This window comes from Helicoverpa zea, chromosome 13 (assembly GCF_022581195.2).
Source record: "Helicoverpa zea isolate HzStark_Cry1AcR chromosome 13, ilHelZeax1.1, whole genome shotgun sequence".
Taxonomy (NCBI): Eukaryota; Metazoa; Arthropoda; class Insecta; order Lepidoptera; family Noctuidae; genus Helicoverpa; species Helicoverpa zea.
The window spans coordinates 6,656-150,834 of record NC_061464.1 but is presented as its reverse complement, the minus strand read 5'-3'; the positions used below and the strand labels follow the sequence as shown (position 1 = coordinate 150,834).

General features: G+C 47.1%; 4 protein-coding genes across 4 annotated transcripts in view; 2 read left to right on the top strand and 2 right to left on the bottom strand.

Moving 5' to 3' along the window:
• Positions 1-25,040, top strand: part of LOC124635997 (transmembrane protein 131 homolog) — a 32,631-nt gene extending 7,591 nt beyond the window's left edge. Inside the window, 13 exon segments of the mRNA XM_047171959.1 lie at positions 2,096-2,290; positions 7,929-8,165; positions 8,384-8,680; positions 8,750-8,912; positions 8,986-9,078; positions 9,144-9,291; positions 9,355-9,640; positions 9,978-10,181; positions 10,183-10,550; positions 11,324-11,758; positions 18,121-18,439; positions 22,836-24,216; positions 24,695-25,040. Of these exon segments, the coding sequence (XP_047027915.1) occupies positions 2,096-2,290; positions 7,929-8,165; positions 8,384-8,680; positions 8,750-8,912; positions 8,986-9,078; positions 9,144-9,291; positions 9,355-9,640; positions 9,978-10,181; positions 10,183-10,550; positions 11,324-11,758; positions 18,121-18,439; positions 22,836-24,216; positions 24,695-24,963 (4,395 nt within the window). The 3' untranslated portion in view covers positions 24,964-25,040.
• A 4,875-nt stretch (positions 25,041-29,915) lies between these two features.
• LOC124635963 (thioredoxin-like protein 4A) lies at positions 29,916-31,672 on the bottom strand. The gene is made up of 3 exons (XM_047171930.1): positions 31,367-31,672; positions 31,128-31,264; positions 29,916-30,381 (listed from the first exon to the last, which is right to left on the bottom strand). Exons 1-3 carry the CDS (start codon positions 31,442-31,444, stop codon positions 30,168-30,170), a joined length of 429 nt encoding a protein of 142 aa, XP_047027886.1. The 5' UTR covers positions 31,445-31,672; the 3' UTR covers positions 29,916-30,167.
• A 7,768-nt stretch (positions 31,673-39,440) lies between these two features.
• On the top strand, positions 39,441-43,211 carry LOC124635978. Its single transcript, XM_047171938.1, has 2 exons — positions 39,441-40,486; positions 40,893-43,211. The coding sequence occupies exons 1-2, from the start codon at positions 39,570-39,572 to the stop codon at positions 41,893-41,895; spliced, it is 1,920 nt and encodes a 639-aa protein (XP_047027894.1). The 5' UTR covers positions 39,441-39,569; the 3' UTR covers positions 41,896-43,211.
• Positions 43,212-56,521: 13,310 nt separating this feature from the next.
• Positions 56,522-102,159, bottom strand: LOC124635539 (lutropin-choriogonadotropic hormone receptor). The gene is made up of 17 exons (XM_047171446.1): positions 101,796-102,159; positions 70,690-70,761; positions 70,481-70,612; positions 70,017-70,160; positions 69,642-69,713; positions 64,788-64,859; positions 64,062-64,130; positions 63,419-63,562; positions 61,681-61,821; positions 61,010-61,075; positions 60,775-60,918; positions 60,402-60,473; positions 60,197-60,323; positions 59,961-60,126; positions 59,342-59,461; positions 59,082-59,276; positions 56,522-59,017 (listed from the first exon to the last, which is right to left on the bottom strand). The coding sequence occupies exons 1-17, from the start codon at positions 101,975-101,977 to the stop codon at positions 57,696-57,698; spliced, it is 3,240 nt and encodes a 1,079-aa protein (XP_047027402.1). The 5' UTR covers positions 101,978-102,159; the 3' UTR covers positions 56,522-57,695.
• Positions 102,160-144,179: the final 42,020 nt, after the last annotated feature.

Genomic DNA, 144,179 nt, shown 5'->3' with positions numbered 1-144,179 from the left:
GTTATAACTACTTGTTCAAAGTGTTTTTCGACAAAATTTTGTGACTGAAACGAAACACAAACAGGGTTATATTTTCGTAATACAGCAATTAACACACCACCCCCATCACGTTTACCAGTTGCGGTTCTGTTACGATCACAGCGAAAGACAACGTAGCGATCATCAATGAATTCGCTGTTGCTTATTGTGGGAATTAACCATGTTTTAAAATAACAACATCGAAGCTATTACTTAATATACTCATATAAAGTGTGTTCAGTTTTGTGCGTAAACCCCTAGTATTCTGATAATATATGCAAAAATCAGTATTGTTAGCAGCCATCGTAATACATCGTACTCAAGTATTAATATTAAAACTAAGAAATTAGTTGGTTAACTAATATTGCTAGTCGTAATTTTATATAAATCGTTTTTGGTTTTAATGGCTATGGTAGGAGAGGTTTCACATCGTTTAGCAAGGATAGTAGAGTGTTTGACCCATACAAACTTGTAATTATATTTCTTAGCCACCTCGCGTGTCTCTCGCAGCAGTTGTTTTTTATGGAGAGTCAAGTGCTCGTTCACATATACAGTACGGGGTGCACCTAGAATGCCTAAGTCAGTCGAGATGACACCTTTTTTGAGTCGGTAGGCGCTTAGTATATTGTCTCTTAGATAACGTGTCTTAAACTTAGCGATTATATTTTTAGGCCTTTCGCTAGACGCCGCATGAGGCACTCTATGTATGGCAGTAATTTCCTCACGTGGTATAGCCAAATCAATCTTTTTGCCGATTTTTTCCAAAATAGAGAATAAATTTTCCTCCCGCCGTTCCGGAACATTAGATATCTCCAAGTTACACTCTCTAGCTTGCTGCTCCAAGTAGTCTATTTTGGCTTCAAGGGTTTTTATCTCGCATCGAAGTGGAGTACTTTCTTCCAAGCTTTGAAATTTCTTCTGACAGTCGTCATATTGGTTTGAGATGAACTGGCAAGATGATTTAATTTCAGAAACCTCCTCAGTCAACTTAGACACGGTTGCTTTGATTGAGATATTTTCAGAGCGAAGACAGTCCATTTCTTTCTTTATTTCATTCATGTACGTCTCTAAGTCGCCCCTTATACTTTTTATATTGTCATTAATAACTAATAAGTTAGCATCTAAACTGGCCTTCCATTCTCTTAGAGTTTTCGTCAGATTTGCATCCATAGTAGCTATTTGTTCAGCGTGTTCGCACTCCGGCTGCTTACGTTTACGATTCGCACCAGTCACCTCATATTCCGATGGTGTTTTAGATATTTTTGCTAAGTCCGGCTCTGAAGTCGATTGCTCCGATCGCAGTACAGCTTTAGGTGGCGTTCTTTTCGGATTGAACATTATCGTAAGTTCTTTTAAATCTCTATATAGCAATAAGCAATAAGTTGCGAGAGCTATTAACTTTTCTGTATGCGTTACGATTAAGCAACAGCGAGCGGTGCAGTGACGTAGCAGAGCGCGCAACACAGTAGTCAATTTCGATGCGCTGTGACTCACCTCGGTGGCGCGCGTGGTGGGGTCGCTTACCGCGAATCCAGGCGTCCTCGGTTCGAATCCGGGTGGGAAGCAGTTGAGGTTGCAGCGCACAAAAGCTATCTGTTTCTTTCTTGGACAGCCCACTGGGCGGGACCAGTCCTAACAAACTCTTCAAGAGTAAACGAGAAATGGATTTTAACTTAAACAGCCAATCACAAATTAACACCTTAAGTAAACGGTTAGCACGTCCACACTGTACTCAGTCACAGAACGGAATGAAATAGTAGAATCAAATAGGTCTGGGATTAGTCCAGATGATAATGATGATGTTTAAATCAAACAAACTAGTACCTACTAATTATTTATCACCACCCTACCTATGGAATTATTTCAATCAATTAAACAGTAATAGAATCTGTAGTTTATAGGATATTGTAAGAGAGGTCAGTTGCTAGATGTAAAGTAGAACACGCGAGCAGTTGTGTATAATGTTTTTACTTGTGCTGTACCAACAACGGAATGACTAACAATTAAATACGTTGGTCACAAACAATTGTCTGGAATAGAGTTTCGTTTACATGTTAAGAGTGGTTGTGGTGCGCAGGAATGGGGCGGGCCGGGCGCGGTGGCGGCGGGCGCGCTGCAGCTGTCGCCGCCCGCGCTGCACTTCGGGCGCGCCGCGCTGGCGGCCGCGCACGCGCTCACCGTCACGCTCACCAACACCGCCAACACCACCATGCACCTCGCCTCCGTCGCCGGCACCACGCCGGACTTCCACGCCTCCTTCTTCGACTCTAAGGTACAACACCTCTTATTTCATCACATCCCGAGTCGCAAACTTGTAAGTACTGCAGCGGAGTTGTCGCCAATCCTCTAGTCTAGTATAAGGAGGCACTCGCGACGTAGTAGTATGTGGGATACATACTGAACGACACTGGACATGTTAGCTGTACAATATATTTGTCGGAGAAAACTGAAATTACCCGAACAGAACAGTCATCATCACCTGCTACGGCTTTATTCGACATTGGAGTATGATGTACGACCGTAAGGCATGGACACGACTGTATCCTAGATCCAGTATCCACCGATCAGTCAGGCCCTTCTTTTTCTTTGCTTTTCTCATATGCATGAGCCCATTTTTTCTCAGGCCCACAAAAGGGTAAAACCTAGCAACTAGATGAATTCAATATGTATGTGCAAAGGATGATGGGCAATTTTGTATGAACCCTGGCCTGATAACCAATAAAGTTCTAATGTATATTATATTATTGCTTATACCCTATAGTTACTGAAATAAAACGGTTCATGTCAAGAATCTACCGGAAATAAGTACAGTCGGGCACAAAAGAGTTATACTTTTTGCACCGATTTTTTTTTTGTTTAAAATAAAATCCATACTAGAAAAATTCATTGTATGATGTATTTTCGTCAACTTATCACTTTTTTAAATAAGCCTAGGGTAGATTATCAATAAAAATCGGTCTTAACTAGGCATAATTGTTTTAATAGCAAAACAAAACATAAAAACTTTTACTTCTACCACCGTATACTATTTCCATTATTGGAGATAGCATTTCCTCGTTCTGCGGCACCAGGATAGTCGGCCTTGGGTTGTCGAGTTATTAGAAAAGTAGCGACCCACCCCAGCTTCGCACGGGAAAACAGTATTTACTCACTATTTAACGGATGTTATTACACATACAAACCTACCTCTTCAATCACTCTATCTTTGAATATAATAATATATTAAAAAAACCGCACGGGTGGTCAGGTCCGCAAAGATAAATGAGGGGTTTAATCAGTATTCTTAGACTAAAGTTATTTAAGTTGTTTATCAGCTTTCACAGAGTTCTCATCATATGGCACATCAGGCTTGTTAGCCAGGACAGTTGACAGTCATTGGTGATGATAGATTGATGCCAGCGCACCTCCAATTCCATAGGATTATATTTCAAAGCAAGATGTATTATCCTGGCCATTAGATGATGCCTGTGCAAGTACTCACGACAAGTATTTGCATGAAATGGGCTACGAACTTGACTGAACTGATTTGAAAAATCTTTCAGTGCTGGAAAAGCTACGTTATTTATAATAAGAAGATAGGTAGGTTTTCTTTATATACCATACGTGCCAAAGTGGTTTAATTCCATAGGCAGTCGTAGGCTTACAGGACTGATATATTCCTTCCCCAGTGGTTAACAATGTTCCACCCATAACAAAAATTGAAGTTTAGGGTATAAGCTATCATTTGATGTGCAAATGGATATTATTGGTTATGCCGGTCAGACTCACTGAAACGGCGGAATACGTACACCTTATGTTGTGAATGCTACCTGTATTTTTTTTTAATATGGACACATGCACCTTCTGTGATACGTCCTGACTAGGGCATGCAAATTCGGTAAAACAAAAATTACCGGTAAAAATTCGGTAATAAAAATATTTTTACCGGTAAACCGGTAAAACGGTAATTTTTGTAATTTTTTTAAAATGTGATATTATAACAATAAGATTGGGTAGTCTTAAAGCAAAAACTAAATAAATATGCAAAGTATAAGGTGGTAAACGTTTTTTTGTGTCGTGGGCCGTAACAAAAAACATGTCAGTACCATCCGTACGCGATGTCGCCGACAAAATGCAAGAGAAACGGCTGCGATGGTACGGACATTAAAAAGGAGTGACACCTGAGGACACCGGCAGTGTGAATGTGATACTCAATCTCAATATACCCGGTCAAAGGCGCAAAGGCAGGCCGAAACCGTGGTGGTTGAGTGTCGTAATGACATGAAAATCTGCGAACTCGAAGAGGAAGATGTCTATTCAGGAGGATAGAGCGAAGTGGAAGAAGGAAGATACGGAAAGCCGACCCCGTCACAAGACGGGATAAACGCTAAGAATTACCGTAAAAAATATGTTTTTCATTGAAGGGAAAGCCCTTTTTTATGGTAAATCATCAAATGACAGACTCTTTCTGTCTAATACCCATGTTTTTTAGTAGGCGTTTTATGGACCAGGGTAGCGGTAACTCTTTCGAACAATCCCGCGGCCCCGGCAGGCCTTGGCCCTGCTGGGCCCCACTGGGTTTGCTGACATCTCCCTGAGGAGCCCGTGGAACAACGCGCGCCGCTGACACGGGTCTGTTGTCTATGCAGACGGTGGAACGATGAGCCACTCGAACTCACCGCCCACAGACCGACGCCTACGGTGGCCGGGAGTCGTCTCTCGACCCTTGGCGCCCGTGGTGTCTTCCTGGTCCACTACAGCGGCTGGGATGAGAGGTGCTACTCGCAGTCGCTCCGCCGTCTCCTTCTCGAGCATGACTGCTTCGCAGAAGGGGCGACGGCTTCCCATTCCGTCTAGCTCCGGACCATGGCTTGAACCAGGGAAGGACGCGAAAGGTCGCCGCTGCCTATTGCCTCGACGACAACACGGCGGTACCCTTCCCAGGCAGTGCACACCTGGACTGTGTGCTCCACCTCAGAGCAGTCCGCATGGTGGTGAAGTAAAAGCCCTTGCTCAGTAAGGTCATAGAGTAGGTAAAATAAGCATTAGCTACATTTGTACCTAGTATGAGCTGACAGCTATGAGGAAAAACAGAATAACTGAATGAATACAATTTGTTTAGATTTTATAAATTAAGATGAGAAAGATTTGTATCTAACCTAGAGATAGTTAAGGACACACAAGTTTACTTTTCTAAAAAACAGCAACTATAACACTCTTACAATACGTAATGTATAACGTACAATACGTAATGTATGTTATATGCAACATTACATTATATTCAGGCTACAAAACAAAGATTTGACGTTAAATGAACAATTGCTATATTTTATCAGAAAAACGTAAAAACCGGTAAATTACCGGTTTCATATTATTTTTACCGGTAATTTAAAACCCGCAAAAATGGGCGATTTACCGGTAAAAACGAAACCGGTTAACCGGTATTGCATGCCCTAGTCCTGACTGATATTGGCAATAATAATGGCACTTAAACATCTCTCCCATACAAAATGAAGTGTTTCAAGTCCATACGCTGTGCCACGCTACCAAGTGTCATATCTTCGTTCTCCGGTGGTTCATAATGTTTTGCCCATAATAAACAAAACCGGCCAAGTGCGAGTCGGACTCGTGCACGAAGGGTTCCGTAAATTACAGTTAAATCAACCTATCTCAAAAACTATAAGAGATACTTTGATCAAACCAAAAATCGTTGAAAGAGTTAATTAGCATGCATCACCTCTATTTTTTTTAGAATTTTATACCCCGTAGTTATAAAAATAGAGGGGGGGGGACATACTTTTTACGACTTTGAGAGCTGATATCTCAAAAACCGTTCACTTTAAGAAAAATGTTTTTTAGAAAACTTTATATCATTTTAAAAGACCTTTCCATTGATACCCCACACGGGTATGTACATCGAAAAAAAAAATTTCATCCCTCAGTTACATGTATGGGGGGCCCCACCCCCAATTCTTTTTTTTACTATTTAGTGTCATATTTTTGTAGCGGTTCATACAACACATATTCCCATCAAATTTCATCACTGTAGTACTTATAGTTTCCGAGTAAATCGGCTGTGACAGACGGACAGACGGACAGACGGACATGACGAAACTATAAGGGTTCCGTTTTTGCCATTTTGGCTACGGAACCCTAAAAATGAAGCTTAGGATATGAGCTATCATTTGATATGCAAATGGTTTTCATTGGTTATGCCGGTTAGACTCACCAGAACGGCGGAATACGTACACCATACGTTGTAAATACTAAATGCTAAATAATCTTTTTTTTTCAATAAACTTGAAAAATATGGGCACAGACACCTTCTGCGACTCGTTCTGACAATTATTGACAATAATATAATGCACTTAAACATCCCTCCCATACAAAATGAAGTGGTTCAAGTCCTTAGGCTGTCCTATGCTATCAAGTGTCATATCTTCGTTCTCCGGTGGTTTACAATGTTTTGCCCATAATAAAAAATGAAGCTTAGGGTATAAGCTATCATTTGATATGCGAATCGTTTTTATTGGATATACCGGCCAATTTTACCCATCATCCTTTATACATACAAACGTCCCGTTTTCCGGACTTTCTGTGTGAACGCACATTTAATTGAGACAAAGTCAAAGTCATTGAAATAAAAGAAATAAGTAGGTAAGTTAAGTAATTGTGACACTGTTATATAAATAGTATGGAAGCATCGCATAATGAAATAGAACGCCGACATTGTGGTTTGTTATCTGACATACATCACGTAGGACGCGAAGCTCCGAGCGCCGCCGGGCTTAAGGTCACCAGGTTACACACCGCTGAATGCCTCTGTGCTGCTACTGAGCAGGCTCAGTCAGTGCAGGCGCTCGATAATTGTGTAGGTAAAACCCTCAACAGTGAGTCGGTCGAGAGAAGCCAGCTCCAAAGTTTACGTTGCAGTAGAACCAGTGGAACCACAGATGTGAACGCTTCCATTTTGTTTATAGTTCTGAAACCAAGCAATGGTAGAAACCGTTTATTGGCAGTGAGTCACACTATAAGTAAAATGAAGCAAACATTCGAGCGGCACTTGTTTACTTCACCCGCGCCGAGAACATTTCACGTATCCATGTTAAGTGCTACTTTATTTACACACTGTAATACATGGACGGACATTGTCGTCATACGTTTCGTAGTTATTGTTGAAAAACACTCATTTTTTTTCCATAAATCTGAAAGGAGTCGGAACTTTGGAAAGTTTCGAGCACACTGAGGATGCTTCACATTTGAAGCAGCTGCACATCTCACGTCTCCTATCTGATAAAGTCACCAGTGTTCCTGCGACTATTGGCAACGTGAAATACCTCCCAAGATCATTTTATATTGGTTTTATTTTTAATCCATTTCCCGAAAAGTAAGGCATCTCAATTCTTAGCAGTATCCTCTAGACACCGATTTCTAAAGCGACGTAGAAGTATATTATTTAAACAAAAAAATATTTTTCCATGATGACATGATGATACTTTGTTTGATAACCAAAAACGATTAAAGAAGTTGTGTGTGGTGGTCCAGAGCGTGAGTGCGCTCAACGCTCAGGCGGATGTCAAGATAATCAATGTTACACATTTTACATAAGATGTTATCATTATCAGCGAGTAGCGAGTACGTTACGAGGCGCGTTGTTTACAGTGTGACGCGACGCGCGTATCTCCCGCTGGCGCGCGCTTTCTCCGACGCAAACAGATGCATGCCATGCTTGTTTATATTTAGCCTCGTCGCCGACTACAACACTATCGGCACCGGCTACGTTATCTTGCCTATGTGGCTATATTATGTTATCTTATGCCTAGGAGGACCATGTGCAAGCTTCTATGGCCATTGAAAATGATACGTAATGAATACGATAATGTAGGTTTAATACTGTTATAAAATAGTGAGGTGAGTTATTGTGCGTGCAGACGCTGCCGCCGCAAGCCAACACGTCGTTCACGGTGGTGTACCTGGGGCGGCGCGAGGGCCCGGTGTCGGCGCACATCTACATCCACACGTCGCTGGGCGTGCACAAGTACCCGGTGTCGGCGGAGGGCGTGGCCAGCCAGTGGGGCGTGTGGCCGCTGCTGGGCGTGCGCGTGCCGCTCAACGCCAGCGTCGAGCCGCTGCTCACGCTGCACAACCCCACCGACCACACCATACAAGTGAGAGCGAGCGTCTGTTTCCGTATTCATTAAACCTATAGTGCCTCATTTGTACCGGATAATTCTTCCACCTGGTACCGCCGTCTATGACTCACATCGAAGAACATTTAGGCAAGAACATTACATTGTATAGAATTGATGTTTTATCCATATAATAAGAGGCGGCGCTCTTTTCGTGTGATGTTGGTGCGGCGTGGTGATGAGGTGTGAGTGTGCAGGTGAGCGAGGTGTACTCGTCGGGCGCGTGGCTGGGGCTGGAGCTGCCGGGCGGCGGCGCGCGAGCCCCGCGGGAGCTGTGGGCCGTGCCGGCGCGCAGCTCGCGGCCGCTCGTGCGCCTGCGCCTGGCGCCCGGCGCCGCCGCCGCGCCGCTCACCGCCTACGTGCGCATCAAGGGCAACATGACGGGCGGCGGCCTGCTGGTGTGCGTCACGGCGCGCTCCGTGCCGCCCGGCGAGCACCTCAGCCCGCTGCAGCTGCGTCTGCGCACGCGCGGCTCGCTCGACCCGCCCGACGTGGTACGTACCGCCGCCGCCGCGCCCGCTGCCGGCCGCGCGGCCGCTGCGTGACACCCGTGCGTGTTGCAGTTCGACATCGAGGCCGGCAACAGTGCGGGCACGCCGGCGCCGCTGGCGGGCGGCGTGTGGGCGCCGCGCTGCGGGTCCGCGCCGCCCACGCCGCCGCCGCCGCCCGCCGACCGCGCGCCCACGCACAACGGACAGAGCGACAAAGGGATGGCTAACGGAAACGGTGACTCTTGTTCCTCACTGCCTCGTGTGTGTACACCGGTGTGTGTGCGCTCGCTGACGTGTGCGTGTTGCAGGCGCGGCGGCCGACGGCGTGCGCGTGACGCTGCTGCGCGCCTCGCTGGAGCCGCACCAGGCGCTCGCCCGCGCCGCGCACCTCACCTTCGACTGTGAGTGTCGCCGCTCTGTGTGCGCGCTGGCGCCCGAGCCGCTCTAACGCTCTCCCGGTGTGCAGACGCGGCGCTGTGGGGCGCGGCGGCGGCGGGCGGCGCGGGTGCGGCGGGCGCGTGGTGCGCGGGCTGGCTGCGCCTGGGCCGCGCCGCGCTGCCCTACAGCGTGCGCCTGCTGCCCGGCACGCTGCGCCTGGACCCGCCCGCGCTGCAGTGAGTACCGCGCCTGGTCGCCGGCGGCGCCCGCGGCTCCTGCTCACGCGCCTGTGTCCGCAGCTTCGTGACGGCGGCGCGCGCGGAGACGCTGGAGCTGCGCGTGCACAACGACTTCCCGACGCCCGTGCTGGTGACGGGCGCGGCGCTCAGCGAGGGCGCCGACCTGGTGGAGCTGACGTCGCTGACGCCGCTGGCGCTGGCGCCGGGCGCGGGCGGCGTGGTGGCGCGGGTGCGGCTGCGCGGGGGACTGTCGCCCGCGGCGCAGCTCAGCGCGCACGTGTCGCTGCGCTCTAACGTCACTGACTACGAGGTGCCGCTGTACGTCTACTCTGGACAACTGCAAATTGTGAGTCTCACATCCCACACTGCTGACCAAAGATAGTTTCCCATGGGAATATTTGTCAACGGCTATAATAATAAAATAAAGAGGAATGCTTATTATTATTAATTACTAGCTTCCGCCAGCGGCTTCGCCCGCGTGGTGTGTTGATAAAAAGTAGCCTATATGTTGATCCAGGGTATTACTTATCTACATACCAAATTTCAATCAAATCGGTCCAGCCATTTTTGCGTGATTGAATAAGAAACATACATCCGTACATTCTTACAAACTTTCACATCTATAATATAAGTAAGATAGGAAGTAGTATTTATTGATAAATAACGAGAATGTTTCGCTTCAGGAATGGGATTGGCCGAACTCAGAGGACGGCGAGCTGCGGCTGGGGCTGGTGGGCACGTCGTCCACCCGGCGCGTGGCGGCCACCGTGCGCAACCCCGCGCCCGCGCCGCTGTGCATCACCGACGTGGCGCTCGACCTGCCCGGCGCGTCGCTGGCGCTGGCGCCCTGCGGGCCCCTGCGCGCGCCGCCGCCCGGCCACGCCTGCGTGAGTAGCCAGTGTGCGGGGTGCGGCGCGGAGTGGTCGCGCGGAGTGTGACGCGCCTGTGTTGCAGCGCTGCGTGGCGGCGCGCGGGGCGCTGGGCGCGCTGCTGACGGTGGTGGCGCCGGCGCGGGCGGGCGCGCTGCGCGGCTCGCTGGCGCTGCGCGCGGAGGGCGCGGGCGGCGCGGCGGTGTCGCGCGCGGCGCTGGCGCTGGAGGCGGCGCCGGGCCGCGTGGCCGCGCTGCCGCTGGCGCTGCCGCGCGTGGCGCCCTACGTGTGGGCGCGGGCGCCGCTCGTGCTGGACTGCAGCATGGCGCAGCGCATGCGCGTCACCGGCGTGGCGCTGCCGCCCACCGACCCTGCGCTCTCTTATGAGTAAGTTTACACATTGCTCAGTTTTGGTTTTATTTAGGTTCTTTTTGTTTCGTAAACATGTTGTCCTTGAAATTGTACATTTTATCGCCATGCGCCCTTGGATATTGTCGTTAGGGAATTTTTTAACTTTTAAATTACTGAAAAAAAAAAGTAGTGGTGGCCTAGTGAGTAAAGAACCGACCTCTCAAGTATGAGGGCGCGGGTTCGATCCCAGGTCAGGCAAGTACCCATGCAACTTTTCTAAGTTTGTATGTACTTTCTAAGTATATCTTAGACACTATTGGCTGTGTTTCGGATGGCACGTTAAACTATAAGTCCTTGCTGTCATTGAACATCCTTGACAGTCGTTACGGATAGTCAGAAGTTAGTAAGTCTGACACCAGTCTAACCAAAGGGTTTCGGGTTACCCGGGTAACTGGGTTGAGGAGGTCAGATAGGCAGTCGCTTCTGGTAAAGCACTGGTACTCAGCTGAATCCGGTTAGACTGGAAGCCGACCCCAACATAGTTGGGAAAAGGCTTGAAGGATGATGATGTGTACATTACAAGGAAAAATACGCAGGTAGAAAATAAAGTAAAAATCTTGAATAAAAACAAACTTACTGTATTTTTTATTGTTTTGGAATCATCAGTCATGGAATGTCATTAGCATAACACGACAAAGAAATGTTGTTATTACATATTTATAGTACCTACTCCTCATCATCAGACGATGTCGATGATGTCAGTCCAAGTTATAGGAGTCGTAGTAATGTAGGAGTGGTGTCGGTGTCAGGGCGGGCGCGGAGGCGGAGGTGTGGGCGGGGCGGCACGCGGTGGGCACGGTGGTGTACGCGGCGGAGCGGCTGTGCGCGCCGCACTGCTACACGGGGCTGGACGTGGCGCGCGGCGACGGCGCCGCCTGGCTGCGCCGCGCCGCGCTGCGCCGGCCGGCGCTGGCGCCCGACGCCGCGCTGCTGGCGGCGCGGCGCGCGCTGTACGCGCAGGCGGCGCCGCGCAACGTGTCGCTGCTGGTGCACACGTCGCGCGCGGTGGCGCTGGCGGCGCGCGGCGTGGCGGCGCCGCAGTGGCCGCGGCTGGCGGCGGCGCGCGCGGACGCGGGGCTGGCGGCGGTGGGCGGCGCACAGCCGCTGCTGGTGCGCGCGCGCAACCCCTCCGCCGACCACGCGCTGCTGCTGCAGCCCGTGCTGGCGCTGCCGCTCGACGCCGAGTGAGTCACAGCCTTACACACTAGTTTGAATTCCACATCACACTATATAGACCACGAAGCCTTCAAAAATAGTGAAAAATGGTTTAACAGTAAAAAAATGATAAGTTAAATAGCAAAATTGTACTTAATAAAAACATCTACAACTTTTGTATTTACAATTTTGTCACGTAAAGTAACAAAAAAAATATTTTTGACGTCGTTAAAAAAAGGTAACAAAAAAAGGGTGCTAAATAAAAAGGCTTCTTTTTAATATCATTATTCGCCACCAAAAATGTATGTTGCCTTCTAAATTACTAAGTCAGCCACAATTAATAAAGCGTCGAGCATCTTAACAATACTATCTTAGCCACGAGTTATCTTCCACTCTAAATACAACTCAGCAAGATGGTTATTTTTTTGCATCTAAATTTGTAACATGCATTCTAACAGTAAACTTCTTAAATACTATTAAGTGACATCATAAAAATATTTATTTAGCTTCTAATTTTTTAATTCGTACTGAGTTTTTTGTTTAAAATATAACACATCCCATATTAATTGACCCAACATGGAAGTAAGCATGCAACATGCAGCAAGCATGGCTTCTGTCACGGCTCCGGCGCTGCGGGGCTCCGGCGGTCCCATGCGAGCTTATCGTCGCAGATGGTTTTCACGCTCACCACCGCAGCTTCGGCTTACTGGCCGGCGGAGCCGGCCTGCCTCGGCCGCGGCGGCGAGCGTTGAAACTACCTGCGCCTCAGCTCGCAGGCCGCCTCGCCCCTCCGCGCCTACGCGGTTCTGAATTGCACTCTAGGGGTAGGGCAGACAAGACTACGTGGAGTCGGTTTTGCAGCGTGTTTTCGTCACTAACTTCAATTTTTAATACAATATTTTTTAATTGAAGGTTATAAATGGGAATATGCTAAATAAAATGAATCCAAATTAAATTCTACCATCAAAAAAAAACGAGCCAAGAACAACGTTGATCTCGTTTTTCTTGGCTCGTTTTTGGAAAAATGACGCCGAGTACGTAAATTAGATGACAATGTATAAATAAGAAGGACAAGTTACAATAATTGATGATCTTTTATTGAAGCTTTCTAGTAGATGGCGTTGTAAAAAAGACGAATTAGTTTATTAGAGGCTATGTCATTTCCTCGTTGCTTAGTTATAAAATTAGAAGTTTAATCATGTGTCCAATAAATAATTTTGTGGCTAGACTTATAATTTCCCAAAAAAAAAAACAAGTTTTATATTTTTATCAATTTAAAAAAAAAAAAATTTCTACGAAATTTCATGAAAACTTCTGTTATTACGTTCCAAATACACTGTAATTTATTTCCTGATCTCTCTCCGGTGAAATATTAATTTTTCGCCTTATTATCTATGGTTAACTAACATTTATTTTTCATCCCACCATCTCGGAAAGAGTAGTTTTACCCTTTGATATCTGAGCGCAAAAGCCGTTTTTATCCTCTAGAGCGGCAAAGTGATTTGAATTTAGAACATCGTGTGCAATACTCCATTTGTGACAATCTTGATAAGACTTTTCAAACAAATACACATTAAAGAAATAAAATACTGCTTAAAATAATTATTCAATTAATTGAGTAATTTTTATTATTGTTTTTACATATATTTTTAACCTCGTTTAATTTTAAAACTGAGTTTTCAAATAAATGAACTTTAATACGTACTTCTTTTTAATTTGATACTCATATGTGCGCGCCATTTTGTTTTTTTTGCATTTAGTAATTTCCTCGATGAGGTGGGATGAAAAGTTACGTGTTGCACTCGAGTGCAAAGATTTTTCGCCTTGTGCTCTTTTGATTCCCTCGCTATCGCTCAGGATTCTAATTACACTGGTCAACAGTGGTTTTGGTGCCGAAAAGCTGTATTATTTTTTTAATTTAGGACCCTATAGTAATTACATAAATAGCAAAAATTTTGATTTTCTACGTGTAGTTTTCTAGATTTTTTTATTAAACAGAAAAAACCATAATTACACCAAAAACAACATATATTAAATTCTTATGTACACAAAAACTTCTTTTTACGCGATTTTCGTGAATGAGGAGTAGCAGGACAATCACGCTGCATCCCCCAGCAGTAGTCAGCCATCATATGCTGATCCCATCGGCCTTGGTACCTCTCTTCCATAGTTTTTAGGTCCTGATGAAACCGCTCCCCTTGTTCTTCGCTATAAGAACCAAGATTCTCTGGAAACTGGTCAAGGTGACTGTGGAGATAATGCACTTTGATGGACATGTTACATCCTAAGTTTTTGAAATTCTCCAGCATGTTGTTAACAATTTCAGAGTAGTTACTAGACTTGTGATTTCCCAGAAAATTTTTTGTAACTTCAACAAACGAATTCCACGCAAGTAGCTCCAAACTGGTCATTGAACTTGAGAAATTAGTATCAATTTATTAATATTCTTATCTGTGGTCCATCAAAAATACCCGCTTTTATCTTTTCTATGCTTAGACTACGAAATTTTCTCGTTATATAAGAAAAACATTGCCCATTTTTATCTAACGCCTTCACAAATTGTTTCATTAGTCCTAGTTTAATGTGCAAGGGGGGCAATATAATTTTATCTCTTGGAACCAAAGATGGGTTTATTACATTCTGCTTTCCCACTTCCAACATCTCACGTACAGGCCAATCTCTATTTCTCCAGTGTTGCTGTTTAGCACGACTATCCCACAGACAATAAAAACATGGGTATTTGGTGTATCCACTTTGCTGTCCTAATAAGAAGTTAACCATTTTTAGATCTACACAAATGCTCCATTTGTGTTCATTATATTTGATTTTTCCTAGAACAAGTGCAATATTTTGATATTCTTCCTTTAATTTGGTTGAATGAGCAATGGGAACTGAACCAAATTGGTTGCCATTGTGTAAAAGAACACACTTAAGGCTTCGTTTAGAACTGTCTATGAAGAGACGCCATTCACTTGGTTGGTATTTTGAAAGACCCATTTTGAGAAGTAGGCCTTGCACATCCGAACAAAAAACAAGATCATTTTCCGAATTAAAAAATGGTAGCAAATCTTGCTCTCTTGTACGATAGAATGTCACTTGCGTACCTGACGCCAACAAGTTTTTTTCTTTTAATCTAGAAGCCAACAACTCTGCAGATTCTTTAGGTAGTTCGAGATCCCTTATTAAATCGTTTAATTCGACTTGGGTAAAAGGTTTTGGCTCTGAAGACGCTGTTTCTTCAATGTCACTATCGCTTGACGCGTTACTATCGGTTTCTTCACATGATGATTCATAGGTAAAACAAAACGTTGGAACAGGTACTTCCTCTGAATGTGGTAAAGGTCTTCTAGCCGATTGTAAGTCTGGATAAATCATTTTTTTAACGTTAACACCATGCAAATTGACACAGCAGAAGTAACAGTCATCGAAGTGATTTTTTGGTTCTCTCCATTGCATAGGCACCCCGAACCTCATACGGCTTCTTTTACCACTGACCCATTGTCTCAAGTGTTCATAGCACATTTTACAAACAATTTGCGGTATCCATGGCTTGTTTTTATCTTCAATTTGCGAGTTAAAGTACGAAAAATAGGCACTTTTTATAAAATCTGTAATAGGTTTCCTAAACTTTTTGACTGTATATTCCCCACAAATGTAACAAAACATATTTGGATCATTGACACAACTTCTACGCGATGAAGACATTGTATCAAAATCGATTTATTTATTGAAAGAGACAAATAAGACTTGAAACCGTGCTCACGAAAGTACTATTTACTGCAAAGTTAAAAAATAGAGGGTAGACAAAAAACTACACGTAGGAAAAAAAAAAAAATATATTTTTAGTGTTGTCAATGCACACCTAATACAAAACCGTAAATGAGATCTCGGCACCAAAAATTTTTTTTTCTTTTGTTGACCTGTGTTATTGAAACACTCGCTACGCTCGTGTTTCAATTTTAGAATCCTTCGCTTGCTCGGTCATAAAAATTGAGCCCGCGGTTAAAAAGCAACTTTGCACTCTTGTATAACAAATAACTATTATTATTATTTAATTTTTATGTTTGTTTGGTTCATTAAATATGTGTGAGGTGTTTAAGGGGGGGGAGGGAACCGAGTCAAATATCATCTCATCTTAGGGTGCGTCCACATCTGGCGAATGCGCCGCGAATGCGCAGCACGCGAGCCGATCGCGAGCTGTCCGCGAGCTGCGCGCGTGCAGTCACTGCAATAGTTCGGTGCGCCTCTTTAGCGCAATTCACGCAAGGCTCGTATAGAGCGCGCGAGCGGCGCGCGAGCGGCGCGCGATCTGCGCGCAATCAGTTCTCGCCCTTACAGTTCCGTATATTGGCTCAGTACTATCGAAGATGGCAGACGTCGCGCGCCGCCTGCGCGCCGCTCGCGTGCGGCGCTTAGGTCGCGCGCGAGCTGCGCGCGGGCGGCGCAGAAGCGGCGCACGAACAAAAATGCACGCGCGCAGCTCGCGAACAGCTCGCGATCGGCTCGCGTGCTGCGCATTCGCGGCGCATTCGCCAGATGTGGACGCACCCTTACGCTGAAGAGAGGGGGGGCCTCGGCAAATATATATATATGTTCTTTTTGGAATAAAACAGAGACCAGAGATGATGTAACAAACATAAAGTTGAATAATAATAACAAACATTAAGTTTCCCAACTCCTTTTTTGATCTCGATTAATGATTAAATTCACTTATAGAATCTTAAAAGCTTTTATTTGTGTAAGGTTGTCGGTTCGTTAAGACGAGTAAAACAAGTGCTCTCATTGGTATCTGAACATAAGTGCGAACAATCGTTAGTATGCCTCGAATGACAATTTATGTATGTATGTTATGAAGGATTCTTTGAACTCAATCTTGAAGTAGATATCTTCCACTACGTTAAAGGAAAATGAGCGTTTTGGTCTACCTCTCCTCTAGCATTAAGAGATATATCAATAGAAAGCTGGTGTTATGTAGAGTATTTTCTTGTATGGCGGCGATTGTCATTTGTTAGTATTTAGGGAGTTAGAACGTGTTTAGTGAAATAATAACTATGTCTAAAATATGCTGTAGCTTCTAAAGTACTGACAATTTGTTGGAGGTATATTAGTACGAAATGTTCTATTTAAAAAGGCCTTTCCAGTGATATATAATTCATTACTAGAGAAGGAATCTAAGAACTTGAAACTAACTATCGATAATATAATCTAAATTAAGCTCTAGTCTATCTGTGACCCACGGATGCCTCTCAAACTGAAGGGCAAAATCTACAAAACCGTCATAAGACCTGTCGTCCTGTATGAATCAGAGTGTTGGGCATTGAAAAAGAAGGATGAGAAAAGAGTGCATGTAGCAGAGATGAGAATGTTGCGATGGATGTGTGGGGTTACCAGAATGGACAAAGTGAGGAATGAGTATATCAGAGGAAGCCTGAAAGTGGCGCCAGTGACAGAGAAAATGAGAGGTCAGCGTTTGTCCTGGTATGGGCATGTGATGAGACGGTGTGAAACGCATGCCACAAAGAGTGTGCTAAGTATGAATGTGGAGGGATGGAGAGGCAGAGGTAGACCGAGGAAAAGATGGATTGATTGCCTGAAAGAGGACATGAAGCAGAAAGGAGTGGATGTAAGTATGACGTCTGACAGAGAGGAATGGAAGAAAAAGACATGTTGCGCCGACCCCAAATGACTTGGGAACAGGACAGGAAGATGATGATGAATCTAAATTAAGCTCTAGCTTCTAAAGTACTTATACCTAATTCGTAGGAGCACTAACACTCGGGCATGGTTAGTCCGCCTAAAAGCGAGAGAGACAGACATAAAAAGTGAAAGGCACACAATCTTTCTTCCTACTATACGAATGAATATTCACATTAAAATTATTTTACCACTCAAAGTCGTTGTCACGTAAAACTTTCGCCCGTATACCGACTTTGCAGGCAACCAATTTTTTTAATGCACATTTATAATATAGGTATGAAATCAAATGAAATCGCTTATTAAAAGTTACTTAAAAAATAATTAGACGTTATTCTAAAGCCAATATGGCGGATCATTCTAGATAGAGGATTAGTAATTATTTTGATTGCATTTCTGCAATATGAGTATGAAATGAAAGGGCTCATTAATAGAAAATTGATTTGTACGGGTAACATTTGGTGAGATGAGCGTTGTCAACAGTGGTATGGAACCAGACTAGGAGAGGAAAAATCTCTAAAATCTAACTAAACGAAAAAATGCGAAACTAACTATGCCAAAAGCAATTATGCGAAATAAAATTCTGCTATCTTAAAAGTATGTAACTGTAAAGGGCTTATAAATATTCGGTGAAACAATAATTATGCTAAATATTTTTTATGCCTTAAAAACATTCGCGCGTGTGCGTGTGTCGCAGCGCGGAGTGCGCGGGCTGCACGTGGGCGCGCGACGCGTTCTCGCTGCAGGAGTGGCGCGCGGCGCGGGGGCACGTGCGCGAGTGGCGCGAGCAGCGCCCCGAGCCCGGCGCGCCGCCGCTGCTGCTGCTGGCGCCGGCCGCCGAGGCCGAGCTGCGCCTGAGCTTCGCGCCCGCCGCGCCCGCCGCGCTGCGCGCGCAGCTGTTCCTGCGCAACAACCTCACGGTGCTGGAGACCGTGCTGCTGGCGGGCCAGGGCGCCTACCCCAGCTTCGAGCTGGGCGGCCGCCGCCCCGGCGCCGACGCGCCGCTGCTCTTTGAGGTCAGCCTAGTGCATTATTACGCGTTGCTTTTTTAAAATATACTCATGTTACGTTGAAATTACTCTCTTACAAAAAATATATACAACGTTATTTTTTGTTTATGCGAAACCTGATACACCACGGAGGAGAAAAGACTAGCGGAGATGCCCTAACGAAAAATCTCCTAACAAAGCAGCGCGCCAAAATTCGGGTGAGCGGGGGACGAGGAACGTTACTGTCTCCACCCGTGCTCCACACTTATACGCCTTTTATGGGAAGCCACCCATTTTTTGTAAATCCATCTAGCGTGGAATAGGATGATTAAAATCTAACCCTAAACTAACATCGACCACTAGTGACATACTCAAAAGTAAAGTAAATACTCAAAATTAATAATTCTTTTAAAATAGTAATTCAATTAGAAAGTTTAAAGAAGCATTCATTTGAAATGAACGAAGAAAAAGAGAGAGATAAAAAAGTTAAAAAATTAATTGTTATATAAGTATTATTTTGTGCAGAGAACTTGCCCCACAACAATTTATTTACTCCTCCAGAAATGAAATAGGTATCTAGGAACCATTAAACGGAGACTCGATGAAAAATCATTTTTATTCACCACGGGTCTAAAATACCCCCATGGTGTAATTTAAGTATCAACTTATGGCATTGTGTTAGTTCGTCTACTAGCCACTATGGCATCACAAGCACGAAAATTCGTTCTATTTGTTCTAGAACATGTCTAAAACCGTGCTGCGATGACTGTTGTTATTTTCGATGTTGCCACATTACGAAATTCACCAAGAAAAATGGGAATTAAAATTATAGGGACAGTGTTTATCAAATTAGAGTTTTCACAACTATATCATAACGGCGCATCCACTAAGTGGCTGACATTATGTGTGTCCGATGTTGCTCTGAGTAAAGGTACATTCAAAAAGTATGTACGGCAAGAGAGATATACCTATGTAAAATATTGCTGATCTATTAATTTTATAAAGAGGAAAACTTTGTTTGTTTGTTTGGTTGTGATGGATAAACTCAAAAACTACTGGACCGATTTTAAATATTCTTTCACCATTACAAAGCTATATTATCTGCAAGTAACATAGGCTATATTTTATCCCGGTGCGGGCAGTAGCTCCCACGGTACGCGGGTGAAACCGCGGGAAAACGGCTAGTGATGAATATAAATAAATCTACATAGTTAGAGTTATGATTAATTTTAAGATAATTGCAGCTTTTTTAAATAAGGCCTTTTTTAAGAATGGGTGATTGCATTTTCGATATCTGGTAGCACTTAATTTTGTAACGGGTCTCTCTGTCTTGATGAACACAATTTTACTTCAAATATACGTAAGTCGACTACTTACCGAAAGATGGTGTTTTTATAATATTAAATTTTCATGATAATATATCATATGTTTTGGTTTGTAAATAATCTATAAAAAAAACTTGTAGGATGCAAGGAAAAACTTGTAGGAAGCTGCTTTTTAAGGCAAAAATTGGTACCAATAATATACATTGATACAAGATTGATACGAAAATAATACAAATTCACTTAGAGGTTCTAGAAATGCAGCTATTCGACGACAGATGTCTCTAGCAAAAAATATGTTTTAAAGCTAAAATATTACTTACACGTGAAATGTTATCCTATGGTATGTTTGAGTTTGGATCCTGAGCAATTTCTACAATTAATGATAGCGCATTTCATCGTTTTAATCGAGTAACAAATAAAATCTGTTGAAATTGTGGTAAAAATACAACTATGACAAGATGTCAGTTTGATGTAAAGGACGATATATGGGCGGTGTCCAGCCACGCCTGCCGTGACGTAGTCGTGACGTATTTGACCTACCTGAAGGCGCGTGACCTACCTGCGTTAGGGCATCTCCGCTAGTCTTTTCTCCTTCGTGTGATACACCTATCTAGTATTTTTATGTAAAGAATCTATGTACGAAATTTCAAAACCGTATCATGAAAAAATCACAAAGTTATAAGCTTGTTAAGTTACGGGACTGTCCGTAAAAATACATAATCACAACAAAACGCACACATGCCGCGCAACGCGATAGCACTGCGCTCGCGCCCGCTATGAACTCGCCGTGACCTTTGTTGTGCGAGAATAAATGCCTATTTGTGGTGTCCAACATTCAAAGCTTTTAAGATAATTCTGGTAAAAAATATAACATGGTGTAAAAACTATTGCAATCGATTCAGTTACTGATTCTGAACAAACTATATTCAGGTTTTGCACAAACAAAAAATAATGTTGTATATGTCGGAGGCGTCATCAGGATGGCACTATCATCCGACATCAGTTAGGGTAATCAAGCAAAGAGATAATAGTAGGGGAGGCCTAGAAGGGATTTTGGGATTTACTCAAGCGCGGCAGATTAGTATATAGGGAGGTACCTATTACCCCATTTAACACCTCCACCAAATATAAGCCCTGTATATGTAGCCGCGTGTCTAGAATAAAGGATCAGATTAGTAAAAAAAAAAATATCATCTGACATTCTCCAGCGCGTCAGATTAAGATAGGGTAAGTTAGTTATATGCTAAAAAGTGTATATTCCACTAATCTGACAATTTGCGATTGACGATAAGAAGTAGGAAGGTTACAAACTTGTAAAAAAAAAACTTCATCTTGACTTTCTCGAGCGCGGCTAATTTTTTTTTATTTTGAAGGGAATAATTCAACGTTCACGAAAAATATATAATCTGACGATTCCCGTAAGCCGAAGTAAGGAAAATTAATCGATAAAGTTTAAAGCGTGCAGCTACGTGATGCCGGTATTCTCCTCCCAAGTTTCTATTCCTCTCTCTCTTTTTTCAATTCGATTCATTTGCAATAAGTGTTGGTACATTTTGGTTCTTAAATAATCTACACTAATGTTATAAAGCTGAAGAGTTTTTTTGTTTGAACTCGCTAATCTCAGGAAGTCATACATAGTATGCAGATATACTGTTTTTAACGAAGACGATTCATTTTATTGGCTACTTTCGTTAAATACGTGTTCCTTCCAGTTGCATTGCTTGTCTATCGTGATACCGAGAAATGCCATTTCGTATACTTCTTGTAATTTATGTCCTCTATAATTACTCTTTATAGTCTTCTTTTTATACAGTCGTGGTGGCCTAGTCATCCGGTTAGACTGGAAGCCGACCCCAACATAGTTGGGAAAAAGGCTAGGCAGATGATGATGAGCCTTATTTTTTATCTATATTTATTAAATTGAATAAAATTAGTTTTTGTAAGATTTACGCGTAGATTATTTCCGTCAAGCCATGTTATTATAGATTCAATTGTATTGTTTATGTCACATGTATATTTATCAATGTCATTATAATTCAATGTAATTATTATAGAAATGTATGTAATGTATGAGCAGATTGGTACACTCCGCCAATAGCAATTTCATACATATCATTGGATAGGCCTTTTTATCTAGAACAACCTTTATTATGACAGCTTTGTTGAAATGTTTGTCCGTTCTGGGATATAGATCAAAAAGTGTGTAAAAGTTAAAACTAAATAATCTATTGATATCTCAAGTTTTAAAGGAATACCAAAGTGCTACAACGTGTATGTCTTGTAAGTACTAAGTACTTGCTGTGCAGACATTGGTGTCCTTGTCCCCTATGTTTTAGTATTTATTTGTTTGTTATGTTTGTATGTTTTAGTATTTATTTGTTCCCTATGTAATTTCATACAGTTCAATAATTTAAAGAAAGTTTTTATATTGATTTATTTAATTCAGAAATGAAAATTGGGATGGAATTAGGTAATCAAAAGTGTTTCTAATTTAAAATATAGGTAAAATTTTCTAGTTTGACAAAAAAAAAGCTACTACGCACCTTGGTACTTTTCTTGTTAACATTTTTGACCTCGAATTTATTCTTTAATGAAATGAAAAATATTATCACTACACATAGTATAAAAGAAAGTCGCTTTTTCTGTCTTTATAACCCTTTGTACGATTAAATCTTCAAAACTATCACCGCTTTACCGCCGCCCCCGTGCTCACTTCATACCAACAAAGGGACCCAATAAATCACTTCTGCGCAGTTGAAGGTCAGGGCTCAATATCATTGCCGATGATTATAACCCCGAACGATAAAGAGATGTTATAAGTTTTACCTGTTTGTGGCATCACAGCCCTCGAACGGATGAAGCGATTTCAATTTAGTATTTTTTGATTAACATATACGATTAGCCGGTAACAAAATAATAAACGGTTTAAATACATTACTAAATAATATGTTCAATAAAAAATTGAAAAGGAAGTTAAGTGAAGTTTAATATTTCTCTAAGTATGGTAAAGAATAAGATCAATTGATAATTTTGCTGATTGTCAGCACACGTCTCCCGACCACTGTGAGAGACGATACGATGTCGAGCGATGCTCACAGGTGAGCGAGTGCGGCGGCACCGTGCGACGCACCATCGTGGCGCGCAACACCGGCCCCGTGCGCCTGCGCCTGCGCGACTGGCGCGTGGCCGGCCAGCCCTGCCAGGCGCGCGGCTTCCGCCTCGCGCCCTGCGCGCCGCTCGCGCTCGCGCCCAACCAGTCGCGCGCGCTCACGCTCGCCTTCCGCGCCGACTGGACGCTCGCGCGCGTGGCCGCCACGCTGTCCGCGCGCACCGACACCGCGCGCGCCGCCTTCACGCTGCGCGCCGCCGCGCCCGCGCGCCTGCTGCCCCGCTGTGCGGCCCAGGCGCCGCGCCCGCCCTGGGAGCCGCCCGCGCGCGCCGCCGCCGCGCTGCTCGCCCTCGCCGCGCTCGCGCTCGTGCTGGCGGCCGCCGCGCTGGACGCCGAGCGCGAGCTGCGCCGCGCGCGCCACGCCCGCCCGCCGCCCGCGCGCGCCGCGCCGCTCGACCTGCGCGCGCTCGCCCGCCCCGCGCCGCCGCCGCCGCCGCCGCGCCGCCCCGCGCGCCGCCGCCGCCGCCCCGACCTGCCGCCGCCCGACCCGCGCGCCGAGCGCCGCGCCTTCGAGCGCTGGCGCGCCGAGGTGCTGCGCCGCGCCGACCCCGGCGAGCCCGAGCCCGCGCCGCCCGCGCCCGCCGCCGTAGCGCCGCCCGGCGACCCGCCCGCGAGCCCGGACTGCTTCGACGCAGACCCCGACGCCGAAGACCGCCCGCAAGTCAGCGGCGACGAGGACGCCGCCTCTACGGGCTCGGGCTCGGCGTCCGCATCCTCGTCTTCGCCGACCGTAGACGACCGCGACGACGCCGACGACGGCGACGAACCGGAGAGAGAACCCGAGCAAGAAGGACCACCGCTCAGCGCCGGAGAAGATTCTCCGCCCGTGACCGGCCGCCGCGGCGAGAACAGTCGCGCCGGTGCCGAGCCAGCGCTTCGCGCGCGGGGCCGGCGCGAGGGCGCGGAGACGCCGCGCCGCCTGTCGCGCTCGCGCACGGCGGACGCGGAGGCGCGGCGCGGCGCGCGGCCGGCGCACGCGCGGCGCGACAAGCCCGCCAAGCGCCGCGCCTCGCGCCCGGCGGCGTCGCCGGCGCGGGCGTCGCCGGCGCGCGTGGGGCCGGCGCCGGCGGTGCGCTGGGGCGCGTCGTGGAGCTCGGTGGTGGCGCGGGCGCCGGGCGCGGCGCTGGCGCCCATCGGCTCGGACGTGCGGCGCCGCGCGGAGCCGGAGCGGGCGCTGAGCGGCGCGGGCGACCACTCGCTGTTCTACTTCAACGGCGACGCGTCGCACGCGTGCCGCGACTCGGACTTCTCGTGGCGCCCGCCGCCGCCGCCCGACCGCCCCGCCTTCACACCCGCCAGAGACTTCCTCGGTGAGTCACGTCAACATATTGTCTCATTTTTTAAACGAGAACATGCATTCCCAAATTCACCGATGACAATACATAGTTAACTAAAAAACGTCATTATAAACCGAACATGGCGTATTAAATGAAGGGGTTTGCTGAATGGGATACGAAAAAAAACACGTGACCGAAATCCAATATGGCGACCGTCCCAAGATGGCGGATTGGTTATTTGAAATGCAGGCTGCATATCAAATGGTTTAGGTATATAAAAAGCATTTAATTTAATGAAAGAAAGCGTGAAGCGTTTATGTAATCTTTACTCTGTCTGGGCAAAACGCTCGACGCTTTCTTATTTGTTTATCTATTGTATTTAGATATGTTTTGCCGCATTTCATTTTATTTTAAATGGAAAGTTACATAAAAATTGTTTAACTTTAAGTGCCTCGTGAAATGGCGGAGGTTGAAAATGAACAAGTTTATGTAATGTACTGTTTGCCGCCAGCCCCGGGCGAGGAGCGCGCGTCGGACGGCGGGCTGCGCTCGCTGGGCTCGGTGTGGGGCTCGGCGCTGGAGCCGCGGCCGGCGGCGGCGGCGTGGCTGTGGGGCGGCTACGCCGAGCCGGCGCCGGCGCTGGCGGGCGTGCGGCCGCCGCCCGGCTTCGGCGCGCCGCGGCCCGTGCGGCCCTACGACCCCTTCCGCTCGCTGGCGTCCATCTGGGCGCCCGGCGCCCTCGACTGGCGCCCCGAGCCCGAGCCCGAGCCCGAACACTAGTCATCGCCGCACTTCCCTACGACATTGTCTGTTCAAGACTGAATTAAACTTACACTATCTCAAATGAATGATGAACACTAATTTGTTTCATTTTATTAATCCTCCTAAAGTTGCTGAGCTACTTCTGTCAACTTGAGTGTTTAGTCACTTTGAAACTGTTTATGGACTGTATGTATAGTGTTGCAAAAAAACCGTTTTTTTCTAATGTGAAAAGTCAAAGTCAAATCATTTATTTCATTTAGGCTTTCACAAGCACTTATGAACGTCAAAAAATATAAATAAAGTTGATTCTAGTTGCCCATTCCAAAAGTAGCTTCCTATGGAGAAGAACGGGCAAGAAACTCCATGGTTACTCTTTTTAAAAATAATAGGTATTACAGCTTGTATGTATTGATACATACTATAATAACATGCGAAGATCATGTAGAATCACAATAGACAAAGAATATGAGAATAAATAATTAAAAAAAAGATTAAAATGCTACATGGTGTTCACATTTACAAATCAGTTTATATTTTTGTACAAAGTTACAAACAAACAATCAAAAGAATAACACAATCTTACTAGCGGGTGTAATTTTAAATTCGCTACAATTTGATACTGTCAGTGCGTCCTAAGGAGCAGGACCAGCATGTTTCCAAGCATTTTTATCTTGAATATAATCTTCTAATTTATAATATGCGTTTTTACAAAGTGTGGCTTTTATATGAGTTTTAAACCGCATGTCATTTAGTTCTAGAATGTTGTCTGGTATTTTATTTTAATATAACATTTGACACAATATCCCATGAAAGATGTATGTACTTTAGATAGTCTAAACTGCGGGATAGCTATTTTATTTTTATTTCGAGTGTTATAATTATGTCTATCACATATTTTATCAAACAAATGTAGGTTTTTCCTAACATACATGATATTTTCATATATAAATTGGCAAGGCAAGGTCATAATATTAATGTTTTTAAACAGTTCCCTAAGAGATTCACGACCACGTAAGTTGTACATAGCTCTGACAGCTCGCTTTTGCAAGATAAATATGCATTCAATGTCAGCAGCTCGTCCCCACAGCAGAATGCCGTACGACATGATGCTGTGGAAGTAACTAAAATATACCAGTCTAGCTGTTTCTACGTCCGCTAGCTGCCTCATCTTTCTAATAGCATAGGCGGCCGAGCTAAGACGACCCGCAAGAGATGTTATGTGGGGTCCCCATTGTAGTTTTTTATCAAGAGTGATTCCCAGGAAAACTGTCTGATTTACAAATTCTAGTTTTTGACTGTTGAGTATTATGTCACATTCACTACTTTTTACATTTGGCAATGAAAATCGAATGCATTTCGTTTTTTTTTTCATTAAGAGCCAAGTTATTTGCGTTGAACCAATTTTGGACCTGGATAATGGAATTGTTTACGTCGTCTAGGTTACGTCTACGCCGATCAATATTAAAAATAAGAGAGTATCATCGGCAAACAACACCATCCTAGGTTGATTATCAAATAGATAGGGCAAATCATTAATATAAACTAGAAAGAGGAACGGACCTAATATGGAACCTTGTGGTACGCCCATTGCCATCATTGAGCCCAGTGAAAAACCGTGTGCGTTCGCGCAGCGGAATGTTGTTAATTTAAAGATTTTAATTATGCAGATAATTAGTGTAAGACGTCCTATAATTGTGTATGGTAAATAAAAATTTGTGTATGCAGCCATTGTGGAGAAATTCACCAAAAACAGATTCCGCTGGGCGAACGTTGGCGAACGTTGTCCTGGCGGAACTTTTTTTAATCCATAGACTTTAGAAGAAAAGAGATGTGTCCGAAAATTAGTGTGTATTTGTGTATAATTGATTATGTACGAATGAAATCAGTGCATGCATAAACTTCGGAGTAATTAAAGTTTCCGCTACGCGAACGTTTGGCCATTAGCTAGTTTTCATATAAAGCGCTTACTTATAGAGCTGTAGATTTTTACGTACGTTGTTTTGAATTTGTTTAAAAAACAGATTTAGAAAAAGTCGTAGGGTTTAAAAGATAAAAATATAAACGTAAAATACACTTATTCGGTCTTAGTTCTTAAAGTATGCAGTTTGGGGTCTAGATTTTCACGTTTACACAAACCTTGTAAGTGTCTCCAACATGTTGCCAAGTATCAATGATATTCCGTTAGTAATTTAAAAGTTATAGGACATTTTACCATGAACAGATCACTGTTTACAAAGCAGTCGAATATCACGACGTTCTAAAGGAATTGCATGGTAAAATGTGTGCCAATAATTAGTTTAATCTTTCAACTATTCACTTGCAAAATTTCATGTCATTAAATTCAGTAATCAAAGAAAGACAATTATAATACTGACGGAGCATCGAAACCCTACATAATCCGACCAAGTTCGGATAGCTACAAAAAAGCGGCCGTGCCATATGTCTAAGCAACGTTCTTAACTTGGAAGGTTAGTATATTTATTAATATGGTACAGTTGCGTACACAAGCGTTAGGAAAAAATAAAACAATTGCATTTCTTGAATGAAAAATATTTTTTAATAATAACGCCACTATCTACGACATTTTAGTTAAAATACGTAATTTTTAATCACGCAGTTAAGTAATTGATGTAAGTAATAATAATAAAAATATTTTTGTACACTTATATTTAAATAGAGAAGTACTTGTTAATTGAAGATTTATTTTTGTCGTAGATAGTGGCATTTTTGGTATTTATTTATTTTCAAGCATATAATTTACATTTTTAAATATTAAATATAAAAATAAAAAACATTTAAAAATATAAAAAATAGGTTGCCACCGATATCGGGCACAGGGTCCAAGGTACCGGTGGTTAGGGTCCCAGAGACAGAAACCTCCTCACAATACGTGCCGTATCAAGGAGTACTGCCTTCTGAATCAGTCCCTTGATCCAGCCGCCCAACGAGAGCCTCCTGAGGTGTTCGTCGAGGCTCTTGGCTATTAAACCATTGGCCGTAACGACAATCGGCACAACAACAGCCGTGTCGACACTCCACATGGCGACAACCTCGTGCGCTAAGTCGAGATACTTTATTTGTTTCTCTTTCTCAGCTTTCACAAGGTTCTCGTCATGCGGAACGGCGACATCGACTATCATCGCGCGGCGCGCTGATCGATCTATCACCATAGTGGCATTATTATTAAAAAAAATATTTATCAATCAAGACATACAATTGTTTTATTTTTTCCTAACGCTTGTGTACGCAACTGTACCATATTAATAAATACTAACCTTCCAAGTTAAGAACGTTGCTTAGACATATGGCACGGCCGCTTTTTTGTAGCTATCCGAACTTGGTCGGATTATATAGGTTTTCAATGCTCCGTCAGTATTATAATTGTCTTTCTTTAATTACTGAATTTAATGACATGAAATTTTGCAGGTGAATAGTTGAATGATTAAACTAATTATTGGCATACATTTTACCATGCAATTCCTTTAGAACGTCGTGATATTCGACTGCTTTGTAAACAGTGATCTATTCATGATAAAATATCCTATAACTTTTTAATTACTAACGGAACATCATTGATACTTGGCAACATGTTGGAGACACTTACAAGATTTGTGTAAACGTGAAAATCTAGACCCCAAACTGCATACTTTAAGAACTAAGACCTAATAAGTGTATTTTACGTTTATATTTTTATCTTTTAAACCCTACAACTTTTTCTAAATCTGTTTTTTAAACAAATATAAACAAATTCAAAACAACGTATGTAAAAATCTACAGCTCTCTACGTAAGCGCTTTATATGAAAACTAGCTAATGGCTAAACGTTCGCGTAGCGCAGTGGTTCCCAAACTTATTTTGTCTACTGCCCACTATGAGAATAAAAAATTTTTTAAGCGCCCCCATTTTTTATGGTTCTATACCCAAAGGGTAAACGGGATCCTATTGTTTTCCCTCCTCTGTCCATCCGTCCGTCTGTCACCAGACTGTATCTCATGAACCGTGATAGTTAGAGAGTTGAAATTTTCACGGATGATGTATTTCTGTTGCCGCTATAACAACAAATACTGAAAACTAGAATAAAATAAATATTTTGGGGGGCTCCCATACAGCAAACATAACTTTTTTTGCTCATTTTTGCTCTGGCATTTGAGCAATCTTTTAATTCATATTAGTTGATATTCACAAGTTGTTGTTGAGAGTCGAAAGCTCATGCAGTCGTGGTCTAATAGGCCTAGCTAAATAAAATTACAAATCAGGCCCCCAGGCCTCTACACAACGCCCCCATTTTCTTTCTGGGTCTCTTACCGCCCCCCTTGAGACCTGCAGCGCCCACAAGGGGGCGTTATCGCCCACTTTGGGAAAGACTGGCGTAGCGGAAACTTGAATTTCTCCGAAGTTTATGCATGCCCTGATTTCATTCATACGTAATCAATTATACACAAATACACACTAATTTTCGGACACATCTCTTTTCTTCTAAAGTCTATGGATTAAAAAAAGTTCCGCCAGGACAACGTTCGCCAACGTTCGCCCAGCGGAATCTGTTTTTGGTGAATTTCTCCACAATGGCTGCATACACAAATTTTTATTTACCATACACAATTATAGGACGTCTTACACTAATTATCTGCATAATTAAAATCTTTAAATTCAACAACATTCCGCTGCGCGAACGCACACTGAAAAACCTGATATAAAAATATCGGCAACATTCATTGATATTAAGTCAACAAAAGGGAAATTTTGAAAATTGAACTAAAACATAGGCTAAAAAAAAAACAAATTTAGAAAAAAAAAACGATGCAAATTTTTTTTTTTCATTTTACATCACTATGTATGTAGTGCGACTTTCAGATTTGATTGTACCTAATGACTAGATGGCAGATCCGATAACCATAGCACTATATGAAAGTACTGATATGAATAGCTTGGGTGGGGCAAATTATTGTTTTAAGAAATAAAAGACAATACTGGTATTAAAGTTTTATAATAGTTTTAAACCTATACAACACAGAACATTTAAAACAATGCTCTTATTTCACCACTTTCAATCTGTTAGCTAGTGACTAATAGAACAATCCTGCGGAAGCTACTAACTATATAGTTTTCTTTCTCTTCCTAGAATAGCTGAGCAGAATATATAAATAGTCAAACAGTGAACTTTACAGCTGGTAACAACTCTTGAAAGATCCAATAGTTTGACAGACACGGCAAGTGAGTGTCCTAGTATCTGTACTTGGTGGAGTAGTCCTTGGGCGAGACGACGAGACCGCGGCCCTTGCGCGCGCCGCGGTACACGGTCTCGATGATGTCGATCATCTCCTGCTTGTCCTCCAGCGGCCAGTTGATCTTGTTGTTGTTGCCCGTGCCCAGGTCGATCATGATGTGCTTGTTGCGGAAGAAGAACATCACCGTGCATGGGTCATACAGCTCGTACCTGCACAGCGAAACATGTACCCAATCACCAAACTATACTCCCAATGAGTTACACACTTAACTAATCATTAACAATATTCAAATGACTTATACTTTTTAAACTAATAGAATGTGAAAAAATAACGATTACCCAAATAACTCAGCTATAAGAAATAAGAAAATTTATTTGCTAGAAAGTTAATACAATTGTTATTTTTAACAGTAGTTTATTTTATTAATATGTATTTCTGTAAAAATAAAGTCCTATCAAGATTGTTTACCATTACATAAGAGCCTATTCAAACTCTTCAAAACTGTATTGTAAAATATTTTAGTTTATCTTATATCTTAACTGATTAAAGCAGAACCTTGGGGTAGGGTTGGTTCCATCTAATATGGCTGAAAATTCACATTCATTAAATTCAGATACATATTATAAGATGTACAAGAGTTTACACAGCAATACATTGATACATTGATTTCATTAACTTTCTAATTTAACTTGCATTGAAATAAAAAGCTTTGACTTTGAGTATATGAAGTAGGTACACAAGGGGCTATGCTTGAAGAGGACATAATAGGTATAAGTAGTGCATAGGGAAGTATGTAGGAAATTAATTAGACTGGTACTTAGCTGCATCTGGTTAGGAACATATTTGGGAAGGCTAGGCAGATGATAAGTTCAGAATGGTAATATTTAAGTAAGGATGTATATGATCATTCTACAGAGACAGTGATATAATCAACATGAAAGGCATAGGTATTTACATTTTATTGAAATCTGGAACCTCCGTGATGTCCACCAGGTAGATGACTGCAAAATTCTTTACTTTCTCTGCAATGCTGTACAGCACTTCGTCCATCTTCATGCAGGTTGGATCCCAATCGTGCCCGAATCTGATCACCTGGAACACACACCATGTCATGTCATTATAACTACTTCCTACTACTGCATTGTAACAGCCTTCAGGCACCAAACAAAACATGTTTAAAGCTAAACTACTTACAACCACCCTGTCCTCTTCGGACAGTATGGCCTGGTCCACTTGCCAGCCGTTGTGCAGATGTCCCAGCATGTAACTCATGGTGAGGCTTTGCTTGTCTTCTCTTGTTTATACGTCAACTTAAATACGCAATCCTGAATACTGCTGTTCGTGATTCCGTTGTCTTTCACTAAAGTCAGTTATAGTACATACTTAATTTATATCTGATTAATGTGTATTGAGCATAAAAACTCTGGAAAGAATAAGAAATTATCTCTTTGGAAATTATTATGAGTAAGTAAGTAGCGTCAACGTCAAAAGTCCTGTGTCAATGTCAAATTCTCAACTGTCAGAGTCAGCGAACGGTGTTGCCAACTAAATTTCTTTAAAGAGAGTTTTCTGCTTACCCAACCACCCGGTTCCCAATGAGGGATTTCTTTTCATTTGTTAAATTCTTTTTTTAGCTGATGACTAGATGGCGCTGACCTAGGTACGTGAATGCAAGGAACGGAACGTCATATCTTAATACCGTTATACATATAATTTTCAGGTTGTGTAACGAAACGTTTTTGATTAGAAAATAGGGATTAAGGCCGCGTTTCCACTGACGCGGAGCTGGGCGGAGAGGAGCGGAGAAGAGCGGTGAAAAGTGGTCAGTGTTTCCACTGAAGCGGAGCTGGGCGGAGAGGGGCGGAGAGGAACGCAGCTGGGCGGAGTGGAGCGATGAGTGGTCAGTGAGCGGAGCAGAGCGGAATGGAGCATACTTTTTGAATCGCGCATTTTTGCACTTAGTTACACTCAATCTCTCGGAAAGACCATACGTTATGTTGTCGCTTAAAAAGAAAAAAGCAATCATTTTATACAACTAACACAACTAACGAAGACAACTGACACACTGCACGCGAGTCACGCACCGCCCCGCTCTGTACCGCCCCGCTGTCCTCCGCTCTGCACCCCAATGCTCGCTGTCCTCCGCACTGCACCGCCTCGATGTATGAATATTCGCTCAGCTCTGCTCCACCCCGCTCGTACTGTTTCCATTGAAGCGGAGCGGAGATTTCAAGCATAGTCATTGGTCAATTTGTGCACCGCTAAGCTCCTCTCCGCCCAGCTCCGCGTCAGTGGAAACGCGGCCTAATAGAAAGAAGTAAGTTGGCGATGCGTCATGCGATGGCTCACTAGGTACAGGGTGATTCTTCGAAACACAGTTTTTACGTGTTTTTGACCGAAGAACACATGAAAATATCGTTCGATTGGAATGAAAGTTTCAGGTTTTATGTAAAAGGTAAAGGTCTATCGACGCCTTATGTAACTAATTAGAATTTATAAAAAAAAAGTATAATTAAGTTAGCAGAAAACAGTAAAACCTAATTAATCTGGTGTGTCCCAACGCCGGTTTTTGCTGCATTATTAAACTTTCTGAGAGCTACGGTCGCTTTACAATAACACTAATGAATCCAAATGATCTTTAAATATGTGTTTCTTAATATTTTAATATTAAAATATAAAAAAAAATAGTGTATTTTCAAAATTACATAAATTTAAAAAGTGTCCCCGACTAAATTCATCATTAAGCTGGCTCGATTTGTTCAAAAATTATCTATACGTAAATAAAACATATTTGAAAGAGTAATATTTACTTGTAAGTGATCGCGCCGGTCAGCACCGAACGGTGACAGAGAGTGCTCGTGAGCGGACGTATTTTTCCAAAAAAACACGATTGCAAGTTGTCATCTGGTGTTTGTAAGGCAAGTAGTCATATCAATCTGTCATAATTAACTGATAGTGTTTGAGCTTGCATGCATTCCTTGTTCCTTCCATTTCCCTCTCCTAGTTCCAAAAACTGCCACTCACCAAGCGAGACGTGGCGCCACCGTCAATACAAAAAACTTTCGCGCGAGTGCCAAAAACACGACGCCGGCCGCCATAACGCGCCGAAAAATAAATGCAAAAACTATGTCTAAACTTCAATAAACTCCTTAAACTAATCAAAAGCCCCTGCAGGGAGTTACTGGGCGCCCATCAAACCATAAATTACATGTGTACAAGTGATCTGTGTACTGTGTGAGTGGATCAAGTTGCAGCAACCGGCGGAACTTTGTAAGTACCTACTGATTCCTATTTCCCATCGGTCCTGTGTGCAGCTTTCCATAAACCTCTCACAGAAAATCTCGTCCAGACTTACAACCTGGATAGATCTGTAAAACCCTAATGGTCTAGGGCTTACGGTCAACGAAGCGCCGTTCAAGTCACACCATTTTTAGTGATCCTTCTGAGCCGCATAATATACCTCATTGTTGAGTGTGCTTGGTTCAAATCGTGTAACCTACGTCTCAATTATTACGTAAAAGTACTTAGTTGTCCATTTTAAGTCATTGAATTCTAAACAATACAAAATGGATAGCAAAGAAACTAAACTCAAACTTCTCGTCACTCAACGTGAGTACGTATTTCGTGAGATTCAAATTTTATTCGATTTATCGATTTATCTCTTCAAATAACATCCGATAAGTCGAAGTTAGGCTCATTTAAGACGTATTGACGACTCATGACTACTTAAATTTCACGAACGAAATAAACTTGTTAAAACTGGCTTTGAATCCTCAAGACAGCATAAACATGAAAACGGTTGATGCCTTTGACGACATGTACTACGCAGTCAACGAAGTCGCAGAAATCTACCTACAGTGTGATAAAAGTGAAGCCGCATTGCCGTTCCGCGACGCCATCTCATCGGAGGCAACCGGAAACCGGAAACCATTTGCGCAACCACGTTTACCTAAAATCGAACTTATTAAAGGAGATTGGGCAAGAATGTATGAAGTTTGGTCCAAATGTCCACCACGAACGAGACCTATATAATTAAATAGTCCACTTAATTTAGAGTAACTTTTACTAAGAAAGTAAAAAAAAAAACAATGCCAAAAAAAAGTTATAGCCAAAAATGTATTCTTAATTTTCGGTAGTTTTTGTATGTTGTCATTATTATTTTTTATTTTATTCCACTTTCATTTCCGCACTTTATCTAAAACTAAGATGAGTAAGACACATTTGCATATAAACCCATATTTATTTGCTCGATGGATGTACGAATCACGAACCAATTGAGGTGCCAGAAGGGCTTGAATATACTCAACGGTGCCTGGATCTAAGATAGTTCGAAGTAACTGGTGGTGTCTTCTCTCTAATAATGAACAATTCTATTTTGTCAGAAGTTACAGAAAGTACGAAAATCGAACATCACGAAAAGTAATTGAAAAAATTAAATTGAAAAAATCTATAAAATGTTTTATTTTATTTTGCTATAACTTTTTTCTGGCATTATATTTTTTTTTACTTTCATAACAAAATATGTTCTATATTTAACGGGCTATCTAGCCATATAGGTCTCGTTCGTGGTGGACATTTGGACCGGAATCGCCCATTGTCCTTTGACGGAAATATAGAATACTAGCTGGTGCCCGCGACTTCGTTTGCGCAGGTTTAGTATTTCGAACAATATGTTTACAAATTGTAGCCTATGTGTTATTCTGATGTATAAGCTATATTATTGTAAAGTTTCATTAAAATCCATTCAGTAGTTTCTGCGTGAAAGAGTAACAAACATCCATACATCCATACATACAAACTTTCGCGTTTATAATATTAGTAGGATTGGCAAACATTCTATGACACATTTGCATCTCTCGTGCACAAAATAATGAAACTTTTCGATATTAGAAATGTTTTCGTTACATTTCTAATATCGAAATGTTTTCGTTACATTTCTAATATCGAAAAGCTTCATTATTTACTTTCTTGCCTCACGGGTTCCGCTTTGTCAATCGCCAAGGGCATTCCGGTTCATCATCCTCCGAGCCTTTTTCCCAAACTATATTGAGGTCGGCTTCCAGTCTAACCGGATTCCGCTGAGTACCAGTGCTTTACAAGAAGCGACTGCCTATCTGACCTCCTTAGGGCATGCAATACCGGTTAACCGGTTTCGTTTTTACCGGTAAATCGCCCATTTTTGCGAGTTTTAAATTACCGGTAAAAATAATATGAAACCGGTAATTTACCGGTTTTTACGTTTTTAAAGTAAACTTGTGTGTCCTTAACTATCTCTAGGTTAGATACAAATCTTCTTTCTCATCTTAATTTATAAAATCTAAACAAATTGTATTCATTCGGTTATTCTGTTTTTCCTCATAGCTGTCAGCTCATACTAGGTACAAATGTAGCTAATGCTTATTTTACCTACTCTATGACCTTACTGAGCAAGGGCTTTTACTTCACCACCATGCGGACAGCTCTGAGGACACGGTGGAGCACACAGTCCAGGTGTGCACTGCCTGGGAAGGGTACCGCCGTGTTGTCGTCGAGGCAATAGGCAGCGGCGACCTTTCGCGTTCTTCCCTGGTTCAAGCCATGGTCCGGAGCTAGAGGGAATGGGAAGCCGTCGCCCCTTCTGCGAAGCAGTCATGCTCGAGAAGGAGACGGCGGAGCGACTGCGAGTAGCACCTCTCATCCCAGCCGCTGTAGTGGACCAGGAAGACACCACGGGCGCCAAGCCCGGCCACCGTAGGCGTCGGTCTGTGGGCGGTGAGTTCGGGTGGCTCATCGTTCCACCGTCTGCATAGACAACAGACCCGTGTCAGCGGCGCGCGTTGTTCCACGGGCTCCTCAGGGAGATGTCAGCAAACCCAGTGGGGCCCAGCAGGGCCAAGGCCTGCCGTTGCCGCGGGATTGTTCGAAAGAGTTACCGCTACCCTGGTCCATAAAACACCTACTAAAAAACATGGGTTTTAGACAGAAAGAGTCTGTCATTTGATGATTTACCATAAAAAAGGGCTTTCCCTTCAATGAAAAATATATTTTTTACGGTAATTCTTAGCGTTTATCCCGTCTTGTGACGGGGTCGGCTTTCCGTATCTTCCTTCTTCCACTTCGCTCTATCCTCCTGAATAGACATCTTCCTCTTCGAGTTCGCAGATTTTCATGTCATTCATTACGACACTCAACCACCACGGTTTCGGCCTGCCTTTGCGCCTTTGACCGGGTATATTGAGATTGAGTATCACATTCACACTGCCGATGTCCTCAGGTGTCACTCCTTTTTACATGTCCGTACCATCGCAGCCGTTTCTCTTGCATTTTGTAGGCGACATCGCGTACGGATGGTACTGACATGTTTTTTGTTACGGCCCACGACACAAAAAACGTTTACCACCTTATACTTTGCATATTTATTTAGTTTTTGCTTTAAGACTACCCAATCTTATTGTTATAATATCACATTTTAAAAAAATTACAAAAATTACCGTTTTACCGGTTTACCGGTAAAAATATTTTTATTACCGAATTTTTACCGGTAATTTTTGTTTTACCGAAATTGCATGCCCTAGACCTCCTCAACCCAGTTACCTGGGCAACCCGATACCCCTTGGTTAGACTGGTGTCAGACTTACTGGTTTCTGACCACCCGTAACGACTGCCAAGGATGTTCAATGACAGCCGGGACCTACAGTTTAACGTGCCATCCGAAACACAGTCATTGGTGTCTAAGATATACTTAGAAAGTACATACAAACATAGAAAAGTTGCATTGGTACTTGCCTGACCTGGAATCGAACCCGCGCCCTCATACTCGAGAGGTTGGTTCTTTGCCCACTAGGCCACCACGACACACGACACGGACGACAAGGGCATTCCGGTTACATCAGACAATTATCAAATTGTTTTCGATGCGCTAATAGATCGGTATCAAAATAAGCGAATCTTAGCAGTAAATTATTTGGAAAAAATCTGTAGTCATCCTACATTAAAATCTAGTAATCTTAACGATTTACGTAAAATCACTAGTTTATTACAGGAATCCGTAAACGCTTTAAAATCCATTAAAATCGAAAACCTTGGTGAATTTATTTTGTTTTATTTATCTTCTCGCATATTAGACTGATACACGAAAACATGAGCAATAGTTTGCCACCGATGGCACGTAGAAATAACAATAATTTTACGAAGTCAAAGTTAGGATCATTTCCCGCGCATTGTTACGATAACGCGGCATCGATGTCGTTCGATGAGTGCACCGGGCCGTACTCAGATGCAGGGCCGCACTCAGGCGCGAGTCCTAACTTTAATAATACATCAAATGTGAATCTTGAGTCAATTTTAAATCAATGTAATTTGAATACAGGGTCGAACTCTAATACAGGGTCGCAATTTATTGACAACAATTTTATGCAAAATAATAATTTAAATAATCCTGATGTTCATGCTTACGCAGTCTCAGATAAATTTGGGTGTGTATGCTGTGGATATTTTCACCACACTATTTATAAGTGTCCGGTGTTTAATTCAAAAAATGTAAATGAACGTGAATCTTTAGCCAAATCAAAGCGCTTATGTTTCAATTGCTTAAACTCCAATCATGCGGCTGATATGTGTCTGTCTAAAGCTTGCTGTACCAAATGCAACGCGCGTCATCACACGCTACTTCATCGCGACCAGGGCCCCACGTCAGCGTGTCCTGTGACTTCTTGTGCTACTCCAGCGGTTCCAGCTTCTTCTGCTGACCCAGTAGTTACTCTCAACTCCATGAATACTAGTTGCAACATGCAGCAACATCGCTCATTAGTTTTATTAGGAACATGTGTGGTTAGGGCGTATGGTCCTTGTGGTGTTACACATCTTCGAGCACTTATTGATAGCGGTGCACAGAGTTGTTTCTTAACAACTGCCTGCGCACTTCGATTAGGTTTACCCTTACGTAGTTGTGATTATTCTGTTGTTGGAATAGGACAGAATCCAGTGCTTGAAGTCAAAGGTGAAACATCATTTACGATTCAACCATTACACTCAGATCAACCAACTTTTACGGTACGAGCTGTTGTCATGGAAGCTCTCACACATAAAATGCCTTCAGTAGAAATACCTTCTTTTGTCAAAGCTAACCTCAAGCACTTGGTTCTAGCTGACAGTGACTTTGATAAACCCGGTGACATTGATCTTTTGTAAGGCGCAGATATTTTCCATAGCATTTATAATGGTCAACGACTTGAAGTAGGCCCGGGTCTACCGGTACCCTACATAGTGTATTCAGCTGGGTTATCACGGGCAGGCTCGACGCTGAGTGTTCGTCTACACTTTTGGCTTCCACAGCTGCCTTAGACAATGTGGTCAGCGATTCTGGGAGGTAGAAGAGCCGCCTAAGCAAAAGATTGTCAACCCGGAAAATGAAAAATGTGAACAGATGTACACAGACCTCGTTCGACTCAACGAAGATGGAAGATATGTAGTACCTATGCTACTAAAGGAAGAACATGAGCAGTTAGGAGACTCTCATCACACGGCCTTATCCAGACTTCATAATTTGGAGAAACGGTTCCTTCATCACGAAGACCTGAAACACGATTATGGAGAATTTATGCAAGAGTATCAAGACTTACATCACATGCATCAAATTGAACCGTCTGACACAGATTTTAGATATTTGATTCCGCATCACTGCGTCATTAGACCTGACAGCACGTCAACGAGACTGCGTGTAGTTCGAGCGCGAAGATATCTAGCGGCATATCTCTTAACGATATTGTCTACACAGGTCCAAAACTTCAAAACGATATCGTTGATATTATTACAAAATTTCGTTTACACAAAGTAGTCTTCACAGCCGACGTTTCCATAATGTATAGAAATATCGAACTTCGTCCAGAGGACCGCAAGTATCAACATATCCTGTGGCGTAGCTCCACTTGTGATGAAGTCCGTGAATATGAACTTAAAACTGTGACCTACGGCGTGAGCAGTTCACCATTTTTAGCCATCCTTACGCTACACCAGCTAGCAAACGATCACGGTGCATCATGGCCTGAAGCTGCTTCCATTCTGCGTCATGACACGTTCATGGATAATGTCACCGCTGGCGCTCCTTCAGTTGAAGCTGCCTTAAATCTGAAAGACGGAATTATTAATTTGCTGAATTGTGGTAAATTCGAACTACGTAAATGGAGTAGTAACTCACCTGAGTTCCTTGCACAACTTCCTTCTGAACATTGTCAAGTTCCAAAATCATTTTGTGATGATCAAAACATATAAACTTTAAAAATACATATTAGGTCTGCAATGGGACCCGAATCTAGATCTTTTTACTTATTGTCAATCTGAATTCACACCAAAGTTTACAAAGCGTTCCATTCTTTCTAATGTTGCTCGCATTTATGACCCATTGGGTTGGTTAACTCCCATGGTGCTTAAAGCTAAATTGATTCTTCAAGCCTTGTGGAAACTTCAATTAAATTGGGACGATCCTGTGCCAGACAGTATTGCTCATCAATGGACTGAGTTTGTCTCTGAGCTCAGTTACCTCAAACAAGTACAAATTCCTCGTCATATTCTGCCCTCAGACGTAGTAGAATGCCAGCTCGTTGGTTTTTGTGATGGTTCATCCAAAGGTTACGGTTGTTGTATTTATTTAAGATCTGTCTGTAGAGGTAAAATTTCAGTTAAATTATTAATCGCGAAGTCGAGAGTAGCTCCCATAAAACCAGTTACGATTAATCGCCTCGAACTATTTGGCGCAGTACTTCTTGCTCGGGTCTTGAAACATATGGCTGACTTGTTAAATCCACACCTGAAGCTCTCGCGTGTGATTGCTTTCACTGACAGTAGTACAGTTTTATCTTGGCTTAATACTGAACCTTATAAATTAAAAACCTTTGTTTCGCATCGTGTAGTTAAAATTACCGATCTCGTACACATTCGAAATTGGTATCACGTATCGACCTCCGATAATCCAGCTGATCATAGCAGTCGTGGGTTGTCATGTTCACAGCTGATCGCTTCTGATACCTGGTGGTCAGGTCCATCTTGGCTTTCTCTAGAGACGTCAGAATGGCCAGTTTCACAGGACGTATACGTGCCACCTGGAGGTGTGCCTGAGGTCAAGAGCTTGCCTGTGATAACTCATGCCGCGGACTTAGTGCCTTTATATGAGGATCCGATTAAAAAATTATTAAGTCATTATTCTTCATTTTCACGTGTCCAAAGAGCATTAGCTTGGTTGTTGCGATTTAGTAAAGTCTTAAGAAAACTTACTTTCAATTGTAAAACTTTGACTGTGGAGGAATTAGAAAATTCATTATCCCTGCTTGTTCAACACGAGCAGACGGAATGATGATGATGATGATGATGATGATGATGTCCTCCTAGCCGATTATCGGCTACGGCGGCTGTTCTCATGTAAGGAGATTAGCCAACTACGCAGGACATATTATAGTGCACGAGCATTTGCGCAGACACAGGTGCACTCACTATTCCTTAACTCTCATAGCCCGATGGGACGGTAATCCGACACGACCGGAGAGAGATCAGGCGCAGGACCGACATTTACGTGCTCTCCGATGCACGGGTGTATCAATCACCAGCTTCCAGGCTCCGGGCTGCTTTGTGAAAGTCTTCTAAAACCCCCAAAGCGATTTCGGCCCGACTCGGGAATCGAACCCGAGACCTCGTGCTCAGCAGCCGCACTAGCGACAGCTAGACCAACGAGGCAGTCACAATAACAGAGGCAGACGGAATACTTTGCTAATGAGATAGAGTCGGTAAAATGTGAAAGGACTTGTTCACGTCCTATTCAAAAACTTAATCCTTTTCTCGATCACCGAGGACTCTTGCGAGTGGGGGAGCGTTTAGTAAATTCAAAACTTCCACTCTCTGCAATTTACCCTTTGTTGTTACCAAAAAATTCACGACTGTCTGCACTTATAGTTGACTGTTTTCATAAACTTCATCTTCATTGTGGACCTAGAATGTTGCAGTCTATTATAAGTCGTAAATTTTGGATTTTGGGCATTCGCAATTTAATACGATCGCGGCTTTCCAAGTGTGTAACGTGCTTCAAAGTAAATCCCACATCAGTTTCACCTATAATGGGAAATCTACCGGCACCCCGAGTACAACCTTCACGATGTTTTTCAAAGATAGGGATAGATTTCGCAGGACCCTTCATCGTGAAAGAGAGTAAAAGGCGTAAGGCGCCTGTTTACAAGGTGTACGTCTGTGTGATGGTATGTCTCGCAGTAAAAGCGATCCATCTTGAGCTAGTTACAGACTTGTCGACAAGTGCGTTTATCGCAGCTTTGGACAGATTCGTATCACGCCGTGGTCTTTGTCAACTTATTATTTCTGATTGTGGTACAAATTTTGTCGGGGCCAAGCGCTACTTAAGCGAGGTCCACCAGTTTCTTTCCACTCAGGAGTCAGAACTTAATACTGAGTGTACAGAGCGTAATATCGTGTGGCAACAGAATCCACCAACTGCTAGCCACTTTGGCGGTATTTTTGAAAGTGGTGTTAAGTCGATGAAGTACCACCTTAAACGAGTTGTTGGCTTACAAGTGCTAACGTTCGAAGAGATGTTGACTATGCTGAATAAAGTAGAAGCCGTCCTTAACTCTCGGCCGTTATGCGCTTTGTCTAGCGATCCCACTGAGGTAGATGTCTTTCATCACTGGTGGTCCTTTGGTATCATTACCGGAGATCCCGCTTACAGATACGTATTTACCGCCTAAAGAGCGATGGCAATAGTTGCAGAAAATGACACAGAGTTTTTAGAAAATTTGGCAAAGAGATTACCTTCATACACTGCAGCAGAGATGCAAATGGTTCAAAGACCAAGTCAATGTGCAAGTGGGTGATATATTTACAATTGTGGAACAAAATCTTCCACCGTTGGAGTGGCGTTTCGGTCGGGTTGTGGAGCTTCATCCAGGCTCTGATGGTGTAGTGCGTGTCGTCACGCTACGTACGGCCAAAGGACTACTTCGACGGCCTGTAGTCAAGATTTGCCCTTTGCCTACTTCTAACTAAACCTTAACCTTTCCATTGTATTTTATTAACCATAATTATTGTTAATGTAGCTTAAAACCAACTTACTTTTAACTTAAAATTATAAACTTAGCATCGTAATCACGTAACTTACTAGGTAATTCAACACGATTTGAACTCAAGCACACATCTATTAGTCTTTTCGACTCTTATTTTGTGAAATCCCTGGACTGATTTCAAGTGGGGGGGAATGTTTGAGCTTGCATGCATTCCTTGTTCCTTCCATTTCCCTCTCCTAGTTCCAAAAACTGCCACTCACCAAGCGAGACGTGGCGCCACCGTCAATACAAAAAACTTTCGCGCGAGTGCCAAAAACACGACGCCGGCCGCCATAACGCGCCGAAAAATAAATGCAAAAACTATGTCTAAACTTCAATAAACTTCTTAAACTAATCAAAAGCCCCTGCAGGGAGTTACTGGGCGCCCATCAAACCATAAATTACATGTGTACAAGTGATCTGTGTACTGTGTGAGTGGATCAAGTTGCAGCAACCGGCGGAACTTTGTAAGTACCTACTGATTCCTATTCCATCGGTCCTGTGTGCAGCTTTCCATAAACCTCTCACAGAAAATCTCGTCCAGACTTACAACCTGGATAGATCTGTAAAACCCTAATGGTCTAGGGCTTACGGTCAACGAAGCGCCGTTCAAGTCACACCAGATAGTGTGCATCTAATATCGTTTTGTTGCCAAAGCAAAGTGTCTTATGAGATGGTTTTGCTAACATTAATTGCATGTTTGATGCCTTACGTTTATAAATAAAGGAACAGGATTTGATAATCTGCGAATTCCAAATTTTTCTGGCCCCAATTAGTCTGGATTCATCTGTCTCTTAAAGCCAGATGAATTTGAGCGGGACATATGAATTAGATTTCATTCAAATTCGGCATATGTTACAGGTATGTCTAATGACAGTTCTTTATTGTAGTTTGTTTAATTTGTGTTGGCTTCTAGTGCATTTTTTTTTTGTTCAAATCTAACCTGATTTTCGATCAAAAGATCCATTCATCCATCCATTCCATCTCTTGTAAAAGTACAAGAGATGGAAGTAAACATTTTAGTGTTGATTTAGAAAATATAAATCCATAATAATTAGAGTCTGATGATAAAAAATGTAATATTTTTTAGGAATTTAGGCAGGATATTTATTTTCTACTATCTCAAGCTTAGAGTTCCTATCGTGCTGAAAAATTAAGTCTGATTTTGATTAGTAAGTTTTATTTCATTCTAATTTAGAGTTTGTTTTCGGTGAAGTTTACTTTTATTTTAAGCTAAGATTTTTGTTTTGTGTTATTAAGTGAGGTATTATTAAGATAAGTTTACCATTTCACATAATTATTATAGCGTTGAAACTAGTGTGAATTAACAACCGTAAGAGGTTTAATAAATGATTAATTTGAAGGAAAGTGTTACTGTTTACTTAATTCATAATTATTATCTTGTGTCAACCAAAAAAAAGTGATAATTAAGTTGTTTGTTTGTTCGTTTGGTTGAAATGGATAAACTCAAAAACGAATGGACACATTTTTAAATATTCATTTTTAAAGCTATATTATCTGCGAGTAACATAGGCTATATTTTATCCCGGTGCGGGCAGTAGCTCCCACGGGACGCGGGTGAAACCGCGGGAAAACGGCTATTTTTATAATAAAGATCATTGGAAAAATAAAGGAATCACATTCATCTGCCTCTGTCACAATTAATCTGGCCCAGCAATTAATCAGCATCTTTTAAATCCTAATCTACATGATGCAAATCGATGCCTTCTATATCTATATCCTTCTATATCTTACGGGGGAGTAGCAATTTTATGGAAAAAGTCCGTGTTTCCGAATGTAACTAATCGACACCGGATCGACGCGCGTCGCGGCCGTGTGTATCGAGCTCACCGCCGGCCGCAGCTTTATAGTAATGTCGGTATACATGCCTACGGAGGACGCGGACAATCTACCCTTGTTTACGGAATGTTTGGGTGTTATTAGTGCGGTTATCGAAACGAACGACACTGAAACAGTGTTATTGCTTGGTGATTTCAATGCGGATGTGTCGCGTTCAAGTAGTTTATTTGGGGGTAAAATGCTAGACTTTTGTAATGATCAGAGTTGGGTGTGTGCCGATCTTGCCCTGCTTGGTACATCTGCGAATTCATTTACATATCTAAGTGACGCGCACGGCACCACGAGCTGGTTAGATCACTGTATTGTTACCGAGGCTGGTTTAAATATTGTTGAAAGTATTTATTTTCTAAATGATGTATATTATTCAGATCATTTTCCTATGATCATTGAATGTAATATTGATATGTTAATACCAAAGTCAGATAAGTCACACAGTCACTCAATTAATAGGGTGATATGGGGTGTTAGGAATTCAGAACAGAAATATAAATATGGAAGCTTGTGTTTTAAGTATTTAGATTCATACGAGTGGCCCACTATCTCCTGTAGAGTAGATTCATGCAATGATTGTCAGCATCACAGTTTAATTAACACATATTATAACCAAATAGTAAACAGTAGGTATAACGAAAGCTGCAAAGCAATCATATCGGGGTAAAATACATAATAATAAAAAAGCGGTCATTGGTTGGAACCTTCATGTTAAAGATTGTCACGCTATAGCTAGGCAGTACTATCAATTGTGGAACTTCTACGGACGCCCTACGCAGGGTAGTGTATATGAAGACATGGTAAATAGCAAAAAGATTTTTAAGAACAAAATCAGGTGGTGTCAATTTAATGAAACAAAAATAAAAATGGATATTATAGCTTCGTACAGAAATAATAAAGACTTTGGGAATTTCTGCAAAGAAACCAATAAACTAAATTATAAATCGAATAGGCCTTTGTCTGTTGAAGGAAATCAAGACCCACCTAGTATAGCTAACTTGTCTATATCTATACATATAATAAATCTGTAGAAAAGTAATTTTTGTACATTGAAGAAATTGACAAAAAAAATAGCCAGCATGTTAAAGGATAAATAACAGAACCCATTTCCATCATTTTTGTCATTTTTGTCTGTTTGTCTGTTTATCTGTTTGTTTGTTCGCGATTCACGTAAAATCTACGAATTAAATGCAGACAATGCTTATATACAAAAATTCTACGTAACTTGGGGTATTACTTAGTTTTTGTTTCATCGAAATCGATTCACTCTATCAAAAGATATGATTAATTTTGTGAATTCAAGATGTAAACTATTACGACACGCAATCTATTTGTCAAAACTGTACATTTGAATGTTGTACTTATATTAGTTGATCGGCCTACTATTAATCTTTACACAGAAAATCACACCTTTATAAGTAACTTCGGAAGAAAAAAAAAATGAAAATTTTGTTTAGCCAAGGTTAAAGTAGCTCCATCTGTGGTAAATAAAATACATCAAATTTGTCAAAGGAGCGAGGTGGTAAATGACAATATTACCATACATTCTTTATAGAGGATTATTATTTCAACAGATGGAGTTGTGTATTTTCCGTAATTCACCATATTTTAACACGTAGTGTAATTTTTCGATAGACATTTCAATAGTGTTTGTCAGTTTGCCGTGCCACATCAAAATCCAACTATAATTATTATCTTGATGAAAAGAAAATTAATAGTTCTCAGCCAAAACAACGGTGCCATCTAAATTATTTTTTGAAAATTATGTCAAAAATGATGACTTTAGTGGAACAGTTAATTATCATTTAAAGTTACAGATGGAGTTCATATCAGGATTTTTTCATAAACATAGTTTAGCTTATCTTCCACTAATGTGGTGGCCTTAAAACAAATTACTTTGAGTGAGTAGTATTAAGTAGACCTTAATTATTTTTTCTGATGCAAAATATGTAAACTTAATCCTAGAAGAAATGAGGATCTATCTCTCGCAAGCGCTGCTAAGCGTGAGGTAGGTAATGTAGGATTCTGTAGCTTTAAAAACAAGCCCAGATACAAAGTACAGATAAGAAATGGGAGCTCTCTCTATTTAATACCATACACACGTAAAATGCTTTATGCGTCTGAAAACGTACAAATTACGCGCCGCATACCAGAGACATGCTTACTTTCAACTTCTGATCGCAAATACACTGTTCACGATTACGAACAGTCTCAGTAAGACCCGAGCCAAGTCTAAAAACCCTAAAAAACACCTTTTATATAAAACTACGTTTGATGTCATTTAATCACAAAGACAGAATTGTTCTCTGTTGCAAATCCTATCCACCTATATCCTATCCTAATCCAGAATGCATTGGAGGTGTGCATTGCACAAAAACCAATGGTATCCTATTCGAGAACTCAAAAGAGTTGACCTGCCAACGTCAGCTTCTGCGCTAAGCAAGTGTTCTTAATAGTACCATCAGAATTACATTCATCGTTGAATGAGGTGAATAAATTTTCAGAAACCACAATAACAGTAGGAGCCAAAGCGTATTATCGCTTCATAGAGCTCTGATTGGCCCCAGGTGACCAAGTCAGGTCTGATTTGTTCGTTCATCAGATCTTTGAAAGTGTTTCGATGGATACTTACTGTCGTCCTGTTTACGTGTGACACAAAATATAGTATATAAACGTCCTCCGCAAGAGCGAAATTTTCCCGGTGTGCGGTAGTGACGCACAGTATACAACACTTATGTTTCTTTTGATTTGCTGGCTCCACCAAGAAATGACAAATTGCGAGCGTACATTCTGAAAATCTTGGCAAAACTGCAGGTTTCAAGTACGAACACATGAAGTGGACTCTCACAGATACGTACATTTTGCCTATTCGTGAACTAATGCAAACATTTCGGTGGAGTCCCGGCTTAGGCCTCCCCCACATTAGGCGTGCGCGATCCTCGGGCGTGTGAGTAGCGCGGGCGCCGCGCGTGCGTCGCTAGCGCGTTGCGTGAGCGTCGCGTTTTGCTGCCCTGCAGCATTTGCAGCGCGCTCGCGGCGCGCACGCGCCGCTCTCCTTGACGTTTAACTGCTAAGGCGTTTAGCGGGCGGCGGGGATAGCGGGCGAAGGGGTAAGAACGCAACTCGAGCGCCGCGTGCTCGCCGCTAGCGCGTCGCTTGCACTCTTCACACATGCCGCAGGGCAGCAAAACGCGACGTTCACGCAGCGCGCTCGCGACGCCCGCGCTACTCACACGCCCGAGGATCGCGCACGCCTAATGTGGGGTCAGCCTTACCATAGTGAGTAAGTGAAACTATCCTACCCTATGCGCCTGCTGATGATGATGACTCATGTCGTCATTCATCCAGCTATTCCCCAACTATGTTGGTGTTGGCTTCCAGTCACCGAATCTGTTTGAGTACCAATATTTTGCTTGGAGCGACTACCTATCTACAATCCAGTCAACTACACAAGACGATATCCATGGTAAGACTGACAGACTTTCTGGCTTCTGATTAGTCGCAGCAGCTGCAGAAAATGTACAAATGACAGCTTTGTCAGACTCAAAGCATGTAGACATAGATTATAGCTGTTTCCTGTGAAAATTACTTACGCACCATACGTAATAATTTTCCAAATTGGCTGAACAACGTCACAAACTTTACTTCTTTTGTTTAGATAAATGGTCACATCCACAACACAACCTTGATCAATGAATCTATGCGACTGCTAAGTGCTAATCCTAATTATACTGTCACGTGAAAGAATGCACCTACGGGATAAGTAGTATTTTGACGATTCTATATTGCCCACGCAGACGAAGTTGCGGGCAACAGCTAGTTTGTAAATAAATTTAATCCTTTGCTACCCTAGTCCCAGTCTACCTTTACTAGTTCCGTTAGTCAGAGTTTAGAGGCGAGTCGCGGAACCCATGGTGACCCGGAGAGCAGCAGCGCGCTGTGCGTCACGCCGGACGACGTGTACCGGTGTGTCACGCGCATGAAGCGCGGCAAGTCTCCGGGACACGATGGGCTCAGCGTCGAGCACCTTTTATTTGCACCTGACTTACTTTTTGATAAGCTTGCGTTGTTATTCAATTCGTGTATTGAACATAGTTATTTACCTGTAGATTTTATGAGAACTGTTGTTGTTCCTATTGTGAAAAATAGAACTGGTGATGTATCAAGTTCGTCAAATTACCGACCTATTTCATTGGCTACTGTATTCTCTAAAGTATTTGAAACTTTAATTATGAAACATCTGAATGAAAACAATATACCTTTAAATAATGCTCAATTTGGTTTCCGGCGAGGTTCATCCACCGATTTAGCTATATTTGCCTTGAAAAATACGGTGTTCGAGTATTTAAATAGAAACACCACAGTATATTCGTGCTTTTTAGATTTGAGCCGCGCATTTGATACAATAAATTACAGTATACTATGGGACAAATTAAAGAAAACCAAAGTACCACCGAAGATCATAAATATTTTAGAATACTGGTATGCCAATCAAATAAATCAGGTAAAGTGGAATAACACTCTGTCGGAGAGTTATAGGCTGACAAGTGGAGTGAGGCAGGGCGGGCTGACGTCGCCTGTCTTATTCAACTTGTACATAAACGAGCTGATCGAGGAACTGAGCAGCACCAGGGTCGGATGCCAGGTCGGCGGAGTACGCATTAATAACCTTAGTTATGCGGACGACATGGTGCTGCTCAGTCCGTCGGTCAACGGCATTAGGCAGTTAATAAATATATGTGAAAAATATGCAACTCGACACCACCTAACATATAATGTGAAGAAAACGGAAGTCATGATATTTAAGTATAAAAAAGGCCCTGATGTAATACTACCGATAAGCTTATGTGGAACCGTGCTTAAAATTGTTACCAAGTTTAATTATCTGGGACATATTGTAACAGAAAACTTGATGGATGATGACGATATGGAACGGCAGAGGCGCAGTATAGCCTGTAGAAGTAACATGCTAGCCAGGCGGTTCTACCACTGCTCTAAACAGGTGAAGGTGATGCTGTTCAAGGCGTACTGTCAGTCGTTCTACACCAGCCAACTCTGGTACCGGTACACGAGGAGTGCGTATAACACTCTTCGTGTACAATATAATATAATAATGCATTCCGGGTAATAATGAACTTGCCCTGGCGGTGTAGTGCGACTGACATGTTCGCTGAGAGCAGTGTTGCAGGGTTTGCTGGTCTAATACAGAAGCTCAGGGTGTCATTCTACAGCAGAGTAGCCCTGACTAACAACAAAATTGTGTCCTCTGTTTTTCATAACGTCCATCTAACCCGAGAGATGAAAGACTTTTGTTAATTTTTAATTACATATAGGTTAAGTTTTTAATTTTGTTATTTTATTTTATTATTATGTATTTCAAAGTTTAAGTCATGATGTTTGTGTTAGTCTGTAAGTATCTAGTGTATGTTATGGGTAATTACCTGAAATAAACAATATTTAATTTAATTTTAATTTAATTTAATATATGATATTGCACATAAGGCACTGGGTCAAACTATGTCGTCAATTCAGGTCTAAGAGCAAAAAAAAATTGAGCCAGATCAATGAGTCAAAAACCCTCGGTTTCAAAGAATCACCCTACAACGCCATCTGTCACGGTTTTTGGAAAATTTTTATTAATTCTCAAAAAGTAAACCTCCCATTTTATTGGGATCGATCGGTTCAATATGTCTTCCGCCTCCATTCCCCTTTGTCATCCTTTATTGGCGTGTAAAAGTGTTGGATTGCACCTACACATCATACATACATACACCCCATCTTTTCCTACTTACCATCTCGTCTCGTCTTTTCCTGGGGCCCGATTCTCCTAATTTTACTTAAGCGACATACGAGACACGTTCGACTCGATTCGACTGAGATCCAATCCCGACTCGATTACGATTGAAGCGTATGTTGTGGCATTCCGCTATTTTTTCTTTGAAATAAACGTTTTTATCCTTTTCTGTCATTCAATAATGAATCATTTTGTCTGCAAATGGTTTACGATTGCAAAGTGATTGAACAGCAAACTACCGTATAGACCAAAATCACCAAAATAGCAGACCAATCGCTCACCGATCAAATGTCAATCGAATACGATTGGTCTTTTATTAGTAGCAGAATGCCCGATATGGTTAAAACTGCTATTGCGATCATATTGCGATTCGATTTCTATTCGATTTTGACATTATTAACTTAGGAGAATCGGGTCCCTGTTACTGCGTACTTCATTCTTGTCTTTCACTTCTGGATTGTTAAATCTAGAGACCCCCCAAATTGCAAGTAAATGAAATAGCTATCGTGCCACAAATAATGTTGGAGTGGGGTGTTCACTAGATACTTCTAGGATACCTACATGTTTGTTCCGTACCTACCTACCTACTCGTTGAATACACCCACCCGGACTTTTGATCACACACGTTTTACTGCTGTAAAAATTTAAGGTAAGGTAAAGGCTCGAAAGCAAAAACAAAAACACATGAAAGAGAAAAACGTACCTAGTAGGTCGGCTACATTATCTTTTCTGTCTTGGGAAGTATGTTTTTTAGGGTTCCGTACCGAAAGGGTAAAATGGGACCCTATTGTTTTCGCTCCTCTGTCCGTCCGTCTGTCACCAGGCTGATTTTAAATAATATATGTATGAGCTGCCTATGTATTGATATAGGGCTGCCATCCGTCCGGGTTTCCCCGGATTTCTCCTCGTTTGGAGGCCGTCCGGGGGCCGTCCGGGCGGGGTTTCAAGAAGTGTCCGGGGAAAACCCGGACATTTTTCATAGGGCCATCTTAACCTATGGTGCCTGGGTATGCGAATTACCCGGGCGCCTAATAATGCAGAAGTCGAAGTGTCCCAAAACTCCAAAATTTTCGCGCTCGCTTCGCTCGCGGCTTCTTTTCTTAAAACATTTTTTTTACGTTTAGCTACTTTAATATCCCAATATTCAAACAATTTTGCGCTCGCTTCGCATGCGGCTTCTTCACTTTGCGGATTTTTTTATTATACAAGTTTAGGTGCTTTAGTGACCCAAAACTCAAAAATTTTCGGCGACTTCACTTTACGGTTGTTTGTATTTTTCATAATTTTTTTGTCTAACCTATCAAGAAGGTAACTCCTAGTTTCCATATGAGCTTTCTTAATTATGACCTCCGAAATACATTAAGTCACAATCTTTCAATACTAGGTACTACATGAGCTAGAGACGGCCCTGACTTTTGATGTAAGGAAGGACCTCATTGAATTTAAGTAATATGATAATATTAAAAATTAGGTCTTGTTTTGTTAAACAAAAAAAATCGGACTCGTCCGGGGAAAAAATGCTATTTACGCCAAATGTCCGGGTTTTTTTAAATATTTGTCCGCGTTTGGCGAAATTCGAAATGGCAGCCCTATATTGATAAAGAGTGGTTGCGTTGAGATCTGCGTTAACATTGATTAGCTGAAGCTTTTTGGTGCACGTTGTTTGTTTACGAGCGCAAGCGGCGTCTCGCGGGCAGCGGAGCGCGGCCGCGCGGGGGGCGCCTGGCACCTCGCCACCGGAACGCGGTCACTCACCAAAACACACAGATTTCTCGGGAAAAAATAACAAGCGGCCGCACAACTTCGCCGCGATAACTTGCGCGCACTCGTTCTCACTACGCGAGCTAGTACAGCTATCGGATATCTGTCAACTAGCAAGCGGCGCCGCGGTCCGCACTAGTGCGTGCGGGGCAGGGCGCGACATGCGGCGAGCCCGCGCTCCCTGCCGCCAGCCTCGGAGCAGTGCATGAGCTGCAGGCACTGACGGCCTCATTGTTTGTGGGTAAGTAGCCTGCAAGTTTTTATATGTATGGCGAACATGAGGTTTGAGCTTCAGTTGAGTTGACAGTGTTTATCTGGCGTGGAGGGCGATGGAGGCGGTGTACCCGGCGGCGGCGTCGGCGCTGGCGCGCGGGCGGCGGCTGCGGCGCGCCACGACGCGCGCGCGGCACCGCACCACGCCCGTCACCTTCGCTGAGATAAAGGTGCGTGGCTCTCTCCAACCCGGCGTAAATGATACATAGCATCCCGTGTACCTACACTCGTACTCGTAGTCCATCACGAGGGTATTTTAGCTAGAGTCAGGGTCTGCTAGTAACTAGTTAAAGAGTGGCACCAAATAATGATTGTGATCATTGAACTGGGGCCCGATTCTCTTAATTTTACTTAAGCGACATACGATTCACATTCGACTGAGATCCAATCACGACTCAATTACGATTGAAGCGTACACAAATCAAAAAAACTTTGCGATCACTTCGAAAAACTGAAATCATTTTTATTACTGTAGATTATATTATGACTTTTTCCTTTTTTTAGGTTCTTTATTTAAAAATAAAGCATTAGAACTTAGAACAATGACCCGTTCAATTGTTTTTTCATATCAAGGCTTTCAGTCCTACTAGCTTACGCTCATTCAGAGATTTAGTCCATTATAAGAGATTCTAGATATTTTTTGCGGAAAGTTGTGATGATGTGTGACACCACGAGAGTAATAGCACGCAGACTTGCTATATCCCAATCCTGTGTCGTGGCTACGTTGCAGAGGTATCACGGAATGGGGAATTTAGCTGACTGACCCCGCATCGGTCGCCCAACTGTTTTGACAGCTGCCGTGATCCAACAATCAAATCCACTAAAATAAAAGCAGAAGTCAGGGCCGCCTCTGGGCTTGAAGTAAGCACGCAGGCCGTTCGCAATTGCTTGCACCAGGCTGGATTACGAGCACGGAAGTCTTGGCGAGCTTCGCTCAATTCCCGGCAACGTCAACAACGAAGATTACAGTGGGCTAGACAAAATAAAGAAGATGGGGGAAGAAAACATTTTTCAAAACTGTCTGTTCGTTGACGAATCCCGAATCAGCACTCATCCAGATAACCGACGTGTCCGTGTCTGGAGAAGACCAGGCGACCGTGAAAGACAAAGAACTGCCACTGGAACAGTTCAGCAAGGCGGAAAATCGGTATCCTTTTGGGGTGGCATTATGATTGGAGCCAGAACGCCTTTGATCCCGTATCGGGGGTTCATGACAGCAGACATGTACAAAGCAGTTGCTATTGATGATATCGTCAGACCATTCCGAGTAAACCATGGGCACCAATTTGTACTTGCCGACGATAATGCGCCTGCACATCGAGCTCAACGAGTCAATGCTGCTCTTCATCACACGATTAGACTAGCCTGCCGGCTCGCCCGACTTAAACCCAATAAAGCACGCGTGGGATGCTAAACGAGCAGAATAGAACCGTGAGCCACGTCCCCAGACAGTTCCAGAGCTCAGGGAAGCCGCTATTGCAGAATGGGATAGGTTACCACAGGAAATGTTGGATAACTTGATCCTCAGCATGCCCAGGAGGATCTTCGCATGTGTTCGAGCCAGGGGAGGAGTTATTTTGTTGTTTAAGTCAGTCAGACAGTCTTTTTCTTTCTATGAAATTTCTATCACAATTACATTATAACTAATGGCTCAATTTTTAAAGATAAATAATAAAAAATAGTTTAATATTTCAATTTCTGTAACGTTGTACGTTATATTTTAATATTAAAAAAATACTTAATACTAGATTTGCTATATCTTAGCCGCGCGCCGCGAGCCGTGCACCGTTGACGGGTGACGGAACCCGGTTCGGCGAACTATCCCTCCTATGAGGCGACGCGAGCAGAGACGGCGGACAATCGCGAGACGAGGACTAGCACGACACCGCGAGCCGATAAAGTACTGGGTCTATGTACATTTTTAACTCGCTAGTACATCGCATTTAATTTAATCCTAAATTAACTATTGTGCTTTTAAAATTACCTTTAGAGTCAGTGTATACCCCAGATCGGGGGTCAAGTACCAGACTACCTCCAGTGCACCTACCGTAGTGCACCTACTAAAGTGCGCCTATCTACGTGCCCGTGTCTACCTACGTGCCTGTGTCTGCCTACGTGCCGCGCCTATCTACGTGTCCTGCATCTACCTACGCGTCCGGCATCTACTAGCGCGCTGCACACCTACCCCGCCTGACCGCTGCCGAGCTGCCTGACTATACAGGATAGTGGTGTTTTTATAGCGGGCCAGAACTTAACGCGTGCTCGATATTTCTGAACGCACTCCCGGCTCTGCCGATCCTTTTGTAAAATATAGCCTTTATACTATTTACTAAATTTCTTTTTATTTTCTACCTACTAGTCTACCTACCACTAACCTAAACGTAAAACAGAGTAAAGAATATAAAGAAAGCATACAACATAGACTTTTTCTTGATAAAGTTAAAATTTAAAGAATTATAGGAGCTTATGCTATTGATCGCGAACTTTTTTTGATGTGTGTATGTGGCATTCCGCAATTTTTTCTTTTAAATAAACGTTTTTATCCTTTTCTGTCATTTAATAATGAATCATTTTTAATAATGATTGTAGAGCATACTACCGTATAGACCAAAATCACGAAAATGGCAAACCAATCGCACACCAATCAAATGTCAATCGAATACGATTGGTCTTTTATTAGTAGCAGAATGCCCGATATGGTTAAAACTGCTATTGCGATCATATTGCGATTCGATTTCTATTCGATTTTGACATTATCAACTTAGGAGAATCGGGCCCCAGGTATCATTCTGATCAGCGTTTCAAAACTAACTTTAAATAAATATCGATATTGAAGCTATTCATTAGATGATTCCATTTTATATTTCTTGGCTTAATTTATCTAACCATTCATTCTGTTTTGAACGTAAATGTTTTACCTGTACAGATGTTTTAATATTCGGTTTGCGATTAACCAATCGAATGTCGTTGGAATACGATTGGTCTTATATCAGTAGCACAATGCCCGATATGGTTAAAACAGCTATTGCGCGATTTTTCTATTCAATTTTGACATTATTAGGAGAATCGAGCCTGTTCACTAAACGTTTTTATCCTATTCAATTATTAGTCTATAAATGCAGAATGCCGGACAAGGTTAAAATTGTTATTGAAATTCAATTGACACATTATCAAAATAGCAGAATTGAGTCCCTGAGCGTTTTGTGATGGAACGAGTAGGTACCCACGTTTTGTGCAGTAAAACACAATATCGGACGTAGTTTGTGGTGCCACTTTAGTAAAACCTATTTGAGCTATTGCATCAATTGCATAGCTGGTCTCCATGTAAAACTACTTAGGTAGGTATATTTCAAAAAAAATATAAGGGATATGAGCCCGTTGCAGTGGCTCCTTGTAAAGCACTGGTACTCAGCTACATCCGGTTAGACTGGAAGCCGAACCCAACAGTTTGGGAAAAGGCTCGGATGAAGAGGAGATGAGCTCGTTGCGTTGCGGTTACCAGTAGCCCATGCATGCGAGTAGAGAATGGGAAATGTAAGCGCGGCGTGGTGTTGATACAGGAGGTGGACGAGGAGAGCGCGGAGGTGGAGGCGAGCGAGGAGCGGCGGCGCCGGCCCGACCTGCTGGAGGAGCGTCTGGGCCGCCAGTTCGCGGAGTTCCGGCGGCGCCGCGACGTGCTGCGCGAGCGCGAGCCGGACGCGCCGCCCGCCGCGCCACGCGCCGGCAGCGAGCCCGCCGCCTGACTGCCTCGCGGACGCCGAACACGTTATGTACCTACTTGTGCCTTTGCTATACCTATGTTCAATGGGATAGGTACATCTCTGAACATTTCGAAAACTAAATACTTATCGATAATTACTATACCTACCTAAGTTAAAGTTACCGTGAATATTAGGTATATAAAAACCTATGCAAAGTGTATATTGTGTGAATCAGTGTATCTACAAAACAAGTCCATAGTATAAAGAGATCATGTTCACTTTCTGAAGAACACCAGGGGCCCGATTCTCCTAATTTTACTTAAGCGACATACGATTCACATTCGACTGAGATCCAATCCCGACTCGATTACGATTGAAGCGTATGTGGCATTCCGCTATTTTTTCTTTGAAATAAACGTTTTTATCCTTTTTTGTCATTCAATAATGAACCATTTTGTCTGCAAATGATTTACGATTGCAATATGATTGTACTGCAAACTACCGTATAGACCAAAATCACCAAAATAGCAAACCAATCGCCCACCAATCAAATGTTAATAGAATACGATTGGTCTTTTATTAGTAGCAGAATGCCCGATATTGTTAAAACTGCTATTGCGATCATATTGCGATTCGATTTCTATTCGATTTTGACATTATTAACTTAGGAGAAGCGGGCCCCCCAGGTATCATTCTGATCAGCGTTTCAAGACTAACTTTAAATATCGATATTGAAGCTATTCATTAGATGATTCCATTTTATATTTCTTGGCTGAATTTATCTAACCATTCATTCTGTTTTGAACGTAAATGTTTTACCACCTGTACAGATGTTTTAATATTCGATATTGAAATATGTAGCCGTTTAATGTTTTTGTTATAAATAAAATACTTTGTATGACTGTTCTCGTATAATTATTGTACAATAAAATAAATAGCACTCTCAACCACGCGCCTCTCGGACACATCAATAAATAGACAAGACTCTGTAACTACATACATATGTACACGTTGTACTCGCTAGCGGTGTATGTACACCCACTATTAACAATTTGTTATAAAATGTTCAACAACATTTTTGTGAGCGTCGCTCAGCGCTGCACCATAGGCATAAGGGCATGGCATGTCCCTCGATGTGTGAATCAATGAGTCGTGTTTCTTGAAGAAAATATACTTACCGATAATCCTAAGTCATTTTTTTTATTTTTCTTGGAACACAATGCTGAATAATCCATTAATTTGATCTAGATCTTGATTAACAATAATTGTCTAATGTGTTTTAATAATCACGTATTTTCTTTTGCAAAGCTGCTTGTTCGTAAATGGTTTGAAAATTTTTTATTTGGTTTTTATGTGACTTTTTGAATTTTTATATTACGTTATTGTCAACTAAACTGTCTACGCATGGTGTGGATTCCTATAAGTGAGGAAACACATTGCATGGTTGTGTTTGTATTTTTTTTTGTATGAAGTTGTGTATTTCTTGTTGGAATTCCTAATAAAATAAATAAATAAAATGTGACTGACATTCTGAAGTCAAAAACTTGGTAAATGGCCATATCCTTGTTCCTCTTGAGCCATACTTCGGGGGACAGCCTGTATACGATATACCTGCACAGCGGTCTGCCGAACAGCTCCTTATCGAAACACATAAGTACTTGTGAGTGCCTCACATCATTACTCACTACGCTATGGCAACGCGTAACAACATACAAAACCTAATTATTGTATAACGATTCGTACTAGTGTATAGTTTTGGACTTAGTGAGCGACTTTACTTACGTAGCACTAGTGCGGCTCCCGGGCCGACTCGTGTCGCCGTACACAGTACGGTGGCACCTCCTACTGCTTCATTTTCGTATAATATTAGCAATATATATAATAGACTCGTATATACTCTTATCAACATTTTTCTAAATAAATAGTTACTTTGTTATAATACTTCATTTTCAGCCTCGACACCTATGCGGATACTCCATAATACTGTACAAAATATATTGTCTTTAGCACGTCATGTATAGTCTGTGGGCAGCGTGCGGCGGGGCGGGGCTGTGGACGGCGCGGAGTCAGTCTTGCGGGGGAGCCTCGTCGGGCGGCGGCTCCGTCTCCGCGGCCGACGGGATGGTGTGCAGCAGCCGCGCGGCCAGCGCTGGCGACGCGGGCGGCGACGCGCCCGACACGGCGGGCTGGCGCGTCAGCCGCGGCCGCGCCGGCGCCGGCGCGCTGCCGCCCGAGCGCGACGTGCGCCACGTGCCCGTCGACGCCGTGGCCGCCGAGCCCGACGAGTCGTTGCGCGACGACGACAGGTTGGAGTCCTGCGACGTCTTGCGCGCCACCAGCCACGACGCGGCGCGGCGCGGCGGCGGCGGCGGCCGCCCGTAGCCGCGCCACGAGTCCGAGCGCGACGACGAGAACTCCACGGACGAGGACACGGAGCCGGCGCGCTTGGGCGCCATGGCGGGCGCGCGCGGCGCGGGCGCGGGCGCGGGCGCCGAGCGGCGGCCGCACGCGCGCAGCCAGCCCAGCAGGCGGCGCGGCGGCGGCGCGGGCGGCGCGGGCAGCAGGCGCCGGCACGCGCACGCGGCGCCGTGCTGCCCGCGCGACGACCGCTCCGCCAGGCTGTTGGTGTTGGCGGGCGTCTGGCGGTTGCTGAAGTTGGACGAGTGTCGGCAGCGGCCGATGCCGCGCGTCACCCGCGACTCCTCGATGGCCTTACACACGAGCGCGCAGTCCTTCTTGAACTGCTTGGTGAGGATGGCGTACAGGAAGGGGTTGCAGCACGAGTTGAGCGGCAGCACGAACACCGTGAACACTTTGGCCTCCTCGAGCGACACGAGCTGGGCGCCGAAGGCCGCCGTCAGCGCGAAGAAGGCGATGGGCGACCAGCAAAGGAAGTCGGTGAACACGAGCAGCGCCATGCGCTTGGCGATGCGCGAGTCGTTGGAGTTCCAGGCCTGCGAGCCGCGGATGGCGCAGTACATCTTGAGGTAGCAGCCCAGCAGCACGAGGAAGGCCACGCCGTTGATGGCCAGCAGCGTGACGACGTAGCCGAGCGCGGCGGGGGTGGCGGTCTCGAAGGGCAGGCACACGGCGAACTTGCGGTAGTCGGACACGCCCAGCAGCGGCAGCGCGGCCGCCGTCAGCGAGAAGGCCCAGCCCGCCGCCATGACGGCCGCCGCGTGCCGCAGCGACAGCCGCTTGTTGAGGTGCATGGCGTGCGTGATGGCGTAGTTGCGCTCCAGCGTGATCACCGCCAGCGTGAACACCGACAGCTCGGAGGACAGCACGCCCAGGAAGCCCGCCAGCTTGCAGCCGCCCGACATCTGCCAGGCGATGGCGTGCGCGCGGAACTCGCCCAGCGTGCCCGCGTCCACCACCGCCAGGAACCCTGCGGCAGGACCGCCGTCAGTGCCGGCCCACTGGCGCGGGAACCACAGCCGGGAGACACTCACCCAGGTAGATGCCCATGAAGAAGTCGGCGGCCGCCAGGTTGGTGACGAGGAAGCGCGGCACGTCGATGCGGCTGCGGCTGAACACCAGCACGAACACCACGGTGCCGTTGCCCAGCAGCGCCAGCAGGAAGACGGCCCACACGCCGCAGCGCAGCGTCCACCAGTCGAACAGGTCCGCGCACGGCAGGAACGGCCCTGCGGCAGAGGCTCTGTAGAGGCGGGTAGCGGCGCGACGACGCCGGCGCCGACGCGCGACTCACCCGGCAGCGGCAGGCACGACACGCGGCGCGGCGCCTCGCGCTCCGGCAGCTCGCCCGCCCACTGCAGCACGCCCGCCAGCCCCGCGCCCGCCAGCCCCGCGCCGCGCTCCGACGCGTTCACTGCGCACAACACGACATGGCTCACTGTGCCGCACTAACGGACCGACATCATATGCTAATCTGTGCATCGTGACATATCGGATTCAACTAATTCATTGGTACACCTATATTTATATTTCGTAAAAACATGGCAACCCTAAAAAGAAGGGTACCCTAAGGGATTCCCTAAAAAGAAAGCTACCTAAGAGTGTATCACAAATAAATTAGGGTTGTGGACAAGCCCATATTGGCTACCACGGCAGAGTCATCACTTATATGATGAATGTAATAGTATGGATGTAAAGGGTATATCAATCGCCAACTTCCGAACACTCATTTAACCAAACTAGACCAGCGCGGCAGTTACGCCCGCCGTATAGACGTCTGGTTGAAAGACGCTGTTCTGTCGAAGGGCTACTTGTTTGATTGAACGACTAATACAAGCAGTTAGCTGCGTCATTGGGCGGTCGTGATGCATGTTAGTTAGGTAAGAAGGTGTCGAAAAGATGACAATACGTACAGTACTGCGCCCAGAGGTCGGTGGCGTTGGCCCAGGCGGCGGCGTCCACGTGCTGCGGCGGCAGGATCACCAGGTCGGAGGGCAGGTCCGGCGCGTCCTCCTCCTCGGGCGCCTCCATCAGCGGCAGGAACTCGCAGCAGTGGTACGCGTAGGACAGCACCAGCGTCTGCGCACACAGCGAGCGTGAGGTGCGGGGCACGGGGCCGCGCGGGGGTGACGGGCGGGGGGGGAGGTACCTGTATGCGCGGCAGCAGCTCGGGCGGGTGGAAACGGCGCAGGTTGGGGTTGTTGTGCGCCTTCAGGTGCAGCAGGCGCTGCAGCCCGGCCGCCGGCAGCCACGGGAACACGTTGTTGCCCACGTTCCTGCAACACGCGGCGGTGAGGCGGTGCGGTGCAGGGGGGGAGGATGGGAGGGGTGGGGAGGGGAGAGGGAGTACCTACAGGTCCTCCAGCTTGGTGAGCGGCGCGAAGGCCTCCTGGTCGATGTGCTCGATGAGGTTGTCCTCCAGGTTCCTGCAACACGCACTGCACTCACTACACTAGGCTTATTCTCACTACACTACGTATTTTGTAGCAGTGGAGCTCGTTCCTGAGAAGCAGCTGCATGGGTCGGTCATCTGAGATCAAACCGCTGCTTATAACGACAGACTAGTGCCCAAGTTCACCGACAACATAAACACCGACACATTCAATTTATAAAGTTAACAATTGTTTTGAGAAAAACGGGTGGGCATGTTGTCGGTGGGCATGAGCGTTACATTGACGCTTGGGGCGGTCGGTGTGTAATGTGTGTATGGGTGAGGGCGGTACTGACAGCACTTGCAGGTCGGGCGTGTGCGCGAAGGCGCCGGCGGGCAGGCGGCGCAGGCGGTTGCGCGCCAGCAGCAGGTCGTGCAGGCGCTGCAGCCCGCGCAGCGCGTCCGTATCCAGCGCCGCGATCTCGTTGCCCGACAGCTCCCTGCAACACGCGCGCGTCACTCACTCGCACTCGCACGTCACACTCGCACTCGCACGTCACACTCGCACTCGCACGGGTGTTGTATACTCACAGCACGCGCAGCTCGGCGCAGGCCTGCAGGTCGGGCACGCGCTGCAGCTGGTTGAGCTTGACGTCCCTGCAACACGCGCGGTACAGTCTCGCGGAAGTGGGTCAGCGGGCCACGCGCGGTAAACAGGGACCGAGTGGAGCGCTTCACGTCAACGGCTACTGTTTACGCTTCCCAGTTCGCTTGCTCGACTCACATACATTGTTATCAGATAGAATGATTTTTGTTTTGTATTTCAATATTTTGAAGTAACAAGTTATATGAATGTTGGGTTTAGGTTGCCTGTTCGCGTTCGCAATGCTCCATTTTAACACTTTCATTGTAATACGACAGACAGGGATGTTTAAGAACTCTTTTAGGTAAGGTTAAAAAAATTCGATATGCTATCAACTTTTCAGATTTAAATGGATATTATATTTTGCTCAAAAGGAGTAGATACATACCTAGCTCCATACGGGAGTACATAGGGGGGTTTAGAAATATTATACGGGAATACACTCGTAGTCGTACATATGATGAGGAGTACATAAACAGATTGAAGAGAGTGACGTCACGAGTCATTATACGGTAGAGCAGACCGTCAACTGTGTTGTTAAGTAGCATATAAGTAACTCTAGGCTCGGGTGTGTGGCTACCGCTATTGCTGGTGGAGGAAGTAGTGCGAGAATACTGACAGCGAGCGCAGCTGCGGCGCGTGCTGGCAGAGCGCGGCGGGCAGGCGCGTGAGGCGCGCGCGGTCGGCGCGCAGCGAGCGCAGCCGCAGCGACCCGTTCAGCGCCGGCAGCTCGCGCAGCGCCCGCGCCTCCGACACCACCCTGCCACACACGCACACTGCACCACCACTACACTCACTATACTGTCATTATGAAGGAAACATTTCATTTTTGGATCTATTTAAATTTAAATTTTTTTAAATTGTGTATTTAAGAAACGCAAAATACTGAAAGATCAGACGTGAAATCCTCAGATGTTGTGTCTCTGGGAGCGTGGCCCGGGCGCACACGTCACGCGCGGAACTGCCGCGTCCGCTCGCTTATCCGCGACACTTCCGATGTCGCGCGTATCGGAGGACAGCGGACGGGTGACGCAGCTCTCGCGGCTACATATTGTGTTCACTACATTAGGCGACAGATACGCGCTGCCTACTCTTCCGAATAATCCAGATAATTCCCGACTCCTGTCACATGGAAGAGCACGTTTGCTGGGGGATTAAGCGCCTATATCTGCGGCGCGCCGAGCTCCGAGAGGCTTAAGGAAAACGGCTTTACACAATATATTGTAGGTAAACCTTAGCTACTTCATAATGCAAACACGGTTTATGATTACATATCAGTTAAGTCCTTTCGAACAACACATCAATATCGACCGGCTCTTAAGTGCTGGCTCGGCTAATGTACGCGGCCGAGTCACACTCGTGCCGAAACCGTGACGCGCCTCGTTCAGCATTAAAACACTTTTGGATCGTTCTAATCCAAAGCTCTGTTTGAGGACATGTACATAGTATTCCTTTGTTTTCCCCTGTGAGTCCCTGCACTGTGCACGTATGACGTGGAGAGTGGTCTCCGCCTGCGCTAGTGAAGGCGCGGCGTGTTCGCGACGCGAAGGCTCGCGTCATGACGGAGCGCGCCGCCGACGCTCGCGGCTCAGGGACACAAACAACTAACTCGTCAATACGTCCGCTCCGAAAGGATTTCCGGAATTTAAACGAGTTTATGATGTAACCAATATAAGATACTTTATTCTAAATTGCGTTGACCGTGAAGTCGGCTCTATATACCTGCCTAGTGCCTACTTAATGATTGGCTTTTATAGAAAACCAGACAGTTTAAAGTATGTTTTTTTTAATTGTTTAATCATATAAACCTGGATTGAATGATTTTATTCAACATTGTCCTTTGGGGAGACGATCAGATCCTCTTACAGTGAGAGTGCACGCGTGCGACAGAGCCGGTCCGCGCCGGTGCGTCACGTCACCCACAAACCTTGCCCCGAATTCACTTCAACAACGTTAGACCTCAGAAACACGGAAATCAAAGGGCAATCCTACTAATCATTTAAATTATTAGTCGCCAATGTCACATGAAACCGACACTGGACCCGCTACTAGATAAACCTTGCCTTGCGGCATTAAGTCCGCCAATGTACCAATTTTGTACATAAAGTATAAATGAATAAACAAATAACAAATTGATCAAGTTCCATCCAAAATAGTTTAGTTCATGAGAGGAAAATGCTCTTCTTCTATTCTTGCAGCATATCAGGATAGGTTTTACGCAGGGTCGGTTAGCCCCGTGGGACACCCCAGCCACAGCTGCACATCACACAATATGGGAATGGAACTTGTGAGTGAATACACAGACGGACACGCTGTGTCGGTATGAGCTATATGAGATGTAGCAGGCGATGTCTCACAGCGTGGTGAGGTGCGGCAGGTGGTCGAGCGCGCGCGGGTGCAGGCCGCCCAGCGGGTTGGCGCGCAGGTCGAGCCGCGCCAGCCGCCCGCCCGCCTGCAGCACGCCCGCGCCCACGCCCTCCACGCGGTTACTCGCCACTGAACTGCGCACAACACATTACACTCGCTACAAATTCATCTATTTGCGATTATGAAAACATAAAGCTCTGCGGGAGCCAATTAATATGCCCTAATTTATGCGCAATTTTTGTGGTTGTTTCATTTTAAAAATGGCCTTATTAATTAATTTACGGCGTCCTAGCTGATTGTCAGCCATGGCGTCTGATCTCGTATGAGATGAGCCAGCTGAGCAAGACATTATAGTGCGCACTCTCTATTCCTTCACTCTCACAGACCAGGGGACGGCAATCCGACACGATTAACATGCTCTCCGATGCACGGACCATAATTTTCAACCACAAACTTCAAGGTTCCGGGCTGCTTTGTGAAAGTTTCTAAAACCCACACAGCAATTTCGGTCTACTCCGGGAATCGAACCCGAGAGCTCGTGCACAGCAGTGGAACTAGGCGACAACTGGAGCAAGGGGCAGATAATGTGTCAATTAGGAACAATGAATAAGAGAGCTCGCTGCGTGTACTCACAGGTCCTCGAGCAGCGGCAGCAGGCGCACGGCGCCCGGCAGCTCCGTCAGCAGGTTCTCCTCCAGCCGCCTGCACACACACACACGAGTGCTGTCACTACTGGACTGACAACTACCTGTTTACTACATCAACCACAATACGAGTCCCCAGCAACTGGGCTGGGGAAGACCCGCCCGGTGACCGGAAGTGTGAAGTGTGGCATTGATATCTGAACTAAAATGACTACCAATGATGACTTTGTTTGGTGATATCTATCACACCAGAAGAAGAGGTGCCCAGCGGAGATTTAAAATAACAAGAACAATAACAAAGCGCTAGTGACAGATGATCCCGCGCGGCGACACATACACGGCGGGTTACCGCACAACTAGTGGCGAACTTTTGATGGCGTCACTTATCGCTACATTATCAAGTCGAAGCTCGTCAGTTTCAAGTGCTTCAGATAACGAGGCCCCGGCATGTCGCGCTAATTGACTGCGACACTTGGGCTCGCGCGACACATTACGTTTGATGCGAATAGTTTCGGGTCGCGCCGCGCTTTCCGGACCAGCGGTCGTGTACTATATTACTGCTTATGTACAGTGTACACTGAACCTTATCCTCCTCTCAGCGTGACCTTGGCGGAGGTCGTTGCGAGGTCGAGCGGTCGCACGGGATACCGAGTTTGATTAATTAATTATGATTAAGGTTAGACATGACAAGTGAGGGTTGCTAGCTTGTACTCACAGCACGCGCAGCGCCGGGATGTTGCTGAAGGCGTTGTCATCGATGAAGGCGATGCGGTTCCGCTTCAGCACCCTGCACACAAGGAAACGCTTAGCGAAGTGTCAAGCCGAGCCCTGCTGCGCCAGCCCTACCTAGCCAACCCTGTCGAGCCAGCCCTACCGGCGGCGACGCCATTTATTACAACAAATATCTGCGGGAAGTGATAACGTTCACTCATAAATCACGTCGAGCGAGGCTGTGCCGGCGGCGCTGTCCGCTCAGCAACTTCTCTATGTATCTACTTTACTCTAACATAACCGTCATCAATCCATTGCTTACACAGGTTCTAATATACCCAGTTCGTGAGCTCCCTACATTACACTTAAAATACGAATGAAAATGCGAGAAAGTTTAAGTAGTAAATCCCATTTTTTTATGGTAGTATCTAGATAGGTATCACTCGATACTCGGACTCGGATCGGACGCTCCGGTGTAGAAACCCGCCCACACGAGCTCACGGCACTATGTACAGCGTGCAATACAATAAGTAAGTACCTCGTGTCTACTGCGACTTGTGAATGGCGAACAAGTAGCTCCAGGCGGGAACAGCGCCATTACGGAGACAACACCACATTATGCAAACACGGAGCCAATAAAATGGCACACAAATAAGGCCGACGAGCGAACAGACCCTCGCCGTGACGTCACGCGACCGCTACCCGCCGCCGACAGCCCTATTCATGTGTCCGCCATATTTTATTCACATTGTACAAAGCTGAAAACTGATTATTCTTGATCCTTCAGCCTCCAATGTTCATACAATTTATTTCCCCCTAACCTACCATAAAATAATTATGTTTGAAAGAGGTCTTCCATGCCTACATGGCATGCCTGGCCTACAAACAAAGAGCGACTTTATAATAGTTTCCCATACCTACTTACAAAAATAAACTATTTGAAGATGTTTGTATTGAGTTACGTGTAATCGGAAACTCAGACTGTTACTGTTACTGTTACAGCCTTTTTTTTATCGTCCCACTGCTGGGCACAGGCCTCCTCTCACACGGAGAAGGATTGAGCATTAATCAAACTCGGACAACTATAAAAATATTCGATTCCCGGTTCGATCTCTGTGGCGCAAAGGTCACCAAGCCGGACTGCCAATCTGAGGTCCCGGGTTCGATTCCCGGTTCGATCGACATTTGTGTGATGAGCATGCTTGTTGGCCGTGGTCTGGGTGTTATGATATGTATTTATAAATATGTATATATGTAGCTATATGTAGTTTATCAGTTGTGTTAGCACCCATAACACAAGTTAATTTATAACTTACCCTAGGGCTAACCGACCGTGTGTGAAAAGGAGTCCCGACATTATAATACCTACCTACCTACAAAAGAGTTGTAAGCTAGTATAAAATGTTCTGATCAGTGCGTGCAGTACCTATCAGTTGTATCGCCCTGTAGTGGGTGCGTATAACGTAGATTAACCTTATGAGAGATCAATCCGCGGGGCTTTGACTTAGCCATCGCATCGCAAACGCAACGCATCGAAGTCGTTTAAATTCTTTTATACCTAGTCATATACTTAATGGAGAGCGACGTTTATACATTATATGGATTTCACTTGTTTAACTCAACTTAAGGCTCGTTTCGTTACAGAACGAGAACGTTTAGGGCTGGGAGGTAGCAACTATTTGGGGCCAGTCTAGGAAGTGAGACACACGCGTCTGCGTGGCCGCTCGTTTCGTAACTAGATAAGATCGTGGAGATTAATGACTAGTGTCGGTTAAATGAGATGTTGGGACGTCCGAGAGGATAGTTGGCGAGCACGGCGTGACTGATCGCCCGGGGCTATCGGATTAGCGCGAGCCGACCGGACACTGACACCTAACAGATGCCCGCCTGAGCAGGGTTCACCCTCCCCCGCCCCCCACCGTCCGACCACGGTGTCCAAGTTAATAGATTTTATTTGATATGCGCAAAATCTGAAAATACTTTTATCACAACAATTAGCGGAATTAAAAACCCCTTTTCCATGTAGATTTATCCATGTGAAATTTTTCAAAAAATCTTCATTACAATGTCCTGGCTTTTATGAAAGGTCCAGCCATCACGTGCGTGATCGAACATGTCAAAGACGCAAAAATATCAGAATAGTAACAAGGCAAAAAAAGGCTGTTCAGCTCATAAAACCCTTTTTTTCCTTTTTTTAGAATTCGGTAAAAGGAATGAAAAATCGTTTGGCCTGCTAAAAAAAGATATTTAGTAGGGAGATATAAATGTTTGTTAAGAAAAGCTTCCTATAGAATAGATAGAGAAATAAAATAAACGAACGGAATTAGGAGATTCCTCCGCTGTAATTCTTCAGGAAGCAACTGCAACCATTCAGTATTATCCTTCAGGGGGCAATTCTCGCTCTCTAGGAAATATCTCTGTCGTTTCCACCATCAGGTCAGAACTGAACCTTAATGTTTTGTAGTACCATCTATACTAATATATGTGCCCGCGGTTACGTTACTCGGGAAGAGTCTTGCTTGCCAACAGTACAACAGTTTTTCCAATCGGCTGAGAAGTTTTTAGGATATAAACTTTCCTCTTCATTATATTAGTATGATAGACAGATTAGTTATTAGCTGTAATGGAATGGAGATTTTGTTCGGTTCGGATTCGAGATGACGTCTCGAACAGTCGAAACGATTTTAGTTACCTATCTTTCGAGAAATATCGGAATCGACAGAGAATCCAGATCATTATTTTTTGACTTGAGAAATAATCGAATTCGACTTTTTTCTCGAATTAGAATATGTGAGAATTGCCCCCAGCAGGGTTCAAAAACAAATTCATTTACTGCTTGACACTGGTAAAAGATATACTGCATTAATTTGTGTCCATCGCAGGGAAGAACATTTGTCGCATGAGAAAAATATGAATTACAGAATTAGTTGTGAAGTAAGGAGATGAGCATGAAATAGAAGCGTCTCGGTGTCAGTAAATGTATCGACAGACCTTCCAGTCGTTCTATTTCTAGAAATGAAATCTGGAATAGTTGCGGGGTGGGGCCGGGGTGGGGGCGGCGGGGCGCGGTCGTCGACCCCGGCGAACTCGCGCCGCCCGCTGCAGGAGCACGCCTGTGTCCTGCAGGCCCCAGCACCAGCAGCGCACTGACTCACGAGTGTGGAGCCGAGGACGGAGGGACACGTTAACCAGGACTGTTCCACTACAGCACCGACATTTTTGCACCAGTTAACGGCGGACATGGGAGAGCTACTCATTACCTATTACATGAAGTTGCAAACTGACGAAACTAATGTTTAAGATATGAATGTTAAATGTAAACTTTAATTTGTTGATTTCGCGAAGTTAGCTAAGTTGTTTGGCAACAATCACTTCGTATTTACTATTGATTTGTAGTAAACTAAACACCACAATGCAGCCGAACCTGAGCTCATTAAAATCCGATGAGTGCTTTCATTGCCATCGTTTAACGACTGAGCAAGATCTCGCGCGAGGGCTGGGGCACGAGGATCGGGGGAATGTGCTGTGATTGTTGTTATGCAACTTATTAAATATTGTTACATCAACGGAGAAAGGATACACACACACATGCAAGGAGCTACATCGAGTGATGAATGAATGTCATGAATGCCAGCATGCACTCGCTGACACATATTGAGTGCGGCGTTGCGTCACTCGGCCGCGGCCGGTGAGCGACGCGCCGGCAGAGAGGGGACGGCTTTATGGATAGCGCTGTTTACGTCGCGAATTGTGCCATCGAGCCGAGTTACTGCCCGACACAGACATCCCGCTGTATTTATGACCACATAAATCTAAGTGAGCGGCTGACGTGAGCCCGCTCCCTCCCCCGGCCCCCGCGCCCGCCTTGCCCGCCGCCAGCGAGATTATGAGGACGACATTTGCTCTTTAGAGCAAACAAACCTGTCGCGCAGCATGTGCCGCCTCTCGCAGTGCACGCTCGCACAGCACGAGCTGTCGTCGGTGCGCTCCGGCCGCGACTACACCTCACCACTGTGACGGAGTGTAGCTGTCCTAGCATCGGTTACGAGCAAGGCAAGGGTTTCTGAGCACAATGCGTGACAATCGCACCGGCGCCGACCGCGCGACCCCTCGTCCACTCTCAGAATATTAACGAGTTCGGACTTCGGTCTGGTCCGCCTGTCGACGCTGCCAGCCAGTTTTTACAAGCGCAGTTCAGTGACCCGCCTCAGGAACAGAGCGCCGTGATTGCGGGAGCCCTTTATTAGGTCCAAATAGTGTTTGTCCCCATGTGCTGACATGTGCCGAGTGTCACAAGTGGCGCGGCATTGGCATTACGTGCCTGCGTGGCAAGCCCACTGTTAGTATGCAGCGCGTCGTGTCTAAACAGACGTTCTACATTACCTCCTCTTTGTTTTTTACTATTTTCGAAGTTTTGCTCGTCAACTTGTTTACATCACAATTTAAAATTACAAATACATAACTCGTCACATAATGGTAGGTTGAGTATTGTAAAGTGACCGAGGTTCCGTCCTGGACCCAATTTATTTCATATTAATAAACTTAATGTTGTTGGGTTTGTGCACTTACCCGGGCGGGAGCAGTGTAAGATGCGAGCCCGCGAAGTATGGTTGAGGTATGCGAGTTGGAATGTAGGAAAGATGACTACAGGAGTCAGTTAGCGGATGTGTTACAGAGAAGAAGAATAAATTGTAGCGCCAACCCCGAATAACTTGGGAACAATGCAGGAAGAAGTGGAGAAGTGTACTCATTATGTGGGTAATTACATATTTTTTAAGATTAGGTAGGTGCAAAGTTATTTAAAGTAAGCAAACACATGAAACAATGAGTCTCGTGAGTAAGGAGTCGGCGTACTCACAGCGTGTGCAGCGCGGGCAGCGGCGGCAGCGCGGCGCTCGGCAGCTCGCTGATGAGGTTGCCGCCCAGGTTCCTGCCGGCACCACACAACACTAGCACTCTCTTTGTCTCGTCAACAACAAGCTCATCTTGTTTTAACTTTTAAATGGCTGAGCCGATTTTGATCAAATATGTGTAAGAACTACCGCTGGAACACCAGCTTTCATCCGCCATCAAAAAAAAACCGCATCCAAATCGGTTCAGCCGTTATAGCTGCATAGAAACATAAGTAAAATCCCTCTTCGGTGGTTAAAATGAAGAGCATCGCTTCGTTTTTAAAGAAGTTCAGGTTAGAATGAGTTAGTGTGGGCAGGCCGATAATGAGCGGAGCACGCACAGCGTCTGCAGATGTCGCAGCGGCGCGAGCGCGCGCGCCGGCACCTCGCGCAGCAGGTTGCGCGCCAGCCGCAGCGTGCGCAGCGCGCGCAGCCCGCGCAGCGCGCCGCCCTCCAGCGCCGCCAGCGCGTTCTCCTCCGCCGACCTGCGCACAGCACCGCGTCACGCACACTCTTTATGTAAATGGCACAAGGCTTGCCCGCGCCCTTCAGCCTCCTGCGACCTAGTCGTCGCTATCGCTTGTGAAATCTGCTCACGCCGTGCGCGGTAATACACGTGTCCGACAGTCCACCAGCGCTCTAGACGTTTTACACCTTATGTTCATTACCTATTGTTTTCCCTTAGAGGTCTCATAACATATCTTATAGTGTATTGTGAAAGGTCACATCATTATGTAGTGGTATGAGCAGTGGCGTTAGGATGTAAGTACATAACAAGTAGACGGGACAGACTGACAGGAAGTGCAGATGGTGCAGGTCCTGCAGCGCGTGCGCGGGCAGGCGGCTCAGCGCGCAGCGGTCCAGCCACAGCCGCGCCAGCGCCGCGCCGCCCAGCGCGCCGCCCGCCAGCGCCTCCAGCCGGTTGGACGACAGGTTCCTGCGACACACGACACATGACGCGCCTGTCCCGCGTGCTCACGGCACACGCAGCACGTGCAGACAGCTCGCACTCACAGCTCGCGCAGCCCGGTGGCGGGGAGCAGCGCGTCGCGCGCCAGCGAGCTGATGTTGTTGTTGGACACGTCCCTGCAACAACACGCACGTCTATATACACTAGCTCAATACGCCGGAACTTACTGCCACTACACCATCAATAGTTTCTTGTATTTTGCTTCTCTAAGTTTACGTTTTTGCAAAAATACGTGTGTAAGAAGATCGACCGCTATGTGTGTTTGTGTACGATCTGCCTGTAGAAAGGTAGCCCTCAAATCATCGAATCAGTATCAAAACCGCGCGACACTTAGCGACTAATGAAAAAGCACCGTTGGACGGGTGGAAAGATCTGTTACCTACCATTTTCCCTACCCAAAGGGTAGCTAGCGCGGACAGGTTACTTTTCAAAAGACTTCCCAAAAAGGAGGGGGTTCTAATTTTCAAAAGGAAAAAAAAATCCTGCCATCTTTTTTTTATATTGTATGTCCACCGAGTACTCTGGGACGCCTGGACCGATTTGCTAACTTCATTTTTTGATTGATATTGTAGTCCCGTAGTCGTCAAATCAGTATCTGATCATGGAAACCCTGGGAAATCGAGGACATCTCTTGAAAATTGTGGGCAATTAATAGGGTAAAAACTTTACACTCAGGCGCATGTCGGATAACACTATACAAAAATCAAGGTTAAGAGCCGACCTGATGATGGAAATGAGATAAGGTCGAGGGAACTCGGCAACGGTATTAACTACCTCGTGTTTACTTGGGCTTGTATTATTTGTATTGACAAGAACTATCTCTAAGGCCGCTGCCTCGAATTTTGCGGGCAGCGGGGCGGCAGCGGCGGCGGCGCGGGAGCGGCAGGATCTTACGCGTATAATCTAATGGACCGGCCCTCGAATACAGCGGCGCGGGAGCGGGCAACGAGCGGTGAGCTCCATTCAAAACGGTGACCGAACGCGCCGCCGCCGCTGCCGCCCCGCTGCCCGCAAAATTCGAGGCAGCGGCCTAATGCGGATAGTGATAACTATTCTTGTCATTGAAAAGCAAGAAGTGCAAAAAAAATCCGACTTCTAAAACTGTTTTGTAACTTTTACGAAGTTTTTTATTTTTATTAGGTGCATGGGCCTGGAAGTCGGTGGCGAATTAAACATATATAGCTACAAGACTACTTGCCGTGGGACGCCGGCTTAGAATTGCGCTAAGCGCGAGGCGACTAAGGGACAAACCGGAGGTCGGGCAGCAGCGTCCTCCGCGTACTGCATACCCTCACTGCGATCGCCAACCCGCCTGCCAAGCGTGGCGATTAAAGGCAATTACCCCCCAATGAGAAGCACAGAAACCAGGCCCCCAGTCCCCGGCAGCTCCGCTATCCCTGGCGCGGGTAGCGGTCAAGGTAACGGCGGAGCAGGGGGTGCTAAGAATCTCCGGAAGAGATCCGGCTACCCACCCCCACGACGACTGGCCCTGGTAACACACAACATACGCACATTGAGGACTGACGAAAAGATCTGCGGGCTGGAAGAGGAGTTGAGCAAGTTACATTGGGACATTATGGGGTTATGCGAAGTCCGTAGAGAGGGAGAGGACACCGTAACCCTGAAGTCTGGTAACTTGCTCTACTACCGGGAGGGAGACCAAAAGTCCCAAGGTGGTGTCGGGTTTCTCGTTCACAAGTCCCTCGTAAGCAACATAACAACCATCGACAGTGTGTCGAACAGGGTGATATACCTAATACTCAGAATATCCGAAAGATATTCGCTGAAGGTCATTCAGGTATACGCACCGACCTCGTCACACTCCGATGATGAGGTGGAGACTATGTATGAGGACGTAAGTAGGGCCATACATAGTTCCAAAACCCACTTCACTGTTGTTATGGGGGATTTTAACGCTAGGTTGGGCAAGAAAAGCGGTGATGAGTTGAGAGTGGGGCAATTTGGATATGGGCAACGGAACCATAGGGGACAGAGGCTGGCTGACTTTCTGGAGAAAGAGGAACTCTTCATGATGAACTCTTTCTTCCAGAAGCCGCCTCACAGGAAATGGACCTGGTTGAGTCCCGATGGTTTCACGAGAAACGAGATAGACTTCTTCATGACCGACAAGAGACGGATATTCAGTGATGTCTCTGTGATCAACAGGGTAAAAACCGGAAGCGATCACCGAATCGTAAGAGCCTCACTGAATATCAACGTTAAACTTGAAAGGTCCAGTCTGATGAAGTCTACGCTCCGACCTACTCGGTCCCATATTCAAAACCCGGAAAGCTTTCAACTCGAGCTCTCTAATCGCTTTGCTTGCCTTGAGAACTTAGTGTCAGTGGACGAGATCAACGACGGACTAGTGGAAACTGTCCGCACGGTAGGGTCTAAGTTTTTTAGACCCTTCCGTAAAAATAGGCCTCAAAAACTAACCGAGCAAACCTTAAACCTCATGGCTGAACGACGCTTGCTACAGTTGCAGTCTTCCCATGATGCGAAGTCATATAGGCAGCTCAATAGACGAATATCCAAATCCTTGCGACACGATCTGCGTCTCTTTAATACGAATCGTGTTAAAGAGACCATACAGCGAAACCAAGGCTCCAAAGTGTTCGCAAAGGACAAGTCTATTGGGCAAAGCCAGATGACTAAGCTGAAACGGGAGGATGGCAGCATAGCGTCGACCAAGGCAGAGGTTTTAGGCGAGATCGAGAGGTTCTATGGACAGTTATACACTTCGGTCGCAAAGTCCGTTGACAGCTTGGCAGGAGATCCAAGAGCCAAGCTGTCCCGACATTATACCGAAGATATCCCGGACATCAGTCTGTACGAGATTAGGATGGCCCTGAAGCAGCTTAAGAACAACAAGGCGCGGGTGAGGACGGAATCACTTCAGAGCTTCTGAGAGCGGGTGGAACACCGGCACTTAAAGTCCTCCAGAAGCTCTTTAACTGCGTCCTGTCCGAGGGCAAAACGCCTGAAGCATGGAGCAGGGGTGTGGTGGTGTTGTTCTTCAAAAAAGGTGACAACAGCCTATTGAAGAACTACAGACCCATCACACTTCTAAGCCATGTTTATAAGCTGTTTTCAAGGGTTATCACGAACCGTCTCGAGCACAGGCTTGATGACTTCCAGCCTCCCGAACAAGCCGGTTTCCGAAGAGGCTTTAGTACCATAGACCACATCCATACGCTGCGGCAAGTTATACAGAAGACCGAGGAGTATAACTTGCCATTATGCTTAGCGTTTGTGGACTATGAGAAAGCCTTTGATTCGGTGGAAACATGGGCGGTACTTGAGTCACTCCAACGATGCCATATTGACTATCGGTACATCGAGGTGTTGAAGTGTTTGTATAATAACGCCACCATGTCGGTCCGAGTACAGGAGCATAGCACGAAGCCGATTCCATTGAGAAGAGGCGTAAGACAGGGGGACGTAATCTCCCCGAAACTGTTTACTGCCGCAATGGAAGACGCCTTCAAGCTCCTGGAATGGCAAGGACTTGGCATCAACATCAACGGCGAATACATCACTCACCTTCGGTTTGCCGACGACATCGTAGTCATGGCAAAGTCGATGGAGGAACTCAGTATGATGCTCGAGGGCCTCGACCGAGTTTCACAACGGGTGGGCCTGAAAATGAACATGGACAAGACGAAAATTATGTCAAATGTCCATGTTCAGCCCACCCCAGTCTCTGTTGGAAGCTCGGTACTCGAAGTTGTTGACTCATATATCTACCTAGGACAAGTAGTCCAATTAGGTAGGTCCAACTTCGAGAAAGAGGTCAACCGCCGAATCCAACTCGGCTGGGCAGCGTTCGGGAAACTACGCAATGTCTTTTCGTCCGACATACCTCAGTGCCTCAAGACGAAAGTCTTCAACCAATGTGTGTTACCAGTGATGACTTACGGCACCGAAACGTGGTCTCTCACTATCGGCCTCATCTCAAAGCTCAAAGTCGCTCAACGAGCTATGGAGAGGGCTATGCTCGGTGTTTCTCTACGTGATCGAATCCGAAACGAGGAGATCCGTAGACGAACCAAAGTGACCGATATAGCCCACCGGATTAGCAAGTTGAAGTGGCAATGGGCAGGCCATATTGCTCGCAGAGCAGATGGCAGATGGGGCCGAAAAGTGCTGGAGTGGAGACCACGGACTAGCAAGCGCAGCGTAGGACGTCCACCAACGAGGTGGACAGACGACCTTATAAAGGTCGCCGGAAGACGCTGGATGCAGGTCGCTTCCAACAGGTATCTGTGGAGATCAAAGGGGGAGGCCTATGTTCAGCAGTGGACGTCCTATGGCTGAGATGATGATGATGATGAGCTACAAGATACTGGTACCCATATGCAGTAGAAAGTAAAGCAAAGAAGAAGTTTGTGTTAAGCCGCGGGCACCAGTTTAGTAAAATACTAGCTTCTGCCCGCGACTTCGTACGCGGATCCTGTCCCTTATGCCAGCGACTACGGGGTCAGTAAAATCAAAGATCTGAATAGTCTGAAATTGAATTTTAAGGGCCCGTTGACTTGAAAACAACGGAATACGCATAACCATTAGAAACGTTCCATATACCTATTTAATGTTTGTAGTTTAACGGCAAAAGCACAGCAGACTAAACAAAACGCTGAGAACTGAACCGCAATAGACGTGACCATAGGGATAAAAGTAGTGATTCTAATTAGTCCGCATTTAAGTTGTGAGTGGCAAAAATATTACACGTATTACTACGTAAAAAAACATTAAATAGATGTCAAAGTCGTGGTGACTTAGTGGAAGTCGTGGTGGTTTAGTGGGTAGAGAACCAATCTCTCAAGTATGAGCGTGCGTCTTTGATTCCAGGTCTGGCAAGTGATGACGGGGAGTAGCGACCCCGCGGGGCTATATATACTGAGTTCTCCAGGGAGAACAGGGAGTATACTGTCCCCCATCTCCGGCTGGTCGAAGTGAATCATGACGGGGGTAGGTCTCACGCCTCTGGCTTGGCTTGGCCGTCCAGAGTGGAGTCGCTAAAGCAGGATTAGTAGCCCTGCTCGGAGGGTAGGTGCCTCATGGTAAGCACAGGGAGCGCGTAATCTGCGTTTAAAGTCCGCCGAGGTATCCTCACCCTTCAGCCGCTCATGTCCCTGTTGCCCTCTTGTTGCTATTCAGTGACTGGTTCCCGGGGGCCCAGTAAGTGAGGTGGTGAGTCTCCACCTGCCGTTTTTACATGTAGCTAATACATTGTCATCCACTAACATCCCATCACAATAGCCCAAGTAGTTTTCCTCTATAGTTAGCAATAGTTTAGCACAGAACCGGGGATTGTCTTTTTTTTAACGACGTCCACAGGGGATTGTCCTTGGGTTCATTTCTATAGTGGATAAAGGGATAATCGTCGGTTTTGTGTCACCATTTCATTAAAGTTGTCTCCAAAGGGCTTCAGCGTGTTGGCTTCGGCCCCACGTTTGCCTCCCAAAAATTCGGAACTGTAGTCCCGAGGTCTGGAGAGACATCTATACATATAATAAATCTGTAAAAAAACTGTGTCTGTACATTGAATATATTAAAAAAATAATAATTGGGTGGGGTTTAGAAACAGTAATGGAGCACAAATCCAAAAAAAAAATTCTGTCTGTTTGTCTGTATGTCTGTATGTCTGTATGTCTGTATGTCTGTTTGTTTGTACACGCTAATCTTCGGAACTACTGGACGGATTTCAATGATTTTTTCTTTGTTGTATCAGTATTAAGCCTGGTCAACATATAGGCTATAATTTATCTTCGAAACTTGAAGACCTGATGCAGAACACCAACAGACCAACAAAACTATAAGAGATACAAATATGGTGCCATGGCAAAAATTGTTTCATATGATGAGCATTTTCAGCTGAGATAATAAATTTTAAGATCTGGAACACCTGATGTGGAATCCCAAGAGCCCAGCTTCTCTGTACCATATACAGGTATGACGTTTTAGCAAAAGTTGTTCAATTTGATAAGCACTTTCTATTGACTTATACAAATTGAAGATCTAAAACACCTGATGTGGAACTCCAGGGGCCCAGCTAGACTATAGCATATAGAGGTGTGACGTTTTAGCAAAAGTTGTTCAATCTGATAAGCACTCTCTGTTGACTTATAAAAATTGAAGATGTAGAACACCTGATGCGGAACGCCAGGAGCCCAGCTAGACTATAGCATATAAAGATATGACGTTTTAGCAAAAGTGGTTCAACCTGATAAGCACTCTCTATTGACGTATATACATCGAAGATCTGGAACACCTGATGTGGAACTTCAAGAGCAATACTACACTTGAAATGTATAGAAATGAATGTTATGAAATAGGTAGTATGTTGAATCAAAAAAAGTAATTAGTCCGTCTTTTACATAATCCTAAAATAATGGTGAGGATACCTCGGCGGATTTTAAACGCAGATTACGCGCTCCCTGTGGGTCACTTACCACGAGGCACCTATCCTCCGAGCAGGGCTACTAACCCTGCTCTAGCGACTCCACTCTGGACGGCCAAGCCAAACCAGAGGCGTGAGACCTACCCCCGTCATGGTTCACTCCGACCGGCCGGAGATGGGGGACAGTATACCCTGGAGAACTCAGTATATATAGCCCACCGGGGTCGCTACTCCCCGTCATCAGCCTCAGATGTCCTGCGGTGCTTATATCTCATTATTATTGTCGTTATTATCTCAAGAGCCTTTGTCCCAATTATGTTAGAGTCGACTTCCAGTCACGATGTAACTGAGTACCAGTGTTTTACAAGGATCAACTGCATATCTGAGCTCCACAACCCAGTTACCCGCTCAACCCAATACCCCTTGGTAAAACTGGTCAGACTTACTGGCATCTGACTACCCATAACGACTGCCAAGAATGTTCAATGACAGCCGGAACCTACAGTTTAACATCCCCTCCAAATAACGATCATTGGTATCCAAAATATACGTAGAAAGTACATACGAACTTAGAAAAGTTGCATTGGCAAGTACTTGCCAGACCAGGAATCAAAGACATACGCTCATACTTGAGAGATTGGTTCTCTACCCACTAAACCACCACGACTTCCACTAAGTCATCACGACTTTGTCATCTCAGTAACATTTAATGTTTTTTTTAACGTATTAATACGTGTAATATTTTTGCCACACACAACTTAAATGCGGACTAATTAGAATCACTACTTTTATCCCTATGGTCACGTCTTTTGCGGTTCAGTTCTCAGCGTTTTGTTTAGTCTGCTGTGCTTTTGCCGTTGAAGTACAAAAATTAAATATATGGAACGTTTCTAATGGCTATGCGTATTCCGTTGTTTTCAAGTCAACGGGCCCTTAAAATACAATATCAGACGGTTCAGATCTTTGATTTTGCTCACCCCGTAGTCGCTGGCATAAGGGACTTTATCCGCGTACGAAGTCGCGGGCAGAAGCTAGTACAAAATAATAATGAGATATAACGCAACAAAGTCGGAGAGTGGGGGCTCGTGACGCCACGTCTAGGTACGTAAAATTTGTACTAAGCAGTGACTTAAGACAAAATTCAAGCGTGTTGTATCTTCGCTATTATTTGTTAGTGAGAGAGAGAAAAGAAAAATACGTGTCCATTACTTTAGGTTTATCTAAAAGACGGACTAATTACTTTTTTTGATTCACCATACCTATTTCATAACATTCATTTCTATACATTTCAAGTGTAGTATTGCTCTTGAAGTTCCACATCAGGTGTTCCAGATCTTCGATGTTTATAAGTCAATAGAAAGTGCTTATCAAATTGAACAACTTTTGCTAAAACGTCACTGTATATGGTACAGAGAAGCTGGGCTCTTGGGGTTCCACATCAGGTGTTCCAGATCTTAAAATTTATTATCTCATCTGAAAATGCTCATCACATGAAACAATTTTTGCCATGGCACCATTTTTGTATCTCTTATAGTTTTGTTGGTCTGTTGGAGTTCTGCATCAGGTCTTCAAGTTTCGAAGATAAATTATAGCCTATATGTTGACCAGGCTTAATACTGATACAACAAAGAAAAAAATCATTGAAATCCGTTCAGTAGTTCCGAAGATTAGCGTGTACAAACAAACAGACATATAGACATACAGACAAACAGACAGAATTATTTTTACCCCACCCAATGATTATTTTTTTAATATATTCAATGTACAGACACAGTTCTTTTACAGATTTATTATATGTACATATATATAGAAGATGATGACATCAAAACATTCGTGCGAGCGCGCTCAACGTACGGACGTGTGTTTCGATTATTGTGCGCCTAAACAGTGGACCGATACCGCAAATAAAAAACATCGTGTTATTAAAAATGGTTCAATGCAAGAAATGTAAACTGTTTATATCTTTGGCTAAAGACGACATAGTGTAGTGTAAGGGTGATTGTGAAAATGTTTACCATAAAAAATGTGCAACTAAAAAGCTCCTAGGCACGACACTCTGTGATGACTGCCAGTCTAATAAAAGCAGCCCTAAGAAGTGCGCAGATGATACCAAAATCACATTAAACCCTAGAGAAGAATCAGGAGAAAATGTCTTGGCTGAAGTAAACAAAAAGCTAGAGGTGATTTATAATCAGGAGAAGAAAATAGGAGAACTTACGAATACCGTGGAATTTTATGCTGACATGTATCAGACTTTAATGGAATTTAAAGAAGAAAATCAAGGCATTAGAACAAAAAAATGTTTACTTGGAGAAATGTAACAAGGCATTAGAAGAAAGGATTCAGGAGTTAGAAGTAAAAGATAAAGAGGAAAACGTTGAAGTTCATGGATTAGAGAAGTGCGAAAACGAAAATACAATATTAGTAGTCCAAAAAATGGCACAAATACTTAATTTAGACCCAAACGACATTCAAGACGCACAGAGGGTAGGTCAAGAAAAACCAGATGACACAAAACCCAAGACTGTGTTAGTAACGCTTCGGTCTAAATCTGCTCGCAACAGTTGGCTGCTTGTAAAGAAAGAAAGAAAAATAACGAACAATAAAGTTTACGAAAATGGCAGCGAAAAGCAAATTTACATTAACGAAGATTTACCAAAACACAAACGCCAGCTTCTCTGGACTGTGAGAAACAAAATCAAACCGAAAGGTTTTCAGTATATCTGGGTGCAGAACGGGAATATCCTGGTTAAAAAGAACAGTGATGAGAAAAAGATACATAACATTAGATCGGAGGTAGACTTGAATAAGTTTGATGAATGTAAATAAACACGCGCTGGTACATGACGCGGCGTGTTCACACTCGGTGATCTCTAATAGTAACATTCGATAATATCGAAGGAGACTCCAGTTGTTTTAATTTTAATTTTAAACGGTACTGTGATATTACTGCGCTAAACAACGATTTATACCAAAATGTATGGAATACCCACATATTCCACCTGAATATAAGATCTCTGAGAAAACACTTCAACGAGTTATTAATATTACTTGATCAAAATGAATATAAAATAAATATACTAATATTGAGTGAAATAAATATAAAGAAGGAGGAACTTAGATTTTATCAAATCTATACATATAATAAATCTGTAGAAAAGTAATTTTTGTACATTGAAGAAATTGACAAAAAAAATAGCCAGCATGTTAAAGGATAAATAACAGAACCCATTTCCATCATTTTTGTCATTTTTGTCTGTTTATCTGTTTGTTTGTTCGCGATTCACGTAAAATCTACGAATTAAATGCAGACAATGCTTATATACAAAAATTCTACGTAACTTGGGGTATTACTTAGTTTTTGTTTCATCGAAATCGATTCACTCTATCAAAAGATATGATTAATTTTGTGAATTCAAGATGTAAACTATTACGACACGCAATCTATTTGTCAAAACTGTACATTTGAATGTTGTACTTATATTAGTTGATCGGCCTACTATTAATCTTTACACATAAAATCACACCTTTATAAGTAACTTCGGAAGAAAAAAAAAATGAAAATTTTGTTTAGCCAAGGTTAAAGTAGCTCCATCTGTGGTAAATAAAATACATCAAACTTGTCAAAGGAGCGAGGTGGTAAATGACAATATTACCATACATTCTTTATAGAGGATTATTATTTCAACAGATGGAGTTGTGTATTTTCCGTAATTCACCATATTTTAACACGTAGTGTAATTTTTCGATAGACATTTCAATAGTGTTTGTCAGTTTGCCGTGCCACATCAAAATCCAACTATAATTATTATCTTGATGAAAAGAAAATTAATAGTTCTCAGCCAAAACAACGGTGCCATCTAAATTATTTTTTGAAAATTATGTCAAAAATGATGACTTTAGTGGAACAGTTAATTATCATTTAAAGTTACAGATGGAGTTCATATCAGGATTTTTTCATAAACATAGTTTAGCTTATCTTCCACTAATGTGGTGGCCTTAAAACAAATTACTTTGAGTGAGTAGTATTAAGTAGACCTTAATTATTTTTTCTGATGCAAAATATGTAAACTTAATCCTAGAAGAAATGAGGATCTATCTCTCGCAAGCGCTGCTAAGCGTGAGGTAGGTAATGTAGGATTCTGTAGCTTTAAAAACAAGCCCAGATACAAAGTACAGATAAGAAATGGGAGCTCTCTCTATTTAATACCATACACACGTAAAATGCTTTATGCGTCTGAAAACGTACAAATTACGCGCCGCATACCAGAGACATGCTTACTTTCAACTTCTGATCGCAAATACACTGTTCACGATTACGAACAGTCTCAGTAAGACCCGAGCCAAGTCTAAAAACCCTAAAAAACACCTTTTATATAAAACTACGTTTGATGTCATTTAATCACAAAGACAGAATTGTTCTCTGTTGCAAATCCTATCCACCTATATCCTATCCTAATCCAGAATGCATTGGAGGTGTGCATTGCACAAAAACCAATGGTATCCTATTCGAGAACTCAAAAGAGTTGACCTGCCAACGTCAGCTTCTGCGCTAAGCAAGTGTTCTTAATAGTACCATCAGAATTACATTCATCGTTGAATGAGGTGAATAAATTTTCAGAAACCACAATAACAGTAGGAGCCAAAGCGTATTATCGCTTCATAGAGCTCTGATTGGCCCCAGGTGACCAAGTCAGGTCTGATTTGTTCGTTCATCAGATCTTTGAAAGTGTTTCGATGGATACTTACTGTCGTCCTGTTTACGTGTGACACAAAATATAGTATATAAACGTCCTCCGCAAGAGCGAAATTTTCCCGGTGTGCGGTAGTGACGCACAGTATACAACACTTATGTTTCTTTTGATTTGCTGGCTCCACCAAGAAATGACAAATTGCGAGCGTACATTCTGAAAATCTTGGCAAAACTGCAGGTTTCAAGTACGAACACATGAAGTGGACTCTCACAGATACGTACATTTTGCCTATTCGTGAACTAATGCAAACATTTCGGTGGAGTCCCGGCTTAGGCCTCCCCCACATTAGGCGTGCGCGATCCTCGGGCGTGTGAGTAGCGCGGGCGCCGCGCGTGCGTCGCTAGCGCGTTGCGTGAGCGTCGCGTTTTGCTGCCCTGCAGCATTTGCAGCGCGCTCGCGGCGCGCACGCGCCGCTCTCCTTGACGTTTAACTGCTAAGGCGTTTAGCGGGCGGCGGGGATAGCGGGCGAAGGGGTAAGAACGCAACTCGAGCGCCGCGTGCTCGCCGCTGGCGCGTCGCTTGCACTCTTCACACATGCCGCAGGGCAGCAAAACGCGACGTTCACGCAGCGCGCTCGCGACGCCCGCGCTACTCACACGCCCGAGGATCGCGCACGCCTAATGTGGGGTCAGCCTTACCATAGTGAGTAAGTGAAACTATCCTACCCTATGCGCCTGCTGATGATGATGACTCATGTCGTCATTCATCCAGCTATTCCCCAACTATGTTGGTGTTGGCTTCCAGTCACCGAATCTGTTTGAGTACCAATATTTTGCTTGGAGCGACTACCTATCTACAATCCAGTCAACTACACAAGACGATATCCATGGTAAGACTGACAGACTTTCTGGCTTCTGATTAGTCGCAGCAGCTGCAGAAAATGTACAAATGACAGCTTTGTCAGACTCAAAGCATGTAGACATAGATTATAGCTGTTTCCTGTGAAAATTACTTACGCACCATACGTAATAATTTTCCAAATTGGCTGAACAACGTCACAAACTTTACTTCTTTTGTTTAGATAAATGGTCACATCCACAACACAACCTTGATCAATGAATCTATGCGACTGCTAAGTGCTAATCCTAATTATACTGTCACGTGAAAGAATGCACCTACGGGATAAGTAGTATTTTGACGATTCTATATTGCCCACGCAGACGAAGTTGCGGTCAACAGCTAGTAGAAGAATATAATACATATATATACATACCAGATAAACGAGCAGAGGAGGAGGAATATTAATATACGCTAAAAATGGATTAGAATTTGATGCTAAAATCGTGAATACAGAAGCAGTAGAAACCCTTCACGATCAGTTGAAGCATGGGAAAAATAAAACACATATAATAGCAATATATAGACCACCTGCCAAAAGCAAATTGTTATGTATTCAGCAGTTGGAGAATTTAGTGAGATCTATACCAGTATCGGACAATGTTATAATTATCGGAGACACCAATATAAACTTAATAAATAACTTGAATAATCCTAGCGTAACAAGATATAAAAACGCCCTGTGTGCATGCGGCCTGCTGTGTGCAATACCCAGCGAAGAACCGACGCGCGAGGCGATCGCGGACGGCCGGCTTGAGATATCGTGCCTAGATCACATCTGGGTGCGAGCGAGACGGAGTGAACGTGACGCATGCGCCTATGTGCTTGAGTCGCGCATTGCAGACCATCATGGAATCGGTGTAATGTTGAACCTATGTGTGAGTGAAATCGAAAATCAATCTGTAAGGAATATCAATATTATGCGAGAGGTACTAATTGATAAAATTGTTAAACAAAAGCTAGGTGAGTATGACTGGGCCCAGTTTTTAACTATAAAGTGTCCATTATTATTGTACAAATCAATTTATAGCGCATTTGAACGAATTTACAAAGAAAGTACAATTAAAATTAATACAGATAGTAAGAAAGTAATCCGGCAACCATGGATAGATAGATATTTATATACAACTAGCTGTTGCCCGCAACTTCGTCTGCGTGGGCAATATATAATCGTCAAAATACTACTTATCCCGTAGGTGCATTCTTTCACGTGACAGTATAATTAGGATTAGCACTTAGCAGTCGCATAGATTCATTGATCAAGGTTGTGTTGTGGATGTGACCATTTATCTAAACAAAAGAAGTAAAGTTTGTGACGTTGTTCAGCCAATTTGGAAAATTATTACGTATGGTGCGTAAGTAATTTTCACAGGAAACAGCTATAATCTATGTCTACATGCTTTGAGTCTGACAAAGCTGTCATTTGTACATTTTCTGCAGCTGCTGCGACTAATCAGAAGCCAGAAAGTCTGTCAGTCTTACCATGGATATCGTCTTGTGTAGTTGACTGGATTGTAGATAGGTAGTCGCTCCAAGCAAAATATTGGTACTCAAACAGATTCGGTGACTGGAAGCCAACACCAACATAGTTGGGGAATAGCTGGATGAATGACGACATGAGTCATCATCATCAGCAGGCGCATAGGGTAGGATAGTTTCACTTACTCACTATGGTAAGGCTGACCCCACATTAGGCGTGCGCGATCCTCGGGCGTGTGAGTAGCGCGGGCGTCGCGAGCGCGCTGCGTGAACGTCGCGTTTTGCTGCCCTGCGGCATGTGTGAAGAGTGCAAGCGACGCGCTAGCGGCGAGCACGCGGCGCTCGAGTTGCGTTCTTACCCCTTCGCCCGCTATCCCCGCCGCCCGCTAAACGCCTTAGCAGTTAAACGTCAAGGAGAGCGGCGCGTGCGCGCCGCGAGCGCGCTGCAAATGCTGCAGGGCAGCAAAACGCGACGCTCACGCAACGCGCTAGCGACGCACGCGCGGCGCCCGCGCTACTCACACGCCCGAGGATCGCGCACGCCTAATGTGGGGGAGGCCTAAGCCGGGACTCCACCGAAATGTTTGCATTAGTTCACGAATAGGCAAAATGTACGTATCTGTGAGAGTCCACTTCATGTGTTCGTACTTGAAACCTGCAGTTTTGCCAAGATTTTCAGAATGTACGCTCGCAATTTGTCATTTCTTGGTGGAGCCAGCAAATCAAAAGAAACATAAGTGTTGTATACTGTGCGTCACTACCGCACACCGGGAAAATTTCGCTCTTGCGGAGGACGTTTATATACTATATTTTGTGTCACACGTAAACAGGACGACAGTAAGTATCCATCGAAACACTTTCAAAGATCTGATGAACGAACAAATCAGACCTGACTTGGTCACCTGGGGCCAATCAGAGCTCTATGAAGCGATAATACGCTTTGGCTCCTACTGTTATTGTGGTTTCTGAAAATTTATTCACCTCATTCAACGATGAATGTAATTCTGATGGTACTATTAAGAACACTTGCTTAGCTTATTTCCTCGGTCCATGGCACTGAGAAATTGATCAGGAAAATATTACCCACCACACTGGCCAATTTTGAGGTGCCAAGCCTGACTGAGGCTTTAAATGCTTGGAAAGTCGCATGCCCGAACACCGACTTACCCGCCAACCTGTCCTCCCAGAGACAGTGGGATGAGCCGCTCTGCAGAGTAATACGGAAAAGTTTAATCGATACGTCAATTACTTCTGCAGAGCGAGCGCGCCTACTGGCTGTGGGTGAATGGGAGTCGGGTCTATGGCTTCTTGCACTTCCGTCCTCAAACACAGGCACCATGTTTGATGACACCACCTTCAGACTCGTCGTTTGCCTTCGACTAGGTGCTCCATGCTGCTCTCCTCATCGCTGCCACTGCGGGGAAGCTGTCAACAGCCTCGGTCACCACGGCCTGTCGTGCAGCCGGAGTGCCGGCCGCATACCACGACATGCCAACATAAACGACGTGATCCGTCGCGCTCTTGTTGCCGTCGGCGTGCCAGCCGTACTCGAACCAAATGGCTTGGCACGCGACGATGGCAAGAGACCAGACGGCATGTCGCTATTTCCGTGGAAGGTGGGTAGGACTTTAGTGTGGGACGCGACATGCGTCGACACTCTTGCGCCATCTCACCTTCCCGGAACTGCATGTTGTGCTGGCTCCGCCGCTGCACAAGCAGAGAACCTCAAGCGGCGCAAATATAGTAACCTTATAGGCAATTACATGTTTGAGCCGTTTGGGGTTGAAACTCTGGGGCCGTGGGGTCCGAGGGCGCACCTTCTTGCCAGGGATATTTCCCAGCGCCTGGTTGACACTTCCCGGGACCCAAAGGCTGGCTTTTATTTCGCACAGAGGTTGAGCATTGCCATCCAACGTGGCAATGCTGCCAGTCTTTTGGGTACATTACCCAGTGACAGCGATGAGGAGCAATTTTTTGATGCACTGTATTAGTTTTAAGTTGTATATATATATAAGTTTATTTTATTTTATTTTCAATTAATGTAAATATATTGTGAATAAATAAAAACTTAACTTGCTTAGCGCAGAAGCTGACGTTGGCAGGTCAACTCTTTTGAGTTCTCGAATAGGATACCATTGGTTTTTGTGCAATGCACACCTCCAATGCATTCTGGATTAGGATAGGATATAGGTGGATAGGATTTGCAACAGAGAACAATTCTGTCTTTGTGATTAAATGACATCAAACGTAGTTTTATATAAAAGGTGTTTTTTAGGGTTTTTAGACTTGGCTCGGGTCTTACTGAGACTGTTCGTAATCGTGAACAGTGTATTTGCGATCAGAAGTTGAAAGTAAGCATGTCTCTGGTATGCGGCGCGTAATTTGTACGTTTTCAGACGCATAAAGCATTTTACGTGTGTATGGTATTAAATAGAGAGAGCTCCCATTTCTTATCTGTACTTTGTATCTGGGCTTGTTTTTAAAGCTACAGAATCCTACATTACCTACCTCACGCTTAGCAGCGCTTGCGAGAGATAGATCCTCATTTCTTCTAGGATTAAGTTTACATATTTTGCATCAGAAAAAATAATTAAGGTCTACTTAATACTACTCACTCAAAGTAATTTGTTTTAAGGCCACCACATTAGTGGAAGATAAGCTAAACTATGTTTATGAAAAAATCCTGATATGAACTCCATCTGTAACTTTAAATGATAATTAACTGTTCCACTAAAGTCATCATTTTTGACATAATTTTCAAAAAATAATTTAGATGGCACCGTTGTTTTGGCTGAGAACTATTAATTTTCTTTTCATCAAGATAATAATTATAGTTGGATTTTGATGTGGCACGGCAAACTGACAAACACTATTGAAATGTCTATCGAAAAATTACACTACGTGTTAAAATATGGTGAATTACGGAAAATACACAACTCCATCTGTTGAAATAATAATCCTCTATAAAGAATGTATGGTAATATTGTCATTTACCACCTCGCTCCTTTGACAAATTTGATGTATTTTATTTACCACAGATGGAGCTACTTTAACCTTGGCTAAACAAAATTTTCATTTTTTTTTTCTTCCGAAGTTACTTATAAAGGTGTGATTTTCTGTGTAAAGATTAATAGTAGGCCGATCAACTAATATAAGTACAACATTCAAATGTACAGTTTTGACAAATAGATTGCGTGTCGTAATAGTTTACATCTTGAATTCACAAAATTAATCATATCTTTTGATAGAGTGAATCGATTTCGATGAAACAAAAACTAAGTAATACCCCAAGTTACGTAGAATTTTTGTATATAAGCATTGTCTGCATTTAATTCGTAGATTTTACGTGAATCGCGAACAAACAAACAGATAAACAGACAAACAGACAAAAATGACAAAAATGACGGAAATGGGTTCTGTTATTTATCCTTTAACATGCTGGCTATTTTTTTTGTCAATTTCTTCAATGTACAAAAATTACTTTTCTACAGATTTATTATATGTATAGATTAAGTCCTGTCCTAGCTGCATTCGTAAATATGTCCATATCTAATGGTATTTATCCTGATCAGCTAAAAAATGCAATTATACGTCCTATATACAAATCAGGTAGTCATTTGGAATACGTTAATTATAGGCCTATTGCAATATTATCTGTTATAGATAAAATAACAGAGAAGATTATAGTAGGACAGATAAGCGAATTCCTAGAACAACACAACATATTATGTGACACTCAGCACGGATTCCGGAAAGGGCGCAACACTATCTGCTTTGTTAGGTTTTTCAGATTATATCAATGAATGCTTAGACACTGGCAAGCAAATTATAGCGCTCTTCATTGATTATAAAAAGGCGTTTGACACTTTAGACCATGAGATCCTATTATGCTCCTGCTCCACCTGCGTTAGCGTTAACGTTAATGTCAATGGCCAACTACACGTTACTTATTGCATTAAAAATGAGTGTTGGCTACACTTAGGTTACAATGCCGCAAGAGTTAATCCCTCATGAAGTAACGCGTTAACACACATTAAAGAGGTTAAACTTAGGCACACAAAATAATTCTAAAAACTAAAGCTTTCTCATTTGACCATTCCATTATCGTGCTCGTAAAATGCAGTTACCGCTTAAACAAAGTATCTACACTCGTCCTTGCATGCGTGCAATGAGATGGCATTAATGTAGCCAACATCACTTAGCGCTCTAAGCTACGCACTAAAACCCTTTGATGTGTCCAAAAAACCGACACCCGAGTTATCGCTTAACGTTTAATGCTATTAATAATGCCATTTGTATAAAATGCCATTAAAACGTTGGCCACATCTGCGTAACGCCAAAATTTTACGCGTTAAGACGCAGGTGGAGCAGGAGCATTACAGGCAATGGATGAATGCGGAATACGCGGTCCCACAAATGCCTGGTTTAAAAACTACCTTACTAACAGGAAAATAAGCACAGTGGTGTCTAGTGTGGTCGGGAAAGAGGCGAATGTTGACTGGATCCGTGTACGGCCCGGTGGGATACATAATACATGTCAACAGTGTGTCGAATGTCGTGCAGAAATGTAAGGTGTTCATGTACGCTGATGATATGTGTCTAGTATATGCTTCCAAGGATATATCGGAGGTGCAAAGGTGTATCCAAGACGATTTCGAGAATGTTAGTAAATGGGCTCATGACAATGGGATAATACTAAATCTCTCGAAAACGAAATGCATGCATATCTACTCGCCATATAATCGAAATGCTAAAACTATAAATAATGATAGTCTCACTGTGATAGGACATACTTACGAATGTTTGCATGGAAATAAATATAATTGTAAATGCACAAAATTAGAATATGTAGATAAATTTAAATATTTAGGCCTAACAATTGATACCAATTTTAATTGGAGACTACATATTAACGATGTTTGCAACAGACTGAGATCGGTGCTTAGTAATTTTTACCATTTAAAAAATGTATTGAACAAAAAGACATTAAGACTTGTTTATTTTGCACTAGCCGATTCGTTGATAAGTTATGGAGTTCTTGTGTACGGACGGACTTTTATTACGTATTTAACAGATGTTAAAGATTTACAAATAAGACTGATAAAGTTCCTAGTAAGTAAAAATGTTAAAGATAAATGCAACAAAGAATATGATAAGTTATTTCCCATAAGCAAAATTATACCCATAGACAAAAAAGTTGATTATTTAATAGGGTTGGAATATTATTATAGTGATAAATTTAAAGTTAAGGTCACAAACAATTACAACACACGCAGAGTGAGAGAGAACAAACTGGTTCAACCCCCGACAAAAAATTACTACGGAAAGAGAACATCAAAGTATTTGGTACCTAAAGTGTTTAATAAAATAGATTTTTTAAGAGAAGAGGTAAAAATTAGTAAAGGGTCTGTTGAGGTAGATGGATCGAATTGAAAGATTTAATATTGTATTTTTAGTTTATTAATATCAAAAGAGCACATTTGGAGCACACCATTTTTCACACGGGGCAAGGACAAGAGAGCCACAGACAATCAAAAACAGTATTAAGTCTTATAAACCACAGATAATAAATTTACTTAATACAACACGCCTCCTTAAATTTATTATCTTATATCATTTAACAAAACTAGAATCTTAACAAAACTAAATCTTAACATACAACAACTAAATTAATCTCAACTCCAATCTATTTCTTAAGAAAGCTGTCTTATTCAAACTTTTAGTTAACATATCTGCCAAATTAAATTTAGAATCAATTTTTACAATATCAATTATTTTGTTTTCATAATTCTCATTTATGTAATGATACTGCACTTCAATGTGCTTTGAGTTTTTTGTAAAGTTACCATATTTAGCAATTGCAATTGCACCTGAATTATCTACATACAATTTTGTTGGACCTAGCTTTACATCAAATGATTCACTTAGCATATTTCTAATAAAAAGCACTTCTGACACTGCCTCTGACATAGCAGTATACTCTGCAAAAGTAGAACATTTAGTTACTGTATTTTGTTTACGAGTTTTCCAAAAAATTAAGTTTCCATATAATCTAATAACAAAACCAGTTGTAGATTTTCTATCCACATTATCTCCTGCATAATCAGAATCTACCATACAATCTAAGATGTCAGTGTTTACATTATCAGAGTATGTTAACTTTAGACTTTTAGTTTTATACAAATACTTTAATATTCTCATCGCATATTTATAATGTGTTTGGTTATAACAACTTTGATATCGGCTTAGATAATTTACACTGTATGCAACATCTGGCCTTGTGCCTGTACTAATATACAATAATTCACCTATTATATTTCTGTACTTAATACTTTCATCTACTTCTTTAGCTTGTTCTAGTTTTAAATTTGTTTCCATTGGAGTATCATATAACTTAGTATTATTCAGACCATACTTTGCAGCCAAAGATTCAATATATTTTGTTTGGTTTAGAGTCATAGTACTTTTATCATTGCTATAATCAATATCAATCCCAATATAGGTTTTAATTTTCCCTAAGTCTTTCATTGCAAATCTTTTCATCAGATTGGTTTTTACTTCTTTTATTTTATCTCTGTCTTTACCACAAATTAAAAAATCATCGACAAATATTAAAATGTATATTGGATCTTTGCTTGCTCTGTTAACATAAAGACAGTAATCATAGTTACTTCTAACAAAATTTAGTGTACTAATAAATTTATCAAAACAATCATACCATACTCTAGGACTCTCTTTGAGACCGTAGAGTGCCTTTTGAAGTTTGTAAACTCTACTGTCACCAGTTTCATAACCTTCAGGTTGATTAACATACACTTCTGACTTTACATTTGCATTTAAAAAGGCTGTCTCTACATCCATCTGTTCAACAAATAAATTATTTTTACAACTGTATGACAATAGAATTTTCAAAGTTTGCATTTTTCCTACTGGTGAATAGGCATTATCAATGCATTCATTTTGTTGGAATCCCTTCACAACTAATCTAGCTTTATAAACATTATTGCTTTTCCTTCTAAAAACCCACTTAATATCTATAACCTTTCTATCTTTTGGTCTTTCAACAAGTTGCCAAGTATTATTTTTATTTAAACTATTAATTTCAGAGTTCATTGCCATTTGCCATTGTTTGGACTCATTTGAGGTCATCGCCTCCTCAAAAGTGTCTGGAACACTTACATCAATGTAGTTAACATATATAAAATGTGAAACTGGATTACCATATCTTAAAACTGGATTTCTAATTCTTTTATGTGATTCTACTTTATCCTTTTCCTTATTATCATTTGAACTATCGTCATTAGAATAAGTCTCGTCTACATCTACAAAATTTTCATCGCTATCCTCATCAGTTTTAGCTGTATCGTCTGAAGTTTTCTGAGTTTCTAAACATTTATCTTTCTCATCATCTAATTTTTCTAAGCAAATCAGTTCTGTATTTTCTTCAACTACCTGAACATGTCTAGCATTAATTATTCTATTATTTAATAGAACTCGATAACTATTTTCATTATAACCCACTAAAACTCCTACTTGTGCTTTATCATCCCATTTAGTTTTTCTTAAAGCTTCAGGAACCCTGACAAAAACTCTACTTCCATAAATTTTTAGGTGCTCAACATTTGGTTTTATTCTAAAAAAGATCTCATATGGAGTTTTATTTTCTACTGTATTTGCAATAGTTCGATTTTTTAAATATGCTGCTGTCTTTATTGCTTCAGGCCAATATCTTCTGTGAATTTTAGCTTCTCTCATTAAACACCTAGCTATATCCATAGCAGATCTATTATATCTTTCCGCTACCCCATTTAATTCATGGACATAGGGTGGACATGGTAACAACTCTATACCCTTCTGCCTAATAAAGTTATAAATTTCCTTATTTAAATATTCTTTACCATTATCGCATTGAATTTTCTTAACTTTTTTGTCAAATTTATTTTCTACTAAATTTACAAATTCTATCAAACAACTAGCAACTTCAGACTTACTTTTAATACAAAATATCCTTGTGCATTTACTATAGTCATCAATAAATGTGAGGAAATACTTTTCTCCACCATATCCAGATGTGTTATGTGGACCGTTCAAATCAGTATGAATTAATTCTAAGGTTTCAGTAGTTTTTGTTCTATTATTTTCAAAAGGGACATTACTCATTTTACTTTGAATACAATTGGAACATTTCATGTCTATCCCTTCAATCCTATCAGGCAAACCGTGTACTAATTTATTATTTATTAATTTATTTAAATACTGAAAGTTTACATGACCGAGTGCTCTATGCCATTTCTCTTTTTGAGTCAATTTAACTGAATGTGTATATATCTCATTTTTACAGACAAAACTTTTTAAGCAATACAAGTTGTTTATTTTATTAGCCACTGCAATTAATTCTCTTACACCATTATAAATCTTTGCATAATCATTTTTAGCTACTATTGTGCAACTTTTAGTTATCTTTGAAAGACTTAACAAATTTTGTTTAATACCTTCAACATAATAAACATTTTTCAAATCTACATTCTTTTGGTTGTAATAGTTCTTAAAATAAATTTTAACAGTACCGACTTTGGTAGCTTTTAACATTTTACCATCTGGCAGTTTTACATTGACAGGACTTTTCAAATCGACTGAATTATAAAAATATGTATCATTATTTATTATATGGTCAGTACACCCACTATCTAAAAGCCAATTAATTTCACTGTTATTGTTATTACATTCATCTGTTTCAATACACCCCCATACCTGACTTTCCGGATCACATATTGTAGCCATCCACGACTCCGATGAGCAGTTGTTTGTTGATTCACCACTGGACTGACCTTGACCACCAAGATGATTTTGACCTGCACCACGGCTATGACCTCTAAAATTGTATTGACCTCTTCCTCGGCTATGACCCCTGTATGCTCCTCCTCTGTTGTAACTTCTTTGATGACCTCGAAATGTCGGATGTCCTTTATTATATTTCTGGCCATGCCAGCAGTCTTTCTTGAAATGACCAGTTTTTCCACAGATAAAGCACTGAGTTACAGATTTGGTAGCGAATGTACTCACATTGTTTTTCTTCTCCGAGTCACTAGCAGCCATATTTTTCTCTTTTATTTTAGAACATACATAATCAACTGTTCTTTGTTGTTCTGGAATCACGTCAAGAAAATCTCCAATGTAACTGTAGCTTGGTGGAAGCGCTCTTAGTAGGTATCTTAACTTTTCAGATTCATCTAATTTTCCTCCGGCATTTTTGAACTCGTTTATTGTTTTCTCAAAATCAACAAAAAATTCTTCAACTGTGTTGTAATTGTTTAATTTTATCTCTTCAATTTTTCCTCTACATATTATTTGCATTGCTGTTGACTGCGTTAAATACATTTTGTCAAACTTTTGTACCATTTCATATGCCGTTTTGCATTCAGTAATATACTCTAATTGTTTATCTGAGATTGTGCTCATTATTATAGTTCTTGCTTTGAGATCCTTCTTTTTCCCTGCGGCGTCGGGATTTTCCGTCTTAACAATGGCAGCCTCGTGGCATTCTTTGTATTCCAACAATGTTAACAATCTTAATTTCCAACTTGAATAGTTTGCACCATCAAAAATAGGTATCATAATATCTTCCACCTTTGCTTGTTTAGCCATTTTGCCGACAATGACGATGTATTTTTGTAGATTTACGTATTTTCACAACAATTTCTTCTTCACCTTTTTCAATGCTTTCTGTCACCATAACCTCAAAGTCTTAGTCGTATTTTTTATCGTCATTGAACTTTATTCTTCTCTCACACTTTAGTTTTCTTTTTAACCACGCTCTGCTACCATGTTGAGGTAGATGGATCGAATTGAAAGATTTAATATTGTATTTTTAGTTTATTAATATCAAAAGAGCACATTTGGAGCACACCATTTTTCACACGGGGCAAGGACAAGAGAGCCACAGACAATCAAAAACAGTATTAAGTCTTATAAACCACAGATAATAAATTTACTTAATACAACAGGGTCACTCAAAATTAAATTAAAAAATCACTGTACGGGAGAGTAATAGATATATATATAGTTAAGTCTTAGCCTAAGTGTTAATACAAAATAAGTAAAAAAAAATGTATAAATTCTGTACAAAGGTGGTTCATTGTTAAGAACAAGAGCGTATCTCGCCATCAAACGTAAAAGTTTGGCGAGTTTAGACTTAAGAAACACACCTATGTAATTATTAAAATTTAATAAAGTAAAAAAAAAAAAACGTATCTGTGACGTCACGACGCTTACAAGTCAAGTCCAGAAAAGCAAAGGGACATTTCGTGAAGCAAATGAAACATGAACACAACACGAGCAACACAAGCCGACGCGAGCACGTGCGGGGCTTGAGCGCGACCTACACTTTGTCCCTCAATAAGTACCTACATACTTACTTATTTTTTCGATTCTAAACAAGAAAGGCAAAAATGGGTCGAGGTCATCGGTTCCGGGAAAGGTATTAAAACAGTTTTTATCAACATTATGGAAATAGACTGAGTTGCAAGTGTTTTTATCATGTCGGGCAGGAGTCGGAGCCGCCGTTTAAGGAAGGAGCAGCTTTGAGCAGAATGATTTGCGAGGGCATCGCGGCCCGCGGCAGCATCCAGTGCTTATGCCGCGGAGGTCACAGTGACGGCGCGGCTCGCGGACCCCTAACGAGCTCGCGGCGCTCGTTATTGGCGCCATCCATCATCCGCCGCGGTCGCCGACACGCCGCCCCCCGCCCCCCGCACTCACCCCACTCATTGAGCTCCGCCTGTGACGTCACAGCGCCACAGCACATCACAGTCAGCCATGTGTTTAAGTACTGCAACACTAGCCTGGGCCCTCAGTCCGGCTCACGTAGTGCGCGCCCAGGTCGAGGCTCCTCAAATAATCGCCTTCTGACCTGCCCTGCTCTCCTTTCAGACATAATTCACTTTTACGTCAAATCCATTTTTCTGTGGAATGAGCTTCCTCTGGAAATCAGGATGGTTAACAGTCGATATTCCTTTAAACAGAAACTACGCGGCTACATTCACAAGAAATTGGCAGAATCGCTACCATAGCTTGTATTCTATTCTTAGGGTAGGTAGGTATCTTCTTTACTGTTTTATCAAGTAACTATTAAGCAAAGTGTGGTTTTATAATGTTACTGTTTTCTCACAGTTTTCAGAGCTTCCATCATCAGGTTTAGGATCGGAAGATAACGGGAATGTGAAAACTGTTCAGACCGGTTGATAAGCGACGCAGATATTATGCGCAATAAAAATAACAAAAACAAATATTTGAATTGAGAAACTACCCTTTTTGCAAAGTCAGTTAAAACTGGGCTATCTAACATTGAATCGGATCAGTACCTAGGCGCTTCCTGTGATTTGAGCTTTCTAGTTGGTAAACAAACCATCAACCATTTATTAAATCGACTTATTTATTATCTTTGTTGAGTGTACGTAGGTATTGCCATAATTATGATATTTGTAATAGGAAACTTTATTAGTTGTATAGATGCAACAGGTGTAGCTTTTATGTTTATTATTTTAGTCAATTTATTATTGGGTAAAAATGTGTATTGATCGGCGATACTTGTGTAGGTGCAGAGCTGTCGCCGCTGTGTCAGCAGCGCTGCGGCGCCACAGCGCAGCGCGGCGCGCCGGGCCATCGTCCGCCTCACTCCCCCCCACCTCGCCCCGCGCCCCGCGCCCCGCCCGCACACACCGACACCTCGTTATCCTTGACGCATAACAAATGGCGCTCCGCACGCCGCGCGCACCAGCACGACCTGCGGCTCACAGCTGTGAGCTACAACTACTACAAGCCACTAAACCTTACTAACTAAACTTTCGTTGTCTTTGATGGGAAACCACTACAAACATGGGATGCTACCTAATAACAGCGCGGTTTCATCTACTGCCCGGACCAGGATAAAATATAGACGATGTAGGCATGTCATCAGGGGATAATGAAAAAAACTTTTTACAAAAAAATAAAACCGACTCCCAAAAACACTGAAAAGCATAAAAAAACTATTCTTAGGTGCATCGGCCTAACAGTCAGTGTCTAATGGATGTTCCTGAGTTTATACGCCACCGACTTCTAGGCCGATGCACCTAAGAATAGTTTTTTTATGCTTTTCAGTGTTTTTGGGAGTCGGTTTTATTTTTTTTGTAAAAAGTTTTTTATTTTTGGCTTTTCAGTGACAAGCATACTTGTCACTATCCGCATTTGTGGAAAGTTCTCATCAATACGAATCATATAAGCCCAAACACGAGGTAGTTTACATATTCAGTTGTCGAGTTCCCTCGACCTTCTCCGGTCTCCATCATCAGGTCAGCTCCAAACCTTCACAGTTGCAAAGGTCTCGTCAATACAAATAATATAAGCCCAAACACGAGGTAGTTTACATATTCAGTTGTCAAGTTCCCTCGACCTTCTCTCGTCTCCATCATCAGGTCAGCTCCAAACCTTCACTGTTGCATAGTGTTATCAGACGTACACCTCATTGTTAAGTTTTTACCCCATGCTCGCCTACAATTTTCAAGAGAAGCCCTCGATTTCTCAGGGTTTCCACCATCAGATCCTGATCTGATGACGATGGGACCAAATGACAAGCATACCCTTTCAAATAAAAAAAGAATTTATGAAATCGGTCCAGGCGTCTTTGAGAAATCGAGTAACAAACATAAAAAAAAAACTGCCGAATTGAGAACCTCCTCCTTTTTTTGAAGTCGGTTGAAAACAACAGAAAAAAACAAAACAATTCTGTAAATTAGTTTGGGAGCGTTTAGTGAACAACTGGAACTGGTTACAGCTTGACGCTGTTTCACAAAATAACAAACCACGTGTTACCGCCAATTTACCAAGCACATTCAACATAAAGCTATAGTTTACAAATGAAAGCTCAGAAAAGTTAATTTGTTCTTTTGCTTTTCTTCAGGGATTTTAAAAGACTTTTTTAATGAATAAGTTTCTGTATTATTGAATTCTGTGTCTTGGTTTAAAATTGGTGCGAATCGTTACCACATTTATATATAGATACTACACATACGTAGTTGTTAAAGTTCACATCAATACGAATAAGCGCACTACCGCCAAGCACTACCACGACATGCTGCGTGTCCGGCGTGGAGGCCGCAATGTCACTCATCACATCAGACATCAGACAGATTGTGACAAGTTCTAATCCCAGAACGTGTCGAGTAATCGCTGAATATACATTTTAAAAGAGATGACTACAAACAGACAACTTTAACATTTTGCAATGTCGGATAATAAATGAATTATATTATTACTTAGGTATTGGGTATTTGTGAAAAGTTGTCGAGTGTTTTTGTTTGTTTTGAAACAGATAGACGACGCGTGATGTCGATAAGCGTCGCGATAAGCTGCTCAGCGATAGCGTGCTCTACGCTCTACGCGACACCTGCAGCCAAAGCCCATTATGTGGATGTTCTCCTCTGTGACAACGTAGCATCTAGGTACTAAACCGATATTTTTTATTACTTTCCAATGGAAAACCAGGTTACCTGTCAGGGTAATAATGTATATATTTTTTTTCAAGTAGGAATTCGCATTAATATCATTATTTATTTATTAAGCTCTGCAGAAACCGTTGACGTTATTAATAAAATGTTGAAACTGAGTACCGGTATCTACAAGGAGCGACTGCGTATCAACACTGGTTTTCAGAATATCTGGCTTCTGACTACCCGTAAATAGTGCCAAAGATGTTCAAACGACAATCGGGACCTACGGCTAATAGCACTTTCCGAAACGACTCATTTTGATGAGATGATGTCCTCCTAGTCGATTATTGGCCATGGCGGCTGTCCTCATATAAGGGGATTAGCAACTGCGCAGGACATATTATAGTGCACAAGCATTTGCACTGACACAGGTGCACTTAGTATTCGTTCTCTCCCATAACCCGATGGGACGGTAATTCCACACGATCCGAGAGAGATCAGGTGCAGGAGCGACATTAACGCAATCTCCGACGCACGGGCGTATCAATCACCAACTTCCAGGCTCCGAGCCGCTTTGTGAAGGTTCCTAAAATGGCATCCGACACTTCGTGCACAGCATTTATTGTGGGTTGATCGGGGTAATTAGTGTTTACGGTGGCGCCAGTGGTGAGGGCATGCGGCGTCGTGCGGCGCGCGAGCACGCGGCGACTGGCGGCGCGCGCCAGGTGCACGGCGACCTCGCGCCGCCACTCCCCCCCGCTGCACTCGCGCGCGCATCTCGCGCTCCTCTGCATATTCCTCAGTACAATTAATCGCTAATTCTCATCTCTTCAGTTCACTGAATATGAATATGAATATGTTTGGTATACACTGAACTTGACAGTATTTGTAGCTGCACTGCAAGCGACTCTATTCGTTCTAGTAGTGTCGCTGTCCGCAGTGTCGGCCGACAGTTGGCCCGATGATTAGAAAAAAATATTTTTTCAAGAAAATTGTGAATCCAATCAAAGTTTTTATTCGGTTTCATACCGGCTAAACACCTGATCGTTCTTCTATGCATACCATTCATCTACATATGAATTATACATGAACCTATGAACCTGTTGTAGCATTCCCTATCCCTACTTTCCTACTGATATTATAAATGCGAAAGTAACTCTGTCTGTTACGCTTTCACGTCTAAACCACTGAACTGATTTTCATAATTTTTTAGATTATGATTTAGATTAGTGATGATGATGATGTCCTCCCAGACGTGTCCGTCGACGGCGACACCCTGTCAATTCCCGGCTGTCTGTCTTCGCTCATGGGCCCGGCGGTGACTTGCGAAGCCGAATTTGTTTTTAAAAAATTCGGTCACATAATGCACAGTAGAGCTCTCCGTTTGCATTAAAGGTAATTATACGTCGGTTTAGGACGAGTTTTACGGGCCAGGCGTTTACCGTCAAGGTCTTCAAGCCGATGGGACTTGAAGTTTTCTAGTCCTTGATGAACTGCCTTTCGCCACTCAGATCTTTGGGTGGCTAGGTCCTCCCATGAGTTCGGGGATAAACCGGTCGATTTTAAGTGGCGCCCTGTAACGTAAATATTGTCCTCCAGCTTGTCGTTTACCCAAACTGATTTCCGAATAGAAAATAGTTTTCGGCAACCTGGAGGACTCCATGCGTACCAGGTGACCGCACCAGCGTAGCTGACCTTACATCAGAAGGCACTCCATGCCCGCCAAGCCCGTCCGTCGAAGAACATCCGTATTGGGAACCCGATCTTGCCAACGTATACGGAGTATTGCTCGGAGACACTTCATGTGGAAAGTGTCACGGCGTTTAATATCACCTTTGTAAAGACACCATGTCTCCGAGGCGTAAAGAAGCAGTGGTAGAATTAAAGCTTTGTATACGGCAATCTTAGTCTGTAACTTAAGATCGTGTGAGTTCCAAACACGGTGTTTGAGTGCACCAAATGCTGCAGCCGCCTTTGCAATTCGTGCTGATATCTCAGACTCCAGACGATTGTCGCTACGTATAAGACTGCCTAGGTACCGAAAGGTTCCTAACTCCTCCAAATGCCGCTAAGGTAAACAGTCACGTTATCCGCAGATTTTCCTCTTGCGAGCTGTTTTAGAATTTGGGTCTTTGATGCACTGATTACTAAGCCAAATCTGCGGCAGGACTCGTCTAGGTGGTCGAGACAGTCCTGGAGATCAGCAATGCTGTCAGCCATAAGGCAGACGTCGTCGGCATACTGTATTTCGGCAACGGAGACAGTCGTTACTTTGCGTTTTGCCCTAAAGCGCGAGAGGTTGAATACGCTTTTGTCCATGCGAACGTTAAGAGTAATCTTGTTCGTACATTTTTGCATGGCATCGTTCATTACTGCGGAGAAGTAGATTGCGAACAGTGTGGGCGCCATAACACACTCCTGTTTGACCCCACTTGTTACGGGGAATTGTTCTGTAAAACTGCCTTCGTGACGTACGCGGGCAAACATGCCTTCATGGAACTGGCGAATCAGGTTGACAAATTTCGCTGGGCATCCATATTTTTCCAGTACCACCCAGAGGGCAGATCTTGGGACGCGGTCAAAAGCCTTCTCCAAGTCCACGAAACACAAATAGAGGTCACGATGCTGTTCTAGAATTTTTTCTTGATGCTGTTTTAAGGAAAATATGGCGTCAACTGTACCTCTATTTGGACGGAAACCACATTGGCTTTCAGGAAGAAAACGCTCGGCTAGTGTAACTAGGGGATTATTTATGATGTATGCCATAATTTTGCCAGCCGTGGAGAGTAATGAGATGCCTCTATATGAGCTATTACAGAGATAGAGTTGACCTTGAGAAAAAACAGAATAGTTTTTATCCCGGACTTTTGAAGAATTCTCTTGGAAACGCGATATAAACGAACTCTACGCGGGCGGAAGCTAGTATCATGTACCTAAATACAAATAAAACATTACCTTTTGTGTAATAGTCATCTTTTCTCGGTACTTTCTTGACAGACAGTACAAAGACATTTACAAATATCTTTCTAATGTGCATTGTATCCGAAAAATGCTCCGAAACTGCTAAACCGCTTTGATTTTTTTTTTTCACTTTTGGAATGCTACAATATTCCCGAGTAGCATAGCTTAAGTATATTTTACTCTGGAACGAGAAGTTCCTTCGTGACTAGTGACCAATAACGTGGCTCGAGGTTCAATCGCAGTGGTTCTACACTACAACAACACCAAAAAAACATAACAATTAATTTGGAATCATAAACACATCTATTCCCGATACTTTATTGAAAAAATGTAGGAGTACATCATATTATGATTAATGTATGAATCAGTTAAGTTGTAAGTCGTTCACTCGACTGATACGCGCTCCACTGATACTGTTGAATAATGAAGACAATGCCAAGTGACAGTGGGACTCGTTGGAATCCGTAACGTTGAACAAAATATCCCAACTCCCACACAACGAGTGATTCGTTGTTACTTCCCAAAGGATCCGTGTGTGTCAGCTCCACGAGCTGACCGTGGGAACCCTGAGAAAGCGAGGGCGACTTGCGAAAGTTGTAGCCATGCATGAGGTAAAAACTTCACACTCAGATGCCTACACAAAGAGCCTTACAAAACAAAACGTTCAAAGCAGACCTGATGATGGAGACGAGAGACAATCGAGAGCATTCTGCAACGGGTGACTTCTAGAATTCCGAATAGGAGCAGATTAATAAAATCCATAATACCATTGTACGATATCGACCAACAAAAAAGGAGAAAAGAAATCAAGTAGCTACTTAATAAAACTTGTTTCGAATAAAAGACATCAACGCAATGAGCACCACACGATGTAATTACAAGTGTGTGCGTGACACACACACACACACAACATAGCACGCACACCGCGACACTCCTGTGGCCTGCGGCTATGGAGTCAGCGTCTCAGTAAGTAGTCTTAACAAGTATTATTTATAGTGAAACTTATACTTGGCTTGGATTCGAGTTTGGTACATATCAAACTCCTAGAAAGAAAAATAATTGAAGCAAGATTTGGAGAGCGTCAGCGACCTTACAACTCTCTGAAGACCTCGGTGAGTGTGCGTCGGGCCGGGGGGTCACCCACACGGCTGGCGGCCAAGGACTTAATACAAGTTCAATCGTAAACAAACGCTAGATGTTTAATGACGTTGACAAGCTGGTTGGTGGTGGCGAGGTGGCGGAGCACTCACAGCGACAGCAGCGTCTCGTGCAGCGGCGGCAGGCGGCGCAGCGCGGCCGAGCGGCAGTCCAGGCGCGCGCCGCCCTCGCCGCACGCGCAGCCCGCGGGCACGCGCGCCGGGCACGCGCCGCCCGCGCCCGCGCTCGCGCACGCCAGCGCCGCCGCCAGCGCCAGCCAGCGCGCGCGAGCCATCAGCGCCGGCCCATGCCGCGAGCCCGCCACTCACTCGACACTGATCATTCACTTCGCTGATCACTTCCACACCAGCTGCTAAACATTCGCTAATCCGTTTGCCGCGATCGTAACTAGACTCGCGCTCGTGTGCAGTGACGCAGCGAGACGGACGCACGTGGAGGCTCGCAGACAGCGCGCGACAGACTGGCGGTCGGGCGGCGGCGGCGCGGGCGGGGCGCGAGGGCCGCGGGGCGGGGCGCGGGCGGGGCGGGCGCTCTCGCTCGCGCCGCCGCCGGCTTGTCTGCGGGTTCGCTCGTATTGCAAACACCGCTATCCCGACCTCCGGTTTCAGCAGTACTCTTTACGTTTGCTTACTCTAAGTGTGGGTCCACACTGCAAGCGCTGTGACTGGAGCCTAGGCGGGCGCGGCGAGCGGTGGCGTGGGGTGGCCACAGTGAAGGCGCGAGCTCTTGTAGCGGTGTGACGTACATCAGGAGTGCAACACCTTGACTTATAGGAAATTGTTCTTTTATTTCACTCCATAACTTTCTTGTTATTGTGCGATTATTGTGGTGTGGATGTTTGCTTTGCCAGATCGGTGGTTTAGATTGAATTGCACTTATGAACGATTCAGTATTCACCGCCATTTTTTAGACAAACGAATATAAATGCACATACGCCGAACGACAAGATCGAACTGGTTTGTTACCCCCGCCGTCCGCGCATTGAGTCGCTCGATGACTAGGCCCGTAGTGTGGCCAGAACGCGAAGATAGAAGCGTTTGAAACTTACGCTCGCTGTGTCGCTCAGTCCCATCGCACTAGGCTTCCGCCTTAGTCACTTTAATATGGACGCAAAGGCGCGTTTCATATGTTTAGTGTGGGTCCACACTAAACATATGGGAGCCTAGCGCGGTTGCGACGACGAGCGCGAAATATCAAACATATATCACACAGCGAGCGTAAGTTTCAAACGCTTCTATCTTCGCGTTCTGGCCACACTACGGGCTTAGTCATCGAGCGACCCAATGCGCGGACGGCGGGGGTGGGGGGCAATGCCTAAGGCCAAGGCTCAGGGCTAGGTTAGGTCAGGGTTGGGTTAGCTTGGGGTGCCTGTCAGAAAACCTCCCCGTGTGCTCGGCAACTGCTGGTCCCTGTGGACACGTCCTAAGGGAAGAGCAGTCACCGGGCCGGTGCACCCTGGGCACGGACAATAATCTCTTCGCGGGGGGTGGGATAGAGGAGATTGTTGTCCGTGGCTAATTTCGACAGGAGCGGAGGAGTCGCTCCCGAGGGCTCCCTATCTGCACTCTGCAGCAGCAGAGTGCACGACTAGGGAGCGAGGTGGGGTAGATCGCGGGCCGTTGTACAGTCCGCGGTCTACGGGTCTCCGCGGCGTGCTCGTCGTGGTGACCGAGGTGGGGAAGGCCGCAGGTTGCTCCTCAACCTGCGGTATTGGGGCATCCGTGGCGAGGTGCTGAGCCACGGTGCCAAGTAGGTTAAGTTAGTTTTAAGTTAGCCGTAAGTTAAAAAAAAAAAAAAAAAAAAAAAAAAAAAAAAAAAAAAAAAAAAAAAAAAAAAACCAAAGAGAAAATTACAAAATAACAAAAAATACAAAAATATATTAGGTTTAGTCTTAGGTTAGTGTCCTAGTTGTAGATACCGAGCAGCGGGCGGTGTATCCTGCACCGGAGGCATCCGCTGGCCTCGGGGGGACTAAATACCCTCCCAAAAAGAGTGGCCGCATCGCCTTGGGGAAGCGATGTGTGTACCACCCATATCGTAAATGGAAATGTCAGATATAGAGTGTGTCTTGTCTTGCGATCCGGCTGACGCCCGGCGCTCGCAGGTATCCGGGCCTGCGAGTGTTAAATTGGTTACCGAAGGACGCGCAGGGGTAGGCGACCAGGCCCCTGTAGCGGATGTGGCTACTGGAAGCACCGATTCTATGTCATGTGACCCGGCTGACAACCGGCGCTCACAGGTATCCGGGCCTGTGAGTGTGAAATTGGCGACCGACGGACGCGCAGGGGTAGGCGACCAGGCCCCTGCTGCTGATAGTGCTACTGGAAGCACCAATCTTGGCACGGTCTTGAGCCAGGGGGGCTGCAGACCGTGCAGTGTGGTCCTGTCCGACGGGGAGTCGCGCGGAACTGCCTCCAGATTTTGGAGGAAGCGTCCGCGCGATGAAGTCTCGGACCGAGATGGGTCGATAGGCCTATCCTCAAGCGAGGAGGACCTATCGGCCCCAAAAGTGCCGACAGCTCGGCGGGGCCGAAAACCGGCACCAACAGGAGGGGGGGCCTCTTTGCGGCCGCCGAGGGATTCGCGGGGGCGGTTTCTGCGCTCCGCTACTCCGGCGGCCAGCGAAGAGAGTGATGTTGGGGTCAGGAGCGAGGACCCTGGCGGCGTGAGCTGTGTTTCCCTAGGAAGCACGAAAGCAGAGCTCAACGCCGCCAAAAGAGAGCAGCGGAGGGCGGTCGCGGTCGATGAGGTGACAGAGATGGCCCGACGCGCCCGCGAGCGACGTGCCGCTTTGGCGGCTTCAGGGGAGATGTCGGCGGTGGCGTTAAGCCAACAAGTGTTGGGCGGCGTGGATGTCGTCCTGAAGGTTGCCACGCAGTCCGGCAACCTGAAGGGCACATTCACCCGCGCCCTCAAGGAGGCAGCCGCCGACATCAAGGAGGCGGTTGGAGACCTCCTCAACCGAACGGCCTCAGACGAGGTCACTAAGTTGCAGGAGGAGAACAGCCGCCTCCGAAGAGATCTGGAGGATCTCCGGCGGCAAGTGGCTGCGCTGAGCGAGCAGCAGCAGCCACAATCTGCCGCCGTCGCCACTCCGCCCATGGCGACTCCCACTCCCGCACCGGGACCGACAAGCGCGCACACCGACGATGAGGTCGAGCGCATTGTTCGGCTCTGCATGCTCCAGTGCGGGAGCATGATGAACGCTCGCATCGAGGCCATCTCTCGGCGCCTTCCGCAGGAGCCAATCCTCCGGCCGACATTAGCGGCGGACAAACGGAGGACGGAGGAGCCGCCGAGACCTGCGCCTCAAAAGGGGAAGCCCGCGGAGGGTGTTGAAAAGCCCGTGGAGGGAACCCCGTCGAGTGTTCAGCCCACGACTGCCGGGTCCAAGGGTGAGACCTGGGCGAAAGTCGTGGGCCGCAAGAAGGCCCGCAAAGCCGCCAAAAAGGCCGCGGCACCAGCAGCAGCGCGCGCCGCAGTTGCGCAGCCTGCGCGACGGACTGCCAAAAAGACCGGCGGTCGCAATGCGCCGGCGATACGTGCGCCTCGTTCTGAGGCTGTTACGCTAACGCTCCAGCCCGGAGCTGCGGAGCGCGGCGTTACGTACCAGTCGGTGATTGCCGAGGCCAAGGCCAAGATAAAATTGGCAGATCTTGGCCTCCAGTCCGTCACCCTCAGGCAGGCTGCCACGGGTGCGCGGCTGTTTGAGGTGGCTGGTGCTGCGAGCGACAGCGTCGAGAAGGCGGACGCTCTGGCCGCCAAAATGAAGGAGGTCCTCAACCCAGAGGACGTCCGGGTCTCCAGGCCAATGAAAACCGCAGAAGTGCGGATTGCTGGCCTGGACGACTCCGTGACCTCTGAGGAGGTGGCGGCGGCCGTTGCTCGTGGCGGAGAGTGTCCGCCGGACAAGGTGCGGGCCGGCGACATACGCGTTGACGCTACCGGACTCGGCGTAGTCTGGGTTCGGTGCCCTGTAGCGTCGGCGAAAAAGATCGCCGATAGTGGCAGATTGCTGGTTGGCTGGGTTGCAGCGAGGGTGAAACTCCTGCAGCCCCGGGCTTTGCGGTGCTTCCGGTGCCTGGAGAAGGGGCACGTCCGGGCAAAATGCACCGCCGAGATTGACCGCAGCGACCTCTGTTATCGTTGCGGTCAGCCCGGCCACAAGGCGGCCCAGTGTTCCGCGGCGCCAAACTGCTGCTTGTGTTCGGCTGTGGGGAAGCCAGCGGGACACAAAGTGGGCGGAGGGGCCTGTGGCGCGCCTGCCAGCAAGGCCAAGAAAAAGAAGAGGAGCTCTAAGCCTGCCGGGGAAACCTCGCCACCCCCGCAGGCCAGTAGCTCCGCGGCCGACTCCCGGCCCAGGACCGTTGCCGAGGGAATGGAGTGTCAATAATAGGGCACCTCCATTTCCTCCAGGGCAACATCAACCACTGTGCCAGAGCTCAGGATCTTCTCCTCCAGAGCATGGCAGAGTGGTCGATTGACGTGGCTGTGGTCGCCGAGCCGTACTTCATCCCCGCCCGTGACAACTGGCTGGGGTGCGCTGACGGTTTGGTGGCCATTATTGGCGGGACTCTGACCGACCCGTCTCGGGGCCGTGGCTGGGTTGCTGCGGTCTCGGGCGGCATCGTCATTGTGGGGGCGTATTTCTCCCCCAACAAGAGTCTCGCCGACTTCGAGGGTTTCCTTGTCGAGTTGGGCGCCGTCGTAGGCCGCCATCACCCTCGCCCCGTTCTGGTGCTCGGGGATCTCAACGCCAAGTCATCGGCGTGGGGATCTCCGGTCACTGACCCTCGGGGCGAGGTGCTGGAAGAGTGGGCGGTGACGACCGGTCTGGTCGTCCTGAATCGGGGCTCGGAATACACGTGCGTGCGGCAGCGGGGCGGGTCGATAGTGGACGTCTCGTTCGCTAGCCCCTCTGTCGCCAGCCGAGTCCGCGACTGGCGTGTCGCCGTGGAGGTGGAGACGCTGTCGGACCACAGGTATATCCGGTTCGACGTCTCTGCCCAGACCGCGAGCGGCCGCCATCCAACAGCCCCGATCAACGACGGCCCGCGCTGGGCGCTTAAGTGCATCGACAAGGAACTGCTCGAGGAAGCTGCCTTAGTCCAGTCCTGGATTTGGGAGTCGGCGACGGACGGCCCCGTCGACGTCGAAGCGGTGGCGCTGCGGTTTCGCGGGGCGATGACGCAGATCTGCGACGCGTCCATGCCCCGCGTCCGCCAACAGTCCGCAAGGCGCCAGGTGTACTGGTGGACCGCCGAGATTGCGCAGTTGCGCATCGCGTGCGTTGCGGCTCGCCGCCAGTACACACGATACCGGAGACGACGTCGACGGGTTTCCGCCGAGGAGGACGCGCTGTATGAGGTGTACAGCGCGTCCAAGGAGACTCTGTGGCTGGCCATCGGCGATTCTAAGTCGCGTGCCAGGGAGGAGCTGCTGGGGTCCCTGGATCGGGATCCGTGGGGCCGCCCCTACCGTTGGGTACGGGGCAAGCTGCGTGCATGGGCGCCTCCACTGGTGCAGAGCATGCAGCCCCAGCTGCTAGGGGCGGTCGTATTGGCGCTCTTCCCTGAGCGAGCGGGACACGTTCCCCCGACGATGGCTTCACCCTCGGCCACAGACTCTCCCGAAGAGGAGAGCACCGATGTCCCCGAGGTGACGCAAGCAGAGACGAGAGCGGCCGTGTCGCGGCTCCGGGCTAAGAACACGGCGCCCGGACCCGACGGAGTTCCTGGCCGAGCTCTCGTCCTGGCTCTGAAGGAGCTAGAGCCCCAGCTGAGAGGGCTCTTCACGGCATGTCTCGAGCAGGGTCAGTTTCCCAGTGTGTGGAAGGAGGGGAGGCTGGTCCTGCTCAGGAAGGAGGGGCGCCCCGCGGACTCGCCGTCCGCGTACCGGCCCATAGTGCTGCTCGACGAGGCGGGCAAACTCTTTGAGCGTGTCATCGCAGATCGCCTCGTCAGCCACTTGTGCAGAGAGGGGCCGGACCTGGACGACAACCAGTTTGGTTTTCGTCGCGGGCGCTCCACCGTAGACGCCATAATGCGCGTGAGAGCCCTGGCGGAGGAGACGGTGTCCCAGGGTGGGGTGGTGTTGGCGGTGTCTTTAGACATCTCCAACGCGTTCAACACCCTGCCCTGGAGCTGTATTCGGGAGGCACTGAGATATCACCGCGTGCCTCCCTACCTCCGTCGCACAGTAGGGGCCTACCTAGAAGGTAGATGCGTCACATATCGGGGACATGACGGTGCCGGTCGGCACCTCATGACGTGCGGTGTTCCACAGGGATCGGTGCTGGGGCCGCTCCTGTGGAACATCGGTTACGATTGGGTGCTGAGAGGCGAACTCCCGTCGGGCGCCGACTTGACGTGTTATGCGGACGACACGCTTGTCACTGCCCGGGGGAGCTCGCACAGGGAAGCAGCGTTGATAGCCACGGCTGCGGTGTCACAGGTGGTGAACCGCATCCGGCGCCTGGGCCTGGAGGTGGCCCTCAACAAGTCGGAGGCCATGGTGTTTCATGGCCCCCGACGCGCGCCGCCGTCGGGATCACACATCGTGGTCGGTGGAGCCCGGATAGCTGTCGAGTCCACCATGAAGTATCTGGGATTGGTGCTCGACAGCCGATGGGAATTCGGCCCCCACTTCCGGCGGCTGGTGCCCAAGCTGATGGGTGCAGCGGGCGCGCTGTCAACGTTGCTTCCTAACATGGGGGGCCCGAGCGCCGCCTGTAGGCGGTTGTACGTGGGAATCGTGCGGTCCATGGCCCTATATGGGGCCCCTGTGTGGGCGATGGACCTGGCGGCCAGCACTCTAGCCATTCTGCGCAGACCGCAGAGGGCGATGGCCGTCAGAGTCGTCCGCGGGTATCGCACGATTTCCTACGAGGCGGCTTGCGTCCTGGCCGGATCCCCGCCCTGGGACCTAGAGGCTAAAGTACTCGCGTCGCTGTATCGGTGGCGCGAGGAAGAGCGGGCACGGGACTCGAGGCCGGTGCAGCGGCAGATAGCGCAGCGCCGAGCAGAGCTCCGTCAGGTCTTGGTGGCGGAATGGCGGCAGAGGCTTCTGCGCCCTACCGCCGGCCTCGCCACCGTCGAGGCGATCCGGCCAGTGCTCGACGACTGGCTCGGGAGAAGGCACGGCTCCCTGTCGTTCAGGGTGACGCAGGTGCTGTCGGGGCACGGCTGCTTCGGCAAGTACCTGTGTCGCATAGGCAGGGAGCCGGACGCTCGGTGCCACCACTGCGTCCATGGCGGGGAGGACACGGCGCAACACACGTTCGTTCAGTGTGTTGCTTGGGAGGAGCAGCGCCGTGTCCTCACAAATGAAGTAGGAGGCGATCTGTCGCTGCCGGCCGTGGTACGGAAGATGGTCGGCAGCGCAGAGTCGTGGGACGCAGTGGTGTCCTTCTGCGAGGACGTGATGTCGCAGAAGGAAGCTGCGGAACGGGAGAGGGAGATTTCAACTGCCGATCCCGCCCGCAGCAGGCGCTCCGGGCGCCGGAGGAGGGCAGACAACGCCCTCTTCCGCCCCCCATGAACGGGTCCAGGGGCGAAGGACTTGGGGAAGTCCCCGCCCCCTATTCAACGGACCCGAGGCGGAGGCGCGCGCGGGTGTCGACGCGCGCCTCTGAGGCGTTGCACGGGGGAGTTTAACACCTCACTCCCCCGTGCCCGAGGCGAGGCCCGCAAGGCGGGCCAGCACCAGTGCGGGGCTGCGGAAGAATTTGGATTCCCGCGGCCCCGCGCCCACGTGTAAGGAGGACACAGGGGGGTTTTAGCCGGTAAGAGTCCGGCACACCCCTCCGCCTCTCCCCAGGCGGAGGAAGTCCATGAGGATTTCCCCCCGAGAAAAAAAAAAAAAAAAAAAAGGGTTGGGTTAGCTTACGAGGCGGCTTGTGTCCTGGCCGGATCCCCGCCCTGGGACCTAGAGGCGAAAGTACTCGCGTCATTATACCGATGGCGCGAGGAAGAGCGGGTACGGGGCTCGAGGCCGGTGCAGCGGGAGATCGAGCTGCGCCGAGAGGAGCTCCGTCGAGTCCTAGTGCCGGAATGGCGGCAAAGGCTGATGCGCCCTACTACCGTCGAGGCGATCCGGCCAGTACTCGACGACTGGCTCGGGAGAGGGCACGGCTCCCTGTCATTCAGGGTGACGCAGGTACTGTCGGGGCATGGGTGCTTCGGCAAGTTCCTGTGTCGCTTAGACAGGGAGCCGGACGCTCGGTGTCACCACTGCGTCCATTGCGGGGAGGACACGGCGCAACACACGCTCGCTGAGTGTGTAGCTTGGGAGGAGCAGCGCCGTGTCCTCACAAACGAAATCGGAGACGATCTGTCGCTGCCGGCTGTGGTGCGGAGGATGGTCGGCAGTGCAGATCGTCTCCGATTTCGTTTGTGAGCAGGAATCTGCGGAACGGGAGAGGGAGATTTTGACTCCCTTCCCCGGTCGCAGAAGGCGCACCGGGCGCAGGAGAAGGGCGGACAACGCCCTCTTCCGCCTCTCATGAATGGGTTCAAGGGCGAGGGACTTGGGGAAGTTCCCGCCCCTACTCAGTGGACCCGAGGCGGTGGCAAGGTGGTGGTGTGTGTCGGCGCGTGCCCCTGAGATGATGCACGGGGTAGGCGAACACCTCACTACCACGTGCAAGAGACGAGGGCCGTGCGAGGGCCAGCACTAGAAGAATCTGGATTCCCGCGGCCCCGCGCACACGTGCAAGGAGGACACTAAGGGGGTTTTAGCCGGTAAGAGTCCGGCATACCCCTCCGTCTCTCCCCAGGCGGAGGAAGTCCATGAGGATATCCACCTCCCAAAAAAAAATAAAAAAGGGTTGGGTTAGCTCAGGGTTTTTTTTTTTTTTTTTTTTTTTTTTGTGGCAGGAGTGGGAAATCCTCATGGACACCCCGAGGGGTAGTGCCGGACTCTTACCGGCTAAAACCCACTCCTGCCGTCCCTTTTTCCCCTGACGTGGTCAGAGACCTTTTTAGTCTGTGTTTCCTTTGTTATAACTTGAGTTATTTTTTTGATGATACGTGGAATCTTAGATCGTGTTAAATAAATATTTGTTTATAATAAATATTCGTTTATATTTAAATGGTTGTATATATTTATATTTTATAAAGTAGTTCATGTGTTTTCTATATCATATAATCTCAGTTTTGTATATAATACATTGTCATTTTTGTGTATAGTTATATATGGTACAGTATTATTATTTGTATATATTAAATTATAAATATTTGTATATAGTTGTATAAATTAAATTATAGATATTTGTGTATAATTGTAAAAAAATAATTAATTTATAAATATTTGTGTATAATTGTATAAAATAAATGTTAAATATTTTTGTGTATATATGTATGTCGGAGACTGTCATTAGTACGGACACTAAACGTCACGCAAGCGCGCCCTCTGGTGGCGTTACCGGTGAAACAACATTTTGGCGCGCTTGGCAGAGTCGTGGCGGTCAGCGTGGCGTCCGCGGTGCTCAGTCTTGATCGAGTCTTGGTCGAGGCTTCGTCGAGTCGTCGCGTTACTGCCTTTCGTTACGTGTAGTGTACCCAGTGTTATTGCTTAGCGTTGTAGTACCTAAACTTATTGTAGTCTTGTGATTTTTGTATTGTAATGGTTATTCTAACCTAACAGAGAGACATGTGTTGCTGGGTAGTTTGTTCCGCCACTTCTCCCCAGCCAAAACACATAGGAAGTGGCGAAGGGCGGGCGTTTTGGGGGCTGTCTTTTGTTCTGACTAATTTGAATAAACGTTTGAGTTTTTAGTTTGTTTGAGTTTTGAGTTTCTTTGAGTTATCTCTTTGCTTGATTACCCTAACTGATGTCGGACGATAGTGCCATCCTGATGACGCCTCCGACATGTATATGTAATAAATTTACGATCTTTTTGTATACCCCATGCTTACCAGGCCATATTATTTCTAATAAGGTGGAAGCATGGGTCAGGCTTCTTTATTCCTACGTATTGTTTTATTTGCAACTGTTTCGGCATACTCTAGGAATGTTTCTCTTGCTTTTGTTTGTGCATTATGTGGCTAATGTTTTGCAGGCTCAGCTCTATATCTAATTCCTGTTCCAGTGTCCACCGTTCCCGCGCGAAGATAGGGCATTCTAGGATGATGTGGGGGACAGACTCGATCGCACTGGGGTCGCAGATGCACGATGGGTTCTCCTTACACTTAAAACGGTGCAAGTATTCGGAGAACCCGCCGTGCCCCGTCAGCACTTGTGTTATTACCCCACGTGGTAGAATTTTTCTGACGATCCTGTACGCGTCCGCAGCGTCGGGCAGAAAGATCTTTGTGACCCCCGCTGTCGCTCCGTTTCCGTATCTCCGATTCCATTCGCCCAGCGACTCCAATCGGATCTGCCGCTTGACGAATGAAACCGGGCAGAGGTCGTAATCTGGCCTGGTTTTGTTCTTTAAAGCCGCTTCCTTGGCCAGGTGGTCGGCGCGCTCATTTCCCTCCAGTCCAACGTGTGCCTTTACCCAGAACAAGGATGTAACTTTGCCCTGGGATAAAGCCACGCTGAGGTTCGCCCTTGCTTCCACTGCCAGGGCGTGGAGGGCACTCTGGTTGGTGACCGTTTGCAGGGCTGCTTTGGAGTCGCTGTATATGCCAAAAGTGCCCTCCCGGCGCCGCAGTATATGCCTAGTGGCTACGCATATGGCCAGGAGTTCTGCCTGGTAGACAGTACAGCAGGACGGCAGACTGAGTTTCGAGGACTTGATCTCGGCCTCTCTATCCCAAAGGGAGAGTGCTGCTCCGACCTTGCCCTCGATCTTGCTGCCGTCTGTGAAGAACCGTATGTCCTGGCTGTTGTGGGACTCCACATGAGACTGATCTACCAAGCTCACGAACCCCATGGCCGTATGTTTCGCCGGGTGTGGCGTGTCTGCGAACGCTACCACCCGTTCTACCTCACGACCGGCCAGCGAAGTTACTCCCTTTTTCTTTTCATAGAGCGCGGCTGCTTCTTGAATCCTAAGGTCGAGCGGGAGCAACCCCGCCAGCACAAGTGCCGAATGCAGTGAGACGGTGCGGTACGCTCCGCACAGCTTCTGAGCGAACCCTCATCATCATCAGCCTATCGCAGTCCACTGCTGGACATAGGCCTCTCCAAGTGCACGCCACTGAGATCGATTTTCGGCTTCTCGCATCCAGCTCCTGCCAGCCGTCTTGCGCAAGTCATCACTCCACCGTGCCTGAGGACGTCCTACACTACGTTTGCCGAGGCGCGGTCTCCACTCTAGAACTCGTTTACCCCAACGGTTATCGGTTCTTCGGCTAATATGGCCAGCCCACTGCCACTTCAGCTTGCTGATTCGATAGGCTATGTCGATGACCTTGGTTCTCTGACGGATTACCTCATTTCTGATGCGATCCCTCAGAGAAACGCCGAGCATAGCCCTTTCCATAGCCCGCTGAGCGACTTTAAACTTGTGGACCAGCCGTACCGTCAGTGTCCACGTTTCGGCTCCGTAAGTCATGACAGGTAGGACGCACTGATTAAAGACTTTTGTCTTTAGGCACTGTGGGATCGACGATGTTAGGACTCGACGTAGCTTCCCAAATGCAGCCCAACCCAACTGAATTCTCCTATTCACCTCGTCCTCAAAGTTGTTTCTACCTAACTGCAATGTCTGCCCGAGGTATACATATTTCCGAACAACTTCGAGAACGGCGCCGTGTATCGCAATCGGTTCCGGTAGAACATGTTCATTGAACATGACCTTGGTTTTGTCCAAGTTCATCCGTAGGCCGATGCGTAGAGAAGATTCAGCCAGGTCGTTCAGCATCTGTTGTAGGTCCTGCAGCGTTTCCGCCATGATGACGATATCGTCAGCAAATCGCAAGTGAGAGATGTGTTCGCCATTGATGTTGATGCCGCGTCCTTTCCAGTTCAGCGTTTTGAACATATCCTCCATTGCATTAGTGAACAGTTTCGGGGAAATAACATCCCCTTGTCTCACTCCTCGATGCAACGGTATGGGCCTTGTTTGCTGATTCTGTACTTGGACGGACATTGTAGCGGCTTCGTAGAGACATCTCATCACTTGGATGTATCGCCAATCTACTTGACAACGCTGCAGGGACTCCAGAACAGACCAGATTTCAACCGAGTCAAAGGCCTTCTCATAGTCCACAAATGCTAGACACAGGGGCTGATTATACTCTTCGGTCTTCTGTATAATCTGCCGCACTGTGTGGATGTGGTCTATAGTGCCGTATCCGCTCCGAAACCCAGCCTGCTCCGGTGGTTGGAATTCGTCGAGTCTTCGCGCAAGTCGGTTCGTGATCACTCTTGAGAACAGCTTATATACGTGGCTTAGGAGGGAAATGGGTCGATAGTTCTTCAACTGGGTTTTGTCTCCCTTTTTGAAGAACAGGACGACAACACTCCTACTCCACGCCTCTGGAGTTCTCCCTTCAAACAGGACGGCATTAAAAAGCTTCTGGAGCTCCCCCAGTACGGGCTTACCTCCTGCTTTTAAAAGCTCTGTTGTAATGCCATCCTCGCCAGGGGCTTTTCCATTTTTGAGCTGTCTCAGAGCGATCTCGATTTCGCCACTGCTGACTTCTGGCAGGTCTTCGGTGAAATGGCGTGTTAATGTGGCTCTAGAATCCTCATTTCCGGGATCAGGTCGAGATGCATGCGATGCGTATAACCGGCCATAGAAATTTTCCACTTCCGAAAGGACTGCCGGCACCGAAGAAACGACTTCTCCACTTGTTGTGGTCAGCTTCGTCAAGTGGCTTCTTCCAAGAGATTGTACGAACACCTTTGACCCCCGATTCAGCTCAATTGCTCTTTCAATGTCAAGAGTATTGGAGCACCGGAGGTCGCGTCGTACGTGCTTGTTGATCTCTTGGTTTAGAGCCCGCTTAGCTGACGAAGTGACAGGCGGGTTTTCACGTCATTTCTTCATAAGCCCTAATGTCTCTTCCGAAAGCTTTGATTTCTTGCCCTTACGCTGCATGTTACAGAATCTCGAACCTTCCTCCCTGAGGATCCGAACCACATATTCGTGGTTCTGGTTAACGTCTGTTGTGGTTTCCACGGCGGCAAATCGGTTCTCCAGATTTGACTGGAACGTTTCGGATCCTGTCATGGTTTGGAGCAGTGTTGGTCGGAGCCTGGCCTTCATCAGACGGAAACGTTCGGCCTTGAAGTTGATATTCAGAGAGCCTCGGACAAGTCGGTGATCGCTACCGGTATTAAACCTATTGATCACGGAGACGTCTCTGAATATGTGCTTCTTGTTCGTCATGATGAAGTCAATCTCATTTTTAGTCATAGTGTCGGGGCTTTGCCACGTCCACTTCCTTTGGGGCTGCTTTTTGAAAAAGGAGCGAACCCTCACTGGACCGAATTAAGGAGTTTCTGCACACCGACTTTCCTGGCTGCTGGCGCCCAGGCGCTGGCCGCGTACAGAATCACCGGTTCCATCGCCGCCGTGTAGATGCTGCGGATCACCTCGGGGTGTAAACCCCAGCTCACTTTTGCCGCCCTGGCCAACTGTTTGTAGATATTAATGGCCTTCTTACAAACATTTGCGACGTGCGTGTTGAAGGTGAGCTTGTGATCCACAGTGAGCCCCAGTATCTTTATTTCCTCTGACATGCCAATGGCGACCCCGCCCATGCTCAGGAGGGGGACATCGTACTTTAGCTTCCTGGTTATGACCATGGCGCATGTTTTGTGTGGCGCAAACTTCAGCTTATTTCTGATGCCCCACCCCCGAACATACTCGAGGGCGGCATTGGCACGTCTTTGGATTTCGAGTGCCGTATCCCCGCTGAAAATGAGGACGACGTCATCAGCAAAAGCCTGACAGTAGTCGCCTCGCTGTTCAAGACCTTTTAGCAGGGGATCCAGCACCAGGTTCCAAAGGATTGGGCCTCCGATGGACCCCTGCACACACCCCTTGTTTGTGTCCCGGCGGCACTCCACTCCGGCGTACCTGACCCGGACACACCTGTCGTTGAGGTAGCTGTCTATCATCCTTCTTATGTTCACCGGGCACTTTTCCTCAGCCAGTCTGGTCCTGATGGCCGGCCACCATGCGCTGTCGAAGGCTCCCTCTATATCAAGAGAGACAGCAGTGATCAGCTTTTTGTCGTTTAATTTTTCCTTGATGTGTTGCATCATGGTGTAGAGGGAGTCCTCGGTGCTTTTTTGTGGCATGAAGCCAAACTGGCGAGTACTGAGCCGCGGGATAAGGTGCCATTTGAGACGAGCTACCATCAACTTTTCCAGGATTTTGCCCAGGACAGGTAATAGGCCGATGGGTCGGTAAGACTTTGGGGCGGTGTAGGTGTCTTTCCCTGGCTTCCGGAGGATCACCACTGTGGCTTCCTTCCAGGCTCCGGGGAAGTGTTCCCTCTCATCCCTGCTCCAGACATTTATTGGCCAGGGCGAGGAAGATCCCCGGATCGTGGAAGATGGCTTGAGCGCAGATATCGGCGGTGAGACCATCCGCCCCGGGTGCCTTTTTTGGGTTGAAGCTATCCACCGCCGTTTTCAGTTCCAGTAGCGTGAACGGTGGGTCATGGTGCTCATCATGCGACCACACGTTCGAACGATCGGCATCTTCACGAGTACGGCGGTGGTCCTAGGTTTCGCCCTCTTCCGAGTCCACGGGGTAGAAGGTCTCCGCCAGGAGCCGCGCTGAGTTTTCTGGGCTCAATGGCAGTCCGTCCTTGACCAGGGGCACATCCTCACATCTTTTTGCGGTGCGACCGATAACCCTATAGATCCCCTCCCATACCCCCTCCCTATCCTGTTTCTCGCAGAACCCCTTCCAACTTTGCACTTGTGCTTTCATTGCTTCGTGTTCATATTTTTCTTTTGCTTGCAGGTACTCATCAACGACCTTTTGTCTCCGGATCTTTGCAACACAACGTATGCGGCGTCTCCTAGTGTTGACCTCGTTCTTCATCTCGACGAGCTCGGCTGACCACCACGGTATGTTGACTAAACTGTTATTTTTAATTTTAGGTATAGTTTCCTGACTTGTTTTAATTATTATGTTGATGTAATTTTGAATTGATTCATCTAAAGATTTTGTGTTGTTAATTTTGTTTATTTCAATGCTATTAATTTGATGCACTTCTTCCACTTGGGCCAATTTCTCACGAAATTGACTCCAATTGGCTTTTTTTGTGTTAAATATTCTAGTTTGCCTATTGATATTAATACCTTTTGATTTTTCTAATTTAATTTTGAAGACGATACCGTTGTGGTCCGAGCTCGTGATGCCGCTCTCGACTCTCCAGTCCTCGATTAGTCCAAGGAGTCCCTCCGAGCAGGCTGTGAGGTCAACAAAGCTGGTATACTGCTTTCCTCCTCTGATGGTGTCGAAGGTCGGAGTATTGCCGGTGTTGAGTACCTGCAAGCCCATGTCCTCGAAGCTGCCAGCGACTTCTTCACCCCTGCCGTCGATGATTGAGCTACCCCACCAGGTGCTCTTTGCGTTCGCATCGCCTCCGACTATTATATTTAGGTGACCCATTTCCTCTCGGATCCGCCTTAGTTGCTCCAAGTATGGCTCTATGGGCTGGTCCGGTTCAAAGTAGAACGAGACTACCGCAATCTCCCAGGCGCGGGTACGGATCCTTACCACCGTGATGTTGTTGGTGGTAAGTTCTGGACACTGTAGTACGTCTAAGTCGTGTTTGAAGACGGCTATTGCCGACTTTACAGTTCCTTCTCCTTGGTCGGCGCTCTGGAAGATTCTCACTCCGTGGTAGTCTCGCATCTTCCGCATCCCGCCCACATACGGCTCCTGGAGCAACGCCAGAGCAACTTTCCTATCGCCGGCCTCTATGAGCAGTTCTTGTGTGGCTAGGTTCTTCCTCTGGAGGTTGGTTTGGATGACTGAGTACTCTGGGTCAGGTCGGGGTCGAATAGCTGGCTGGCTGATTCCGGGTGCGGTAGGCTCAACCTTAGCAGTAGGCGACTGACAGACGGGATAGTGCATCCCACTTCAACCGGACGGGGCACTCGCTGTCGAAGGTATTGTGATCGACCTTGGGCATTTTCGCCAGAAGGCAGTTGCGGCATTTGGGAGGTTCGGCTGCTTGCCTGGAGGCGCAGTCTGCTCGGAGATGGAGGTCTCCGCAATGAATGCAGACATCGGCTGTTTCCGTGCACATCTTCCGGGTATGACCATAGCGCAGGCAGCGCGTGCACTGCACCAGAGGTGACTGGTCCAGTACACGTACCCTCTGCAGGTCGATGTGCAGTCTTCCCGCCGATGTCAGCCTCTGCCATAGCGCTGGGGACACCTGCAGAATGATGTGGCACGTGTGAGGATTTCTCGTCCTACGACGGTATTTAATGCTCATTCTAGCATCCTCTGCAGGTACGTCCCCAATCAGGTGGTGGTTTTGGCGTTTTATTGCCTGGATGACTTCCTCATCCGAGCGACAGGAGAGGACGTCCATGGTGATAATGAGCGGGTCCTTGTTCTTGACTTCTTCCACCATCAGGTTCCCCGCTCTCTTGATCCTCTCCGTCGCCCTCGTCATTTCCTCCCGGGATCCAAAGCCCACAACTACCTTCCGGTCCCTTGCCTTCCTCAGCCGTTCAACCCTCGTGCCCTCGTTCTTTGCATCGACCGCCGTCCTCAGCTTCTCGATGACCACTTCACCGGTGTCTTGATCGCTGGTGGATGACACGATCACCGAGTGCAGTGGCTCTCGGAATTTTATTTTCGATGTTGCGGCGATCTCTGCGAACGTCGGTCCCTTGCCAGCCACGTAGCGCGGCGCTTCTTTAAGTTGTTCCGACAGAGCCTGGTTGTGGCTCTGGAGGGAGTCCATGAGCTGATTCACAAGTTCTTTCGGAAATTCCTGTCGAGGAGTCTGCTGTGGTGGGATGGATTCCGCTATATTTTCCAACTCGGCACTGGTTTCCCTATCTGCCCCTGCCTCCTTTACGAGGTGGTAAAGTCTCTCGGCTGCTTTGGTGATTTCATAAGCGATTTCCTTTTTTAAGTTACGAGAGCTCACCACCTGCATTTTGACTTTTGAGAGGCAGGCTTTGGCTTCGGTCATCCTGTTCATGTACCGAGTTGGCTGCGTTGTTTGAGAAGGTGGCGATGACAGGATTATTGTTTGCTCAGGCCGTGCCTCTTGTGGGAGGATTGTTTTGGGCCTGAGCTTAGGTGGAGATCTTTTCGGGGACTTTGGCTGAGGTGAAGGTGTTTTCTGAGGGCGGGCCTCACTGAATATCTCAGCCTCCCGCTCTTCAGGACTGTGACAGACTGATGGTCCTGCCTCAGCCACAGTTGAACTTCCCGATTCCGACCTCTCTACTCTGGCCTTGAGCTTCTTCGCCACTGGAGTTCTCATGCCGAACATTGTCAGGGGTAGGGTAAATATGGTAAGCTAAATCCCTGTAAAGGGGGGATAAGTCAAATAAAATATAAATCAATATTAGTCAGCAATAATCATAAAGTATAATTGTAATAAAAAGTCATAAATTTGTGGCTTTGTTAAGGGGTTGGTCCCCAGTCAGTTTCGTTAGCTCAGGGTTAGGTTAGGTTAGTGCAGAGTCGTGGGACGCGGTGGTTTCCTTTTGCGAGGACGTGATGTCGCAGAAGGAATCTGCGGAACGGGAGAGGGAGATTTTGACTCCCTTCCCCGGTCGCAGAAGGCGCACCGGGCGCAGGAGAAGGGCGGACAACGCCCTCTTCCGCCCCCCATGAATGGGTTCAAGGGCGAGGGACTTGGGGAAGTTCCCGCCCCTACTCAGTGGACCCGAGGCGGTGGCACGCGCGTGTGTCGGCGCGTGCCCCTGAGATGATGCACGGGGTAGGCGAACACCTCACTACCCCGTGCAAGAGACGAGGCCCGTGCGAGGGCCAGCACTAGTGTGGGGCTGCGGAAGAATCTGGATTCCCGCGGCCCCGCGCACACGTGCAAGGAGGACACAAGGGGGTTTTAGCCGGTAGGAGTCCGGCATACCCCTCCGCCTTTCCCCAGGCGGAGGAAGTCCATGCGGATTTCCCCCTCCCAAAAAAAAAAAAAAAAAAAAAGGGTTAGGTTAGGTTAGGTTAACTTAGGTTTTTTTTTTTTTTTTTAATATTTTATTCCTGCTTTTCCCCGTTCATGAGAACAACGGGACCTTAGTATTCTAGTTTTCTTCATTCATGCCAGTTCTCGCAGTTATGCCACTCGCACTTTCAAGCCTCATACGTTACACATGCATACTTCATCTTTTATTCTTTGCCGGGTGGGATTCCCGCTAATAACCTATGTGTTTTCTAAAGGGATATAACTAGCAGGTTTGTTTTATTTCAATAAGGTAGGTAACACACTTGTATTTATTTTACATTTTGGAATTTTACCTGATTATGTATGACAGACAATATTTAGTGATGCATATTTACTTTTCATGTTTACAATTTTGAAGGTGTTTCTATCAATTTTACATTGGCTAGTTGTTACAGTGTTTACAAATATGATAATGGTTTACAATTTCTTAACTTTATTGTACTTTATACAATGCAAATAATTAATGAAGTTTAGATACATTTCTTATTTAACTTAATGATAGGCATGTCTATGTATCTATCACGTTAGGTAACTTTTTTCTTTAAAAGATTAAGTTTCATTAACTTTAACATAAAATGTTTAGTTTGTCCATTACATATTTAAATTAACAATATCTTAATAAGTTTTTGAGATTTCTATACAATTTTGTTTATTTAATGTTTAATTTGTAAACTAGCTTTTGTTTGAACACATTCCAGTTTTATGACATGTAACAACATATTTTATAAAAAGTAGTTCCAATAAGGAAACTACTATATCTTATGCATTTTTCATTTTCTAGAAGTGTTAGCTCTTTTTTCACTCAATGGCAGGCACGCCCTTATTACACAAACTTTTGAATACTTAAGTCTATTTTGCAATATGTTGTTTAGGTACTTTGTCTTATACAAACCGATGCATCAATATAGGTAGATGCAAACGATAACTTTTATTACATTTTATGTTTGACCATAATTAGCATACAACATATTATATGTAGACAACAATTACAATAGAAATAATTTGTTTATTTATGTACTTCCAACTTACTCAACTAGGAACCTTATGACATTTTTAATCTTACTACCTTTATTGCTTATTAACTAATTAGTACTTATTATCTATTGTTTACTGGTTTGTACTACCTTTCAAACTTATTTGTTATTATATCTATAAGCATATACCTACCCCGTAGTTTGGAACTTGTTTTTTTTTTTTTACTTTTTATAATATATTAGGTACCTCTAAATATTTGCTTTCTAATGTATCTATTTACATTGTCCAAGCTTACACTATGTAAATGAACTGAACTTTTATATTTATTCATACTGGTGTATTTAATTTATTTTTCCCTTTAAAACTACCCTAACATAAACATAAAAAAAACGAATTTTAAGCCGGGGCGTGTTATTTAAATTTAATTATTGAAGAAGTCTATTTATTAGGGTTGCAGTGTTTATAACGTGGGTTTTTGGGTAAGAACATCCGAATAATATTTAAAAATTTAACCCTCTATGGTTAAGTTAAGACTTGTAACTTTAGGGCTGATTTCTACCCTGTTCCAGGGTGTTTTTGTCAATTTTTTCGACGTGGGGGTTGGTTTTTCGCCAAGCCCTTTACAATGGTATATTTGAAAATGAGATTTTTTTGTTATTTTGGAAGTCGATTTTCGATTCGCGATCTCGTAGATAACCTTGTTTTGCGGTTGATGCCGTTTGTAATCAAAATTATCAAAAAGTCTAGCGACTCGAAAAACACTCCAAAAATTTCAAACTAAAAACTAGCTTATAGCTTAGAGTCTTAACTATCTTAAAATCTAATTTGCGTCTGCGCGCAACCACGTCTTCACCCTCTTCTGAGGGGTGTTCTCCGTGCCACCCTCCCGCAACAACCGCAAAGTGGTTTGTTTTTATTTAAAAATAAGTTAAAGTAAATTTTGGTGTTATAGTCCGATAAAGGGCTAACTGAACTACAATTTTGAAATAAGTTTTTTGAATTTGATTAATAGGGGGGGGGTTTTAATTTCGAAAGTAAAGATTTTGGAAAATATACTGTAATTTAAAATTTCAATTTTGACTTAACTACCGGGCCGAAAAATCTGAAAATTTGGGAAATTAAAGTTAAGGTAGTCTCTAATATAATAGCAGTGTAAAATTGGGGGGTCGTCGATCTTATTTTGCGGGAAAATGGCACTGAAAATAGTACTAAATTTTTCGACCTTTGAGGGTCTGTAGCTCCGTCCAGGGTGGTCCGATGGTCTTGATCCGGGTGCCAGGAGACTCGCCTTTCAAAGACGCGTCTTTTGATATAAGACACGCCTTTCCAGCTGTGCTGGAAGTAAAACCATGTGGCACGTGGTAGATGTTTTTCCGGGATTACGTCGGCGATTTTTCACCGGAAAAATCCCGGATGGTGTCCAGTGGACGGGGCTCGTCAAGCCGGTTGTTTTGACCCCAAAAAAGTGGGGGGTCGTCGATCTGGTTTCCGCAGCGTTTCACAAAAACACCAAAAATCACGGTTTTTCGAGCACAACTTTCACGCACTTTCTCCGATTTCCGGGCGGTTTTCACTATTGTGTTCTACACTTGTATATTTACGCTAAAAAACCTATTTTCCCGATTTTAAGCAACGGAGTGTGGAAAAAACGTGGCGCTCGCGGTGGTGGCTGCCAGGTTAGGTTAGGTTAGGTTAGGTTTTGGGAGGAGCAGCGCCGTGTCCTCACAAATGAAGTAGGAGGCGATCTGTCGCTGCCGGCCGTGGTACGGAAGATGGTCGGCAGCGCAGAGTCGTGGGACGCAGTGGTGTCCTTCTGCGAGGACGTGATGTCGCAGAAGGAAGCTGCGGAACGGGAGAGGGAGATTTCAACTGCCGATCCCGCCCGCAGCAGGCGCTCCGGGCGCCGGAGGAGGGCGGACGGCGCCCTCTTCCGCCCCCCATGAACGGGTCCAGGGGCGAAGGACTTGGGGAAGTCCCCGCCCCCTATTCAACGGACCCGGGGCGGAGGCGCGCGCGGGTGTCGACGCGCGCCTCTGAGGCGTTGCACGGGGGAGTTTAACACCTCACTCCCCCGTGCCCGAGGCGAGGCCCGCAGGGCGGGCCAGCACCAGTGCGGGGCTGCGGAAGAATTTGGATTCCCGCGGCCCCGCGCCCACGTGTAAGGAGGACACAGGGGGGTTTTAGCCGGTAAGAGTCCGGCACACCCCTCCGCCTCTCCCCAGGCGGAGGAAGTCCATGAGGATTTCCCCCCGAGAAAAAAAAAAAAAAAAAAAAAAAGGTTAGGTTAGGTTGCCGTCGGGATCACACATCGTGGTCGGTGGAGCCCGGATAGCTGTCGAGTCCACCATGAAGTATCTGGGATTGGTGCTCGACAGCCGATGGGAATTCGGCCCCCACTTCCGGCGGCTGGTGCCCAAGCTGATGGGTGCAGCGGGCGCGCTGTCAACGTTGCTTCCTAACATGGGGGGCCCGAGCGCCGCCTGTAGGCGGTTGTACGTGGGAATCGTGCGGTCCATGGCCCTATATGGGGCCCCTGTGTGGGCGATGGACCTGGCGGCCAGCACTCTAGCCATTCTGCGCAGACCGCAGAGGGCGATGGCCGTCAGAGTCGTCCGCGGGTATCGCACGATTTCCTACGAGGCGGCTTGCGTCCTGGCCGGATCCCCGCCCTGGGACCTAGAGGCTAAAGTACTCGCGTCGCTGTATCGGTGGCGCGAGGAAGAGCGGGCACGGGACTCGAGGCCGGTGCAGCGGCAGATAGCGCAGCGCCGAGCAGAGCTCCGTCAGGTCTTGGTGGCGGAATGGCGGCAGAGGCTTCTGCGCCCTACCGCCGGCCTCGCCACCGTCGAGGCGATCCGGCCAGTGCTCGACGACTGGCTCGGGAGAAGGCACGGCTCCCTGTCGTTCAGGGTGACGCAGGTGCTGTCGGGGCACGGCTGCTTCGGCAAGTACCTGTGTCGCATAGGCAGGGAGCCGGACGCTCGGTGCCACCACTGCGTCCATGGCGGGGAGGACACGGCGCAACACACGTTCGTTCAGTGTGTTGCTTGGGAGGAGCAGCGCCGTGTCCTCACAAATGAAGTAGGAGGCGATCTGTCGCTGCCGGCCGTGGTACGGAAGATGGTCGGCAGCGCAGAGTCGTGGGACGCAGTGGTGTCCTTCTGCGAGGACGTGATGTCGCAGAAGGAAGCTGCGGAACGGGAGAGGGAGATTTCAACTGCCGATCCCGCCCGCAGCAGGCGCTCCGGGCGCCGGAGGAGGGCAGACAACGCCCTCTTCCGCCCCCCATGAACGGGTCCAGGGGCGAAGGACTTGGGGAAGTCCCCGCCCCCTATTCAACGGACCCGAGGCGGAGGCGCGCGCGGGTGTCGACGCGCGCCTCTGAGGCGTTGCACGGGGGAGTTTAACACCTCACTCCCCCGTGCCCGAGGCGAGGCCCGCAAGGCGGGCCAGCACCAGTGCGGGGCTGCGGAAGAATTTGGATTCCCGCGGCCCCGCGCCCACGTGTAAGGAGGACACAGGGGGGTTTTAGCCGGTAAGAGTCCGGCACACCCCTCCGCCTCTCCCCAGGCGGAGGAAGTCCATGAGGATTTCCCCCCGAGAAAAAAAAAAAAAAAAAAAAAAAAAAAAAAAAAAAAAAGGTTAGGTTAGGTTAGGTTCCGGCGGTCGCAATGCGCCGGCGATACGTGCGCCTCGTTCTGAGGCTGTTACGCTAACGCTCCAGCCCGGAGCTGCGGAGCGCGGCGTTACGTACCAGTCGGTGATTGCCGAGGCCAAGGCCAAGATAAAATTGGCAGATCTTGGCCTCCAGTCCGTCACCCTCAGGCAGGCTGCCACGGGTGCGCGGCTGTTTGAGGTGGCTGGTGCTGCGAGCGACAGCGTCGAGAAGGCGGACGCTCTGGCCGCCAAAATGAAGGAGGTCCTCAACCCAGAGGACGTCCGGGTCTCCAGGCCAATGAAAACCGCAGAAGTGCGGATTGCTGGCCTGGACGACTCCGTGACCTCTGAGGAGGTGGCGGCGGCCGTTGCTCGTGGCGGAGAGTGTCCGCCGGACAAGGTGCGGGCCGGCGACATACGCGTTGACGCTACCGGACTCGGCGTAGTCTGGGTTCGGTGCCCTGTAGCGTCGGCGAAAAAGATCGCCGATAGTGGCAGATTGCTGGTTGGCTGGGTTGCAGCGAGGGTGAAACTCCTGCAGCCCCGGGCTTTGCGGTGCTTCCGGTGCCTGGAGAAGGGGCACGTCCGGGCAAAATGCACCGCCGAGATTGACCGCAGCGACCTCTGTTATCGTTGCGGTCAGCCCGGCCACAAGGCGGCCCAGTGTTCCGCGGCGCCAAACTGCTGCTTGTGTTCGGCTGTGGGGAAGCCAGCGGGACACAAAGTGGGCGGAGGGGCCTGTGGCGCGCCTGCCAGCAAGGCCAAGAAAAAGAAGAGGAGCTCTAAGCCTGCCGGGGAAACCTCGCCACCCCCGCAGGCCAGTAGCTCCGCGGCCGACTCCCGGCCCAGGACCGTTGCCGAGGGAATGGAGTGTCAATAATAGGGCACCTCCATTTCCTCCAGGGCAACATCAACCACTGTGCCAGAGCTCAGGATCTTCTCCTCCAGAGCATGGCAGAGTGGTCGATTGACGTGGCTGTGGTCGCCGAGCCGTACTTCATCCCCGCCCGTGACAACTGGCTGGGGTGCGCTGACGGTTTGGTGGCCATTATTGGCGGGACTCTGACCGACCCGTCTCGGGGCCGTGGCTGGGTTGCTGCGGTCTCGGGCGGCATCGTCATTGTGGGGGCGTATTTCTCCCCCAACAAGAGTCTCGCCGACTTCGAGGGTTTCCTTGTCGAGTTGGGCGCCGTCGTAGGCCGCCATCACCCTCGCCCCGTTCTGGTGCTCGGGGATCTCAACGCCAAGTCATCGGCGTGGGGATCTCCGGTCACTGACCCTCGGGGCGAGGTGCTGGAAGAGTGGGCGGTGACGACCGGTCTGGTCGTCCTGAATCGGGGCTCGGAATACACGTGCGTGCGGCAGCGGGGCGGGTCGATAGTGGACGTCTCGTTCGCTAGCCCCTCTGTCGCCAGCCGAGTCCGCGACTGGCGTGTCGCCGTGGAGGTGGAGACGCTGTCGGACCACAGGTATATCCGGTTCGACGTCTCTGCCCAGACCGCGAGCGGCCGCCATCCAACAGCCCCGATCAACGACGGCCCGCGCTGGGCGCTTAAGTGCATCGACAAGGAACTGCTCGAGGAAGCTGCCTTAGTCCAGTCCTGGATTTGGGAGTCGGCGACGGACGGCCCCGTCGACGTCGAAGCGGTGGCGCTGCGGTTTCGCGGGGCGATGACGCAGATCTGCGACGCGTCCATGCCCCGCGTCCGCCAACAGTCCGCAAGGCGCCAGGTGTACTGGTGGACCGCCGAGATTGCGCAGTTGCGCATCGCGTGCGTTGCGGCTCGCCGCCAGTACACACGATACCGGAGACGACGTCGACGGGTTTCCGCCGAGGAGGACGCGCTGTATGAGGTGTACAGCGCGTCCAAGGAGACTCTGTGGCTGGCCATCGGCGATTCTAAGTCGCGTGCCAGGGAGGAGCTGCTGGGGTCCCTGGATCGGGATCCGTGGGGCCGCCCCTACCGTTGGGTACGGGGCAAGCTGCGTGCATGGGCGCCTCCACTGGTGCAGAGCATGCAGCCCCAGCTGCTAGGGGCGGTCGTATTGGCGCTCTTCCCTGAGCGAGCGGGACACGTTCCCCCGACGATGGCTTCACCCTCGGCCACAGACTCTCCCGAAGAGGAGAGCACCGATGTCCCCGAGGTGACGCAAGCAGAGACGAGAGCGGCCGTGTCGCGGCTCCGGGCTAAGAACACGGCGCCCGGACCCGACGGAGTTCCTGGCCGAGCTCTCGTCCTGGCTCTGAAGGAGCTAGAGCCCCAGCTGAGAGGGCTCTTCACGGCATGTCTCGAGCAGGGTCAGTTTCCCAGTGTGTGGAAGGAGGGGAGGCTGGTCCTGCTCAGGAAGGAGGGGCGCCCCGCGGACTCGCCGTCCGCGTACCGGCCCATAGTGCTGCTCGACGAGGCGGGCAAACTCTTTGAGCGTGTCATCGCAGATCGCCTCGTCAGCCACTTGTGCAGAGAGGGGCCGGACCTGGACGACAACCAGTTTGGTTTTCGTCGCGGGCGCTCCACCGTAGACGCCATAATGCGCGTGAGAGCCCTGGCGGAGGAGACGGTGTCCCGGGGTGGGGTGGTGTTGGCGGTGTCTTTAGACATCTCCAACGCGTTCAACACCCTGCCCTGGAGCTGTATTCGGGAGGCACTGAGATATCACCGCGTGCCTCCCTACCTCCGTCGCACAGTAGGGGCCTACCTAGAAGGTAGATGCGTCACATATCGGGGACATGACGGTGCCGGTCGGCACCTCATGACGTGCGGTGTTCCACAGGGATCGGTGCTGGGGCCGCTCCTGTGGAACATCGGTTACGATTGGGTGCTGAGAGGCGAACTCCCGTCGGGCGCCGACTTGACGTGTTATGCGGACGACACGCTTGTCACTGCCCGGGGGAGCTCGCACAGGGAAGCAGCGTTGATAGCCACGGCTGCGGTGTCACAGGTGGTGAACCGCATCCGGCGCCTGGGCCTGGAGGTGGCCCTCAACAAGTCGGAGGCCATGGTGTTTCATGGCCCCCGACGCGCGCCGCCGTCGGGATCACACATCGTGGTCGGTGGAGCCCGGATAGCTGTCGAGTCCACCATGAAGTATCTGGGATTGGTGCTCGACAGCCGATGGGAATTCGGCCCCCACTTCCGGCGGCTGGTGCCCAAGCTGATGGGTGCAGCGGGCGCGCTGTCAACGTTGCTTCCTAACATGGGGGGCCCGAGCGCCGCCTGTAGGCGGTTGTACGTGGGAATCGTGCGGTCCATGGCCCTATATGGGGCCCCTGTGTGGGCGATGGACCTGGCGGCCAGCACTCTAGCCATTCTGCGCAGACCGCAGAGGGCGATGGCCGTCAGAGTCGTCCGCGGGTATCGCACGATTTCCTACGAGGCGGCTTGCGTCCTGGCCGGATCCCCGCCCTGGGACCTAGAGGCTAAAGTACTCGCGTCGCTGTATCGGTGGCGCGAGGAAGAGCGGGCACGGGACTCGAGGCCGGTGCAGCGGCAGATAGCGCAGCGCCGAGCAGAGCTCCGTCAGGTCTTGGTGGCGGAATGGCGGCAGAGGCTTCTGCGCCCTACCGCCGGCCTCGCCACCGTCGAGGCGATCCGGCCAGTGCTCGACGACTGGCTCGGGAGAAGGCACGGCTCCCTGTCGTTCAGGGTGACGCAGGTGCTGTCGGGGCACGGCTGCTTCGGCAAGTACCTGTGTCGCATAGGCAGGGAGCCGGACGCTCGGTGCCACCACTGCGTCCATGGCGGGGAGGACACGGCGCAACACACGTTCGTTCAGTGTGTTGCTTGGGAGGAGCAGCGCCGTGTCCTCACAAATGAAGTAGGAGGCGATCTGTCGCTGCCGGCCGTGGTACGGAAGATGGTCGGCAGCGCAGAGTCGTGGGACGCAGTGGTGTCCTTCTGCGAGGACGTGATGTCGCAGAAGGAAGCTGCGGAACGGGAGAGGGAGATTTCAACTGCCGATCCCGCCCGCAGCAGGCGCTCCGGGCGCCGGAGGAGGGCAGACAACGCCCTCTTCCGCCCCCCATGAACGGGTCCAGGGGCGAAGGACTTGGGGAAGTCCCCGCCCCCTATTCAACGGACCCGAGGCGGAGGCGCGCGCGGGTGTCGACGCGCGCCTCTGAGGCGTTGCACGGGGGAGTTTAACACCTCACTCCCCCGTGCCCGAGGCGAGGCCCGCAAGGCGGGCCAGCACCAGTGCGGGGCTGCGGAAGAATTTGGATTCCCGCGGCCCCGCGCCCACGTGTAAGGAGGACACAGGGGGGTTTTAGCCGGTAAGAGTCCGGCACACCCCTCCGCCTCTCCCCAGGCGGAGGAAGTCCATGAGGATTTCCCCCCGAGAAAAAAAAAAAAAAAAAAGGTTAGGTTGGGGTGCCTGTCAGAAAACCTCCCCGTGTGCTCGGCAACTGCTGGTCCCTGTGGACACGTCCTAAGGGAAGAGCAGTCACCGGGCCGGTGCACCCTGGGCACGGACAATAATCTCTTCGCGGGGGGTGGGATAGAGGAGATTGTTGTCCGTGGCTAATTTCGACAGGAGCGGAGGAGTCGCTCCCGAGGGCTCCCTATCTGCACTCTGCAGCAGCAGAGTGCACGACTAGGGAGCGAGGTGGGGTAGATCGCGGGCCGTTGTACAGTCCGCGGTCTACGGGTCTCCGCGGCGTGCTCGTCGTGGTGACCGAGGTGGGGAAGGCCGCAGGTTGCTCCTCAACCTGCGGTATTGGGGCATCCGTGGCGAGGTGCTGAGCCACGGTGCCAAGTAGGTTAAGTTAGTTTTAAGTTAGCCGTAAGTTAAAAAAAAAAAAAAAAAAAAAAAAAAAAAAAAAAAAAAAAAAAAAACCAAAGAGAAAATTACAAAATAACAAAAAATACAAAAATATATTAGGTTTAGTCTTAGGTTAGTGTCCTAGTTGTAGATACCGAGCAGCGGGCGGTGTATCCTGCACCGGAGGCATCCGCTGGCCTCGGGGGGACTAAATACCCTCCCAAAAAGAGTGGCCGCATCGCCTTGGGGAAGCGATGTGTGTACCACCCATATCGTAAATGGAAATGTCAGATATAGAGTGTGTCTTGTCTTGCGATCCGGCTGACGCCCGGCGCTCGCAGGTATCCGGGCCTGCGAGTGTTAAATTGGTTACCGAAGGACGCGCAGGGGTAGGCGACCAGGCCCCTGTAGCGGATGTGGCTACTGGAAGCACCGATTCTATGTCATGTGACCCGGCTGACAACCGGCGCTCACAGGTATCCGGGCCTGTGAGTGTGAAATTGGCGACCGACGGACGCGCAGGGGTAGGCGACCAGGCCCCTGCTGCTGATAGTGCTACTGGAAGCACCAATCTTGGCACGGTCTTGAGCCAGGGGGGCTGCAGACCGTGCAGTGTGGTCCTGTCCGACGGGGAGTCGCGCGGAACTGCCTCCAGATTTTGGAGGAAGCGTCCGCGCGATGAAGTCTCGGACCGAGATGGGTCGATAGGCCTATCCTCAAGCGAGGAGGACCTATCGGCCCCAAAAGTGCCGACAGCTCGGCGGGGCCGAAAACCGGCACCAACAGGAGGGGGGGCCTCTTTGCGGCCGCCGAGGGATTCGCGGGGGCGGTTTCTGCGCTCCGCTACTCCGGCGGCCAGCGAAGAGAGTGATGTTGGGGTCAGGAGCGAGGACCCTGGCGGCGTGAGCTGTGTTTCCCTAGGAAGCACGAAAGCAGAGCTCAACGCCGCCAAAAGAGAGCAGCGGAGGGCGGTCGCGGTCGATGAGGTGACAGAGATGGCCCGACGCGCCCGCGAGCGACGTGCCGCTTTGGCGGCTTCAGGGGAGATGTCGGCGGTGGCGTTAAGCCAACAAGTGTTGGGCGGCGTGGATGTCGTCCTGAAGGTTGCCACGCAGTCCGGCAACCTGAAGGGCACATTCACCCGCGCCCTCAAGGAGGCAGCCGCCGACATCAAGGAGGCGGTTGGAGACCTCCTCAACCGAACGGCCTCAGACGAGGTCACTAAGTTGCAGGAGGAGAACAGCCGCCTCCGAAGAGATCTGGAGGATCTCCGGCGGCAAGTGGCTGCGCTGAGCGAGCAGCAGCAGCCACAATCTGCCGCCGTCGCCACTCCGCCCATGGCGACTCCCACTCCCGCACCGGGACCGACAAGCGCGCACACCGACGATGAGGTCGAGCGCATTGTTCGGCTCTGCATGCTCCAGTGCGGGAGCATGATGAACGCTCGCATCGAGGCCATCTCTCGGCGCCTTCCGCAGGAGCCAATCCTCCGGCCGACATTAGCGGCGGACAAACGGAGGACGGAGGAGCCGCCGAGACCTGCGCCTCAAAAGGGGAAGCCCGCGGAGGGTGTTGAAAAGCCCGTGGAGGGAACCCCGTCGAGTGTTCAGCCCACGACTGCCGGGTCCAAGGGTGAGACCTGGGCGAAAGTCGTGGGCCGCAAGAAGGCCCGCAAAGCCGCCAAAAAGGCCGCGGCACCAGCAGCAGCGCGCGCCGCAGTTGCGCAGCCTGCGCGACGGACTGCCAAAAAGACCGGCGGTCGCAATGCGCCGGCGATACGTGCGCCTCGTTCTGAGGCTGTTACGCTAACGCTCCAGCCCGGAGCTGCGGAGCGCGGCGTTACGTACCAGTCGGTGATTGCCGAGGCCAAGGCCAAGATAAAATTGGCAGATCTTGGCCTCCAGTCCGTCACCCTCAGGCAGGCTGCCACGGGTGCGCGGCTGTTTGAGGTGGCTGGTGCTGCGAGCAACAGCGTCGAGAAGGCGGACGCTCTGGCCGCCAAAATGAAGGAGGTCCTCAACCCAGAGGACGTCCGGGTCTCCAGGCCAATGAAAACCGCAGAAGTGCGGATTGCTGGCCTGGACGACTCCGTGACCTCTGAGGAGGTGGCGGCGGCCGTTGCTCGTGGCGGAGAGTGTCCGCCGGACAAGGTGCGGGCCGGCGACATACGCGTTGACGCTACCGGACTCGGCGTAGTCTGGGTTCGGTGCCCTGTAGCGTCGGCGAAAAAGATCGCCGATAGTGGCAGATTGCTGGTTGGCTGGGTTGCAGCGAGGGTGAAACTCCTGCAGCCCCGGGCTTTGCGGTGCTTCCGGTGCCTGGAGAAGGGGCACGTCCGGGCAAAATGCACCGCCGAGATTGACCGCAGCGACCTCTGTTATCGTTGCGGTCAGCCCGGCCACAAGGCGGCCCAGTGTTCCGCGGCGCCAAACTGCTGCTTGTGTTCGGCTGTGGGGAAGCCAGCGGGACACAAAGTGGGCGGAGGGGCCTGTGGCGCGCCTGCCAGCAAGGCCAAGAAAAAGAAGAGGAGCTCTAAGCCTGCCGGGGAAACCTCGCCACCCCCGCAGGCCAGTAGCTCCGCGGCCGACTCCCGGCCCAGGACCGTTGCCGAGGGAATGGAGTGTCAATAATAGGGCACCTCCATTTCCTCCAGGGCAACATCAACCACTGTGCCAGAGCTCAGGATCTTCTCCTCCAGAGCATGGCAGAGTGGTCGATTGACGTGGCTGTGGTCGCCGAGCCGTACTTCATCCCCGCCCGTGACAACTGGCTGGGGTGCGCTGACGGTTTGGTGGCCATTATTGGCGGGACTCTGACCGACCCGTCTCGGGGCCGTGGCTGGGTTGCTGCGGTCTCGGGCGGCATCGTCATTGTGGGGGCGTATTTCTCCCCCAACAAGAGTCTCGCCGACTTCGAGGGTTTCCTTGTCGAGTTGGGCGCCGTCGTAGGCCGCCATCACCCTCGCCCCGTTCTGGTGCTCGGGGATCTCAACGCCAAGTCATCGGCGTGGGGATCTCCGGTCACTGACCCTCGGGGCGAGGTGCTGGAAGAGTGGGCGGTGACGACCGGTCTGGTCGTCCTGAATCGGGGCTCGGAATACACGTGCGTGCGGCAGCGGGGCGGGTCGATAGTGGACGTCTCGTTCGCTAGCCCCTCTGTCGCCAGCCGAGTCCGCGACTGGCGTGTCGCCGTGGAGGTGGAGACGCTGTCGGACCACAGGTATATCCGGTTCGACGTCTCTGCCCAGACCGCGAGCGGCCGCCATCCAACAGCCCCGATCAACGACGGCCCGCGCTGGGCGCTTAAGTGCATCGACAAGGAACTGCTCGAGGAAGCTGCCTTAGTCCAGTCCTGGATTTGGGAGTCGGCGACGGACGGCCCCGTCGACGTCGAAGCGGTGGCGCTGCGGTTTCGCGGGGCGATGACGCAGATCTGCGACGCGTCCATGCCCCGCGTCCGCCAACAGTCCGCAAGGCGCCAGGTGTACTGGTGGACCGCCGAGATTGCGCAGTTGCGCATCGCGTGCGTTGCGGCTCGCCGCCAGTACACACGATACCGGAGACGACGTCGACGGGTTTCCGCCGAGGAGGACGCGCTGTATGAGGTGTACAGCGCGTCCAAGGAGACTCTGTGGCTGGCCATCGGCGATTCTAAGTCGCGTGCCAGGGAGGAGCTGCTGGGGTCCCTGGATCGGGATCCGTGGGGCCGCCCCTACCGTTGGGTACGGGGCAAGCTGCGTGCATGGGCGCCTCCACTGGTGCAGAGCATGCAGCCCCAGCTGCTAGGGGCGGTCGTATTGGCGCTCTTCCCTGAGCGAGCGGGACACGTTCCCCCGACGATGGCTTCACCCTCGGCCACAGACTCTCCCGAAGAGGAGAGCACCGATGTCCCCGAGGTGACGCAAGCAGAGACGAGAGCGGCCGTGTCGCGGCTCCGGGCTAAGAACACGGCGCCCGGACCCGACGGAGTTCCTGGCCGAGCTCTCGTCCTGGCTCTGAAGGAGCTAGAGCCCCAGCTGAGAGGGCTCTTCACGGCATGTCTCGAGCAGGGTCAGTTTCCCAGTGTGTGGAAGGAGGGGAGGCTGGTCCTGCTCAGGAAGGAGGGGCGCCCCGCGGACTCGCCGTCCGCGTACCGGCCCATAGTGCTGCTCGACGAGGCGGGCAAACTCTTTGAGCGTGTCATCGCAGATCGCCTCGTCAGCCACTTGTGCAGAGAGGGGCCGGACCTGGACGACAACCAGTTTGGTTTTCGTCGCGGGCGCTCCACCGTAGACGCCATAATGCGCGTGAGAGCCCTGGCGGAGGAGACGGTGTCCCGGGGTGGGGTGGTGTTGGCGGTGTCTTTAGACATCTCCAACGCGTTCAACACCCTGCCCTGGAGCTGTATTCGGGAGGCACTGAGATATCACCGCGTGCCTCCCTACCTCCGTCGCACAGTAGGGGCCTACCTAGAAGGTAGATGCGTCACATATCGGGGACATGACGGTGCCGGTCGGCACCTCATGACGTGCGGTGTTCCACAGGGATCGGTGCTGGGGCCGCTCCTGTGGAACATCGGTTACGATTGGGTGCTGAGAGGCGAACTCCCGTCGGGCGCCGACTTGACGTGTTATGCGGACGACACGCTTGTCACTGCCCGGGGGAGCTCGCACAGGGAAGCAGCGTTGATAGCCACGGCTGCGGTGTCACAGGTGGTGAACCGCATCCGGCGCCTGGGCCTGGAGGTGGCCCTCAACAAGTCGGAGGCCATGGTGTTTCATGGCCCCCGACGCGCGCCGCCGTCGGGATCACACATCGTGGTCGGTGGAGCCCGGATAGCTGTCGAGTCCACCATGAAGTATCTGGGATTGGTGCTCGACAGCCGATGGGAATTCGGCCCCCACTTCCGGCGGCTGGTGCCCAAGCTGATGGGTGCAGCGGGCGCGCTGTCAACGTTGCTTCCTAACATGGGGGGCCCGAGCGCCGCCTGTAGGCGGTCGTACGTGGGAATCGTGCGGTCCATGGCCCTATATGGGGCCCCTGTGTGGGCGATGGACCTGGCGGCCAGCACTCTAGCCATTCTGCGCAGACCGCAGAGGGCGATGGCCGTCAGAGTCGTCCGCGGGTATCGCACGATTTCCTACGAGGCGGCTTGCGTCCTGGCCGGATCCCCGCCCTGGGACCTAGAGGCTAAAGTACTCGCGTCGCTGTATCGGTGGCGCGAGGAAGAGCGGGCACGGGACTCGAGGCCGGTGCAGCGGCAGATAGCGCAGCGCCGAGCAGAGCTCCGTCAGGTCTTGGTGGCGGAATGGCGGCAGAGGCTTCTGCGCCCTACCGCCGGCCTCGCCACCGTCGAGGCGATCCGGCCAGTGCTCGACGACTGGCTCGGGAGAAGGCACGGCTCCCTGTCGTTCAGGGTGACGCAGGTGCTGTCGGGGCACGGCTGCTTCGGCAAGTACCTGTGTCGCATAGGCAGGGAGCCGGACGCTCGGTGCCACCACTGCGTCCATGGCGGGGAGGACACGGCGCAACACACGTTCGTTCAGTGTGTTGCTTGGGAGGAGCAGCGCCGTGTCCTCACAAATGAAGTAGGAGGCGATCTGTCGCTGCCGGCCGTGGTACGGAAGATGGTCGGCAGCGCAGAGTCGTGGGACGCAGTGGTGTCCTTCTGCGAGGACGTGATGTCGCGGAAGGAAGCTGCGGAACGGGAGAGGGAGATTTCAACTGCCGATCCCGCCCGCAGCAGGCGCTCCGGGCGCCGGAGGAGGGCAGACAACGCCCTCTTCCGCCCCCCATGAACGGGTCCAGGGGCGAAGGACTTGGGGAAGTCCCCGCCCCCTATTCAACGGACCCGAGGCGGAGGCGCGCGCGGGTGTCGACGCGCGCCTCTGAGGCGTTGCACGGGGGAGTTTAACACCTCACTCCCCCGTGCCCGAGGCGAGGCCCGCAAGGCGGGCCAGCACCAGTGCGGGGCTGCGGAAGAATTTGGATTCCCGCGGCCCCGCGCCCACGTGTAAGGAGGACACAGGGGGGTTTTAGCCGGTAAGAGTCCGGCACACCCCTCCGCCTCTCCCCAGGCGGAGGAAGTCCATGAGGATTTCCCCCCGAGAAAAAAAAAAAAAAAAAAAAAAAAAAGGTTACCCGCCCTGGGACCTAGAGGCTAAAGTACTCGCGTCGCTGTATCGGTGGCGCGAGGAAGAGCGGGCACGGGACTCGAGGCCGGTGCAGCGGCAGATAGCGCAGCGCCGAGCAGAGCTCCGTCAGGTCTTGGTGGCGGAATGGCGGCAGAGGCTTCTGCGCCCTACCGCCGGCCTCGCCACCGTCGAGGCGATCCGGCCAGTGCTCGACGACTGGCTCGGGAGAAGGCACGGCTCCCTGTCGTTCAGGGTGACGCAGGTGCTGTCGGGGCACGGCTGCTTCGGCAAGTACCTGTGTCGCATAGGCAGGGAGCCGGACGCTCGGTGCCACCACTGCGTCCATGGCGGGGAGGACACGGCGCAACACACGTTCGTTCAGTGTGTTGCTTGGGAGGAGCAGCGCCGTGTCCTCACAAATGAAGTAGGAGGCGATCTGTCGCTGCCGGCCGTGGTACGGAAGATGGTCGGCAGCGCAGAGTCGTGGGACGCAGTGGTGTCCTTCTGCGAGGACGTGATGTCGCAGAAGGAAGCTGCGGAACGGGAGAGGGAGATTTCAACTGCCGATCCCGCCCGCAGCAGGCGCTCCGGGCGCCGGAGGAGGGCAGACAACGCCCTCTTCCGCCCCCCATGAACGGGTCCAGGGGCGAAGGACTTGGGGAAGTCCCCGCCCCCTATTCAACGGACCCGAGGCGGAGGCGCGCGCGGGTGTCGACGCGCGCCTCTGAGGCGTTGCACGGGGGAGTTTAACACCTCACTCCCCCGTGCCCGAGGCGAGGCCCGCAAGGCGGGCCAGCACCAGTGCGGGGCTGCGGAAGAATTTGGATTCCCGCGGCCCCGCGCCCACGTGTAAGGAGGACACAGGGGGGTTTTAGCCGGTAAGAGTCCGGCACACCCCTCCGCCTCTCCCCAGGCGGAGGAAGTCCATGAGGATTTCCCCCCGAGAAAAAAAAAAAAAAAAGGTTAGGTTAGGTTAGGTTAGGTTTTTTTTTTTTTTTTTTTTTTTTAAAGATTGCACCCGCCATCGTGGGTACCGCAGGAATTTCCTCTGACGGAATCAGAGACTTTTTCTGTCTTTTGCAGTGTTGTATTTCCTTTGTTGTGGAGAGAGACGCCTCGGATTATTCTGATGCGTTTCTCTCCACGACTATTTTACAAATTTCTTCCCCGTATCTAAGAAAATCTTTTCTTGTATTTTTGTTTGCTATGAGCCCGAAGGCTCCACTGATCTCCACATCTCTATCCAGTCTTTGAGCAAGGTCGAAGCGTTTTGCTTCGAACATCGGGCACTGGAAGAGCAGATGCTGGACAGATTCTTCAACCGCAGGGTCGCAGACACATGACGGGCTCTCCCGACACTTGAAGCGGTGCAAATATTGGGAGAACCCCCCATGGCCCGTAAAGATGCTGGTAAGGGTTCCCTGCGGTTGTATTTTGCGCACCAAGCGATATGCCTCCCTCGCATCCGGGAAGAACACTCTCGTGACGGAGGCCGTCTCGCCCGTTTTATATCTCCGGTTCCATTCGTCAAGAGAGTCTCCACGAAGTTCACTCCTGACGAATGAGACCGGGCACCGGTCATAGTCAGGCTTCCTCCGGCTCGAGAGTGCTGCTTCTTTTGCTAGCTCGTCGGCGCGCTCGTTGCCATCGATGCCGGCATGGGCCTTGATCCAGAACAAGGTCACAGCTTTGCCACGGGTCAAGGCCACGCTGAGGTTTCGGCGCGCCTCGATTGCGAGGGAGTGCATAGACCCGGGATTGGTTACAGTCTGCAAGGCCGCCCGTGAGTCACTATAAATGCCGCAGCTCTCCGCTCCGCTGTTCAGGGCTTCGCTAGTGGCCCTGCATATGGCCAGAAGTTCAGCCTGGTAGACTGTGCAGTACGCTGGCAAGCTCAGTTTTCGGCTCCGCAGTTCGGTCTGGTTGTCCCATATGGACAACGCAGCACCGACTTTGCCCTGGAGCTTGCTGCCGTCTGTAAATATTCTGAGCGACTGCACGTTGTGTTGGTCTACCAGGCTTCGGTCGTCTAGACATCTGAAGGTCAGGCCCATACGCAAGGCGGGGTGTGGCAGCTCCGCAAATCCCACCACCCGCTCGACCTCCCGGTCTCCTAGCACTAGCCGGGTCGACCCCTTGCGAGCCTCGTATAGCCCGGCTGCTTCCTTTACACGCAGGTCCAAGGGTAGTAACCCGGCCAGTAGTAGGGCCGAGTTTAGGGAGACGGTGCGGTAGGACTTGCAGATTTTTTGTGCGAAGCCCCTCTGGACGGTATTGAGGAGCTTGCGGACACAGATCTTTTCGGCTGCGGGCGACCATGCAGCCGCGGCGTATAGGATGACAGGTTCCACTGCTGCCGTGTATATAGTACGGATAACATCGGGGTGCAGTCCCCAGCTGATTTTCGCAGCTCGTTGCAGCTGCTTCGCTATGTTTAGGGCCTTCCTACAGACGTTGGCGACGTGGGTGTTAAAAGTCAGCTTGTCGTCTATAGTCAGGCCCAGGATTTTTATATCCCGAGACATGCCAATGTCGACCCCGCCCATGCGCAGGAGTGGGGTGTCATGCTTAAGCTTGTTTGTCAGCAGCATTGCGCAGGTCTTGTGTGGCGCAAACTTGAGTTTGTTCCTGACACCCCACTCCCGAACGAATTCGAGGGCGGCATTGGCATGTCGCTGCACCTCCAGCGCAGTATGTCCGGCAAACAGCAGAACCACGTCATCGGCGAACGCCTGGCACACAACTCCGCGGTCCTGTAAGCTCTTGAGGAGGGGATCCAGGAGGACATTCCACAGTATCGGCCCGCTAATCGAACCTTGGACGCAACCCTTATGCGTGTTTCTAAAGTGTTCGACTCCGGCGTACCTTAGTCGCACACATCTGTCGCCAAGGTAGCTGTCGAGTAGCCGCCTAATATTGACCGGGCACTTTTCCTCCGCCAGCCTAACCTTTATAGCTGGCCACCAGGCGCTGTCAAAGGCGCCCTCTATATCCAGCGAAACGATGGTGACCAACTTTTTGTTCTTAATTTCAACCTTAATTTGGTTCACTAGATTATAGAGGGCATCCTCAGTGCTTCTCTGGGGCATAAAGCCGTACTGGCGGGTACTCAGCCTCGGTACTAGGTGCCACTGAAGCCTCGTGACAACCATCTTCTCCAGGACCTTTCCTAACACGGGCAGGAGCCCGATTGGCCTGTATGATTTGGCGCTTGTGTAGTTGTCCTTGCCCGGCTTCCTCAGTACCACGACTGTGGCTTCTTTCCACTTCTTAGGGAAGTGGCCCAGACTGAGGCATTTGTTGGCCAGGGCAAGGAACGCCTCGGGGTCCTGGAGGATTACTTGGTGACAGATGTCCGCGGTGAGACCGTCCGCACCTGGCGCCTTCTTTGGGTTGAAGGAGGACGCCGCAGTCATAAGCTCGTGCGCTGTAAACGGCGGGTCATGGTTTTCATCATGATCCGGGTCGTTTACCCGCATGGCCAAACTCCGGATGTTCTTGTGTTCTTCTGTGTCCTCTTCTTCCAGGTCTTCGGGATAAAAGGTCTCAGCTAGGTGCGACGCGGATTCTGCCGGAGTCAAGTACACACCACTTTTTGTTAGGGTTGCGTCTTCGTGTCGTGTTGCGGTTCGTCCGATCACCCTGTAGATGCCCTCCCACATCCCCTCCCTGTCCTGCTTGGTGCAGAACTCTGTCCAGCTCTCAGTTTGGGCGCATTTGGCCTTTGCTTCATATTCATTTTTTAGTTGCAGGTACTCCTCAACGACGGTCGGCCTTCGGACTGGAGCAGCGCAGCGGACTCTTCTCTTCCTGGTGGCCACCGCCTTCTTTAGGCTGACGAGTTCCTGGGACCACCACGGCAAAGTGATTTTGTCAGAATTTTTCTTTTTGGGTAATGTCTCCTCGCAAGTTTTGTTTACTATGTCTAAATAATTTTGTATAGTGGTTTCTAAATCTAGTTTATTATTAATTTCTTCTAATTTTTCTTTATTTATGTTCATTTCTATTTTAAACTGGGCCAGTTTCTCATGAAACTGGTCCCAGTTTGCTTTTTTGGTGTTAAATTTCCTAGTCGTTGATTTTACTGCAATGCTAAATGATTTTTGTAGTTTTATATTGAATTTAATGCCGTTGTGGTCGGAACTCGTCAGACCCTCGTCAATTTTCCAGCCTTCCACCAGGCAGAGAAGATCCGCGGAGCATGCCGTCACGTCGACGTGACTGCAGTATCTCCTGCCCCCTCGGATGGTGTCAAAAGTGGGCAGGGTGCCGCTGTTGAGCACCTGCAACTCCAGCTCGTCCAGTGTGGAGCACAGCTCCTCCCCCCTGCTGTCTTCCGTGAGGCTCCCCCACCATGGACTTTTTGCGTTGAAGTCGCCTCCAATGAGAAGGTGGCGACTTCCTAACTTCCGCCGAATCACTCTGAGGTGCTCCAGGTACGGGTCCATGGGCTTGTCCGGCTCGAAGTATACCGACGCCGCTGCGATTTCCCAGGCTCGGGTCCGGATCCTCACCACAGCGATGTTGTGGGTGGTGAGTTCCGGGCACTGGATTACATCGAGGTCATGGTCGAATACCACTACGGCCGCCTTAACAGTACCCTCTCCCTCCTCCGAAGCCTGGTAGATCCGCGACCCTCGGTAGCCCCGCATTCTCCGGACAGAGCCCACGTAAGGTTCTTGAATAAGAGCAAAAGCCGTTCTCGACCGTGAAGCACACTCGAGCAGCTCGGCGGTCGCCAGCTGCTTTCTTTGGAGGTTAGCCTGCAGGATTTTATATGACTTTATTTCCACTACGGCGCCCTCAGCAGTATCCAATCTTTGATCGAGCCAATGCGTCCCATCTGCGTCTCACCGGGCAGTCCGTCAACTGTTTGTATGGAAACGGGTAAAGTGCGAATTTTTTGACGTTTGGTGCGGCGTAGAGGGACGTGCGATACGTCAAAAGACGCGTCTCGGCGAGCCCTAGCCAGCTGTCCAGAAACTAGAATAGGCTTTAGTAGAAATTTTGAAAAATTTTGGCGAAAAACTGTAAAATTTCGTGTTTTTTAATAGAAAAACTTTAATTTCGACGTCCAAACCTACCCAAAATCGTGCAAAATGCAGTCAGGAAGACAGGTCGGAGTGGTAAGTATTTAATAAAATTTTTACAATGAAAAAATCTAGTCAGAATTTTGAGAATTAATTAATTTTGTGTTTTTTACAGGTCGAGAAGGGTGGGGGTGTCAAAAAATCGAGTCACACCGCTTCGATGTCGCGTTTGAGGGTTATTGCGTGCTTACAAGCCTGTTGTAGCTATTATACGCAAAAAACCGCATCAAAATCGGTCTCCTTTTGAAAAAGTTATCAGGAGTACTAGTGTTTTTGTAGGGCCTTAGGTGGATTTTGGCCGTCAACTGTTTGTATGGAAACGGGTAAAGTGCGAATTTTTTGACGTTTGGTGCGGCGTAGAGGGACGTGCGATACGTCAAAAGACGCGTCTCGGCGAGCCCTAGCCAGCTGTCCAGAAACTAGAATAGGCTTTAGTAGAAATTTTGAAAAATTTTGGCGAAAAACTGTAAAATTTCGTGTTTTTTAATAGAAAAACTTTAATTTCGACGTCCAAACCTACCCAAAATCGTGCAAAATGCAGTCAGGAAGACAGGTCGGAGTGGTAAGTATTTAATAAAATTTTTACAATGAAAAAATCTAGTCAGAATTTTGAGAATTAATTAATTTTGTGTTTTTTACAGGTCGAGAAGGGTGGGGGTGTCAAAAAATCGAGTCACACCGCTTCGATGTCGCGTTTGAGGGTTATTGCGTGCTTACAAGCCTGTTGTAGCTATTATACGCAAAAAACCGCATCAAAATCGGTCTCCTTTTGAAAAAGTTATCAGGAGTACTAGTGTTTTTGTAGGGCCTTAGGTGGATTTTGGCCGTCAACTGTTTGTATGGAAACGGGTAAAGTGCGAATTTTTTGACGTTTGGTGCGGCGTAGAGGGACGTGCGATACGTCAAAAGACGCGTCTCGGCGAGCCCTAGCCAGCTGTCCAGAAACTAGAATAGGCTTTAGTAGAAATTTTGAAAAATTTTGGCGAAAAACTGTAAAATTTCGTGTTTTTTAATAGAAAAACTTTAATTTCGACGTCCAAACCTACCCAAAATCGTGCAAAATGCAGTCAGGAAGACAGGTCGGAGTGGTAAGTATTTAATAAAATTTTTACAATGAAAAAATCTAGTCAGAATTTTGAGAATTAATTAATTTTGTGTTTTTTACAGGTCGAGAAGGGTGGGGGTGTCAAAAAATCGAGTCACACCGCTTCGATGTCGCGTTTGAGGGTTATTGCGTGCTTACAAGCCTGTTGTAGCTATTATACGCAAAAAACCGCATCAAAATCGGTCTCCTTTTGAAAAAGTTATCAGGAGTACTAGTGTTTTTGTAGGGCCTTAGGTGGATTTTGGCCGTCAACTGTTTGTATGGAAACGGGTAAAGTGCGAATTTTTTGACGTTTGGTGCGGCGTAGAGGGACGTGCGATACGTCAAAAGACGCGTCTCGGCGAGCCCTAGCCAGCTGTCCAGAAACTAGAATAGGCTTTAGTAGAAATTTTGAAAAATTTTGGCGAAAAACTGTAAAATTTCGTGTTTTTTAATAGAAAAACTTTAATTTCGACGTCCAAACCTACCCAAAATCGTGCAAAATGCAGTCAGGAAGACAGGTCGGAGTGGTAAGTATTTAATAAAATTTTTACAATGAAAAAATCTAGTCAGAATTTTGAGAATTAATTAATTTTGTGTTTTTTACAGGTCGAGAAGGGTGGGGGTGTCAAAAAATCGAGTCACACCGCTTCGATGTCGCGTTTGAGGGTTATTGCGTGCTTACAAGCCTGTTGTAGCTATTATACGCAAAAAACCGCATCAAAATCGGTCTCCTTTTGAAAAAGTTATCAGGAGTACTAGTGTTTTTGTAGGGCCTTAGGTGGATTTTGGCCGTCAACTGTTTGTATGGAAACGGGTAAAGTGCGAATTTTTTGACGTTTGGTGCGGCGTAGAGGGACGTGCGATACGTCAAAAGACGCGTCTCGGCGAGCCCTAGCCAGCTGTCCAGAAACTAGAATAGGCTTTAGTAGAAATTTTGAAAAATTTTGGCGAAAAACTGTAAAATTTCGTGTTTTTTAATAGAAAAACTTTAATTTCGACGTCCAAACCTACCCAAAATCGTGCAAAATGCAGTCAGGAAGACAGGTCGGAGTGGTAAGTATTTAATAAAATTTTTACAATGAAAAAATCTAGTCAGAATTTTGAGAATTAATTAATTTTGTGTTTTTTACAGGTCGAGAAGGGTGGGGGTGTCAAAAAATCGAGTCACACCGCTTCGATGTCGCGTTTGAGGGTTATTGCGTGCTTACAAGCCTGTTGTAGCTATTATACGCAAAAAACCGCATCAAAATCGGTCTCCTTTTGAAAAAGTTATCAGGAGTACTAGTGTTTTTGTAGGGCCTTAGGTGGATTTTGGCCGTCAACTGTTTGTATGGAAACGGGTAAAGTGCGAATTTTTTGACGTTTGGTGCGGCGTAGAGGGACGTGCGATACGTCAAAAGACGCGTCTCGGCGAGCCCTAGCCAGCTGTCCAGAAACTAGAATAGGCTTTAGTAGAAATTTTGAAAAATTTTGGCGAAAAACTGTAAAATTTCGTGTTTTTTAATAGAAAAACTTTAATTTCGACGTCCAAACCTACCCAAAATCGTGCAAAATGCAGTCAGGAAGACAGGTCGGAGTGGTAAGTATTTAATAAAATTTTTACAATGAAAAAATCTAGTCAGAATTTTGAGAATTAATTAATTTTGTGTTTTTTACAGGTCGAGAAGGGTGGGGGTGTCAAAAAATCGAGTCACACCGCTTCGATGTCGCGTTTGAGGGTTATTGCGTGCTTACAAGCCTGTTGTAGCTATTATACGCAAAAAACCGCATCAAAATCGGTCTCCTTTTGAAAAAGTTATCAGGAGTACTAGTGTTTTTGTAGGGCCTTAGGTGGATTTTGGCCGTCAACTGTTTGTATGGAAACGGGTAAAGTGCGAATTTTTTGACGTTTGGTGCGGCGTAGAGGGACGTGCGATACGTCAAAAGACGCGTCTCGGCGAGCCCTAGCCAGCTGTCCAGAAACTAGAATAGGCTTTAGTAGAAATTTTGAAAAATTTTGGCGAAAAACTGTAAAATTTCGTGTTTTTTAATAGAAAAACTTTAATTTCGACGTCCAAACCTACCCAAAATCGTGCAAAATGCAGTCAGGAAGACAGGTCGGAGTGGTAAGTATTTAATAAAATTTTTACAATGAAAAAATCTAGTCAGAATTTTGAGAATTAATTAATTTTGTGTTTTTTACAGGTCGAGAAGGGTGGGGGTGTCAAAAAATCGAGTCACACCGCTTCGATGTCGCGTTTGAGGGTTATTGCGTGCTTACAAGCCTGTTGTAGCTATTATACGCAAAAAACCGCATCAAAATCGGTCTCCTTTTGAAAAAGTTATCAGGAGTACTAGTGTTTTTGTAGGGCCTTAGGTGGATTTTGGCCGTCAACTGTTTGTATGGAAACGGGTAAAGTGCGAATTTTTTGACGTTTGGTGCGGCGTAGAGGGACGTGCGATACGTCAAAAGACGCGTCTCGGCGAGCCCTAGCCAGCTGTCCAGAAACTAGAATAGGCTTTAGTAGAAATTTTGAAAAATTTTGGCGAAAAACTGTAAAATTTCGTGTTTTTTAATAGAAAAACTTTAATTTCGACGTCCAAACCTACCCAAAATCGTGCAAAATGCAGTCAGGAAGACAGGTCGGAGTGGTAAGTATTTAATAAAATTTTTACAATGAAAAAATCTAGTCAGAATTTTGAGAATTAATTAATTTTGTGTTTTTTACAGGTCGAGAAGG

What these genes read in the sequence shown, in the direction of transcription:
- LOC124635539 (XM_047171446.1), bottom strand. Translation starts at nt 101,977, where the DNA reads ATGGCTCGCGCGCGCTGGCTGGCGCTGGCGGCGGCGCTGGCGTGCGCG. An exon ending in CTGCAGGACCTGCACCATCT is followed by an intron (nt 70,161 to 70,480) that starts GCACTTCCTGTC and finishes TGCTGTGCGCAG; the next exon opens with GTCGGCGGAGGAGAACGCGC. An exon ending in ACGCCCGACCTGCAAGTGCT is followed by an intron (nt 60,474 to 60,774) that starts GTCAGTACCGCC and finishes TGCGTGTTGCAG; the next exon opens with GAACCTGGAGGACAACCTCA.
- LOC124635978 (XM_047171938.1), top strand. Translation starts at nt 39,570, where the DNA reads ATGGTGCTTAAAGCTAAATTGATTCTTCAAGCCTTGTGGAAACTTCAA. An exon ending in TCCCTGCTTGTTCAACACGA is followed by an intron (nt 40,487 to 40,892) that starts GCAGACGGAATG and finishes ACAATAACAGAG; the next exon opens with GCAGACGGAATACTTTGCTA.
- LOC124635963 (XM_047171930.1), bottom strand. Translation starts at nt 31,444, where the DNA reads ATGAGTTACATGCTGGGACATCTGCACAACGGCTGGCAAGTGGACCAG. An exon ending in CCGAAGAGGACAGGGTGGTT is followed by an intron (nt 31,265 to 31,366) that starts GTAAGTAGTTTA and finishes TGTGTGTTCCAG; the next exon opens with GTGATCAGATTCGGGCACGA. An exon ending in GTTCCAGATTTCAATAAAAT is followed by an intron (nt 30,382 to 31,127) that starts GTAAATACCTAT and finishes TTCGCTGTGCAG; the next exon opens with GTACGAGCTGTATGACCCAT.